This window comes from Bufo gargarizans, chromosome 6 (assembly GCF_014858855.1).
Source record: "Bufo gargarizans isolate SCDJY-AF-19 chromosome 6, ASM1485885v1, whole genome shotgun sequence".
In the NCBI taxonomy this organism is placed as follows: Eukaryota; Metazoa; Chordata; class Amphibia; order Anura; family Bufonidae; genus Bufo; species Bufo gargarizans.
Window position 1 is genome coordinate 66,325,888 of NC_058085.1, and position 120,237 is coordinate 66,446,124.

Genomic DNA, 120,237 nt, shown 5'->3' on the forward strand with positions numbered 1-120,237 from the left:
TTTTGTTATTTACAATGTTCATCTGACAGGTTACATCAGTGTTTCCCAACCAGTGTGCCTCCAGGTGTTGCAAAACTACAACTGCCAGCATGCCCGGACAGAATTTGGCTGTGCGGGCATGCTGGGAGTTGTAGTTTTGTAACAGCTGGAGGCACACTGGTTGGGAAACACTGGGTTAGATCATGTGGTATTTTTATAGAGCAGTTTGTTGCGGACGCGACAATACCAATTTTTTTGTTGTTGTTTGTTTCAGTTTTACATAATAAAGCATTTAGAAAAATAATAATTATGTCTCCATATTCTGAAAGCCATAGTTTTTATTTTTTTTGTCGAATGTCTTATGTAGGGGCTCATTTTTTTGGTATTAGATTATCATTGTTTGATTGGTACTATTTTAGGGTGCACATGACTTTTTGATCGCTTGGTATTACACTTTTTGTGATGTAAGGGGACCAAAAATTGCTTTTTTGACACCGTTTTTATTTTTTATGGTGTTCACCTGAGGGGTTAGGTCATGTGATATTTTTTTTAAGGCAGGTTGTTACGGACGCGGCGATACCTAATATGTCTACTTTTTTGTTTATTTAAGTTTTACACAATAACAGCATTTTTTTAAACAAAAATAAATCATGTTCTGAGAGCCATAGTTTTTTTTTTTTTTTTTTGGGCGATTGTATTAGGTAGGGTCTCATTTTTTGTGGGATGACATGACTGTTTGATTGGTATGATTTTTGGGTGTGTATGGGTTTTTATTCGCTTGGTATTACACTTTTTGTGATGTAAGGTGACAAAAAATGGCTTTTTGTAGCACAGTTTTTATAAAAAAATTTATGGTGTTGATCAGACGGGGTGGATCATGTGATATTTTGATAGAGCAGGTTGTTACGCACTGCGGAGATACCCAATATGTCTGTTTTGTTTTTTCTATTTTTTACAATTTTATATGTCTCTTTTTATGGGAAAGGGGCTTTTTTTTATTGAAACTTTATTTTTGTATTGTTAAAAAAAAAAAAAAAACTTTTTTCCCTTTTATTATTTTTGGCCCACTATGGGACTTCCAACATTACAGGGTCTGATCACTGTTTCAATTGGGCCTCTGCACATGCCGGGCCCCGAGGCCTTGGAATGGCTTGGGGCTGCCATGGCAACCATCGGGTCTCCTGCCACCGCAGCACGGGGACCCGATGGCTAAGGAGAGGGAGCGCTAAACCTCCCATATGCCACGTTTAGCGCTGACTGTGGCATCCACTGCCATCGGCGTTATCACTGATCCTGGTGGATGCAGCAGGAATCCGGCTGTCATTAACAGCCTGATCCGTGCTGCTGATTGCCGAACCGCACATGGGGGGGGGGGGGGGGAAGGACCGCAGGACGAGAATGCTCGTCCTGGGTTGCAAAGTACCGGCGATTTAGGATGAGCATTCTCATCCTGGGTCCTTAAGGTGTTAAATCTGTACCACGTCAATTCATGCAGCGTATTTACCCCTTTGCAATGCAGAGGATGAAATCTGCAGCCAAATGTACTGGGCTTGTTTTTTGCGGGACAAGCTGTACTTTTCAATGGCACCATTTACTATTGCATACAATGTACTGGGAATCAGGGGAATTTTTTTTCCAAAAGGGGTGAAATTGGAAAAAAAACATTCCGCACAGTTTTATGGGTTATGATTTTACGGGGTTTCCTATACGGCAAAACTGATGTGTCAGCTTCATGCTGCAGATCAGCGCAATTACAGCAATAAAGATAAATCTCCCCCATACTGTTTTTCGCATACACTCCAATGCTGATGCACTGGAGTGTTTGAGAAGCAATCTAATGATTGCTTGTTACAGTTCACTATGGGAACTATAAAAAAAAAAAATTTTTAAGTTTTTAAAAATAAAATTAAAAATTCTATTAACCCCCCCTTTCCCCAAAATAAAAATACATAAACAACAAAAAAATAAACATCATGGGCATCGCCGCATGCAAAAATGCCCGTACTAGTAAAATATTAAAAATATTTACCCCATACAGCAAATGGCAAAACAGGAAAAAAGTCAAAATGTCCGATTCGCTGTTTTTTGGTCGCTTCACCTCCCACAAAAAAACGGATGGTGCCTGTGCATTGGCGATCACATGTGTGCATGAGCTTTTAATGTGCGGCAGCCTCGTGTCACTCAGGAGGACTGAGGCTGCCCCGTACTATATCTAGTTCCCCTCAACCTCGCTAGGGGGTGTTGGTGCACGGCAAGGAGTGCGCGCGTTCACGGTTTTTATCCTGACAGAAACTGTGGTCACATTTAGTGGTTAAATGTACGCAATTGACGTTATTGTCGATCCCATACATAAGCCCCAGGTGCCTGCTCTTTAAAACACTTGCGAGTGGGCGCCATCTTTAAAGTCTCAGCCGCCGTGTATAGTCGTATGGAGGTTGGGAAGGGGGTTAAAGAGCATCTGTCACCATGATCAACCCTATGACACCAGGCATGCTGCCTGCTAGGGTTGATCATGGAGAATAAAACTTGCCCTCATCATTGCAAAGAAAAACGTATTTTTAGTTATATGCAAATTAGGTGTTCAGAGCACTGAGGGACTGGCCTAGGACTGCTCCAGGAGAGGCGGAGGATAAGTGGTGCTCCGAGGTGCCAGTCACTCACTGTTCCAAGCACCTCATTTGCATATAACTAAAAATAAGGCTACATGCACACGAACATAATTTGTTTCCGCGTCCGTTCCGTTTTTTGTTTTCTGATAGGATGCGGACCCATTCATTTCTATGGAGCTGTTAAAAAATGTGGATAGTCAACCGTTTGTTTTCCACGTCCGTTGTCCGTAGTTCCATTCCGCAAATAAAATAGAGCATGTCCGTTTTGCAGATAAGGATAGGCATATACAATGGATCCGCAAGAAAAAAAAAAAAAAAAAAAAAAAAAAAGTCATACGGACGCCATCCATTTATTTATTTATTTGCGGACCGCTAAATACATATGGTCGTGTGCATGTAGCCTAAGGGCGAGTTCACATTTCCTTGTCAATTTGACGTCCGTGGAAAAAAACATGTCCGTGTTTCATCTCTGAAGGATCTGTTTATCCGTGTGTCATCCGAATTGCACGGACGCTGCTCAGCTGAAAATTAATTTCCAGGGCATCTCCTATCAGTGGTCATGGAAACCACAGATGGATGGAGTAGTGTCAGTGGTTTTTCGCGGATCGATAGACTTTAATGGGCATGTTTGGTCCCCATCATGGACTGCATGCTCCCATGATTTTTCCACTGGTCAGTGAAAAACCACTGATGTATAAACAAACACATTAAAATTAACGGATCCATGTGCTGTCCGCGGAAAATGCGGCTACAACACGTCGGCTTTTCCGGTATTTTTTTTTTTTAGCAAGTGCTTATAAGTTGCCCCCATAAGCCAAATATTCCTACTTACCTGCTCCAGTGCTCCGCTTTCTTCATCCTCTGGTCCCTGCACTGGGCATGGTCAGCGGAGAGAAGGAAAGGAAGCCAAAAATCTAACCGGAAGACCCCTTTAATTTTCAGAGCATTTCCTCTTAACGGTCTATAAAACATGGATGGCATCCGTGTTTTTCATGGACCCATAGACTATAATGGGAGTGATGGATCAGTAAACACGGACAATATAGAGCACCCATGTTAAAAAAAAACCGGATGAGTGAACACACACATTAAGGCTACATGCACACAACCGTCTGTGTTTTGCGGACCGCAAAACACAAACGATGACGTTCTGTATGGCATCAGCTTTTTTTGCGGATCCATTGTAATAACGCCTATCTTTATCTGCAAAATAGAAAAAAAATAGGACATGCACCATTTTCTTTTTTTTTTGTGGGGCAACGGAACGGACATACTGATGCAGGCAGCACACAGTGTGCTGTCCGCGTTTTTTGCGGACCCTTCTAAATGAATGGGTCCGCATCCTATCCGCATAAAACAAACAAACATCGGAACGGAAACAACGTTAGTGTGCATGAGGCTTAACACGAATGGGTATGCCAACTGTCCCTAATATGGGTGAGGTTGACTAACTCCACCCATAAGTGGGCAGTCCCATGACAATCCCAGGGGTGTGGTTTTCAATCTCCCGATTTTACCAACCTAACGTTTGTAAGTATGACAGCACGCGTCAGCGAATCACTGTGTGAATAAGGCCTCGGGCTACTTGTTTGATCCGAATTTACAGGGAAATATAAGACACTACAAAGTGCATTTTTTTCCCCCGATGTCATCTTTACTTTTCGCCCAATAACAAAACAATATACCTGCAAAACATAAATGATATTAAAAAAAATAAAAACATAATTATGCTTTCCTAGAAAAAATAAAATATAAACACACCCATCCATAAAAAATAAAGTGTGAGAAGCAAGCCTGAGCATATTTGGGAAAGGGGGGAGGGGGGCAAGGAAAAAGAAAGTGTCCCTGTTGCCCATAGCAACCACAGCTTAAAGCCACAAGGACACTCCTTATCTATCTACACCGCAACGTGAATTCTGGTTGCTATGGGCAACAAGACTGCTTGTTCTCTCCAGATTGGCTAAACTTTATTTATAGCCACACAAAAGAACGCTGAAACAATCCGCCCGCTCTGTTTAGTGACGTCCCTGCCCGCAGCCCTTTCTAGCGATGAACTTGCAATGCTACGAGTCCAGACAAGTCCCAGGAACTCCCAGCCTCCCCCTCACTGTACACATCCCGTTAGGCACAGGCGGGCGCTCCGTGGGCAGCCTGCGGGTTAGAAACCGAGCCAGAGCGCGGCCAAACCGTCCCCGTTCCCTCACGTGACCGCCTCTCTCTCCCCCGGGATTCTCGTTCTCGAGTCCTGACTCATTTCCCACCCACGTGTCTCCCGGTTAACCTTCTTCCGCACTTTTCGGCCACACCCACAGCCACAGGACCACGCCCACCCAGCTGGCTCGCAGCAGCCACGCCCAGAAAGTGTGTTTGTTCTGGAGCGAGTGGACGGGAAGCGCGCTGAGGAGGAGCAGCAGAGTGTGTCCAGGTGAGTGGCCCCCTGGGCTGGAGGTGTGCAGGGGCCCCTGTGGTGTGTGGACGCTGTGTTCTGCCTCTGTTTGGACCATGAGTGCCAGTGCTGGGGCTCTTAAAGGGACAGTAACCTCCAACTCTGGACAGTTGTATGTACTCTATTGTTTCCTGTTATCAGCCATTTCAGTCTCTGACCAGTCACATGACCCTTGGTGTCCTGGAGCTTGTGGTACACCTATGTGGCAGCACTTCTCCGTGGACTGGCCCCTTACAGGCTGCTTGCTTTGAACTTTTTGTTTCCTTCCTCCGGGATCCAATCCTGTTATCATTCCACAGGAGACCTGTGGACCTCTCCACCCTCGTATGATCTAGCCCTTTAAGAGATTTGTTTTCCCGTCAGTATCGCCAATGAGGAAGAACGCGCTTTGTAATCGTTAACCATTCAGATGCTTCTTTCTCCAGTACTTATGTTGTGATGTCATGCTATCTCTGATGACATCATGATGGTCATTTTGCTGCTTTACCCATTATAGCGCACTATCCACCCGTGCCCTTTGTCCCCGACACAATCCTCTGATGTCACTTTATTGCCCTACCCCACACCGTCAGGACCTGGCAAAGGTGGAAAATCAGAAAATATTATTACAAAGTAATATTCTTTTAAACATGGGGCGTGCCCTCTTTTTCGGAAAAAAAAATATATATCTAAAATGCAGCGGCATGCAAGAGCAGTGTAAAGGCTCATTCAGACGGCCGTGTATATTTTGCAGTCTGCAAAACGCGGATACCGGCCATGTGTGTTCCGCGTTTTGAGGAACGCACGCGGCCAGCCCTATTATAGAAATACCTTTTCTTGTCCGCTATTGATGGACGAGACTAGGACATGCTCTATTTTGTGGGGCTGCAGAACGGAAGTCGCGTGTGCTCCATTGAAATGTATGGGACCGCCTTTTGCGGAACGGACGCGGACACATAAATACGGTCGTGCCTAATGGTGAGATATCTGTATGGAGCTCGTATATGCTGTAGGTAGAATGAGTCTGCAGCCTCCTGCCCTCCAACTACAACTCCCAGCATGCACACTTGCTCAGCTGTTCTTGGAACTCCACAAGACGTGATTGGAGCATGATGAGAGCTGTAGTTTCACAACCGCTGGAAGTAAACTGACCCTGTGAACGGTAGCCTGTATTCTGCTTTTGGGATCGGCGTGCTTGCTCTACTTTGCCTTGGACCATGTTTATGAGCTGCCTCTATAGGCCGTGCCGTTAGGAGCATGCTGTATACTGCTGCATCCTGCTTCCGCAGTTCTCCTTCTCTACATCCTGTCACTTGTCCTTTTGCGTCTTTTATTCTCTATTTCCTCTTAAAGGGGTTGGTCCATCTCACACGTTGGTGGCATATTTCTAGGATCTAACACCAATGTGGGACCCTCACCTATCTCTATGCAAACCGGGCAACCCTCCATTCACTTCGAAAATAGAAGAGCGCCTGCTCAGCTATAATGGAGAGGTGGGCGCGCTTGTGCAGTGCGCTCTCCATTGCCTTCTATGGGAGTTCCAGAGTGCAGTTGCTCCTGCTCTTTTCGGAACTCCCATTGAAGTGAATGGAGTGCGTGCACCATACGCTCCCCTTTTCTTTTGGGGGCCTCGTTCTAGAGATGGGGACTGAACTGGACCCAGTATTCCAGAGGTGGTCTCGCTAGCGCTCTATACAGCGGGTTCACGATCGGGTTGTATACGGCGCTAGATGGCAGGGAAATACGTATGTACGTGATAAGTGTTCCCGTCGTCCCCGCAGTGTCTAATTCTATATGGCAGCAGTGTTCCTATATAGTATAGTCAGTGACTGGTATACATTAGGCTTCAGGACATGTCAGTGTTTTTTCACCCTCGGTGATCTGCAATGGTCAGTGAAAACCAGATGGTATCCGTGTGCTGCCCGTGACCCATTGGATGGAATGGTCACGTTCTGTCTGCAAAATGACCAAGATTAGCGCAGGCACCCTCCCACAACAGACAACAGAAAAATAATGGACATGCCTATAGAATTCAAGAGATCTGCGTGCTGTGCGTAGAGAACACTTCACGCGAACCATACGGATTGTGTCAGGATCTGTTCAGAGAAGAACTGATGGTATAGCGCACAAGTTAAAGGGTTTCTGTCTCAACACTATTCACTATTAAACAGGCTGACATTATACATGTGCAAAAGTCAGTGGCGTGCCTAGGGCGTTTGGCACCTGGGGTGGGTCCTTTCTCTGGCACCCACCCAATACTTGACCCCATACCTTTTACATCCGGGGACATCTCCTATCATGTAGACCTTCTCTTTCCTCGTCTCTACAGAGTTTGTAACACAGACATGTTCGATTTCTAAATTTTTCCATCAACCCCCCCCCCCCCCATCCTGCTGCCACCCCCAATATTGTGCCCGATGTGCCCCCTAATGTCCCAGGTACTATACTGCTGAAAAAATAGTGACCCCAGTAGACCTAATTTGGGCCATTTATCAAACTGGTGTAAAGTAGAACAGTTTTTTCAAGAGCTGTCAAAAATGAAAGGTGGAATCTGATTGGCTGCTATGGGCAACTAAGCCAGTCCTACTTTTCCACCATTTTGATAAATTACCCCAAATGTCCCTATAGTATCCACGGCAGTTATAATGTCCCCTAGAGTGCCCCAGTAATAATAACACCCTATATTGTGCTCCAGATAATAATGCCTGTATAGTGTCCCCAGAAATAATAGAATGGCCCCTACAGTGCCTCCCCAAACACAATACCTCCCACGCTGCCCCCCACGCAGTAATTTCCCCCACACTGTCCCATATAGTAATTTCCCCCACACAGTAATTTCCCCCACACTGCCCCCATATAGTAATTTGTGCCCACAGTGCCCCCCCACACAGTATTTTCCCCCCACACTGCGCCCCTACAGTAATTTCCCCCACACAGTAGTTCCCCCACTCTGCCCCCCACACAGTAGTTTGGCCCACTTTGCGCCATATAGTAATTTGCCCCCCACAAAGTAATCCCTCCCATAATTATTGCCCCCACAAAGTAATCCCTCCCATAATTATTGCCCCCACACAGTATCCCACCATAATATTTCCCCCCCTCCCGTGTCCCCAAAAGTTGGCACATAAAATAAAAGCTAAATACTCACCTATGGCCAGGCGCTTGCTCGCAGAGGAAGGCGCGCACACTTCACTGTGCTGCTCCGTCCCGGCACAGGCGTGCGCGATGACATCATCACGCATCGCCTGCGTCGGGATATCACTACCGCTTAGGCCTCAGGCCTACTAGACCTGAAGCCTATGGGGGTGATCGGTGGCGTGGCAGGGAACTATGCGCTCCCTAGCCCTGCAACAGTATGTGGGCGTCAGCGCTCCAGCAATGAGCGCTTCCATCTGTATCGATGGAAGTGCTCATTGCTTCTGGCACCCCCCTGAGAGCCGACACCCCCTGCCTGCCACTAGGCACACGCCACTGTCAAAAGTCACCTGAATTTAACTCTGCTATTCTTCGTTTTTATTTTTTTCAGTGTGCCCCCGTTTTTGTGTAATTATAGCTTTTATTATACGCAAATTAGCCTCTAGGAGCAGGGAGGGGGGGGCGTTGCACCTGCTCCTAGAGGCTCCGTTCTCCCACCTCATGTCACCCCCTTCTACTCTTGATTGACAGGACCAGGCCAGCATTGGTCTCCTCCTGCCGGCCTTGTCTGCCGGGGATTTCTCACGCCTGCGCTGTCCTGTTATGTATTCGGCGCAGTGAGGGAAGGACGCTTGCCGGCTACCTCACTGCGCCTGCGCCGAATACTGAACGGGGCGGCGCAGGCGTGAGATATCCCCGGCAGACAGGGCCACCAGTTGGAGACCAACGCTGGCCTGGCCCTGTCAATCAAGAGTAGAAAGAGGTGGCTGAACGGAGCCTCTAGGAGCAGGTGCAAAGTTATAATAAAAATGGGGGCACACAAAATAAAAATAAAAAATAGCAGAGTTACATTCAGGTGACATTTGCACATGTTTAATAGTGAAAAGTGTGGTGACAGAAACCCTTTAAACCCTTTTTTTCTGCACTTGCGTACAGTGTGTGCGTTTTTTGTTCCACCCGGATTTTTTTTTTTTTTTTTTTTAAGAGTCAGAAGAAGTCCTAATCAGGTGTCCATTCTCTCACCGCTGCAGCTCCTAGTCTTCCTGGTCCCTCTCTGACCTGTGATTGACCGAGTGGTCACATTTCCTGTGCCGAGAGGGACCAGAAAGTAGAGACAGGTGGGGGACCCAGAAACTGAAAAGGCAGGTGATCAGTGAGGTGGGAGTTATTATTTTGAAGCCATTCTGACCACTTTTATTCCCCAAAAAATAATAATATATATTACCAAGCAGACAACCCCTTTTAATAGAATGTGTAGTAGCATGACAGAAGTGGAAATCTCATGGACTTAGTGGGGGAGATTTATCAAGACCTGGTGTTCCTATGCGCCAGTCTTGAGCCCCCTGCGGTGGAGTAAGATGCGCTTAAAGTCGCAAATTATGGCACAAATGTGGCGTGCACCATAATTTGCCTCTGTTCTGACATGTCTACCACTGTGTTCAGATATTATGGGTTCGCCACAGCTTTCACCTTTTTACAGCAAAAAATGCTATTTGACCTCAACACGTTAGGTCAAACACATGTGTACGTAGGCCGAAACTGTCAATTTTTCGACGGGACCAGTTGAAGATCTAATATGTATGGGGCCCCCCCAGTGGCAGAAGTTCTTGCCGGAGGCATCTGGTGGCAGGTGGCTTATTCCAAACTTTATGTTAAACACATGCACACTCAGCTGGGGGTGCACATATGTATGGCGGGGGGGGGGGGGGGGGGTCGGGGCTTGGTATTGCAGGGTAGGGGATAAGTGTCTGATTGGTCAGGGGCCCAACCTCTGGGGCCCCAACAGTCCGGAGATCAGGTTCCTCCTTTTGAATAGAGCTGCAGACATTCAACTCTACAGGACTGCCGGAGATAGCCGAGTATAAGCGCTTCTTCCAGCCCCATAGAGTTGAAAGGAGTGGCATGTCCGACTCTCCATTAAAAACGCGGGAGCAGGGATCTTCATTCTCATGATCAATGGGGCCCCAGTGGTTAGACGATCAGACACTTATCCCCTATCCTGTGGGTAGGGGATAAATTGTTGCTATGGGACAACCCGTTTAAAGACGCACTCCTAAAAAATAAGTTATTTGCCAGCCCATTAAGCTGGTACATGGTGTAAATTGTAGTGAAGGTCATCTTCTTCCTAGCAGTTGTAGTTAAGCTATAGAGCTATAACCTCCCTTCTGGTCCTCAGCTATGTCATCTATGACTTTATTTATTTATTTATTTTTATATATTTATTTTATTTTTTCCTCTCTGTTCTTAATATTTCTCAGGCAACGTTCACATAATTAGTCACGTGTTGTCTATATGATGTCAACGAGTGGTCGCAATAACGCCTGTACAAGCGTCATAAAGGCTATAACTCCCTGAAAAAAGTTTCATGGCATACCAATACGCCTTAGACTTTTCCCTGCTTTTCATTAGTGCAGTGAGTGCTGTGATCTGCAAGGGCAGCGCAGAGATGCTGCCCGTGCCTGCAATAACAGAGCTCCTTACATCAAGGATCTATGTTATTGGTTAGTTTGGGTGGGCTGCTGGAGCGGTACAGGCCTGTGGCGAAAATAACCTCGCCACTGGGTTTTGGAGGGGCCTGTTTGCCAGCCTCTTGCCTCAGGGTTATGGCCCATATACTAACTTTGAAGGAGAAGGTAGGCCAAATGTGACTTCCATGGGATTCGGGAACCCCTGCTCGGATCTGGGTGATTTTTGGATATGTTGTTCACCCAGATCAGAGCTATCCAGGGATGTATATGGGGATATGTGGTGTTTTGGGGAAAAATTTGTGTTTTCTGCCTGTGAGTGATTCAGTTAGCCCATTATGTGTGGTAATTGTATCTAGGGTTGTTGCGGGTATCGAAATTTCGATACCCAATCGATACTTATGTCCCGGTATCGATACGATACCGGGATTTCCATTTTATCGATACTGGGCTGCGCTTCTGCGTAGTCTAGTATCTCTGAACATGAGCACGCTGCTGTCGGCGCGCTCATGTTCTCTCAGCAGCACAGGGGAGAAGGAAGCTGTCCTCCCTCCCCCCTGTGCTGCTGCTGCTGCCACCAATGGGGAGAGGGGGCGAAGGAGGGGAGGGCGCACTGCGCCACCAATGATAGGACTTTTCCTACACAGAGCAGCCCAGATATGTCCCAGCACTTACTATTATTCCTGGGCGCCGCTCCGTTCGCCCGTAGTGCCCCATTACTGTCTCCTGCTCCATATGCCAATTACTATCGGAGCAATAGGGAGGAGACATCAGCTTCTCTAGTGGGCGTTCCTTCTTCCTGAGCGGCGATTGGATAGCGCTACAGTGCAGGGAGAAGGAACGCCCACTAGAGAAGCCGATGTCTCCTCCCCATCGCTCCGATAGTAGTTTGCAAATGGAGCAGGAGAGGAGACAGTAATGGGGCACTGCGGGTGAACGGAGCGGCGCCCAGGAATAATAGTAAGTGCTGGGACATCGCTGGGTGTCGGTCTGTCTAGCCTAATACTTAAAGACTACTTTATATGGGTCCAGACTTTAACACTAATACAGGAGACGGGTGCCGGCAGCAGAATCGCATTGCCAGCACCCTGCCCCTGACAGTGAGCTGCGATCAGCGGCAGTTAACCCCTCAGGTGCGGCACCTGAGGGGTTAACTGCCGCTGATCTGCTGCCAGTACCCGCCTCCTGTATTAAGGGGTAATTATCATTGGTGCAGTGCGCCCTCAACCCCCCACCCCATTAAAATCATTGGTGGCACAGTGCCGCCTCCCTCCACCCCCCAGTATTAAAATCATTGGTGGCAGTGGCCACAGGGTCCTCTCCCCTCCCCCTCATTGGTGGTGCAGTGGCAGCTTCTGATCGGAGCCCCAGCAGTGCAATCCTGGGGCTCCAATCGGTTACCATGGCAGCCAGGACGCTATTGATGCCCTGACTGCCATGGTAACATCCCTGATGCTGTCTGCACAGAGCAGCAGGGACAGTGTGAGGTCCTATTCACCCTGATGGAGATCTATCAGGGTGAATAGGACAAGGGATGAAAAAAATCCCAGGTTCTAGCCCCTAAGGGAGGAAATAGTTATTAAATAAAAAGTGTAAAAAAAGTTTAAAAAACCGATTGCAAAACTAGTCGATATCTGCAGCCCTAATGTAGTGATGTGTGTGTGTGTGTGTGTGTATGCAGAGGTCGTACTACAGTTTTTCCAGAAGAGTAAAAATACTCCTCTTAACAATATTAAAGAATGTTTTTAGCCGAGGAGGAGTATGAATTTTGTAATAATTTATATATATATATATATAGTGCATAGGCTCACATAACATTACGAGGCGGATATTTCTGCAGGAAACCATTGCTAGTCTCCTATGCAGAAATAAATGTAGACAATTTTACATTTATCCAACATTATACACTAAACATAAGACCGCGGCGCCCACCTGGCGCTCCCCTACATTGCACACAGAAAACTGTACAATAGACTAGTTACACTGACGTAGCACTGCTTTATACACACCTTCCATACATAAAGTACCTCTGCATTCTCCACCAGCACAGTCCTACAAGGAGCCTGTGTTCCCCTAACTCCTCCCACACACATGGCTGATCACATGACTGTGACATCACCACAGGTCCTGTAACCACAATGTAGTGTTGAGTGCAGACTCTGGAGCTGCTCCTGGTGAGAGAGATGTCCGTGAGAGGGGCGGGGCTTCATGTGTGCCAGACATGGCAGCTTCTGATACAACGCTCCTGACTAGAAAAAGACCATGTGTAACAATACGCATGAGTCGTTTTTCCAGGGAGTAAAATGGCCTGAACAGGCATCTATGATGCTTTTACAGGCGTTATTGCGACCTGTGTGTGTATGGATGTGTGTGATGTATGTGGTGCAGTCTGTAGTCAATGCACAGCAGGATATTATAGCCAAGTGATAAAGTACAGGGAAGATCCGCCATATTGGACGGTACTTTATCACTGCCTGAGGTTATTTAGACTAGTAATGGTTCCCCTGTATACTCGCCTCTTACGCCCTGTTCACACCACCGCTATTTATTTCTGCTCCGTTAGATGAGCAGAGCAACAAAAATGACAGTGCAGGATCGGGCATGTAAGGGTGCATTCACACGTCCGCAAAATGGGTTTGCATCCGTTCCGCAATTTTGCGGAACAGGTGCGGACCTATTCATTTTCAATGGGGCCGAAATGTGCTGTCCGCACTTCCTTTCCACCAAAAAATAGAACACGTCCTATTCTTGTCTGCAATTGCGGACAAGAAAAGGCATTTTCTATGAGAGTGCCGGCGATGTGCGGCCCGCAAAATGCGGAACGCACATTGCCGGTGTCAGTGTTTTGCGGATTTGCAAAACGCATATGGACGTGTGTGAATGGACCTTAAGGGTGGGTTTTTGTCATACGTTCACCGTATAAATTAACGGACGCCTCAAACAGATGCTATACTGTCAGGCTGGGCTCACATCACATTTTTGCCATACATTTAATGTACACAAAAAACATATATGATAACTGACGCCTCAGACAGATCCGTCACCATAGAGTTCCATTGCAAAAAAAAAATTATTATAATTATACGCTAGCCTATAAATTTCTTTGCTGCATTTTGCAGGATGGAAAAACCTGGTACACTACGCTTTCCCATCCTACAGAGTTCTGCAAAAAATAGTTTAGTTTTTTTTAACAATGGAACTCTATGGTGACGGATCTGTCTGAGGCGTCCGTTATCATATACGGTATATGTTTTTTGTGTACATTAAATGTATGGCAAAAATGTGATGTGATCCCAGCTTGACTGACAGGGAAGAGGCTGAACAGACTCCGCTGACTATGATGGAGTCCATTCAGTTTCTGTTCGGGATGCTGTCTTTTTAACAGACCAAAAAAGTCCTGCATACAAGGCTTTTTGTCCGACAGAAGCTCCAAACGCAGATGTGAACAATTATAGGCCTACGTATTATCTCTCTGAATTACCGCACCTTTCGTACTCCTCCTCGGGTAAAAATACTCCTCAAAAATGGTAAGGAGTATTTTTACTCTTCTGGAAAAAAATTTGTGTGACCTCTGATGTCACCGCTGCAGCTGGGAGCCAGGCCAGTAGAACTGGAAACGGGGTCTGTGAGGTAAGTACTTGCGTGTTCCTTATTTCAGGAGGATCCTGGACATCCCCCTTAACCCTAAGTTAACACCTGAGCGTTTTACAGCGCGTTCCTTTGCGCTGTAAAACGCTCAACAATGAGAAACCAATGGTTCCCTATAGGAATGGTTCTCACCTGGGCGTCTTACAGCGCGTACGATCGCGCTGTAAAATGCCCGACGCTCAAACAAGTTCTTGAGCTTTTTTTGGGGCGTTTGTCGCGCGTTCCCATACAATAGACTTTCGGGAACGCGCGACAATGGGCGTTCGCTTGTCTCTGTGTGCGCGATTGTAAACGCCTGTACAATCGCGCATACAGAGCGCTCGTTTCAGAACGCTCAGGTCTGAACCCAGGGTAAGGGATAGCTGAAGTATCTGTCTTCGACTCAGCAGTCTTCCATCACGGGGTGGGAAAGGGAACATTAAGGTTTGTCGAAGCCGAAATTATATGATTGAGGGTGTTAACTGTTGTCTGAAGAAGTTATGTCCAGCAGTGATCACATGTGGTGTGCCTTGGTCTACAGAGTTTTTTTTTTTTTTGTAGAAACTTTGAAGGGGTTGGAAAGAATTAAAATAACAAAAGTTAGTTTTACCTCGCAGGCTTGGCACACAGGAAATGGCTGGCAGTGCCCTATCGGCCGATCACTGGCTGAGGGGGGGTTGTCAACCACTGTGCTAAGCCTTGTGCCAACATGGTCTTTTTAGGATGGTACTTCCAAGTAGCCTTATTCTTCAGGGCTCTACCCATGGCAGATAAACGGGATCCAATTTCTAAATTGATGTTCTCCACCTTCTGCAATCCCAAACTTGGGGTCCCTTGACAATAAGATGATGATAAAGTGCCCTTCTGTTCGGACCCCCAGCAATCAGCTGTTATCTGTGACTGTGGGGAAACCTTACCGTAAATTTTCAATTTCCCTGCAGCGCCACCACTGGGCAAATGAAGCATTACACCACTCCCATTCAAATCAATAGGTGATGTGTGTAATAAAGGACAGGTCCTCCAGAACAAGAGACCATCTTTGTAACCAATCTCCACTCTGAATAAAAATCCCCCCCCCCCTTCCTTTTAACTCAAAATGTCCTTTTAAAAGGAAGACCCCAGACCTTTGTGGCTGGAGATGCATTGCAGGCTATGTTGACGGTCTGTCTATAGGTACTTAGCATATTTTTTATTTATTTTTTGCGAACAGTATGTTCATTATCATCTCGTGAATGATCAACATCTCGCCGCATGTTCTTTCCTGAGTTTGGGGGTTATCTTGGAATCCAAATGTCCTGTTCCTCCCCGTTTCCACGGTGACCCATCTGTTTATTTGCTGAAAATCTGTCACCTAGTATTCTGCTGACTTAACTCCTATGCAGCTAGTGGTTGTCAGACGCACAAGCCTGCCATGAATATCTTCGTCGTGCCTTTATTGAAGGAGCTGCAGGAAGTGCTCTACCACCGAATTGTTATTGTGGGATTGCAAGAGTTAACAAGGATCTTTTACACAGCCAGAAAATGTTCTTGAAGATTTGAGGACTTTGCTTCTACCATTGACTGCAGGATCCCCGAGCATCTCCGTAGTATCAGCCGCGGGAGGACAACAGGTCAGTCTGAGGAGCATGATGGATGATAGTAAGATCTTCAGATGTCCACAGCATTGCTTTGGCCCTCCGGTTAGGCTTGGTTTAAGTATAGAGAGCAGCTTGGCGGTAGAAGGATGTGTTGCTCTCTACGATTATACCTTGCTAACTATGCACTTTATTTTAACGGTATAATACGATTTACTAGGTTACTGTACGAGGTTATGATGATTGATATAGATAGAGATAGAGATTATATATATATATATATAATCTATATCAATCTATCAATCCAATTATTTTTTTTTCCTTCTTTTCTCCACTTCTTTATTTTCCATCACTGAGAGATACATTTTTCCTTCTAGTCTAGGCTTCATCCCTGACCATGTACCTCCATGTACTTGCTCCCCGCCGCTCGGTTCCGTCTTGGGCTCTCTTCATTGCACTTCAGTCCCCACTTGTAAACTTCCACCACTGACGGCATCACGTCCGTCTCTTCAGCCAATGACTGGCCTCAGCAGTGACGCTGTCCCAAAACATCTCCTGACCCCACAGTGATGTACTGCTTTGGGCCAGTGATTGGCTGCAGCAGCACACGACCCCTTCTAAAATGCATGCCGGGGATTGGAAGAACCGGGACAGGACCCTTGGCGGTGGGGAGCAGGTGCGTGACCCTTATCTCTATCCCGAGCAAAGATGTAATTGTGATAGAAGCTGGACAACCCCTTTAAGGTGGCCATACACTGTAACTGAATGTAAGCTGCACCCTCCGACCATCTAATTTGTAAAGGGCTGTCCGATGGGCGTTGTCTTCTGATGTTTCTTTTTACCTGAGATAAGAGGTGTCTGGCAGCAGCTTTTTCACTTCTTCTCATTGAGAAAGCATGCATGGTCACCTCGGCTTGTGGGAGGGAAAGCTGCTGGCAGCAGCTGAGGGGTATGGGCAGGTTGAAATATCTACTTGGCCATACATCTTAGATACACTGCTGGTTTCAGCAGGACTAGCCAACCATACATCTTGTATTTGAGGGGAGAAGGACTGGACATGTTTCATTTTAACTGCCCGATCATTTTGTTCTCAAGGAGATAAGTCGCTGCCAGAAGAGAACACGTGTCTGCTCTGCTGGGCATGCATGTGTATGAGGAGATTGAGAATGATAGCTGTTGTATGTGTATGGCCGCGCTCGGCGTGTCTTGTTGAGAACACTCAGACTGCCATGACCCTGTGACGTGACACATAGGTGATATGTGACCTGCGTCAGACAAGAGACCTGTGACCTGCTGTACCCAAGGGGGAGCGATAGAACCGGAACCAAACGGCGGGGTTCAGATAAATATGCTCACCACCATGGGTCCAGCCACACTAGGGGGCTGAAAAAGGTTATACAACCCATTTAAAGCTGCCATACTGTTATCGCTATAGTGTAGAGTGATGCAACCCACAGCGGGTCTGGAAACACTAGGGGGGCTGAAAAAGGGTAAACAACCCCTTTAAAGCTGCCAGTGTAAAGTGTTGGCAGCAGCTATCTGAGGGGTATGGGCAGATTGAAATATCTACTTGGCCATACATCTTTGATACACTGCTCATTTCGGCAGGACCAGCCAACCATCCATTTTGTATTGTGGGGAGAAGGACTGGGCATGCTTGATTTCAACTGCTCGATCATTTGGTTCTCAAGGAGATAAGCCACTTCCCTTTAAAGCTGCCATACTGTTATCGCTATAGTGTAAAGTAATTCTCACCAACACTAGGGGGGCTGAAAAAGGGTTAACGGCCCCTTTTAAGCAGACATATTGCTATCTCCATAGTGTAAAGTGATGCAACCCACCGCAGCTTTGGCAACACTGGGGGGCTGAAAAAGGGTAAACAACCCTTTTAAAGCTGCTATAGTGTAAAGAGATGCAACCTCTCCCTCCTCAGGACGGTATTTTGTTTGTATTAGGCTACTTTCACACTTGCGTTCAGAGCGGATCCGTCTGAGACGGATCCGCTCATATAATGCAGACGGTGGCTCCGTTCAGTACGGATCCGTCTGCATTATATTGTTAAAATATTTCTAAGTGTGAAAATAGCCTCCAGACTTTCAATGTAAAGTCAATGGGGGACGGATCCGTTTGAAGATTGAGCCATACTGTGTCATCTTCAAACGGATCCGTCCCCATTGACTTACATTGTAAGTCTGGACGGATCCGCACGCCTCCGCACAGCCAGGCGGACACCCGAACGCTGCAAGCAGCATTCAGGTGTCCACCTGCTGAGCGGAGCGGAGGCTGAGCGCTGGCAGACTGATGCATTCTGAGCGGATCCACGTCCACTCAGAATGCATTAGGGTTGGACGGATGCATTCGGGTCCGCTTGTGAGAGCCTTCAAACGGAGCTCACGAGCGGACACCCGAAAGCTAGTGTGAAAGTAGCCTTACTTGTACATTGTATAAGTGCCTATATGTGGCCGTGCTCACGTCTGGACAGACTACAGTTTTTGGCTCGTCTCCCATCATGTGCGCTGCGACCGTATGATGAAGTGTCAGATTCTTTGGCATAAGAATGCTGTTCTGTGCAGAACTTTGACACTGAACAGTTCTTTGCTTCTTTCATATTTATGTTGTTGTTGGGAATCGGGCAGATTGAAATACATTGTGTATAATCCTCTACAGAGCAGTGCCGCAGGAGGTGAGACTTTATAACATTTTTTGCTGCTTTTCAGAATTTTATTCCTAGGACAGCCAAATGTTTTATGAATTTCCTGTCGTATCGATGCCTTAAAACTCTTATGTACAGAATGTGTTTGAGGTGTCCATACATCTCACCATGTGACAGGAGTGGGTGAATATTAGGGGTTATTATATGCATGTTGATAACATGATTGCCCTAAATCTTTAGATTCCATTTTTATTTTATTTTTTTTGGTCACCTAACAGATGCGCAGACGGACCCCGCGTCCGCATTCTGTGCATTGGCGTTTGCCAAATTTTGAGTCGATGCTTGTCCGCAGCCTCTGTCATCGCGTGGATATAATGCCAGTTGTGACTTTTGTCAAATGTCTGCAGCAGCAAAAGCCATCGGGCATATTGTGCCGGTTAATGATTTAAGTGCCACGATGTCATCAGAAAATTGTTAACGGTTGTTGTTGTTTTCACCCAATAGGTGATCTCACAACTTATCTTCTCCCTCCTGACCTCTGCACAGGTCACAGAGCATGGCTAGAAAACTCTCCTATAGAAGTCAATGGGGTCCTCTCCTGTCCATTTTGTCTAGATCTCAAGGTGGCTGCTGTAAAGCATATCTCTAAATGCTGTGAACAACGACTCGAGCAAGATGGCCGCCCCCGTTATTGTGTTCAGGAAATTGTAGAATTTTAAAGAAATCTACAATCCTAAAAAAGAATTTGTGCAGCTATCTGGTTTTAACTGGAAGAAAAAATTATAGGTGACGCATTCCCTTTAAATTCAGAGTTGCCCTGCAGCCTTCCATTCACATTTGGCTATGCCCAGAGGACCGTGTACCTCCTTAGCCTATAGTGTTTGTCGCTAAATAATATATATATGTAGAAAACATTGACCATATATGCAGCTGTGTTTATGGGCATGCCGCTTGGCGCAGCCTAGGTTGAATGTGATATGGAGGTGCATGTATTAAAGGGGTATTCCAGCTTTATTAAGCAATGGCTTATCCTCAGGAAAGGCGATCAAGAGCAGATCGACGGGGGACCAACACCCCTTACCCCCGCTGATCAGCTGTAAAGCGACAAAACTACACAGCACTGTCAACTATGTAGTGGGGGATGCTGGTTACTACAGTGCTGCTCCCATTAGAGTCCGTGGCAGCAGCACTGCAGTGACGAGCTCTGTTCACTGCACAGTTGACGGAGCTATGTAGTTCCTGTGCTAACTTACAGCGCTGGAGCTACTGCAGAACAGCTGATCGGCGGACGTTCGGGCTGTTGGACCCCACTGATCAGCTAGGGATGTCCTGTCCTGAGAATAGGCCTCCACCTAGTAAAAGCTGGACAACCCCTTTAAGGTGACCATACACATTAGGGTTTACAGAGAAATATTTGGTCATGAGACCGTACTTACTTCAAAGTGTATCACTGCCTAAATGTACGGTTAAAAGGAAATCTTTATTAGGACATTTATTAAAATCACTGCGCTCATATGCCCTTACTAGGACTAGGCAGAAAAGGACAAGCGCCAATGTGGAGCTGTGTGAGAAATGGTCCACAGTCCCACTGGCACTACAAACTGCCTGGTGCTCCTGATGAAGTGTCCCGCTGATGGGGGCACAGAAACGGGTAGTGTGCATGTCGGGCATTTGAATCTGACACCGATTTGTTGCGGCTGCTAAGTAGTGCAGGGAGTGATAGTCCATTAGCCAGGCATAATAGCGCTCCGTCTTCAACGGATGCCTGGTTGCGACACTGTCCTACTTCTCTCCCTGACGCTCCTGGCACATCCCTAGTCAGGCCAAGGGGGCTAATATCTGTTCAAAGCCTCAACCTTGCTGTGGGACCTGGCGATTGCACCCAGGTTATACAAGGAGAGTCTGACACTGATGGTATTAGTAGTACTCACTTGTGGACGCACAAGGTCCAGTGAGTTTATCAATTACTACTAATTCTCCTTTGGGAAGTGCTTTAGGGCAGAGATACAGCAGTACCGCAAGGTACATGGGTATTGCGACACTCTATCAGCATACCTACTGCTCTGACCATTTGTAGTGCCAGTGGGACTGTGGACCATTTCTCACACAGCTCCACATTGGCGCTTGTCCTTTTCTGCTTAGTCCTAGTAAGGGCATATGAGCGCAGTGATTTTAATACATTTCTTAATAAAGATTTCCTTTAACCGTACATTTAGGCAATGACCATACACATTAGATTAACATTTGCTGAACCCGCTGATTTCGGTGGAACAGACTCCTCATCTTATGTGTACGGGGGTCTCTGGATAATATGTAGGATAGTAAATGGCTATCCAAGGTATATGGGGATTTTTATGTTTACAGATAGGGTTTAAAGGCTATGGACTACTTTGGGGGCACTTTTTTAATTATTACATTATGCTCATTTTGAGCTAAAAATCATGTTTTTCAATTTGTCTTTATTAACTAATTATCTGCCCATTTTCTGTACAGGGTTGAGACTCTCTATTAACAGGATCTTTGATTAAACTGTGTCCCATCAGGGAGCTTAGCTGACGGCTCATATAAAGCTTATCTACGATCTCCTGAGAGCTCATAAACACCCATTATACCTTAATTCTTAGGGCTCTTTCACACTTGCGTTCTTTTCTTCCGGCATAGAGTTCCGTTGTCGGGGCTCTATGCCGGAAGAATCCTGATCAGGATTATCCTAATGCATTCTGAATGGAGAGAAATCCGTTCAGGATGCATCAGGATGTCTTCAGTTCCGGAACGGAACGTTTTTTGGCTGGAGAAAATACCGCAGCATGCTGTGCTTTTTGCTCCGGCCAAAAATCATGAAGACTTGCCGCAAGGCCGGATCCGGAATTAATGCCCATTGAAAGGCATTAATCCGGATCCGACGTTTAGCTTTTTCTGAATAGCATCCTGGCAGCCATGGTAACCAAAGTCCTGTTTGTCATGGTAAAGTGTAGTGGGGAGCGGGGAGCAGTATACTTACCGTCCGTGCGGCTCCCGGGGCGCTCCAGAGTGACGTCAAGGCGCCCCACGCGCATGGATGACGTTATCACATGGCACGTCATCCATTTGCATGGGGCGCTCTGACGTCATTCTGGAGCGCCCCGGGAGTATAGTAACACTGAACGCATTTTGAAGACGGATCCGTCTTCAAATGCTTTCAGTTCACTTGCGTTTTTCCGGATCCGGCGTGTAATTCAGGCAAGTGGAGTACACGCCGGTTCCGGACAACACAAGTGTGAAAGGGGTTATTAAATTTCTCAAACAGACCCCCCCCCCCCCCCCCCCATGTGCCGGGCCCCTCACAGTTATATAATATACTTACCCTGCTCCCTGCACCGCTCCTGGTCCCAGCACAACCTCTGCTGCTTCTCCCTGTACACGGATGAAAACATTCGGTGTTGTGTTGGAAGGGGGAGGGGGGAGCAACCAAAGGCAGGTGGGTAAGAGTATCCCCAGCGTCACCCGCGATGCTAGGGAGGCTCATCCCCCACCTGCCATAGGCCGCTCCCCCCCCCCCCCCCCCGACATGTTTTCATCCGTGTACAGGGAGAAGCGGCAGCCACGGTGTGGGGACCAGGAGACGCCCCCTCCTCCTGTTGATTGACAGGGCCAGCGAGCGCTCTCGTCCCCTGGCTAGCCCTATTTGCGTTCTAAATCTCGCGCCTGCGCCGTATTGGTCTTCAGTTGGCGCAGGTGGTCTGAGAGGAGGACGCACGCTCGGCCGCTCCTTCCTCAATGCGCCTGCGCCGATGACATCACATCTACACCCGGCGCAGGCGCACTGAGGAAGGAGCGGCCGAGCGAGCATCCTCTCAGTGCGCCTGCGCCGACTGAAGACTAGTATGCCGCAGGCACTACATTTAGAACGCAGACAGGGCTAGCCAGTGGACGAGAGCGCTCGCTGGCCCTGTCAATCAACAGGAGGAGGGGGCATTTTTTTTTAAAGCAGGATGCAGCTGCTACCAGCAAGTAACCGCCCTACTTGCTGGTAGAGAGGTAATTTACATATTATAAAAGTGCCGTTTTTAAAGAAACTACTGAACAAAAAAAGGGTAAGAGCACTATATAGTGAAAAATCGCAGTATAAGGATTTTAAGTAGCCCAAAAACGAAAAATGACTTTTGGGGGGTGACAGAAGCCCTTTAAGTCTAGTTTTCACTGACTAATAATTAAATATGTGAGAAGTTGTCATATTATTGGAGGTAGAAAACCTGCTGCATTACCTAAGCTCTAATTGCGCATTTGCTGCAGTCATTGTATTTGGAAGTCAGTGCAAAACATATCCTCAAAGAATAAAGAAGAACAAAAGAGCAATAAATAAATTAACTACGTCGTTCACTCTCAGCTACACGAGAAGGACGCAAGATACTTTACTTGCTTGGAATAACTGCATAGGTGAAGGACAACCATATTTTCCAATGAAGTATCAAATTTGGGGTAGGTATGGTTCATATAGGCCAACATTTTCTCATATGCACATGACGTATTCACCATTATTATCATGGTAGGGGGTCTTCCAATATCTTGTTAATACCAGTTTAGTAGATAGCAGGACATGGCCTATAATGTTACGAAGGTGATCTGTGTAATCCATGATATTGTGGAACAATGGGGCTGGTTCAGGGGAAGAGTAATACTTATCCCCATGATGGAGAATAGGAGGTCAAAGCTTCCCTTCCATAAATGTTGAGAGATAGGGCATGACCAAAGGATATAAAGAAGGGATCCCCTACCTCTCCAGCATAAGTGGGAAGTAGCGGGATATACACTCACCTAAAGAATTATTAGGAACACCATACTAATACGGTGTTGGACCCCCTTTTGCCTTCAGAACTGCCTTTAATTCTACGTGGCATTGATTCTACAAGGTGCTGATAGCATTCTTTAGAAATGTTGGCCCCTATTGATAGGATAGCATCTTGCAGTTGATGGAGATTTGAGGGATGCACATCCTGGGCACGAAGCTCCCGTTCCACCACATCCCAAAGATGCTCTATTGGGTTGAGATCTGGTGACTGTGGGGGCCATTTTAGTACAGTGAACTCATTGTCATGTTTAAGAAACCAATTTGAAATGATTCGAGCTTTGTGACATGGTGCATTATCCTGCTGGAAGTAGCCATCATGATGGATACATGTTCTCATTCTGTTTACGCCAAATTCGGACTCTACCATTGAATGTCTCAACAGAAATCGATACTCATCAGACCAGGCAACATTTTTCCAGTCTTCAACAGTCCAATTTTGGTGAGCTAGTGCAAATTGTAGCCTCTTTTTCCTCAATGTAGTGGAGATGAGTGGTACCCGGTAGGGTCTTCTGCTGTTGTAGCCCATCCGCCTCAAGGTTGTGCGTGTTGTGGCTTCACAAATGCTTTGCTGCATACCTCGGTTGTAACGAGTGGTTATTTCAGTCAACGTTGCTCTTCTATCAGCTTGAATCAGTCGGCCCATTCTCCTCTGACCTCCAGCATCAACAAGGCATTTTCGCCCACAGGACTGCCGCATACTGGATGTTTTTCCCTTTTCACACCATTCTTTGTAAACCCTAGAAATGGTTGTGCGTGAAAATCCCAGTAACTGAGCAGATTGTGAAATACTCAGACCGGCCCGTCTGGCACCAACAACCATGCCACGCTCAAAATTGCTTAAATCACCTTTCTTTCCCATTCTGACATTCAGTTTGGAGTTCAGGAGATTGTCTTGACCAGGACCACAACCCTACATGCATTGAAGCAACTGCCATGTGATTGGTTGACTAGATAATCGCATTAATGAGAAATAGAACAGGTGTTCCTAATAATTCTTTAGGTGAGTGTATGTGGCTCAGTCTATCGGGTGTAAGGTACCATCTAAGCATTGTTTTGATAGTGGCCTCATAGTGAGATACACAAGTAAAAGTTTTAGATATAAAAGAAAGTGAAGAGGATCAGCTGGAAACAGAGAATTCCCTACCCAGTTCCTTTTCTTTTGAAATAAATGGAGTAGATTTCACAAATACTTGTTTAGAGCTGAGGATAGCATATAAAGACCGTAAGCTAGTCGATGTATGCTCTGTAGTATTCCAGGGTCAATAACCTCTTTACATGCTTTTAACTGCAAGGCATCTCTAGTATGTAAGAGATGGCGGATTCTAAGGTATAGATAAACATCTTTATGGGATAATATAAAGTACTGGTCATGTAAGGAGGAAAACTGTTTCAACTGGTGTCCTTCAAAAAGGAGTACTACTGAAGAGAGGCCTTTGGACGCCCATGCTGCCATCTCCAGATCAGAGACCCAAAAGGCTAGCGTCTCTAATGGTGCGTAGGCCCTAGTCGAAAACTGTCCTTTAGGAGCTTTGGAATGAAAGTTTCTCCAAGCTGAGATGGAGAAAGAGGGAAAGCTTGGGAGAGTTCCAAGAGAGAGCGATGAGTCGAAGAGCTGCTATAAGTAAAGCCTTTAGGTTATGTCTAGGAGAAATGGCTGTCTCTATATGAATCCAATGGTGTTGTAGATCACCTCTCAACCACTCTCTCAGGAAACTCAAGTGAGTAGCAATATAATAATCATAGATATTAGGGAGGCAGGCAATACGTGGACGTTTGGGGGTCCAGATAAAGGTATTAAGTAGCTTATTAATGTGATGAAAAAAACGGGATAGATACAGGCACTGTCCTAAAAGTATATAGGATTTTTGGAAGAGTTAGCATCTGAAATGTTGCTATGCGACCCACCCAAGATATTTCTTGTTTATTGAACTGGATCAGATCCTTCTCCACTACCTCAAGCAGGGGGAGATGGTTAAGGTGGTATAGGAGCTTGATTTTATTAGTAACCTTGGTACCTAAATATTGAATGCATTCTGTTTGCCAGTCTAACTTGAATCTGGATTGTAGCTCTAACAAGGATGAAGGCTTAAAGGGATTCTGTCACCAGGTTTCACCCCTGTCAGCTAAACATATGCTGATGTTCAGGGCCTCATCACGATTTCTAATGTGGGCTTGTAAATGTGATCTGTAGCCTTATTTTGCTAAACTGCTTTTACTAACCTGTCACTCAAAGAAATAAGGTGCCCAAGGGGATGTCAAGGGATCCAAGCTGTCGGCCGCACCCACCGCCGTTCGTGCCCAGCGCCGCCTTTCCAGACTTCTGTGCCACCTCCTAATCCTCTGTGCCGCCTCTCGCTCTCCCTCCCCCCTCCTCCTGCTGTAAGATCTTGCGCGTGCGCACAGGGCTCTGCCTGATGCGCCCGTGCGGACTTCTCCATTTGGCTTCTTACAGCGAAGTGCGCATGCGCCGGCACTTCGCTCAACCCCTGTATGCGCGAGATCTTACAGCAGGAGGAGGAGGGAGAGCGAGAGGCGGCACAGAGGATTAGGAGGCGGCGCAGAAGTCTGGAAAGGCGGCGCTGGGCACGAACGGCGGCGGGTGCGGCCGGCAGCTTGGATCCCTTGACATCCCCTTGGGCACCTTATTTCTTTGAGTGACAGGTTAGTAAATGCTGTTTTTTAGCAAAATAAGGCTACAGATCACATTTACAAGCCCACATTAGGAATCGTGATGAGGCCCTGAACATCAGCATATGTTTAGCTGACAGGGGTGAAACCTGGTGACAGAATCCCTTTAATGTTAATGAAGAGAGCCTGAGATTTCTTCTTATTTACTTTAGCAGTATTTGCTATACTGTTGGATGATTTCCATCACCGCAGGTAAGGAAAGTTCTGGAGAACTGAGTGTCAAAATGACATCATCAGCATACAATGAAAGTTTATGCGACCTTCCCCCAATATCAATACCATAGACCTCTTCAGAGTTATGAATAGCCTGGGCTAGGGGTTCAATGGAAAGGATAAATATGAGAGGGGGAAGATGGCATCCCCTGTCGGATACCTTTGGTGATTGTGAATGGAGCTGAGGGGTTACTATATAGTGCTTTCACTGCACCTAAGAAGAGGCCACACAAACCCATTGTTTGAAGCACAGAGAAGGCAAAAGGCCAGTTAATACGGTCAAATGCCTTCTCGTCATCTAGGGTGACTGGCACTGCTCCCAATCCTGACCCCTCAATGTCGTCAACTATGTTCTTAATCCTCCGTGTGTTACCAATTATTTGTCTGCCTCTGATAAATCCAGATTGGTCAGTCTATTAGCGAGGATAGAATGGGCGCTAAACGGGTGGCTAAGGCTTTGGCATAGATTTTTAGGTCTTAGATTTTTAGTAAGGAAATGGGTCTAAAGTGTTGCGGAGTGTCTGGTGGTTTCCCTGGTTTCGGAATGGTAACTAACTGCTGAGAGCATCTCCGATGGGAAGGAGCCACTAGAAGGCGGACATCTAAAAAGGTCTTATAATAATTATTAGAAAGACCATCAGGTCCAGGGGCTTTCTGGTTGGGAAGAGTCTATTTATTTTCTGAAGCTCATTTGTAGAGGGGGGGGGGGGGGGGTACTCAATAGATCTAATTGTTCAGGTGAGATGTGTGGAAGGTTGAGACTACTCGGGAAGGCCTAATGTCTGCTGGGGAGTTGTAGGGGACATTTGGGGAGGGGTCTAAGTTATAAAGAGAAGAATAGTATTCCATAAAGCTATCGGCTATACCTGGGGATCCATAATTGTCGAGTTATCTTTAGAGGATCGTATGTAAGGAATCCTAGACTTAATCCTCTGAGATTTCACCCGCTGAGCTAACAGTCCACCTACTTTATTGTGAGGGCTCATTTTTTGCGGGACGATCTGTTTTTTTTCAGTGATACCAGTTTGAAGTGTGTGCGAATTTTTGATTGCTTTTTATTAAAAAATATATATTATTGGGTAGTTGAGGTGTTTTTATTTTTTCCCCGTTTTGCCATTAATATTGTTATATTTTAATAGTATGGGCATTTTCGCACGCGGCAATGCCCATCGTTTTTATTTATTTTTATTGTTTAAGTATTTTTATTTTAAGGAAACCCCCTTTCCATAAATTAAAAATACTTAAACAAAAAAAAAAACCTCGTGGGCATCGCCGCGTGTGAAAATGCCCATACTAATTAAATGACTTGAACTTTTTTTTAATTTATTTACAAAAACTTTTTTTTTTTTTACTTTTTATCATTAGATTGCCTATTATGTTCATTGACGTCTATATAGACACCTTTTGAACACTTCATTTGCACTATTCCAATACAATGCTGCCACCTAGTGGCCTGTATTGGTATAGTCTTTTAATAGGCACCGAAGCCTGCTTGAGGCTTCAGCCTACTAGATCAATGTAACAGGTTCCCCGATATCTGCCGGGAACGATGTTACTGGAGCGGAAGTGCTCGACTTCCGCTTCCGGACTGCGCAGATGCCGTGGTCACATTTGACCACGTCATCTGAAAGGAAAAATGTATACGATCAGCCTTATGGCTGATCGCATACATGTGCCACGGGTCCCTGCTATTTAAAATAGCAGAAACCCGGTGGCTATGGTGCCCGCTGCACGTGGGAGTGGGTGCCATGTTTGGGGTCGTTAAAGGGGTTGTTCGGGTTCAGAGCTGAACCCGGACATCCCTCCATTTTCACCTCGGCAGCCCCCCTGACATGAGCAAGTTTATGCTCCGATGCTCTCCTTTGCCCTGCGCTAAATTGCGCAGGGCAAAGGCATTTTTTGGAGATCCGGTGACATAGCGGGGCTCTCCATGGGGCTGCCAGGAACCCTGGTGACATCACCGGCACTGATGGGTGGAATTTAGCTCTGCCCTAGCCAGTACAACGGCTAGGGCAGAGCTAAAACCCGCCCCTCAGAGCTGGTGACTTCACCGAACACACTTCCGGGGGCGGAAGTTACCGCCCGACAGTGTGTTATTAAAAACAAAAGAGCCTGTGCCCCTGCTCGATTTAGCGCAGGGCAAGGGAGCGCATCGGAGCATGAGATGCTCCGATGCTAGCCTCAGGGGGGCTGTCTGGGTGAAAATAAGGGTATGTCCGGGTTCAGCTCTCAACCCGGACAACCCCTTTAAGTTATACATGCAAAGCCTATTCAGTTATAATATTAATGCATTATATTGGAGATATTCCAATGGACATTGTCCAGACCTGTTCGGACGCACTCAGGCAGTTAGTATGTAAGGCAAGCTGGACTGATTTTGATAAAGTGATCTGTTATAGTGCTATCAGTTTTGAAACTTAAGATGGATAAACGCAAATGTGTTAACGATCCAGACAATTTCTGCTACATATGTGGCAAATACACCACTTATGATCAGCGCAAGAATCTGACAAAGCGAGTGTGTCTTGCAGCTCTGGATGCATTTGTGCTACTAGTGCAGAACTCCCTTGGGAACAGATGAGCTGCAAACTATGCTGAATGAGTAGACAACATGCTTACAGCATATGAACAACTTGGCTGCCGAATGTCATTGAAAGTGCATTTCTTACATTCCCATCTTGACTTTTTCCCACCCAATTTGGGACACGTAAGTGACGAACATGGAGAGCGGTTCCATAAAGATATTTCTACAATGGAGAACAGGTATCAAGGCGGCTGGAATCCCAACATGATGGGGGACTACTGCTGGTTTTTGCAACGGGAAAATATGACAAAAGCAGATGCCTGAAGCACTTTTGACAGTACTGGGCCTTGCTCAAGTAAGACTTTTAAACTGAAAAACTAGACTTTTTGAAGTTTTGGTATTCCATTACATTTTCATACATTGTTTACTATGCAAACTTTGCCATAGATCAGGTAATTGTTGGAGTAAAACTTGTTCTGTTCAAAATGATTCAATGCTTTCCAAGTGCTTCATTCATTTAGACATACTTATGCATAGCAAAATTTTGTGACATGTTACAACAATTCTGACTTGTAATCTGCACACTCAATTTAGTATGGGACAAATGGTTTTTGGCCATTAGCAGTCGAAATTTTTTTTTTTCTTGACCGGCTCTATAAAAATATCACATGACCTAACCCCTCAGATGACCACCGTAAAAAAATAAAAATAAAAACGGTGTAAAAAAAGCCATTTTTTGTCATCTTCCGTCACAAAAAGTGTAATAGCAAGCAATCAAAAAGTCATGTGCACCCCAAAATAGTGCCAATAAAATCGTCATCTCATCCCACAAAAAATGAGACCCTACTTAAGATAATCGCCCAAAAATTGAAAAAAAACTATGGCTCTTAGACTATGGAGACACTAAAACATATATTTTTTTTTTTAAATGAAATTATTGTGTAAAACTTACATAAATAAAAAAAATTGTATACATATTGGGTATCACCGCGTCCGTGACAACCTGCTCTATAAAATTAGCACATGATCTAACCTGTTAGATGAATGGTGTAAATAACAAAAAAAAAAAAACGGTCCCAAAAAAGCAATTTCTTGTTACCTTGCCGCACAAAAAGTGTAATATAGAGCAACCAAAAATCATATGTACCCTAAACTTGTACCAACAAAACTGCCACCCTATCCCGTAGTTTCTAAAATGGGGTAACTTTTTTGGAGTTTCTACTCTAGGGGTGCATCAGGGGGGCTTCAAATGGGACATGGTGTCAAAAAAACCAGTCCAGCAAAATCTGCCTTCCAAAAACCGTATGGCATTCCTTTCCTTCTGCGCCCTGCCGTGTGCCTGTACAGCAGTTTACGACCACATATGGGATGTTTCTGTAAACTACTGAATCAGGGCCATAAATAATGAGTTTTGTTTGGCTGTTAACCCTTGCTTTGTAACTGGAAAAAAAAATATTAAAATGGAAAATCTGCCAAAAATGTGAAATTTTGAAATTGTATCTCTATTTTCCATTAAATCTTGTGCAACACCTAAAGGGTTAACAAAGTTTGTAAAATCAGTTTTGTATACCTTGAGGGGTGTAGTTTCTTAGATGGGGTCACTTTTATGGAGTTTCTACTCTAGGGGTGCATCAGGGGGGGCTTCAAATGGGACATGGTGTCAAAAAAACCAGTTCAGCAAAATCTGCCTTCCAAAAACCGTATGGCATTCCTTTCCTTCTGCGCCCTGTCGTGTGCCCGTACAGCAGTTTATGACCACATATGGGGTGTTTCTGTAAACTACAGAATCAGGGCCATAAATAATGAGTTTTGTTTGGCTGTTAACTCTTGCTTTGTAACTGGAAAAAAAATATTAAAATGGAAAATCTGCCAAAAAAGTTAAATTTTGAAATTGTATCTCTATTTTCCATTAAATCTTGTGCAACACCTAAAGGGTTAACAAAGTTTGTAAAATCAGTTTTGAATACCTTGAGGGGTGTAGTTTCTTAGATGGGGTAACTTTTATGGAGTTTCTACTCTAGGGGTGCATCAGGGGGGCTTCAAATGGGACATGGTGTCAAAAAACCAGTCCAGCAAAACATGCCTTCCAAAAACCAAACGGCGCACCTTTCACTCTACGCCCCGCTGTGTGGCCGTACAGTAGTTTATGGCCACATATGAGGTGTTTCTGTAAACGGCAGAGTCAGGGCAATAAAGATACAGTCTTGTTTGGCTGTTAACCCTTGCTTTGTTAGTGGAAAAAATGGGTTAAAATGGAAAATTAGGCAAAAAAATGAAATTCTCAAATTTCATCCCCATTTGCCAATAACTCTTGTGCAACACCTAAAGGGTTAACAAAGTTTGTAAAATCAGTTTTGAATACCTTGAGGGGTGTAGTTTATAGAATGGGGTCATTTTTGGGTGGTTTCTATTATGTAAGCCTCGCAAAGTGACTTCAGAGCTGTAGTGGTCCCTAAAAATTGGGTTTTTGTAAATTTCTGAAAAATTTCAAGAATTGCTTCTAAACTTCTAAGCCTTGTAACATCCCCAAAAAATAAAATATCATTCCCAAAATAATTCAAACATGAAGTAGACATATGGGGAATGTAAAGTCATCACAATTTTTAGGGGTATTACTATGTATTACAGAAGTAGAGAAACTGAAACTTTGAAATTTGCTAATTTTTCCCAGTTTTTGGTAAATTTGACATTTTTTTATGCAAAAAAAAATATTTTTTTTAACTTTATTTTACCAGTGTCATGAAGTACAATATGTGACGAAAAAACAATCTCAGAATGGCCTGGATAAGTCAAAGCGTTTTAAAGTTATCACCACTTAAAGTGACAGTGGTCAGATTTGCAAAAAATGGCCTGGTCCTAAGGTGTAATAAGGCTGTGTCCCTAAGGGGTTAAAGGCTATGTACACCTTTTTTTTAAGGGCAATTTTTTTTATTATTGCATTGTACTCATTTTGAGCTAAAAATCATTTTTTCAATTTGTTTTTGTTAAATATTTTGAACCACTGTCTTTGTGCAGCCTTGAGTTTCTCCTGTAGTAGGACCTGAATTTCCACTCTGTTCAGTCAGGCAGCTCAGCTGACAGCTCCTTATCTCTGATCTCTGACCTTATAAACACTCATTATAGCGCAGTTCTTATCTTACTGATAGGAATGTGGCTTAAATAAATGTTTATGCCCTTTTAATAATTTAGAGATAAGGTTTATTAGATGACTGGCACAAAGTGAAAGTAAAACGTACGATTCACACAGCTAGAGAAACCATTAAAGGGAACCTGTCATCAACTTTATGCAGACCTCACTGAGGGCAGCATTGATAGTGACAGAAATGCTGATGTCAGCGATGTGTCACTCATGAGCTAAAAGTAAGTGGTTGCCGAGAACCAGCATCATAATCATTGCAGCCCAGGCCTGGAAAAGAGTCAAATCTACTGTAGAAGAGTCCTGGTTATCCATAATCTCCTGCTCTCTCCCCCATCTGCTGATGATTGGCAGTTCTCTCCTAGAGAGAAAGGGAGAAAACTAGGTAGAAGACTGTCAGTCATCAGCAGGTGGGCAGGAGAGCAGGAATTCATGAATAACCAGGACTCTTCTCAGGTGGCCGGGACTCTTTTCCAGGCCCAGTCTGCAATGATTGTGATGTTGGTTCTCAGCAACCACTTAATTTTAAATGACCGAACTCTGAAATCAACTCGCCTGTCTGTACTTTATTCTGCCGTTAGTATGATCTGCATAAGATTGATGACCGGTTCCCTTTAACCCTTTGTGACCGAACGGCTCACTATTTTTAAAAGGACCAATTGAAAAAATGATTTTCAGCCCAAAATGAGCAAAATGCAATCATAAGGGAAAAAATTGCCCCGGAATGTGTACCTAGCCTTCAAGTAAGTGTTTTATAAGCTGTTAAACATTTAGAGATGAGGGTTATCAGATGATAAAAGTAAAACTTAACCCTTTATGACAAAAACTGTGGCAAACTTTTAATAAAGACCAATTGAAAAAATGAATTATAGCCCAAAAGGAGTAAAATGCAATAAAAAAAAAAAAAAAAAGTTGCCTCTGATGGTGTCGATAGCCTTTAAATCCCTTCAGACATAGACATTCATATAGCACTGACTGGAACAGGCCTGGTGCACATTGCAGAGTTGTTGTCTGTCTGTAGTGGGTGATGCCATGTGGCTCTTTGTCTTTCCAGGATTCGGGCAGTGCCAGGGACACTGACTCCTTTCTGCCTTCCCCCGCTCCATCTGTGCCCCTCCTTGCATCACACAGTTGAGGGTGTGAATAAGAGACCTTTATAAAGGAGGGGGATCTGACTTGGAAGGATTCCCCAGTATGTGCTGGAGAACAGTCTGCTTTATGTGAGTCCCAGCTGGAGCATAAGGCATTGGCCTCTGAACGGAGATATTGAGACAGCAGAGCACGACCCGGGTATTTTAATTTTATTTTTATTTTCTCCAGACAGACTGGCTTGAGCATCGCTCATGTTGTCTGGAGATAGTTCAGCTCATCGCACGCTTCTATTTTATCTGAGGCCATAGCGATTGTGTTTTTTGCCGCCATTCAGATGGGCGTAAAGGTTTGCAAAGGGGAGGATGGGTAGAGGGGAAAAAAATAAAAAAAATAAGCAGTGCCAGGTGCTGGTTGCAGCAACTGTGTGTCATAGTTGAAGAGGTTGTCCCATGAAAAATATCCTACATTTTTTCAAACCGGCACCTGGATCTGAATACTTTTATAATGGCATGTAGTTAAAAATTTAGTATAGCCGTTATTTACAGAAATCTATGTGTATAGCGCCACCTGCTGTTTGTCCTTTTTTCTAAATTCTCTGTCCAGCTCACTGAGGTTGACAATACAACTGACGCCAGCTGCAGCAGACAGGACACGCCCCTGTCAAGTACAAAATAAATCTATCAGAGCAATTGTAGCAATGAATGCGGAGATCTCTGGATCCATGTGAGGTACAGGGCTGGTCTTAAGTTTGTTAGAAAGAGGCTGCCATGCAGGGGCGTACCTAGAGCATTTGGCACCCGGGGCGAACCCCCCCCCCCCCCCCTCCCTGTGGACATCTGAATGGAGCCTTACAGGGGGGTGATCAATGACAGAGGGGTGATCACCCATATAGACTACCTGATCACCTCCGTCATTGATCACCCCCCTGTAAGGCTCCATTCAGACGTCCGCATGTGTTTTGCGGATCCGATCCATGTATCAGTGGATCCGTAAAAATCATACGGACGTCTGAATGGAGCCTTACAGGGGGGTGATCAATGACGGAGGTGATCAGGGAGTCTATATGGGTGATCACCCGCCTGTAAGGCTCCATTCAGACGTCCGTATGATTTTTACGGATCCATGGATACATGGATCGGATCCGCAAAACACATACGGATGTCTGAATGGAGCCTTACAGGGGGGTGATCAATGACAGGGGGTGATCAGGGAGTGTATATGGGTGATCACCCCTCTGTCATTGATCACCCCCCTGTAAGGCACCAATCAGACATCCGCATGTGTTTTGCGGATCCGATCCATGTATCAGTGGATCCGTAAAAATCAAACGGACCTCTGAATGGAGCCTTACAGGGGGGTGATCAATGACAGGGGGGTGATCAGGGAGTCTATATGGGGTGATCAGGGGTGATCAGTGGTTCAAAAGGGGTTAATAAGTGACAGGGGGGGGGTGTAGTGTAGTGGTGTTTTGTTGTACTTTACAGAGCTGCCTGAGTCCTCTGGTGGTCGATCCAAACAAAAGGGACCACCAGAGGACCAGGTAGCAGGTATATTAGATGCTGTTATCAAAACAGCGTCTAATATACCTGTTAGGGGTTAAAAAAATCAGATCTCCAGCCTGCCAGCGAGCGATCGCCGCTGGCAGGCTGGAGATCCACTCGCTTACCTTCCGTTGTAATTAAGGGGGGGTGTTATTAAGGGAGGGGGTGTAATTAAGGGGAGAAGAGAGGGTGTAATTAAGGGGGGGGGGTGCAGGATTTGTTCATTTTATTGATGGGGATTTGGATTTTTTTTCTTTTTGGTGCAGATGGAAAGTGATTTTTTTTAAGGGGGTGCAGGCTGCACCCCCCTTAAAAAAAATCACTTTCCATCTGCACCAAAAAGAAAAAAAATCCAAATCCCCATCAATAAAATGAACAAATCCTGCACCCCCCCCCCTTAATTACACCCTCTCTTCTCCCCTTAATAACAAACCCCCCCCCCCCTTAATTACACCCCCCTCCCTCCCCACCTTAATTACACGGTACACCCCGACCCCCCCCCCCTTAATTACACAATTATTTACTTAACTTTACTTGTGTTTGTCTCACATTTATTTTGATGATGCCCCCCGCCGTCCGACCGCTGCGCTGGTATAATAGATGGATCATGGATGGGATCCTTCTGATCCGTGAAGGCAGCGGCGCGGCGTCAGCGTCGTGACGTCGTCACGTCATGTTGCGCGCCGCCTGCCGCCGCAATAATCCTTCTTCCACTGGACCGAAGCCGGCGCCTGGCAGTGGATGGAGCCGGGGGCGGGTGACTCCGGCGTCAGCACCCCCCTTGTGAGTGGCACCCGGGGCGGCCCGCCCCCCCCCTTAGTACGCCACTGCTGCCATGTACTCTATGGTATTTGATTTTCACTTTTTACATTACTTATGGGATAATCCCTTTAATTGAGGGCAGGCGTGCTCGGAGGCAGGAGGATCAATGTGAAGATGCCTTCTCATAGGGTCTGGATCACTTTGAGACTTGTATCACTTAACATTAGTCCCCCCCCCCATCATGTAGTGTCTACAATGGTTCTACATACGTGGCCATTGGTTGCCTAATTGAACATTCACCCAAATTATTTACTCCTATGTTACTCAATGATGGCACTTTATGCACGTAAAACTGGAAAATCCCTCTCTTGGTCAGCGTCCCATGAGCATTGAGCCATCTCCCATTTTCTGACCTCACCTTCCTGTGCTGACCTCCCAACTTCTGTTTTGTAGGAAGTGGAAAAACGTGACGCGCTGCACTACTGAATAAATGCCATGCCTTTTGGTTACCAGAAGTAGTGCACTATGGTTATTAGGTAGGGTAAATGCTGTAGTGCACGGCGCGGCCGTTCTGATGAAGGAACGAGTAGGCTGGGTTGTCCAGCTTTCTTTTTAATTTGTTGTACCTGCGGAAGGATCCATACTCGCCTGCTCCCTGCTGTTCCGTTCCACCTCCTTGGCTCTCTTTAGTGGTCTTCTGATGTCCGGCCTGCAAACTTCCGGACAGGAAGCCGGAACTGTTGGCAAAACGTGTGCCAACTGATTGCATTTTAAGACTGATCAGGATCCTGATCCGTCTTACAAAAGAGATCCGGCACTAATACATTCCTATGGGAAAAAAAATGCCGGATCCGGCATTCAGGCAAGTCTTAAGTTTTTTTGGCCGGAGATAAAACCGTAGCATGCTGCTGTTTTATATTTTGCCTGATCAGTCGAAATTACTGAACTGAAGACATCCTGATACATCCTGAACGGATTACTCTCTATTCAGAATGCATGGGGATAATCCTGATCAGTTCTTCTCCGGTATAGAGCCCCTAGGATGGAACTCATTCCCGGAAAAGAAAAATGCTATTGTGAAAGTACCCTAAGCAGTTCAGCGCTAGGTGTCATATAGGAGGTGACTGGAGGGGGTGAGAACTTGGCTGCCATTCTGTACAGTAGAGGAGTTCATCTAACTAAGCTGCTATCCACTCTGTATGGCTGAGCAAGACTCAAGAAATCCTTTACCTGGTGGAAATGGGGTATAGCAGATTTAGAGGCCTCACATATGAAGGAACTCAGTTACACTTGGAGATCCACAGTTATAAGCGCCAGAGACCAACTTATACAGCCGAAATGGCTACATAGGGTGTATTATACACCTAATAGATTCCTTCAGATGCCTAAACTACCAAGTCCCCAATGTACACGATGCGCACATGATAGAGACGTCTTCTTCCATATGGTATGGCAATGCCCAATTATTCAGAGCTTCTGGGCGGAGGTTCACTCTTTTATATAAACACTAAAATTGGCCTTCCAGATGTTTGCACACCGATAACGAGTCCTATTCCTACTAAATACGGTAGAGGATTATACAGATTGCTCTTGTATTATACAAGGAAAACCATTCTTTTGAAATGGAAGACTCCCAAAATTCCCACTAAACAACATTGGGTACAATTAGTCAACTCGCTTGTCTATGAGCATAGGGGAGTCCCTGACCGATTCCTTAAAATCTGGGATCCATGGATTAGTGCTCATACAGTACTACCTTAAGCGGGTTTGTTTCTTTTCTCAGGTTGACTGATTGTGTTCGACGCAATTTTGTATCTCATACCTAGAACTCTGCTGTTGCCTCCTTAAAATGGTGCCATATGTTGTTTTTTTTTATTTATTTTTTATTTTATTATTTTATTCTCCTATCCGGTATTGTGACATGGCCTTGTTTCAGCGGTGGGTGTGTTGCATGTGAATTGTCATATCCTGGGTTTTGTTGTGCTCTTTTTAATATGAATAAAAATAGACTATTAAAAAAATTCTGTACAGTAGAGGATCTGATTATCGTCCATCCCACCATACTGTGAATCGATGCTCTGTCTTGGGAGGAATGAGCTCACCAGGAACGGGGCAGTCTAAAGAGCGAGACATAAAAGCTCATTTTATTTCATCTTTGTATTTGACTGTTTGGCAGGAGGAGAAGTCCATGAGATTGCGAAGCCTGCTGAGATGGCCGGCCGTGACCTTCCCCATGGTGGTTGTGAAATGATTGTTTTCTCATCTCATCATATGATTGTGTCATGCGTCTTTTTCGAGAAGTCACGTCTCCCATTGTTCAACCTGCAGAATTTCACACAGGACATGGTAGAAATTGACACCGATTATTCCCCCCCCAAGCAGGGTATGGATGAGATCTCTTAGAGGGGTTTTCCAGGATTTTGATACTAATGATCTATCCTTAGGAAAAGATAGAGCATGTCCTATTCTTGCTCGCAATCGCAGACAAGAATAGACATTTCTATCACAGCTGGTATCGCAATTTGTGTACCGCAAAACACTAAAGGTAAATGCACACGTTCAGGATTTACGTGCGGACAATCCTCACTGAAATCTGACCGCATCAATTGGTGCAGATTTTCCTGTCCCCATCGAAGTAAATGGAGAAAATGCAGACAGGAAAAATAAAATAAATTGACATGCTGCGGATTAAAAAATCTGCACCGTAGGTCAAAATCCACATGGAAAAACTACCCATCGTGTGCATGACTTCAAATTCTCTTAGAATACAATGTGCATGACCTACGGTGCGGACTTTCCGCACACAATCCTGATCGTGTGCATTTGCCCTAAGGCCCCCTTCACACGGGTCCATACACATGTGATTTATACTTTTGTCCCTGCCGCCGTCTCCTAAAATATGCTAATGAGCCTCTAGGTGCTACGAGGGTGTTGATTCAGCACCTATAGGCTCGGTCTAAGAACCTTTTGAGTGACGTCCGACTTCTCCTGATTGGCAAAGGAATCCTGCGCCGTCCCGTTTTGTATTCGGCGCAGTGAGGAAGCCGGCACCAGGAGCGCGTCCTTCACTCACTGCGTCTGCACCGAATACAAAACGGGACGGCGCAGGCACAACATTTCTTCGCCGATCAGGAGAAGTCGGACATCACTCAAGAGGACCTGGGCGTGCTAAATGGAGGACCGGGGCGTGCTAAATGGAGGACCTGGGCGTGCTAAATGGTTCTTAGACGGAGCCTCTAGGTGCTGAATCAACGCCCTCGTAGCACCTAGAGGCTCATTAGCATATTTTAAAAGTGTATTTTTTAGGAGAACGGTGTCCGGGACAAAAGTATAAATCACACTGTTATGTACTGCTGATATTAGCACATCACTAATGTCAGTCAGCTACATAACAGAATTTCTGATGGTAGAAACCCTTTAATACAGAATGCTAAGTATAATGTCAATTGAGGGTTAAAAAATAATAAAACATAACTCGCCTCATCCACTTGATCGTGCAGCCGGCATCGTCGTCTTTCGTCTATCAGGACCTGCAAAAGGACCTTTGACGTCACCGCGCTCACCACGTGGTGAGAGAGATTACGTCAGCGCAGGTCCTGCTGAATGAAGGAAGATAGAAGAGCCTTCTATCTTTATTCAGAAGGACCTGCGATGACGTCACTGCGCTCACCACGTGGTGAGAGAGATTACGTCAAAGGTCCTTTTGCAGGTCCTGATAGACGAAAGACGACGATGCCGGCTGCACGATCAAGTGGATGAGGCGAGTTATGTTTTTGTTTTTTAACCCCTCAAGGCACATTTTACTTAGCATTCTGTATTAAGAATGCTACTTAACTATGTTATAAGGGAAAATAATGCAGTGAATAGACTTTAATGGGGTCCGGGGTTGCTCATCCCTATCATCTCCTAGCAATCATGCGTGAAAATCGCACCGCATCCGTACTTGCTTGCGATTTTCATTCAGCCCCATTAATTTCTATGGGGCCTGCGTTGCGTTAAAAACGCAGAATATAGAACATCCTGTGATTTTTCACGCAACGCACAAGTGATGCGTGAAAATCACCGCTCATCTGAACAGCCCCATTGAAGTGAATGGGTCCGGATTCAGTGCGGGTGCAATGCATTCACCTCACGCATTGCACCCGCGCGCAATTCTCGCCCGTGTGAAAGGGGCCTAAGTTGTATACTTCAGGATTCCTTTTACTGTAAGTCCCATTCAGGAATCCTTCTCCTGAGAACATGGATGTGTCCCTGATTTCTGTTGAATTTCTAAAAGATGGGGAGAGAAGATTTTTTTGTACATTAGTCCACCCATTTGCTGGACCAGCTGCTAGGCATGCTGGGCATTGTAGTGTTATCCTCAGAATCAGATGATGAGTAGACACTTCGTTTAGATATGTCTGCAGTCGGCTATGCATATTGTGGAAGGGGAAAATTCTTGGAAATCATAAGAAATATTTACAAATCTTCAATTTTAGCGCTTGGCGAGCCAATACCCACTGTACAGAGCGCCTTTCATTTCACTGGTCACATGATTAGTCACCTGACGCAGCACAGCCCTAGCAGTGACGGTAGTCACCTAGTATAGCTGATTTCCCCTGTAACTGGGGCTGCCTGACAGACAGCGTTTTAGAAGTACAATCCCGTGAACCGGACCACAAAAAAGCCTGGGATTTATTTAAAGGGAACCTGTCACCGGAATTTAGGGTATAGAGCTGAGGACATTGGTTGCTAGATGGCCGCTAGCACATCCACAATAACCAGTCCCCATAGCTCTGTGTGCTTTTATTGTGGGGGGGAAAAAAAACGATTTGATACATATGCAAATTAACCTGAGAGGAGTCCTGTCCCTGAATCATCTCACATACAGGACTCATCTCAGGTTAATTTGCATATGTATCAAATCGTGTTTTTTCCACAATAAAAGCACACAGAGCTATGGGGACTGGGTATTGTGGATGTGCTAGCGGCCATCTAGCAACCCATGTCCTCAGCTCTATACACAAAATCCCGGTGACAGGTTCCCTTTAAGCCCTACACAGAAGTGGGGACTCCAAAGACCTACTGATAGGGACCTTAGATTGTGAGCCCCATTGGGGACAGTTGGATGATAATGTCTGTAAAGCGCTGCGGAATATAGTAGTGCTATATAAAATGCATAAAATAAAAATATTTCAGGGGCAGGGATAAAATGTTCCAATTTTGGCGTTTTAAATGTTTGTAAGTGTGCAAGTTATAGTGAAAAACGTATAGTGTAAAAAAAAACACATAATAGATTAAAAATGAAGTAAAAAGTAAACTAAAGAAAAGAAGTACAGATGTAAGGCTACCCCCAACCGGACATGTAGTATATCAAAATCAACAGTAGGTGATGACTAAGGCCTCATGCACACAAACGTTTTAGTTTTTTTTTGAGGTCCGCAAAAACGGTGTAGGTTGTTCCGTGATCCGTGTCCGTTTTTTCTTCCGTGGGTCTTCCTTGATTTTTGGAGGATCCAAGGACCTGAAAAATTGAAAAAAAAAAAATCTAAGTCAAGTTTGCCTTTGAAATAATAGGAAAAAACTGACACGTTTCACAGACACGGATGTTAATCTTGTGTGCATCCGTAATTTTTCACGAACCCATTGACTTGAATGGGTCTGTGAACCGTTGGCTGTGAAAAAAATAGGACAGGGTTTTTTTATTTTTTTGACGGACAGGAAACACGGATCACGGATGCGGCTGCAAAACGGTGCATTTTCCGATTTTTCTACGGACCCATTGAAAGTCGATGGGTCCGCGAAAAAAAAACTGAAAACGGCACAATGGCCACGGATGCACACAACGGTCGTGTGCATGAGGCCTAACAGAAATGAAAAGTAAATTTTTCTGCTAATCTTATAATTTACCCTAAAATAACCTTAAGTGTAAATTTTTTTTTTTTTTTTTATATATATTTACTTTGTCAAATTATAAGAGTGAAATATTCTAATTAAAGCAAACCCTGCACTGGTTACATAAAAAAATAAAAAAAAATGCAGCAAAAATGGCAGTCAACAAAGAACGTTATAGCCCTGTGCAAAAAATAAAAGTGACAGTTCTCCTGGGCTTGAAAAACATAATATTTCAAATGCAGATTAACTTGGTTTATGAAGAAATAATGTAGCACACAATGGGAAAGATTTATTATGGTTCTTTCACTGGTATAACTAATATATGGTATACGTTCCACCTGTCAAAATCAAATCACTGTCGTTTGGAACGCTACATTTCTGTTAAAACTGTTACTTTATTAATCAGAAAAACAAAAGGGAAGGGGGACTAACCTATATTAAAAATTCTAGGACACCATCCATTCAGTGTAGGGTCGATATGAGGACCTATAAGCCGCATACACGGTAAATGCAGCTGCGGATGGGGTCACTAGAAATGCCGCAGGCTAGTGCTATACTGCAAGTGAAAGCAGAGGGCCATGGGGCCGTGCTAATTGATTCCACAGAAGTAAGCACTAAGGTGCGGTCAGTGTGCTGATCCTACCAGCTCATGGATCCCTCGACTAAAGTTATGGATAGACTAATCCAGTGATAAACATCTGCCTGCAGAAGCCGATCTCAATTGAATCCATCCGTTCATGTGAAACGGATGTCTAAGAATCGGCCCTGCAGACACGAATCACTGGATCTAAGCTAAGCTGGGTGAAACAGGCAGATCTGGATTGCTGTTGCTCATCTAACTGCAGAGGGCTGAGAACCGCAGACCTCAACTGCAGTGTGAGCGCAAAGCAGATACAAATGAACATTGATTCATCCCCACACCACACTCAACGCGTTTCGCCATAAGGCTCGTCAGGAGCGTGTATCTGTGGTTCGCAGGATAAATATTCAAAGCTGCTGAGCCTCCATTACAGAGGCTGCAGCTGTAAGTACGAGGTGGCCGAACGCGGCCGCTCAGGTGCACAGAATATGAGGAGAGTCCTCCTCCCCTCAACTGAGCCCCGCCTGCAGAACGGCCAATGAGGACGCAGGAGGCGCGGCATCGCCGCATCATCCATCCCGCCCCCATTGTGCCGCCCCCTCGATGAGACCGGCCCAGATGAATGTAATAACATTCTACATTAAAGTTAGAGTAAATATATACGGCGACTTACTACCCTGGCAACGTTTGTATAGCTCCGATCGGGACAGGGATCATGAAGTGGTATGAACTACATTGTATTTTATTTAATTATTTTTTATTTTATTTAATTAGTTGAGGACATCAATCGGTGGTGGTGGAGACAATACAGGAGGGTCAGGAAGGACCCAGCAGCATTTTTACTAGACGGCAATACTGTGATCAGGCTGATTTAAAGGGGCAGTGTATGGTATAATGTGGTATAAGTAATCCACAACCAATAATTACACTATCACACCCCTGGTATCTCCTAGCCCCCTCAATTGCCTAGGTGATCTAATGACATAGAGTCATTAGTAGTCCATGCCGCTGAGACACACGGATCGTGGGCAGTATAGTCATCACCCCTAATGTTCCCCCGTTGCACCTCAGCTCCAGGGATCTAGAGAAAACACACAAAGGAATTATACTCATTTAGTCCCTGGGGCTGGAGCGCACATAGGCGGTAAATCCACTGTGTCTCTTTTTGCAATAACCGCCTATCAAAGTCGCCTCCTCTTGGCGCTCTTCTGACCACCTCCACAGCCTGAAATTTGATGACATCCACATCACCGTTGTGCATGGTCGATATGTGTCTAGCAATCGGGGTATCCGCCCCTTTGCGGATGTCATTTAGATGTTCTGCTATTCTTCTACGGAATTCTCTTGTGGTTTTACCCACATATTGCTTTCCGCAAACACAAGTGGCCAAATATACCAGGCCTCTTGTTTTGCAATTGACAAATGATCTGATAGTAAATCTCTGTTCAGTGACGCTACAGATAAATGTAGCGCCAGTCTGGATTGCAGGGCAAGCCACGCAGCTGCCACAGCGGAAGGTCCCTTTGAGGTTGGTACTCAGCCATGTGGATGTAGTCGGGCCCTGAAAAAAGCTGTGCACCAGGCGATCTCTCAAACTACGTCCACGTCTGTACGTGATTAGAGGTACATCGCCTATCATATCCCCAATATCTGGGTCTGATTTAAGAATACCCCAGTAGGTCGTCAGCAAGTCACGCACTGTGTTGTGTGCTTCATCATATGTGGCTATGATGCGCAACTGGTCCATTCCAGCCGATCCCGACCTAGGGGTAAGGAGGGCATCCCGGTTTTGTGCCAGTGAATGCTGGTACGCTTTAGTTAGTACATGTTGTGGGTACCCCCTACTCCTAAATCTGGTTCGTAGATCACTGGATGCCGTTCTGAAATCCGACATACTGGAGCAGTTACGCCTTACCCGAAGGTATTGCCCTTTTGGAATTCCCCTCTTCAGGGGCAGGGGGTGGCAAGCTGTCCCAACTAAGGAGGCTGTTTGTTGCAGTCTCCTTGCGGAACAGCCGTGTGCCAATATTGCCCATCCTGTCCCTGAAGATGGTTAAATCCAGAAAGTTGATTTGAGATTCCTGGATCTCTGATGTAAAAATAATCCCATAGTGTTTATGTTCAGGTCTGAAACAAACCGATTGAAGTCCTCAACACTCCCAGACCATAAAATCAATACATCATCGATGAAGCGTAACCACAAATTAATGTGGTCAGCCCATCTCTGATTATCCGCGAACACAACTTCACGTTCCCACCAGCCCAGGTAGAGATTGGCGAAGGTCGGGGCACAGGGGCTCCCCATCGCCACTCCCCTGAGCTGGTGGTACATGCGATGATCAAAGGATAAAACAGTTGTGCTCAAGGATAAATTTCATTAGTTCAAGGATAAATTCGTTATGCTGCCAACAATGGGTGCCACGTTGACTAAGGAAAGAGGCCACAACTCCACACCCCCTATCATGGGGTATGGAGCTGTACAAGGCCTCAACATCCAGGCTGGCCAGCATAACGTTCTCACCGAGATGTATTCCTTCCAATTTTTTGATTACATCCATAGAATCACGTACATACGAGGATAGGGACACCGCAAATGGTCGTAAAATCCTATCCACGTATGTACTGATTGGATGTGTCAAACTCCCAGTCCCTGACACAATAGGGACGTCCCTTTAAGGGGTAAGTCCCTTGTGCACCTTGGGTAACCCATAGAAACAAGGGATCTGGGGATGTTTGGGAAACAAAAACTCAAATTCGGATCTACTGATAAGGGCATGATCGTGTGCTGTGTCCAAGAGGTCCTTCAATTGCCTCCTGAACATCTCAGTAGGATTTGATTCCAGCACACGATAACATGATTTATCACTGAGAATGTTCAGACACATGATCTTATATTGCTCACAGTTCATAACGACAATATTCCCTCCCTTGTCCGATGGTTTAATGACAAGGGAGTTGTCGCGTTCCAGTGAAATTAGGGCCTCAATCTCCCTTTTCCGGAGATTGGACTCAGTCCCCTTCAATGTGTCTAGCTTTCTCAGTTGGTCTGTGACGACCTTGAGAAAAATGTCAGGTGGTGTGCCATCACTAAGGGGCGGGTTTTTAGTAGAGGACAATTTGAGGTCCGTAAATGGACCCTCACCAATCTCCCTACTCCCTTCCTCCATAAGGGATGCCAGTAGTTGGATATCCGGCAGGTCATTTATGTCCACACCCAATTCATTGCACTGTTGTTGATTATGTGTAGCAAAGAATTTTTTCCATTTGAGTTTCCTCACGAATAAGGTCAAATCCTTGACCCATTCGAAGGAGCTAAAGGAACAGGTGGGAACAAATGATAGGCCCTTGCTAAGTAGTTCCAGTTCTACCTCCGTAAGTGACCTATCAGACAAGTTAATGATTTGTAACTTGTCCCTGGACCTGTTTTTTCCTAGAGGGTTTCCAGTCTCATAATCAGCTGCACCCATTCTGTGATGGTGTACTATTGGTTCTTGCTGTTTCTGAGACTGTAGGACCTCGTAGTTTGGTTCCCTAAAAAACCTCCCCGTGATCTGGGGTTCCTACCTCTGCCTCCCCTTCCTCTAGGTCCCTTATTAGAGGGTTGGAAGATGGGGTATTGGCTATTCTGGTAGGAGGTACCTTCCACTTCAGTTTCCCCCTCAGAGGATGAGGGTTCTGTCTCAACCTCAAGGGTCCTTGCAGTTTTAGTCGCGAAATCGAGAATGCGCCCTTCTTTAAAATCAGCTTTATCTCTCAAAAATTGAGAGTGCTTACGTTCTTTAAGCTGGGCCGTAAACCGTTCCACCGTCTGTTGCAAAAAGACCTCCTTACGCGTAAATTCAGAGTTACTGGAGAATTTGCTCACTTCTGCAATTTGCTCCTGCAACAATGTGGTGTTTTTAGTGTGCAGGGCCTTTTCCTCCTCCAGCAACAATGCCATAAGTCTGAGGGAGCTCTCAACGGCCTCTTTTTCCCACTTCTTACGGAACTCTGGGGACTGAATTCTGTTGGACGGAAGGAAGGGAATCCGCATACCCCTGGGGACTATTTGATGTTGAATATAGGTTTCCAGGGTTTGAATTTCCCACCACCCTCTGACTTGGTCTTTATAAATTTTGGTGAGTAATTTAAATGAACCAGTGATACTTAATGCACGGTTGGTTGGGGGTAGATCTGCCTCAGAAAAAACCACTCTAGCTTCCTCATCCCATTTATCACTGCAAATACCTGCCGCCAAAAAGCCTGCCATTACTCTCAAGCAATATATAAAGAAAATTTCACTGGTATAACTAATATATGGTATACGTTCCACCTGTCAAAATCAAATCACTGTCGTTTGGAACGCTACATTTCTGTTAAAACTGTTACTTTATTAATCAGAAAAACAAAAGGGAAGGGGGACTAACCTATATTAAAAATTCTAGGACACCATCCATTCAGTATAGGGTCGATATGAGGACCTATGAGCCGCATACACGGTAAATGCAACTGCGGGATGGGGTCACTAGAAATGCCGCAGGCTAGTGCTATACTGCAAGTGAAAGCAGAGGGCCATGGGGCCGTGCTAATTGATTCCACAGAAGTAAGCACTATGGCGCGGTCAGAGTGCTCTGAATCACTGCCAGCTCATGGATCCCTCGACTAAAGTTATGGATAGACTAATCCAGTGATAAACATCTGCCTGCAGAAGCCGATCTCAATTGAATCCATCCGTTCATGTGAAACGGATGTCTAAGAATCGGCCCTGCAGACACGAATCACTGGATCTAAGCTAAGCTGGGTGAAACAGACAGATCTGGATTGCTGTTGCTCATCTACCTGCAGAGGGCTGAGAGCCGCAGACCTCAACTGCAGTGTGAGCGCAAAGCAGATACATATGAACATTAATTCATCCCCACACCACACTCGACGCGTTTCGCCATAAGGCTCGTCAGGAGCGTGTATCTGTGGTTAACAGGATAAATATTCAAAGCTGCTAAGCCTCCATTACAGAGGCTGCAGCTGTAAGTACGAGGTCTGCGGCTCTCAGCCCTCTGCAGGTAGATGTTTATCACTGGATTAGTCTATCCATAACTTTAGTCGAGGGATCCATGAGCTGGCAGTGATTCAGAGCACTCTGACCGCGCCATAGTGCTTACTTCTGTGGAATCAATTAGCATGGCCCTCTGCTTTCACTTGCAGTATAGCACTAGCCTGCGGCATTTCTAGTGACCCCACCCGCAGTTGCATTTACCGTGTATGCGGCTCATAGGTCCTCATATCGACCCTATACTGAATGGATGGTGTCCTAGAATTTTTAATATAGGTTAGTCCCCCTTCCCTTTTGTTTTTCTGATTAATAAAGTAACAGTTTTAACAGAAATGTAGCGTTCCAAACGACAGTGATTTGTTTATTATGGTTCTATGCCAGAAAAGTTTCAAGTTTTGTCTCAAATGCCGTTTCTGCAACAGATTTGTGGCTTCTTAGACTTTTCTGACGCCCTCACCATTTTTCCAGACATCGGGCAGGGGGAGCCTACACAAATATGTGACATAATAATAAGAGGCATGCGCATTACGGACTGGAGGCCGGCCCTTTCTGTACTGCAGAAAGCACACGGCTGGTATCCGTGTTTTGCGGATTGTGAGCCCTTACAATGGGTTGGCAAAAAAAAAGGATGCTACGCTGACGTCATCCACATTTTTCTGCGCACCATAAAATACATACGTCATATGATTGCACCCTAAATCTCCCCTTTACTTCTGGAAGGCAGAAAACCCTCCAATAATAATGGTAAAGGGGTATTCCGATGCAGTAAACTTGCATAAAATAGGTAAGAAAGAACAAAAATAACGTGAATACTTCCCTTATCGATCCTCCTCTGCTTCGGTCCCCACTCCTCTCCACTTCCCCTTCTCGGGGTCATCCCATTGGAAACGGTTTTTCTTGTCCGCTCATCCATTCTCTGGCTGAGGCAGGTCTTCTCTGTGGCCAGTGATTGGCTGAGGAGGCAGGCCTAGTCATTTCCAGGGTGTTGAGCCCGCCAAGAGGAAGCAATGAGCAGCATGAGCCAAACTAGCGGATGAGCAGAGTCTGGGAATTAAGAGAAGTATTCACCGTTTTTTGCTCTTGTTGACCTGCATTTTTTTTTTAATTATGGCCCCAGAATACTCCTTTAAAGGGATATTATATCTACAATTTAATATTGTAAGAAGCAGGCGACCTTGTGGGGCTGATGGCCGAGTGAGTATTCAGGTGACGGCTGTCTTGCCGACTCCCCCATACTCGGCCAACAAGAAGTATAGAGGTAGCCACATGTTCTCGTCTCCTCTAGACCCATAACTCCCATAGAATTTGTGTGATAGGGCAATGCACACCCACCTCTTATGTAGGTGGCTGTGATGGGTGGGCTCTGGGCCACAGAGCATTCCCACAACACTCTGCTATAGAAGTCATCTCCAGAAGACCTTGTAATGGTGACTGAGGTCTTGTCCACATGCAGATTTGGGGGGGGATTTTTACTTAGTATTTTTTATATTTTTTTCATGCGTTTTAAAAAAAAAAAACACAGGAGGTTGTAATTTCACTTGGAGCGCCCCAGGCTCGTTCCTTCTGTGCGGAGTGCTGTGTATTTGCTTTGCCAAGTATTGACAGATTACAGCGCGCCGTCCCCTGGTACCATTGATCAGAAGAACTGTACTTTGTGATGGATTTTGGGCGGCTCTGTGCAGTTCTATATCTAGTCTGTGTTGTTCCTCTTCGTGGAGGGGGCGTTTTGGTATTCCATGTATGTGTGATCTAGTCATTTCCCCCCCACCGACCTTCCATTAAACCACATTGCCCTACTCCTTTCAGTGCCATGCCCCTTGCTTAGAGCTGCTGTATGGGTTTTATCTTGTATGACGGCATGTAACTTCCTGTTATTACTCACAGTTTCGCCTTCCTCCTTTCAGCGTGGAGACGTCGGAGCCAAACCAAATTTCTGGACGGGACTGCAGTGCAATGAGAAGCCCCGTGGTCTAGAGCCAGATGATCCCGGGCCACACTGACTAGCAGGTACCCCTACCCTCTGCAGTCCTTCCGTAGTCCCACGGCACATCAATTACTACATAGGACCTGGCACCATCATTGTTTTTATGTTCTGCCATCTGTTCCACAAGATGTCTTTACTTATAGAGCCGAGCATTATATTTAATATCTGCAGAACAGATTAATAAACCTCATTGTGGATGACTGAATTCTTCTAAAGGGAATCTGTTACCTACTTCTACTGTCAGGGTTGTCTGTCTTTCCAAAACAGAGGAAATAAATTGTGTTCCGTATGCTAATGAGGCTCAAAGTGCCCAGCGGGATGTAATCAAGCCCGTACCCGCTTCTTCATTTGTTCCTAGTACCTCCGCTTGTGCCTTCCAGTCCGCCCCCTCCTATGCTATGTCACTAGCTTCATTCAGCTCTCCCGCCAGGTCATAGTCTGCCTGACCGAAATCTTGCGCAAGTGCAGAACAGAAAACTGACGCTGACCTGGCAGGCAGAGTTGAATGAAGATGGAGACTTCGCAGAGGAAGGGCTGGCTGGAAGGTGCAATGGGAGGCACTAGGCACAAGTGAAGAGGCAGGTATAGGCTGTTGGAGGAGGTGGGCATGTGCTCCTGAAACCGTTGATAAAGCCCCGCTGGGCACTTTGAGCCTAATTAGCATACTGAACAAAGTTAATTTTCTGGCTGTGAGAAAGACAGATAATCCTGACAGAGGTATAGTTTTATTAATGGTAGACCGAGCTACAGTGCATTGGTTAAAGAGGACCTTTCATGGGTCCAGACCAGGGGCGTTGCTAGGCTTAAACATTCGGGGCCTGAGCCCCTGATGTTTTGTCCCAGGCCCGAATGTCCTGCCTGCTAGATACAACTATATTGCCATCCTCAGGACGGCAATACAATTGAATCTAATGCACTGCAAGATCTAAAGGACCTGTGATGACATCACGGGTCATGTGATCAGTACAGAAGGCAGGGGTTGAGAAGGACCTGCAATGTCACAATCATGTGACCAGTGCAGGAGAGGAGGATCTTGAGCAGTGAGAAGGAAAAGTCCTGGAGAAGAAGCTGTGGTGATGTCTGCTACATGAGGAGAGGTAAGTGAAGGGAGAGGCAGAGCAATGCTGAGATTTGTGGTTATTTAACTGGGACTGTATGTTAGGGCTGAGGGGAGGGATGTTATCATGGGACTAAATGTTCAAGGGTGATGTTATTTACATGGGACTGTATATTGATGGTGGCTGTGGGAGTGGGTGATGTTATTTACATAGGACTATATGTTGAAGGCGGCTGTGGGAGGGGGTAATGTTATTTACATTGGACTGTATAGTGATGGTGGCTGGGGGAGGGAGTGATGTTATTTTACATGGGACTCTATGACGGAGGGAGGGAAATAGTGTTATTTACATAGGACTGTATGGTGGAGGGTCTGAGGAATTATAGTTTGTGAGGACACTAAAGGGAGGAATTTAACTAAAGGGGGCACTGCAGGGGAGAGTATTATAACAGTAGGGGGCGATATAAATACTGGAGGCACTGTAGGGGCATTTTAAATCCAGGGGACATTAGGCGTTCTTACTACTGGGGGCTCTATAGGAGGGACTTATAGATCCGCCTTATTTCTACTAAGAGCACTATGGGGGGGGGGGGGCTTATTAATACTGAGGGGTCTGTAGAGAACTTTATTACCACTGGGAGAACAACAGGGGGGCTTATTTCTACTGGGGGCTCTGTGAGGGCATTATTAATAAAGGAGGGTTCTTCTATTAATGGGAGCGATATCACTGTTTTTCTGCTGGAGAAGCCTACCGCTAGTGTGAAAGTAGTCTTATAAAACTGGGCCATATTCATTGGGGCTTGGGCCCCAGATCTTTTTAAACCCTAGCAACACCCCTGTTCCAGACATTATGAAATAACTAGCAGGTTATATAGGGCATAGTGCAGGGATGTAATATTGCTTACTACTAGTTGGTCTGGGCGCCGCTCCGTTCGCACGCTGTGCCCCCCTGCAGTTTTCCCGCCTGGTATGCTAATGAATAGCATCAGTACAGGGAGGAGGAGACTGCCCAGTTTCTCAATGGGCGTGTCCTTCTCCCTGGCTGTAGCGCAGTCCAATCACAGCGGAGAGCGTGACAGCCAGGGAGAAGGTGAGCTTTTTCTTTCTCCCTGGCTGTGAATCTCTCTGCTGTACATGCACTACTTTATTGCGCTGCGGAGTGTCAGATGAGTCCTGTTGGCGCCCGTGCATTGCGGACCGCAATTTGCGAGTCCTGGCCGGCACATGTTTGCGTGCATGAGCACTAATGGATGCAGTTTTTGGTGTGGATTTGGGGGAGATTTATCTCCCTGCACCTCTTTTTGGCTTAAGGTCGCAAACCTCGTGTTTGCAACTTTTTAAATGCTACTTGTGCCAAATTTTGTAGCTAGTCACGTTTTCACCAGTTTCTGAACGGTTGGCAAGGACAAGCGTGTCCAACATTTTACTTCATTTGTGCCTGAAGATGGAAATCTATGGAAGCTCTGAACTGCTGTAGATTTCATTCTGGCACACAGACAGTCGGAGTATGTGCTTAATTTATTATGAGGCCTGCTCCTCTTCATAAATTAGTCGCATCCTCCTGCAGAGCAGGAGATTTTAAAAACTAGTGTAAAACGCTGGTCTTTGATAAATCTTGCATGCCCCTATCAAAGTGCATAGGGTGCTGCAGTTAGACAGGGCAGAACCTCTAGGTGTAACAGCAACACCCCCGTTGCTTCTAGAGGCTCATTTGTATATATTAAAGCATAATTTTTCTCAGTAATACAGGCACATATGGACATGGGACCAACACAGATGCCTTCAGCTGCCAAGTGCACATGTAACAGGTCAGCCAGTGTCATAGGTACAAAACTGCTGACAGATGCCCTTTTAAGCTTTTGAATAGGAAAGGGCATTATAAGCCACCAACCTCCTCCAGGTCTGTTAGGTCATGCCCGATGTGTTACTTGTGCCTTCTCTGTGTCACGCCTTTTACCCTCTGCTCTTCTTCTCCCTGTGGATTTGCATCATAAATTATTCCCGAGAGGTCTTTACCCTCACAGTCCCGACAGACACGTAGTGAAGGAATAGTGGCGTCATTGTTTCCACACTCTTCCCAATTTCTCAGCGCGCCATTCTCCTCTCCACTTCTGCATTTGTGAATTTGTCCTCCATTGATTGATTTTCTCCCACTCACAGATTCGTATGTGCAACACTCAGCCATCTGTTCCTCCCAGGAGAACGCTGTATTGTGCACACAGACTCCATAGCTCTGTGTATACACTTCTCCGTCACATCGCTGTAATCCTTAGGGGATACATGCACACGGTGCCCAGATTTTTGTGCTGCAAATGCGCAAAGTAATACAGTAGCATAAAAGTCAATGAGCCCTCCCAAACCTCCCGGGCACATTGTGCAATATTTCCAGACGTAAATTTGACTTGCGGTGCGGATTTTACAATCTGCAGCATCTCAGTTTGTCGCGGATCCGTAGCAGATTTGAAGCAAAAATTCCCCCATTGACCTCAGTGGGAAGGCTGTTTTCTGCACTAGATCCGCATAATAAGTTTTTTATACAGATTTTACTTTAAAAAAAATATATAAATCTACATTTTTTTCACCCAAAAGTGGTCGAGTAAGTGCATTTGGCTATTTCCGAAAATCACTTAGCAGAGAGTGGCTGCTCTCACTTCTAGGGTCCCATTCTGAAGATAGTAGGGGGTCCCAGGCATGGGACCAGCTCCTATCGAATATGCCATCAATGTCCCAGATGGGACAAGCCCTTTAAATAAAAAAACGAAACCAAATACTTGCTTCCCGTGGTGCTTGCCCAGTCACAGGCTGAAGCAGCCACATGGGACAAGGCATCATCGCCGGGGAAATCCACAAGCAAACCCACACCAAAGGCGGCACGATTTGGCACAGATTTCCCTGGAGATGATTGACTGCAAGACACCTCCGTCATTGTTTCCTGTAGTACGGAAGACAACGGTTTCACATGGGCATGTTCACACATAGCGGTAGTTTAGCCTACAGTGATTTTAATGTGATGGTCTGTTCAACAGTATGAGTGATTGCACACCACTAACCAAATGGACTACATGTTCTGGCTGACTCCTAAAGCCTACAGTATTATAATATAAAGTGTAACCCCAACCCCTTCCTATGTGACTGGTCTGTTCTATGTGTAGTCAGGAGTCCACTTAATGCCGTATGATCAGGGCTGAAGCTTTGCGATGTGTTAAATTTGCGCATGGACCAGGGACTGGCCCTCCAGAGCCAGAGACGTTCTTTGTAAGTGCTCTCGGCAGAAAAGGACCCTGTTTCTGAGCTTCTTATTGGCATCGTTCATGGGCAACTTATTACCTTCTCTGCACTCGAAACACATGTACGCCCGGTTCACCATGCATGTAGTGGTCGGACCAACAGTTGTCTTTTGTGTATGGCTAGCCTTGAAGGTCCGTTCACATGGGCCAATACATAGGGCAATGATTGGGAACCAGCCTTCCGCGTGAGCCGCATTTACATGCAGCCATCGTCCCTCTGTATGATAATGAATGATCGTTGCTTGGATCATTCACTACCGTACAGGTTCATTGTTGATGGGCTGATTTTATATGATCGGGTCACCGGACAAAACAGCATTTTGTTCATTTGATTGATGGTCTGCAGCGCCCGGTCCGTTTTATCGCACAATTGTTTGCCTATTATCTAATGCCCTTTTTATTATAATACATTTCACTTGCTTTTGTACATTACGCACTGTGCAGTGCCCACTGAGGCTTTTGTCTTTTTACCATGTTATTTTTTTTCTTTCTGCAGATATGGCATCCGTCAATAAAAACGGAAGCAGCTCGCGCCTGCAGAGCCGGAAACCTCCTCACCTCTCCATTACCATCCCTCCTACTGAAGCCGAGCGGGAAGCCAAGCAATTACGGGTACAAAACGGATGATGATCGTGGTGATGAATACAAAGTTAAAAATATTAAATGATGGGGATGAAAAGCCTGGGATAACCATTATTTTACCGTAGTAAATGTATTACTTATTCTAGTACCTGAGCCATTTAGGAAGTGACATGTGGAAAAATCGAGGAAGTTTGGCTGAAAGGGACCATGCCATGATTGATGTAGAAACTGAAAATCAGACATCATATAGTACATGACGATTTCTAAGGCTACTTTCACGCTAGCGTTCAGAACGGATCCGTCTGCATTATATTGTATAAAATTTTCTAAGTGTGAAAGTAGCCTGAGCGGATCCGTCCAGACTTTTACATTGAAAGTCAATGGTGGACGGATCCGTTTGAAGATTGAGCCATAGTGTGTCATCTTCAAACGGATCCGTCCCCATTGACTTACATTGTAAGTCTGGACGGATCCGCACGGGCAGGCGGACACCCGAACGCTGCAAGCAGCGTTCAGGTGTCCGCCTGCTGAGCGGAGCGGAGGCTGAACGCCGCCAGACTGATGCATTCTGAGCGGATCCGCGTCCACTCAGAATGTATTAGTGCTGGACGGAAGCGTTCGGGTCCGCTTGTGAGCCCCTTCAAACGGAGCTCACAAGCGGACAGCCGAACGCTAGTGTGAAAGTAGCCTAAGAAAGCTAGAACCAGCCCTGTACCTCACATGGATCCAGAGATCTCCACATTCACTGCTTCAATTGCTCTGCTAGATTATCTTCCGCCTGGCAGCTCAGGAAGCGTGTCCTTTCTGCTGCAGCCCTCTCCCTGTAACCGCCACAGCTTCTAACCGAACATATGGCTGTTGGCAGTTGAAGATTTTAAACTGAGCACGTTCGACCAGCTCAGAGAGATGGACAAAAAATAATGAAAAAGGACAAACAGCAGGTGGCACTATAAAAATGTGTTTCATTGAATAACTCAGTAGCTATACTACATTTTTAATTACATGCAAGGACAGATGGATGGGTGACTGACAACAGAATGTTTGACAGACAGGCGACAATGATGGACAGATGCAGGGGCAGACTGAGAACCCTCAGGGCCCCCGGGCAAAATAGATCAAGGGCCCCCTTTCAGACCCCACCCATGTTCTGCCTCTAGTCACACCCATGTTCTGCCTCCAGCCACACCCATACCCCGCCTCCACCCCCCGGTCGCGGACGCACCGCGATCGTTACGCCCCTGATCCCATCACTACAGAAATACAGCACCCCATACATCTTACATCCAGTGACGTCTCCTTTGATGTAGATGTTCTCTGTCCTCGTCTTCTCCTTTCAGACCAGATCACCATTTTATTGCCATCCTCAGTCTCTGCAGTTTGACAAAAAAAATTAAAAATCTTAGTTTACTGCTTTTCCATCATCCTCCCATCTTCTGGACAAATCATCCTACTACCCCCAATACTGTGCCGCTGTGCTCCCCAATACTATACTGCAGAAACAGATAATATCCCTAATAACACTAGTACCACACAGAGCCCCCCATATAAAATACCCCTTCTTTGTGGCCTCAGTAGAAGCCCCCATAGTGCCCCATAATAACGTGCCAGTAACAAGTGCCTCCCCCCCATGTGTCAGTAACAAGTGCCTCCCCCCCCATGTGTCAGTAACAAGTGCCTCCCCCCCCATGTGTCAGTAACAAGTGCCTCCCCCCCATGTGTCAGTAACAAGTGCCTCCCCCCCATGTGTCAGTAACAAGTGCCTCCCCCCCATGTGTCAGTAACAAGTGCCTCCCCCCCATGTGTCAGTAGCAAGTGCCTCCCCCCCATGTGTCAGTAGCAAGTGCCTCCCCCCCATGTGTCAGTAGCAAGTGCCTCCCCCCCATGTGTCAGTAACAAGTGCCTCCCCCCATGTGTCAGTAACAAGTGCCTCCCCCCCATGTGTCAGTAACAAGTGCCTCCCCCCCATGTGTCAGTAACAAGTGCCTCCCCCCCATGTGTCAGTAACAAGTGCCTCCCCCCCATGTGTCAGTAACAAGTAACTCTCCCCCCCCCCCCCCTATATGCCAGTAACAAGTGCTTCTCTCCCCCATATGCCAGTAACAGGTGCCTCCCCCCCCCCCCCCCCATGTGCCAGTAACAAGTTAACAAGTGCCTCCCCCCCCCCCCCCATGTGCCACAGTAACAATTGCCTCTCTCCTTCCTCCCACCCATGTGCCAGTAACAGTCTGGTATTTAAAAAAAAAAAAAAAAACTTTTACTTACCTCTGCTGCAGCGGCCTCTGATAGGCTGTGGGCCTTGTGCTGGCAGCCTATCAGAGGAACAAAGAAAGGAGACACCTCTCCCTCCCTGTAACCACGTCAGAAGTGCCTGACCGCTCAGTCTGCCCCTGGACAGATAACTATTCAGGGTGTATGACCATAACTGAAGGAAGGGGTGACCAGCACAGATGGACAGCTAGGGTAGGCGGATGGTGGATGATGACTGATGAAAGGTGGATATTGTTAATTGTCTTATTTGTGTAGGAATGACCTGTTACTCCGTGCGGACACCTGTGTTTCTACACAACTGCGTACAACTAACACCTTGTATCTTTACAAGGTACTAAAAATTGTGTAACTTAAAGGCTATGTACACCTTCGGAGGCATTTTTTTGTTTGATTCCTTTTTACTCATTTTTGGCAAAAAATATTGAGCTGTTCTGTCACAAAGGGTTATCTGTTTTTCTAGCTGTGTGACTGGTACTTTAACATCCAGTAAACCTTATCTCTAAACTACTGAGAGGTCATAAACACTTCTTTTAAGCCACATTCTTATCAGTAAGATAAGATCTGAGCTATAATGAATATATTTAGGAAGTCAGAGAGCAGAGATAAGGAGCTGTCAGCTCCTGGTCTGATGGAAAAGAGAGAAAATCCAAAGGGTGCTACTAGAGCAGCGATGGCTAACTTGTGGCTCTCCAGCTGTTGCAAAACTACAACTCCCAGCATGCCCAGAATGTCTACAACTATTAGCCTACAGCAGGGGATGGTGGGAATTGTAGTTTTACAACAGCTGGAGAGCCGTAGGTTGGCCATCCCTGTATTAGAGCATCTCAGCTCTGTACAGAAAAAAAGGACGTCATATTTTTAAAAAATATATGTTTAGCTCACAATGAGTACAATGCAATAAGAAAAAAATGCCCCAAAGGTGTACATAGCCTTTAAGGCTGTATTACACTGGCCGATTTTCCGACTGATAATAGCTAACAGGCATTAAGATCATCTTGCCGTGCAAGCGCTTGTTTATCGGGCAATTCAGATTTTTAAGCATGCTTTTAAAAAAAAAAATCAACGCTTGCTGGTGTGGGGACGAGCGATGGCATGGCAATCTCTCCTCTCTATACTGCGGAAGAGATCGCTGCATGTAATAGCAGCGGTCTCCTCCGCTAGCTAGCAGGTGATTGCCAGGAGTAAACGCTTCCTTCCTGACAATCGCTTGCTCAATCAGCCTGTCTAATACACAGGTATTAATCTTTTTAAAGTTGAGTTCTGGGACTACTGCTGCTTTCAGACACCTCTATATAATGACTTCCATGGATGCTATACAGACGTTGTTCACGGACATCACATACCAGGAGGATCAGTTTTTTTAAGACCAAATTTTGACGTGAAACTTGACATGTGACCCTTGTACCTGACTACGTAAGATGTCCACATGTTTATTTCCCTGTTCTCTTACAGCCCCTTACCAAACCTCTGTACCAAAAGAGCGTCAGCCTGCAAGAACCAAGGAGGGTAGAAGACAGCGCCACAGGTGACAGGCCCGGCTTTAGAAGACAAACGTCGCTTTCACAAAGCATAAAAAAGTAAGTGCTGGGCCACTTTGTTTTTTGTTACCGTTTTTAGCAGGGCTATAATGAAGTGGCGAGGAGCCTCTCCCGCACTTCGGAATCGTGAGCGCCTCTGCTTTACACAGCTCAGCATAGCACATCCCTCCACTGCCTGTGCCCGCTCTGATAAAGCCTTTCATAGCACATCTATGCCAGCCTTTAGGAGAGCCTCTCTGCAATTGACTGGAGCAGCGTGTGCTCCTGCTTGTACAGAGCTCGGGGTAATCCATACCCCCATATACAGCAGTGTACAGGAGGAGGGATTGCAAAGCGCTATAGTCGCCTAAACTTCCCAAAAAATAATGTATATTAGAAAAAAAAAATTGTTTCATGCATTTGCAGTAGGATTTTATTAACTTTAAGTTGTATGATATGAGACAAACCCTTTAAACTACTCTCAGACAATGGCCGCATATCTCTAGGATTTACCCCCCCTTTGTCTTATAGGTGCGGGTCCAAACGCTGGGACCTGCACCTATATTGGGAACGGAGCCCCACAGATTGGTGGCTGTAGTACTCCAGTCCGGCCACTACCAAGCGCTATCGCCATAGAAGTGAATAGGAGCGCACCACGCATGACCATCCACCGCTCCCATTCACTTCTATGGGCCTTACGGAAATAGCCGAGCCAGCGCTATTTTCGGCAGCCCCATAGAAAATGAATGGAGGGCGGGTGTGCAGTGCTCCGGCCACCACTTTCAGGGCTATGTTCTCAATAAAGGTGCGGGTCTCAGTGGTGGGAACCGTACCTTTTAAGACAATGGGGGAATATCTTAGCGCCCCCATTGTCTGAGATGAGACAACACCTTTAAGACATTTTTGTTTCTGCATTTTAAAATGTATGTTAAAATAATGTGTTTTAAGCATGCAGAATGTTTTTATAGACTGTAAAGTAACACCTAACAACATTGCTTGCAAATTGCAGAAGAAAATGCAGGGGAAATGGGCGTAAAGCTGGTCTTTTTCTTCTCTCAGAGGTACAGCGCAGTGGTTCGGTGTGAGCAATGACTGGGAAGGAAAGAGACAGCAGTGGCAGCGCAAAAGTCTTCGTCACTGCAGCCTTCGTTATGGAAAGCTTAAACCCCAATACCAAAGGGATATGGAGCTGCCCAGCCAGGAGACTCCCTCCTTCCAGACCACGGAGTCTCCTGCCACCTGTCGGCTGCCCAAGGTAGGCTGGTAACATAAAGTATCCTTGTGTACACTGGGTACCAAATCCCCATAAAATGCAAGCGTGAACATACAGTTGTAAACTTGTCCACTTTTAACTTGCTGATAGAAACTCTGTACCCAGATGGGAAATTAAGAAATGATCGCCATCTTAGTATAATAAAGCCCTGCTATTAATTATAATCGCCACCTGAAAAGGGCATGATGACACCGTGCTTTATATGTGGATTAGAAGAGCAGCACATGGAAGTTCAAGTCCCCTAGTGGGGCAAAAGAAAAAAAATTTCAAGGGAGTTTGTAACCAGGAAATTCACTGTTAAACCAGACACAATGCCTTGTAGGACTAGCACAAAAAAGGAAACACTGACTTGCTGTTTTTCACCAGAAAGAGTGTTATCCAATAATCATAAATCAGTATAATGCTATGCGACCCCGGCAGTGCTAGAAGTTCAGGACGGGTGCTGCACTGCGATTCCGGAGGGTGACACACTCTCTCGAATGTAAGCAGCCTTTAAAGGGGTTGTCTCAGCTTGGAGTCAACAACCCCTGGGGTCCTAACCTGTGCCCCTGAATATAAGGCATAAAAGACCCCACTCAGCTGTCCCAGGACCAGGAAGTGGTTTGGTCCCGGGACCACAACAGCAAATTATAGGCCGCAGTGTTCACAGCAGCTTGAACACTACGTCACAGCAGTGATGTTGCTCTAAGGCCACTGTGACCGCTGGGGCCTGCGGCAGGACTGCAGACGGGAGAGTTGGGTTTGTGTTCAGGAGCACACTTTAGGACCCCAGGAGAGGTGTCTGCTCCAAGGCAGGACAACCCCTTTAATAAAAGTTAATCAGTGAGTTATATGTATACCCCAAAATGGTGCCATTGGAAAGTACAGCTCATCCTGCAAAAAACAAGCGGTGTAGATGGCAAAGAAAAAAAAGTTAAGGCTCTTAGAATGCGACAATGAAAAAACTGGTTTGGTCCTTAAAGCTGAGTTTCCACCCACGCCTGATGGTCAATGACTGCGCAAATCTGCAGGGGGAAGGAGGTATTACTTTCATAATGGCATGGCTGCTGTCTTCTGTTGTAAGTCAGATAATACCCCAGGGATCAGCAACCGTCAGCACGTCAGCTGCTGTGAAACTACAACTCCCAGAATTGTAGTTCTAGGACAGCTGGAGTGCCAGAGGTTGCTGATCCCGTAATACGCATTGTAATGATACAGCTTTGTTCACATTGTCATCTGCAGTCTCAGCAGATGTGATGGAAAGAATAGAGCTGTATGCAATGCTATTCCTGGGTGGACTTCTTTGTAAGTCCGTGGGGTGTGTTATCAGTCGTGGAGTGACCACACATTCACAATTCAAAAATCCCCTGTAAATTAAAGTCATGAGGCATCTCGCCTGTAAATAACCTGAATGTTACTAACCAGAAATACTTCTATATAAGGCGTATTTCTGACCCAGATTGCAATGCAAAGGTCCTTTGGGCTGCAATCTGCCAGGTATAAAAAAGTGGGCTGGGAAGGGGACTTGCCGACAGGCCTGTCTTATTTTCCTTTTTATATGCTAGGAAGCTATCTTACATTTAGAAGCGACGGAGGATACTCCGAAGTTATGTAGAGGCCGGCGCCTCTACATAACTCCGGCAGATCCACTGCCAGCTATAGGGGATATTAAGACCGGCGTCTAAAACGACGGTCTTAATAAATAACGCCCTAAGTGTCTACAACAAACTGTGCTCCAAAACACATCAGGAATCTAATTTCTGTTTCTGCCTTTGTCTAGATCGTGGATCCATTGGCACGAGGACGTGCATTTCGACATCCGGATGAGGTGGACCGGCCAAGAACCCCTCACGCCGGAGTTGCCCCAGTGACTCCTGGAGTAATGTCACTGACGTCCTTCACTAGCGTACGCTCGGGGTATACCCGTTTACCACGGCGCAAGAGGGAAAGCGTGGCACACATGAGCTTTCGTGCTGCGGCTGCTATTATTAAGGTACTACCATATTGTCCTGCTTCATCCACGCCTGTATCAAACACACAGTTGTTAATGTAGCATGTAGTCATCACAGAAAACTGCTTCCATCTGCACACTGATGCATCTCTATGTAACCCAGGACTTATGTCTTTGTGTTCAAACGCGTTTCCAGGGTCGCCCCATATTAGACACCCCCCACAGCCGAAAAGCTGGGCAGAAATGCAGCTTTGCTTACCCTAGCTTCATGGATGAGGATACGGTGGATGCCCCGGACACTCTGGATTCCTCCTTCTTCAGTAAGGCAAGAAAAGTTTCTCTCTAATTTCAGGTAGCCGTTTCTTATTGCTCTGCATCATTCTTGTTTCTTCAACATGTTTTTTTTCCCTTGCCTAGGTTGACATGCATGATGAAACCTTCTCCATGCCTGACGATGTCTTTGAATCTCCCCCCTTATCTGCGGCTTACAGAGCGCACATGCCAACCCCTGAACTTAAGTTAGAAGGACCCATAGCAACCGTGTAAGTGTCCACTTGGTTTCTTAATGGGGTATCCTGAATCTGAGACCTATGCCTGGCTGAAGGCATCAGGGGTCCCTCTGCCCTACTTTCTTCCAGGCAACGTGGCTGCTTGCTGGCGCTTATTTGGCTCCCATAGACCAATGGAAGCCGCGCACTTGTGCAGCCACTTCATTGTTCAGCCTGTGACTGAATCTGGATGCTGCACTGCCTGTCAGGAGTCTGGTAAGGGGACTCCCTGTTCTTCTGGTGGGATGAATGTTCTATTAATGTCTCTCATACGGGAGAAGCCCTTTAGGAATCGTAACTGTAAGTTTGCACTAAGATTAAGGCCTCATGCACACAATCATATCCGTAAATCGCGGATCTACAAATCCGTATCTGCACAATGTGGTTGCGGGCTGTGTGTTGTCCAGACCCATTGACCTAAATGTGCCTGTGGTCTGAATTTTGCAGACATGTTCTGTCTTTTTGCGGAACGGACATATGAATGCAGAAAGTACACGGATCGGTTCGTTCCACAAAAGATAGAAAATGTCCTGTTCTTGGCCGTAAAATGCAGACAACGGGCGCATTTAAGTTAGAGTCTGCAAAAAATGTGGTTGCAACATGGATGGTATCCTTATTTTGTGGACCTGCAATTTGCGGACCTCAAAATACATAGTCATGTGCATGAGGCCGAACAGATATTTTATACAATCTCTTATAGCTTTATGTTTCTATGAAAGTTCTGCTTGAATAAGAGGTGATGTCCCAAATGGATCTTCTTTTCTGGCAGTAAAGAACCTATGAAGCCCTCTCCAACCCTGCCTGGACACCCACGTAGAGGGAAGCGCATTGCTTCTCAGGTGAAGCATTTTGCATTTGATCGGAAGAAGCGTCGCTATGGCTTGGGAGTGGTGGGGAACTGGTTAAATAGGACTTACAGAAGAAGTATCAGCAGTACTGTGCAAACCCAGCTGGAACATATCGACAGCCACAGGTGAGGAATGGCCGTACGTAGAGTATATAGAGCATCTGGCGAACAGGCAGATACGTTCACGTGTTAAAAACCCTCTCATACGTGGTAAACTTGCAGCTCGATCTGCAGCCTTCATGTTATAGACTAGAAGGCAATGTGCTGGGCGTACACACACGTTATATATATATATATATATTTGTGCCCGGCCAGTTGTTTTAAGGTGCATTTACATGGCCTGAGAATCAGCCATGTAAATATGCCACCGATTACCCGATGAAAGAGCGAAACGTTCGTTCATCGGGTGATCCTGATGTTCATGCAGACACCATCGATCATAGCTACTGGCCAGCAGATCATGCTGTTTAAACAGCGATCTGCTGCTCGGTAACCATGATTCTATGAGGATGAGGCATCACAAAAGCGATCCCTTGTCCTCATATAGTGAAGGAGATCGCTGAATGTAAATGTCCCCACAATCGGCCGCTTATTTGGCCCGTGTAAATCCAGCTTTAGGAGAGAGCCAGATACAACTGATGTAGGTGTACTGCACTTCAGAGCACAGATCTGGGGTCTATAGACTGATGGCACCAGACCGAAAAATGTAGCATACAGCATTTTTCTATCTAGTGCGATTTAATATTCGGCACCATAAGTGATGCGTCGGATGTATGCGAACAATCCCATAGAAAACTAGCTCCGTTCTGGCTTCAGTTCTCTTCTGGCGTTTTCTGCAACACACACCGGAGAGGAACCGAGCCAGATGGCAGGATACATGTTAAGCGAGTCTCCCATGTGGATTTCAGGATAGATTTTGCTGAGTGTATTACATATCACCAGGTATTAAAGGACATCTGTCAGCAGATTTGTACCTATGACACTGACTGACCTGTTACATGTGCACTTGGCAGCTGAAGACATTTGTGTTGGTCCCATGTGCACATGTGCCCGCATTGCTGAGAAAAATATCAATATATGCAAATGAGCCTCTAGGAGCAACAGGGGCGTTGCAGTTACACCTAGAGCAGGGATCATCAACCTCCGACACTCCAGCTGTTCTGAAACTACAACACCCACAATCCTCCTTTCACTTCTGTAGGAGTTGCAAGAACTGCCGAGTAAGCAATTTGCGGAACGGAACAGGAGGCCAATTATAGAAATGCCTATTCTTGTCTGCAAAACGGACAAGAGTAAGACATGACTCTTTTGTGGACCCGTTGAAATAAATGGTTCCGTATACGGAACGCAAAAAACGCTTGTGTGCATGAGCTCTTAGAGGCTCTGCTCTCTCTGCAATTTCTGCACCCTCATTGCTTTAATTGACAGGACCAGGCAGTGAAAACATCATCATGCATGTTCCTATCAAAGTACAGAAGGCGCAGTAGTTTCAGAGAACTGATCCTCTATGTGTAATGATTACCCCCTCCCCAAAACATAATGTTTCTTAGCAATGCGGGCACATATGAACATGGGACCAACACAGATGTCTTCAGCTGCCAAGTGCACATGTAACAGGTCGGCCAGTGTCATAGGTACAGATCTGCGGACAGATGCCCTTTAACGCTAACCTGTCACACTAAACTGTGGGCAGCATGCAAAACAGCAGAGTGAACTGAGATTGATAAATTTCCCCCTATACATCAAACTGGTGTAAAGTAGAACCGCCTTAGTTGCCCATAGCAACCAATAAGATTCCGCCTTTTATTTTTGACAGTTTCTCTAGAAAATGAAAGGTAAAATCCGGTTACTATGGACAGCTAAGCCAGTTCTACTTGACACCAGTTTGATAAATTTCTCCATAGTTTTTTCGGTAAAAGATTCGGTATATTTTGTATTTTAGTCATTTAAACCCCTGCGTGTTGTGGGTTTAGGAGTCCAGTGGGCGGTCCTACTCAGTAATTGATCTCCACCTCTATATGCACAGTCATGGAAGCCTATCCACCATTGAGTGAGAATAACCACTTGACTCCCATGGGTTAAAATGATCTGCTCTATGAAAGACAGTTCTGCTTTGTTTGCTCTAATTTACTGCAATTTTATGTTCTCTCCGGTTGTGGTGTGGTCACTCTCCATTAAAGAGAATCTGTCAGCAGGTTTACAGGGCCAGGTGGGAAGACAGATATGCCTGGATTTGTCCCTTATGAGGGGTAAGGTGGAGAAGGGTCGGTGCTCCAGGAGGTTAGGCCTGCCCCTTAGTGCACTGAAGACCTCGTTAGCATATCCAATAAAACACATATTTGTCAAAAACAGGGCCGCAGAGTTAGGCTTCTTGCCCACGACCATATGCCCTCCGAAATATACGGTCCATATGTCCCGGAGCAGCATTGATCGTGCGCACGGGAGCAGACAGCATCCTAGATCACAATGATGCTGTGGACGTCGGGCCGCCCGCGGTACTATTGTCCCGCACTCATATGATCATATGAGTGCAGTACGATAGCCCAGCGGATGGCCCGACGTGCTCCGCATCGTTGTAATCTATGATGCTGTGCGCACGCTCAATGCCGCTCCAGGACATATGGTCCGCTCACGGACCGTATATCTCGGAGGGCATATGGTTGTGGGCAAGAGGCCTTAAGCACAAGAGTGGTTGTGTCACTGAGCAGGATAATAATGATAATCTTTATATATTGCACCAACGTAATAATGCAAAAAATTTACCTAAAAAAGTCAGAAAGACCCTTTTATGCAACTTTTTGAAGCCAGTTACTAAATTTAGTAACCCAACAAAACGGGTTCACTTAGTCTTGGTAAATAAGCCCTAGTTACTGGTAAGTTGATACCATTAAGGATGCTATTACACATTCACAAGCAAACTGCAGGTACCAGACACAAGTACAGATGGCGCCCAGCAGTCAGAACGTATACCGACGCTCATGCAATAGCACTTCGAGGGTTTGCGTTATAAACTAGACCACGTGTGTGATATGTACCTAAACTGTCCCTTCATTTCTGGAGACTGTAGACTCCCGTACAGAAATCATCTTAATTGTAAGTTTTTGTCTTTCTTCCAGACCTTATTTCACATATTGGATGACATTCGTTCATGTGCTTATCACTCTCCTCGCCATTGGTACATATGGCATTGCACCCATTGGATTTGCCCAGCACACCACCACAGAACTAGTAGGTTTTGATTTGCTGTAAGCTCTAAAATTCCACTGGTAATGGTAATTAGTGTTTGTCGAGCACCAAAGTGCTCATGTGCTCGAGTAGAACACTTCTGTAGAGCACCCGAGCACAATGGAAGTCATTGGGAGAACCCGAGCATTAAACCAGGCACTCCCTGCTCTGAAGACTCTAGTTCGGTTTAGGAGTCCCTGCTTTGACTCCATATATAGCTATGTCCATATATGGAGTCAGTGCTTGGGGACACCCAGTGTATTTAAATCTAATTTGGCCTCTTTCTGAAAAGTTTCTGGCAGGTTTCGAACTCACAACCTTCTACATTACAGCCAAGAATCTTAACCACTACACTATGGAGCTGCATGGCCAGTTACTTAAAAAAAAAAAAAAAAAAAAAAGACTTCTGCTGTATAGGAATGCTTACTAGTTCCCACCAGAAACTTTTCAGGGGTTACCTGTGACTTTTTTAATGTGTTTTCTCCCTTTGCTCTTTTTACGTGTAGGTCTTACGAAACAAAGGCGTATATGAAAGTGTGAAATACATCCAGCAAGAAAACTTCTGGATAGGTCCGAGTTCAGTAAGTAGAATTGTCACTGCTTTGGGTTTCCCTACTAACACTGCATTGTGAGGCCATTTCACAAGTACGTTAAAAAAAAAAAAAAAAACGCATTTTAACGTTCTTCCTACACTAATAGCCCATTTACACAAGCTGATACAAAGGGCGATGGCTGGGAGCAAACTGTTCACCTGCAGCAATCATCCCCTCTCTATTGGGATGAATGATTGTTACTTCACCCATAGAGTTTGTCCTGGTGCACACTGGGTGACGTGCTGCCGACTAACGGTGATTTTATTTGCTGCGTAAACGGTCGCATAACCCGTTACACAAGCGCTTACATGTTGGTCAGGTGATCGGTGGCACATTTACAGGGCCAATTATCAGGAACGAGTCTGTATAAAGTTACTTTCACACATGGGTTTTGTCAGTGTCTTCTGCACTAGTGGCGTTTTTATCTATCTTTTTGGCAGAAAAACCGCTATCCCCAAATATTCGCCAAAGGTCTTTATGAAACGCAGGCCACAAAACCTTTTCCTTTGCTCCTGGCAGTTTTGTTCATTAAGTGTTGTGTTTTCTTTTTCTGGCTTCTTTTTAAAAACGCGGTGTGCTGGAGCTTTTTTTTTTTTTTTTCTCAACGCCTCTCTGTAGGGTTTAAAACTCCATAATGAAAATGGCTTTGGTTAAGATACACTTGGGGAGATTTAGTAAGACTGGCAAATAGTATGCCAGTCTTGATATGCCCTGCCTTAAGGGTGTTCTCCGGGCAGCAGTGAGCAGGAATAGAGAAGGGAGACGGCACGTGCGCAGTGCGCGCCCCGTCTCCTCATACAGCTGATCGGCGGGAGCGCCGGGCGTCGGACCCCCGCCAATCTGATATTGATGGCCTATCCTGAGGATAGGTTGTCAATAGTAAAAGCCAAAAAAAAACTTTACCCACCTAACTGTTTTGCCCATGTCCAGCTCGGGTAGTGGGAAAAGTAGCTAACTGGAGGGGGGAGGGCTACTTGTGATGCTGCTATCTCCTGAATGGTAGCAGCTAGAAACATGCAACTGGTCTTGTTTGAAAGCTGACCGTCTAGGCTTTCATAAAATCAACTAACGAGAAATCGCTGTTAAAAATAGAGTGAGGAATAATCGGGGGGTAAAACCTGTTTTTACTTTCAGCTGCATTCACAGTATGCCAATTTCTATCAGTGATATCTTCCCCTTTAATGAACATATTGCTGTCATGGTATTGTCAGAAAACTTGGAATGTCAGCTTTCAAACAAGAAAGTTGCATGTTTCTAGCTGCTACCATTCAGGAGATATCACTATCTAAAACAGACCTCCCCCTCCAGTTAGCTACTTTTCCCACTGCTGGGCTGGGGCAAAACAGTTAGGGGGTTAAGATGTGCTTAATTTATGACAAGGTACCGTCTTCATTTACCATTAAAAAAACTGTAGTAAAATAAGATAAATGTGTTGTGACAATGTCCTCTCCCTGCTCTCGCTACATGCCCTTCTCGGAAAGTGGCCAGGGCAGCGTAGAAACGCCACTTGCAACTAAATTGTGTTGCACTAGTGTTTAAAAAGTCACAACTTTTTTTTACCAGAATATTTGCTTATGGAGATAAATCTCCCCCTCTTTGTGCAAAAAAACCTTATAAAGCACCAGAAAAACTGCCACAAAAAGAACGGCAAAATCCCAGGTGGCTAGAAATACTGACAGTGTCTAATTCATGTGTGTAGGGGCCCTAAAGGGATTTTAAATCCTTGTTAAGGCTGCAGTATTATGACCTACTGCAGCTCACTTGAGCAGGACCCTATGATGATCCAGTTTTTATTCAGTAGAATCACAAGAGCTCCAGGTATTCTCTCTCTGTCTCGCGCTCTCTCTCTTCCAATTAATTTTCTGTTCACACCTTGTCAGATCCTTATGTTGGCGGTATACGTCTGGAGTATTGCCTGACTTATACTGCCGACAGAAGGCTCAGACATATGCCACCTATAGCCGTACAATAACACGTGTCATCCATTGACAACAGTGGGGGAAAAAATGCATACTGCCAGCCCACTGTATGGGAAAGTGCAGTCTGCAGCATATTGGTATACAGCAATCTAAATTGGAAAGCCAAATATATTCCAACCCGACATAAGGGAGACCCTTTCAGCCTCTGTCCGATGAAATGGGGCCTATGGCAGGCAGCATTGGGCATCTGCACAAGGACCTATCCCAGCGTATATGCAGAATGTGTTCACAGAGCCTTACCTATGTTGCTTTCTTCTCCGCAACCTGACTGCTAATGACGATAACGGAAATCCTGCGGTTTCAGATATCTCTCATCCACTTGGGAGCGAAGTTTTCCCCTTGCATACGGAGAGATGCCCAAATCGAGAGCCTGATTAAAAAAGAGCACGACCTAGAGCGAGAGTCCGGCTGCTGCGTTCAGAACGATAATTCGGGCTGTGTACAGACACAACGTCGAGAATGCTCGGTAAGACCACAGCCTAATGTAATATATGTTGTCTTCCATCTTCAGCCTGCTCCCAATATTGTACCAGTAGGTGGCACTCATTCACCAGCAGATGCTAGTTAGGTTTTGCCCAGTTATGCAGGTAATAACCTTCAGTTTAATACTGCTTATAGGTTAGTTAAAATAGATCTTTATGGGTAAATATCAAGTTTTCTTAAAGCGGATCTGTCCGTTTAATATGCTAGTTAGGAACAGCATATTATATGTTCAAATTGAAAGGGCGATAGGAGAAATGATGGTCTAATAAAGAATATGCAAACAGGTTTGGTCCTTGCCTCTGCCCTAACTACTCAGACCTGGACATATGCTATGTCAGCAGTTCAGCTATAAATGGGTTATCTAGTTCTTTACTCCTTTGGGGGCATTTTTTTTTGTATTATTGCATTGTACTCATTTTGAGCTAAAAAAATAATTATTATATTTGTCTTACCGGTAATTAAAATATGGAGCACCTTTCTCTGTACAGGGCTGAGATGCTCTTGTAGCAGCCTGTGGGTTTTCTCTCTTTTCCTTCAGTTGGGGAGCTGACTGGCTACTCATCTCTGCTCTCTGACCTTTTAAACACTCATAGCTCAGGTCTTATCTTACTGATAAGAATGTGGTTTAAATAAGAAAGGGAAAGTACCAGTCATACAGTTAGGAAAACAGTTAACCTTTTGTGACAGAACGGCTCAATATTTTTAATAAAGGCCAACTGAAAATATGACTTTTAGACAAAAATAAGTAAAATGCAATTAGAAACAAAAATTGCCTTTGAAGGTGCACATAGTCTTTAAAATTGATGGCCTGTCTTTAGGATAGACCATGAATACTAGATTGGCTGGGGTTTTGACTCTTGGCACACCTACTGATCAGCTGTATGGAGGGGCCCTAGTCCTCTTTCCCCCTTGAAGGGGATGAAGTGGATTCTAATACCAGGCACAGCCACTACTAAAAGTATAGGTGGAAGGTGGCTGCTGATCGGCACGCACCAGTCTAATACTAAAGATAAGCCATCAACTTTAAAGGCTTGCATAATCCCTTTAAGGCTGGGTTCACACGGGCTTTGCAGGAAAATGCACGACTTTTCCGCACAAGTGCAAAGCGTTTTAATGCGTTTTGCACGCACGTGAGAAAAATAGGCATGTTTGGTACCCGAACCCGGACTTCTTTACAGAAGTTCGGGTTCGGGTTTGGGTTTGGTGTTGTGTAGATTTTATTATTTTCCCTTATAAGGGAAAATAATAGCATTCCTAATACAGAATGCTAAGATAATTAGGGATGGAGGGGTTTAAAAAAATAAAATAAAGCCCAGATTGATGGAGTACAGCAGTGATGGTTGACCTTCTGGAACTTTCTCCCATCTGCACGTAGGATCTTTGGAGCTCAGCCACAGAGACCATTGGGTTCTTGATTAACTCTCTTACCAAGGCCCTTTTACCCAATTACATAAGCCTAATCAGTGATTGTGAGCCAAAATCAGTTTTTAAGCCTATACAGACTTAAGGTATAATGGTAAGTTTTATACCTGTTCTGTGTTTGGTGCCACCCCTGGTTTTGGCTCAAAATCGCTTACCAAAACACTGATGTGTGAATGAGGCATTAGTTTGGTGGGGCGGCCAGCTCTATGAAGAGGGTTGGTCCAAATTTATTTCATTTAAGAATTATGGAAGCCACTCTGAACTCTTCTCTAGATCTGTGCCTCCACACAATCCTGTCTCTGAGCTCTACAGGCAGTTGTTTCTTCCTCATGGCTCAGTTTTTTGCCCTGATATGCATTGACAGCTGTGAGACCTTATATAGACAGGGCTGTGTCTTTCCAAATCATGTTCAGTCAACTGAATTTACCACAGGTGGACTCTAATCAAAGTGTAGAACCATCTTAGGGCTCTTTCACACTTGCGTTGTCCGGATCCGGCGTGTACTCCATGTGCCGGAATTACACGCCGGATCCGGAAAAACCCAAGTGAACTGAAAGCATTTGAAGACGGATCCGTCTTCAAAATGCGTTCAGTGTTACTATGGCAGCCAGGACGCTATTAAAGTCCTGGTTGCCATAGTAGTAGTGGGTAGCAGTATACTTACAGTCCGTGCGGCTCCCGGGGCGCTCCAGAATGACGTCAGAGCGCCCCATGCGCATGGATGACGTGCCATGCGATCACGTCATCCATCCCCGTGGGGCGCCCTGACGTCACTCTGAAGCGCCCCGGGAGCCGCACGGACGGTAAGTATACTGCTCCCCCGCTCCCCACTACACTTTACCATGGCTGCCAGGACTTTAGCGTCCCGGCAGCCATGGTAACCATTCAGAAAAAGCTAAACATCGGATCCGGCAATGCGCCGAAACGACGTTTAGCTTAAGGCCGGATCCGGATCAATGCCTTTCAATGGGCATTAATTCCGGATCCGGCCTTGCGGCAAGTCTTCAGGATTTTTGGCCGGAGCAAAAAGCGCAGCATGCTGCGGTATTTTCTCCGGCCAAAAAACGTTCCGGTCCTGAACTGAAGACATCCTGATGCATCCTGAACGGATTTCTCTCCATTCAGAATGCATTAGGATAATCAGGATTCTTCCGGCATAGAGCCCCGACGACGGAACTCTATGCTGGAAGAAAAGAACGCAGGTGTGAAAGGGCCCTTAAGGATGATCAAGCGAAATGGGAGGCGCAAGTGCTAAATTAAGTGTCATAGCAAAGGATCTGAATACGTATGTCCATGTGAAATTTTTGATTTCCTTTTTAAATTTGCAAACATTTCTAAGATCCCCTTTTTACTTTCTCATATGGGGTATTGAGTGCAGACTGATGGAGGGAAACCTAATTTTTATCTTTTTTATTTTATGACGAGAAGCAACATAAGAAAATATATTTTTTTTAAAGTGAAGAAAAAGGGTCTAAAGTCTTCCTGAATGCATTGTATATAAATGTCTGCAATAATAATAGATTTTCTAAAGTTACAGAATGTTTGCACTTCACTTTTGCAGCTTTCACAATGTCCGTCAAAAGGTTTTTCTTTTCTTTTTTTTTTTTGTTTTTTTAGGAAACCTTGGCTTCTTTCGTAAAGTGGCCAGAACATAATGCTCCTTTACTTTTTGAGAAGGACGGCGAGAGGAGAGTGTCAGGGGCAGTGTGTCATCAGGACCCCCGGTGAGTGTATATGTGATAAGAGTCAGCTATCTAGACAGATGTAACACAGGCGTATTTTCTGTATTACATCCGCAAATCCTTGAGCAAACGCGGGTCTAATGACCCAAAGGAACAGAACCCAGCAGATTTAAATGGCATGGCATGGCAATGCGAGAACATATGAACATGGGACCAACACAGATACCTTCAGCTGCCAAGCGTACATGTAACAGGTCGGCCAGTTTCATAGGTGCAAATCTGCTGACAGATGCCCTTTAAATACAAAATGGCAGTTTCTATTATACACCTTATTTCGTTATTCTCTCCATAGTCGTGATCTAACTGCAGTAACATGAACTTCGTTTCCACAGTGCTGCCTCCAGTGGGCGCCCTTGTAGCTGCAACAGGCAGTCTATCAAATTCCTGTTTTTGAGATCAAGCTTGTTGTCAGTGACTAGAAACCTCCACGGTTTACATTCAGAGGCTAAGACCCCGGTCTTATCCCACTCTCTAGAGAGCTTAAGAATAGCCGTGCTCTTATGGTGGTTTCTAGTGATTAGGATGGGAAATGTTTTGACCGCAAGCAGAGAGATTACCAAGATGGTGAAGAATTAATATATAGATTGTTCAGTTCACTATAGGTGAAATGTAGAAGAAGAACGTATTGACCACAAGGCCGCCGCTCCTACATTTCTGCCGTGCAGAGGCACGTTACTGGTGGGCCAGTTGCTGGTGGGCCAGTTGCCACCCATCCCTCGTCTTGGATTACTAGGACTACTTAAGTAAAGCTGTCTGCTTGTTACAGGATGTATTCTTCTAAGTTAAGATCGGCTTCCTCACCACGTGTTGTTCTCCTGTCTACGCTGGAGTGGTGACATGCTGGCTTAGTTATAGGAATAGGAGTTATCACTGATCCGACTGCCAGAGTCTATTAAACTCAAAGTAACCTGCTGCATACAAGCGCCCCCCCCCCCCCCCCCCCCCCGACAGATTACCCCTTGTTTTTCCTGTGCACACCTCCAGTCTACCTCCTTTCTATATGCAATCAGTGTGTATTCCTATATATATGATGGATATTATACAGTCACTTGAGTGAATGTACAGCACCGAAATAGAACATAAACCACAATACAAAAGTCCTTGTCCATCTACAGCCAGGTCCATAAATATTGGGACATCAACACAATTCTAACATTTTTGGCTCTATACACCACCACAATGGATTTGAAAGGAAACAAACAAGATCTGCTTTACCTGCAGACTGTCAGCTTTAATTTGAGGGTATTTACATCCAAATCAGGTGAACGGTGTAGGAATTATAACAGTTTGCATATGTGCCTCCCACTTGTTAAGGGACCAAAAGTAATGGGACAATTGGCTTCTCGGCTGTTCCATGGCCGGGTGTGTGTTATTCCCTCATTATCCCAATTACAACGAGCAGATAAAAGGTCCATTTCAAGAAGAGTTCATTTCAAGTGTGCTATTTGCATTTGGAATCTGTTGCTTTCAACTCTCAAGATGAGATCCAAAGAGCTGTCACTATCAGTGAATCAAGCCATCATTAGGCTGAAAAAACACAACAAATCCATCAGAGAGATAGCAAAAACATTAGGCGTGGCCAAAACAACTGTTTGAAACATTCTTAAAAAGAAGGAACGTATCGGTGAGCTCAGCAACACCAAAAGACCCGGAAGACCATGGAAAACAACTGGTGAAGAAAACACCTTTCACAACAGTTGGCCAGGTCAAGAACACTCTCCAGGAGGTAGGTGTATGTGTGTCAAAATCAACAATCAAGAGAAGACTTCACCAGAGTGAATACAGAAGGTTCACCACAAGATGTAAACCATTGGTGAGCCTCAAAAACAGGAAGGCCAGATTAGAGTTTGCCAAACTACATCTAAAAAAGCCTTCACAGTTCTGGAACAACAGCCTATGGACAGATGAGACCAAGATCAACTTGTACCAGAGTGATGGGAAGAGAAGAGTATGGAGAAGGAAAGGAACTGCTGATGATCCTAAGCATACCACCTCATCAGTGAAGCATGGTGGAGGTAGTGTCATGGCGTGGACATGTATGGCTGCCAATGGAACTGGTTCTCTTGTATTTATTGATGATGTGACTGCTGACAAAAGCAGCAGGATGAATTCTGAAGTGTTTCAGGCAATATTATCTGCTCATATTCAGCCAAATGCTTCAGAACTCATTGGACGGTACTTCACAGTGCAGATGGACAATGACCCAAAGCATACTGCAAAAGCAACCAAATAGTTTTTTAAGGGAAAGAAGTGGAATGTTATGCAATGGCCAAGTCAATCACCTGACCTGAATCCGATTGAGCATGCATTTCACTTGCTGAAAACAAAACTGAAGGAAAAATGCCCCAAGAACAAGCAGGAACTGAGGACAGTTGCAGTAGAGGCCTGGCAGAGCATCACCAGGGATGAAACCCAGCGTCTGGTGATGTCTATGTGTTCCAGACTTCAGGCTGTAATTGACTGCAAAGGATTTGCAACCAAGTATTAAAAAGTGAAAGTTTGATTTATGATTAGTATTCTGTCCCATTACTTTTGGTCCCTTAACAAGTGTGAGGCACATATGCAAACTTTTGTAATTCCTGCTCCGTTCACCTGATTTGGATGTAAATCCCCTCAAATTAAAGCCGACAGTCTGCAGGTAAAGCACATCTTGTTTGTTTAATCTCAAATCCATTGTGGTGGTGTATAGAGCCAAAAAATTTAGAATAGTGTTGATGTCCCAATATTTATGGACCTGAGATGTAAGTGCTAACTATACAGTGAGTTTTCTTCACCTATTCTCTCGGCATAAGGGCTCATACACACGGACATGCCTGTATTGCGGCCCGCAAACAGCGGGTCCACAGTATGCGGGCACTGACCGTGTGCTAACCACATCATGGATGCGGACCCATTCACTTGCACTACGTAGCGCTTTTGTCGGGTTTCTCTCCGTGCCTCTGTTCTGCAAAAAAAATAGAACATCATCTATTTTTTTGCGTTGCGGACAGATCACTTGAATGGGTCCGGATCCGTCTGCGGAATCCGCATGGATGTTGCCCGTGCATTAAGCACTGCAAATGGTGGTCCCCAGTGCATGGAACAGCCGCGTGCATGAGCCCTAACACAGGAGATTAGGATTTACCCAGCCAACAGGTCATGTACCTTCCAGGCTTCAGACCCAGAATGAGCATTTCAACCCTGCATTTACCTCACCAGCAATGAATCCAGCAGCTACACCTGGGTTTGCCTCAGGCTAGAGGAAAATGTTGTACTGGAGGGGGAAGGGAATAGCACATCCCACTACAAAGACCTATATGCCAGTCTATAAAAATACAAGCCCATGAAACACTTCAAAGAAAAGTGCCTCATCAAACGGCACTTTGCTGAAACCATCCAGCTTTCCTGGATTCTTTTACCTCACCCATCTGAGCATTCTGGGTTAGCTGTACACCCCCTCCAGTACTTTTACCAGCTACAGTGCTTTTCGATAAAATATACACATACGCATACCCACACATACACCCACACACACATACACACACACACACGCTACATAGTCTGACATTATCTAATCAGTGCTGCTAGTGTCAGACTGCGCAGGGACACACCCCAACTGGTAACACCCAGCCGGACCTTCATTGCAAGCAGCTAGCGTTTTATTCATAACTTCTAGTAGGAATATTTGAGGAACAGCACAACATATTCATAAGAGTAGGTGCTCCAGAATTTTTGTTACAATTTTATTGCTAAAACAGACATGTCAGAAGAGGTGACGACGCCTCTTTAAGTCACTCTCTAGTGAGGTTCATTGTCTGATAAGACACCTGGAGAAAAGCCGCACAAGCAGAAGGGAAACATACAGACAAGGCAAACGTCATTCTGATGGCACACACATTTTATCATTAATAGAACCTACTGGATGGGTAATGTATCATTGTCTTGCATTTGGTTGTGTAAATTTTCATTCTTTTGTTTCCACCAGGACTTGTGAGGAGCCCGCCTCCATTACACCCCATGTCTGGGCTGATGACATCACTAAGTGGCCAGTAAGTGCCATTCAGCGCGTTACTCTGCCAGTGTAAACTGCTACCTGGCTGATCTAAAGGTTGTCTCTTTTCTCTAGATTTGCACTTACCAACCCAAAAACAACCACACTGGCTTTAAACACATGGACTGTGAAATCAAAGGAAGACCATGCTGCATCGGTACCAAGGGAAGGTAAGAACACCGACCAGTGATTAATATAAATGGGCTATGCCGAGGATTGGTCATCGGTATTTAAATCTCAGAAACCCCTTTTAATGCTATCGGTGTGCATACGGCAGCAGGGACTTGGGCGATCCTACTGCACGCGCTGAACCGTCACGTGTCTGATATGGATGAACTAACCGCAAATCCACCGTATCCGATATACCCCAGGGCCCCTGCACATGACCGTATGTCCTCCGAGATATACGGTCCGTGAGCGGACAGTATGTCCCGGAGCGGCATTGATCGGGAGCACACCGCATCATAGATTACACTGCCGCTGTGCACGTCGGGCCGCCCGCGGGGCTATTGTCCCCACACTCATATGATCTTATGAGTGCAGGACAATAGCCCCGCGGGTGGCCCGACGTACACAGCATCCTTGTAATCTACGATGCTGTGCGCTCGATCACTGCTGCTCTGGGACTCATGGACCGTATGTCTCGGAGGGCATACGGTCGTGTGCAAGGGCCCTGAGGAAGAGGAAAATATGTCACATTTTACAGTTTTCTTTTCTTTTTCTCAGTTGTGAAATTAGCACAAGGGAGTACTGTAACTTCATGCACGGCTACTTCCACGAAGAGGCCACGCTTTGCTCACAGGTCAGTCAGTGTTTGTCAAAAGCTTTTGGACAATGGCTTATAGCCTGCAGATCGCTGGAAGAATAGGGCGGCCTCTGGGGAACCTTAGCTCTTATTAGGGAATTTCTTTATTAGCAATACTCTGATGTCTGCTTCTGCTACCCAGGTGTTACAGGCAAGGACATTTTAGGTAATTGAGCAAGGCACCTGTGGTCACATGGATGGATATAAGTGATGGTCTTCTCTCCTGCAGGTCCACTGCCTGGATGAGGTGTGCGGCCTGCTGCCTTTTCTAAATCCCGAAATCCCTGATCAGTTTTATAGACTGTGGCTGTCGCTTTTTCTACATGCTGGGTAGGTATTTTTCCGCAAGGTTCCCTATAAGGTTCCTTTTTAAGACGTCCGTAAGTAGTTTGCAAAAACGGATACCGGCCCGTGTGCGTTCCACAATTTGCGGGACGCACACTGCCAGCCCTATGGCAGAAATGCCTATTCTTGTCCGCGATTGCGGGCAAGCATAGGACATGCGGAACTACGGATGCAGACACTGTGTGCTGTCCGCATCTTTTGCAGCCCCATTGAAATAAATGGGTCTGCACCCGTTCCATAAAATTGCGCAAAGGATTGCAACCCAGAGCTACGGATAAGTATGTGATACCTTGATAAACAGAATCTATTTTATAGCCCTGTTAAGGGGTCTCTGAACAGACATCATTACTGCACTGTTTGGACAGAGTTACGGAGACTTGTATGGTCTTTGACTTCTGGATTTAAGAGAATCTGTCATTTCTCCTGACAGATCTGTTCTAGTCCATTCTTATTACATATTTTAATTTAAAAAAAATCTTTGTGTGTTGTCCTGTTATTTGTCCTAGAAATAAGTGACCACATTGACAGCTTGGCGAAACCAGTTGGGGGGGGTGTCCCATTTAAAGTCTGACATTCTCCAATCAGTGCTGACTGTGTCAGACTGTGTAGACATACCCACTTATCATTTCATTCACAAATATTCAGGGGGAATAAGAGAGGAACAGCATAACTTGTAGGCTTAAGAAAAGATGTTTCAGAAGAACTACACGTATTTAGTAAAAACACATGTCAGGAAAATAAAAATTATACTGGGCCCATTCACTGACAGCAAGCCGTGATCTTGGAATATGGTGAGGAATTGATGCAGAGCATTGAAAAGTTGCATACCTCCCCATTATACAGTGATTAGGCCTTAATAACGTACCAGAATCTCCATTTAAAAAGCTCTTCCAAGTGCAGGCTTGCAACTGTAATAGACTGCTGTGATCCTATGTCCTCCTGACAACACATCCTGTTCTGGCAGTTAGTGTTGTCACAGAGACCAAAAGTATTAACATTTATTTTAATTTTCTCTTTTTTTTTTTTATTGGAGTTTATTTAAAAAAAATAGTATATAACCGAGAAATTGGACTTGTTGCCCAATAGCAACCCATTACAGTGCAGCTTTATGAGAGCGAAGCTCTGAAGGGTTTCTATGAGCAGCTTTTCTGTTAGTCTTGTGGTGTTGATGTGGTTAGCTGCTGTATTAATTTTCCTCCCTCTTTCAGGATTATCCATTGTTTGGTATCAGTGATTTTCCAGATGACGATCTTGCGTGACCTAGAGAAGCTGGCAGGCTGGCTTCGTATCTCCATCATCTACATACTGAGTGGTATTACAGGGAACCTAGCCAGTGCCTTATTCCTGCCCTACAGGGCCGAGGTGAGTCCTTCGGGGACATGCAGTAGAAATATACAGATTACAGATATTCTGCATTTGATGCGTAGTGAAGCTCCTCTCTTGCTACACAGCAGCTGGATGTGGACATTTGTTATTGAGCACAATGCCAGATAGGTTTGGGTAAAGCAAAGTGGCTAGATGGTGTTTGTGTTGATACAGGTCAATGTTTTCACATTTTGTTATTACTATCATCAACAGCGTCCTTACCTAATCAACCCCCATGGTCTGATGGGCACGTGAATTCCCTTCTCATGTTACTTATTTTCTAGCTTTCATATGCTTATCCCGCGATTAGCCGTCTGGCCACTCGCCTGTCACTAATCCACGTACTCAGACAGCTCTCTGTAACTCTCACTGGGTCAAGACACTTTCGCTAACCTCATTTTAGTCTCTCACTAAGACGGGTATATCTTAGCCTTTAAAAGATAATTCTACAAAACGGGTGTGACAACAGAGAGATCTCCAAAGTGCCTCTAACATCATATGACACAAGAGTCCAGGAAGCTGAGATATGGAGTGTTATTTAGTGTAGCACTAGTTTAGCTTTTCAGAAGAGACCAAGTGGTCACGTTTCTTTCCCTGATAAAGTAGTGTCTCTGAAGGGTTGAACATCTAATTTTTCCCTGTCAGCTCTGCATAACCCCATATTTTGCTAGAGAGAGAAATACAGGTGACCATCTTGTGCCCTGTGTGTCATTGGCGGGTGTAGGGAAAGTTAGACACGTTGCTGTGTAAGATTCCTGGACAGCTTTGAGTATACACCATGGGAGAATGACAGGGGTTAACTGGGTTTAAATGGCCTCTAACTTTTCAACAAACGTTTCATAAATCAGTAGTACAGGTGAATATAAGACATTTTGTAATATATCTTATTGTAGAAAAATGCCTTTTTTTTTTTTTTCCTTTATCAGGCTCTATCCTCCGACTTGAAGGGTACAGTTGGAGCGTCAGCCCGTATAATTTTATGGAGAGGTTGAGGGGGGAGTTGATAGTCCCTCTCTATTTATAATGTGTTAGTTTAGGAGTTGGGGTGGTAGCATGATAAGTAGAGGCATTTTTCTCTCATAAGGTATATTACAAAGTTTCTTATATTTGCTTGTGCTATAGATTTATGCAAAGTTGTATTAGTGACCATTTAACTCCTTTTATGTTGTGTACTTAGGTTGCCTTGGGGTAACCTTTGATTCTGCTCTGCCCTTCAAAGTGCATATCCAAGCCCTTTCCACCTCCTGCCGCCTCCAACTCAAAAATATCTCTCCGATCCGCACATTCCTTAAAGGGGTTATCCAGCATCATACAACAGCCCCCCCATGTGCCGGGACCCTCAAAGGGAATATATTTACCTCGATCCGTGCTCCCTGCGCCGCTCCTGGTCCCCACACCACCGCTGCTGCTTCTCCCTGTACACGAATGAAAACCTCCGGTGTCGGGGGGGGGGGGGGGGGGGGTGAGCAGATGGGGATGAGCCTCCCTAGCATCGTGGGTGACGCAAGGGAGGCTCATCCCTATCCCCGCCTGCCATTGGCTGCTCCCCACTGACACCGAAGGGGCAGTGCGGGGACCAGGAAGGGAACGGGGTAAGTATATTCCCTCTGAGGTGCCCGGCACATTGGGGGGAGCGTTGTATGACGTTGGCTAACCCCTTCAAGCCAGAGGCCAGAGTGTGAAAAAATGCTTGTACATGCTCTCAGCATCTCCTGCCTAGACTACTATATAACATCCTCCTCTGTGGCCTTCCATCCAGCATCTAGTCTATCCTCAACTCTGCCACCTGACTAATCCTTCTCTTTCCCAGTTACTCTCCTGCTCTCCTGTATCTTCTCTCTCTGACAATTCCTTCACTAGCTCCCATTTGCCCAGAGAATCCAGTATACTAACGATGACATACAACGCCATCTAAAACTTGTCCCCTCCATACATCTGTGACTTAACCTCCAGATACCTTCCCACATGCAATTTATGATCCTTACAAGACCCCCTTCTCTTCTCTCCTCCTCCCACAATTGCCTCCAAGATTTCTCCCGTGCATCCCCTACACTCTGGATCTCCCTATCATAACATATCACTCACTCACATACAGTGGAAACCTGAAAACCCACCTCTTCAGACAAGTCTACAACCTACAGTAATCCTGCTGTCTCTATACCGCCATGACCAGCTTTATCCTTACCTACTTTATCCTTCTCCCAGCCCTTGTACATGGTTAGCCCTTGCAGGAAGGGTCTTCTCTCCTGTACCAGTTTGTAACCTTCATGCTTATTGTACTTGTTTTTTTATGTATGTATACCCCTTTTCATATGTACAGAGCCATGGAATGAATGGCGCTTTAATAATACATAATGTCTTCCCCTCCAGGTTGGTCCAGCCGGATCTCAGTTTGGTCTTCTGGCATGCCTTTTCGTTGAACTTTTCCAGAGCTGGCAAATCTTAGCCAAGCCATGTAAGGCACTCTTCAAGCTTTTTGGCATTGTTCTCTTTTTGTTCCTCTTTGGACTTCTTCCATGGATTGATAACATAGCCCATATTTTTGGCTTCATCAGTGGTCTTCTGCTCTCATTCGCCTTCCTCCCATACATTACGTTTGGCACAGCTGACAAGTACCGCAAAAGAGCTATGATCATTGTCTCCATGATGGTTTTTATAGGTCTTTTTGCCTCTCTGGTGATCTGGCTCTATGTTCATCCAATCAACTGGCCTTGGATTGAATATCTTACCTGTATTCCCTTTACCAACAAGTTTTGTGAGAAATATGACATAGACCAGGTGCTCCATTAACATGCCAGCCTCCAAACCATGGAAGCTACTTGAAAGAAGAACATAAAGGTCCTGAAGATCTCAGAAGACTGAGCTCAGATTCAAACATGACCCGGATTTTGATATTAACTTGAACATGACCACTCTGGGCAATATGTACTTGAATTTTTTTTTAATGCCAGTTGTGAGCTTTGATAGATCTGAGCCAATTCTCAAGTCAATCCAAATCTCCGTGCCTGCTCATGGATCCACTGGTTTGACTATGGAGGTTATTTGGAGAAGCCAAAAGAGGGTGAATGAGCTTTGCAAAGACTGGAAGACCTCATCAGCTCAGGAATCTCCCCCTAACTTATGCATTATCAACGTTAAAACCCCTGACTGCAGAGGTAATGGGAAAATATCCTGCATGGCTGTATTTAAGAAGCTGAATGAATGGGAACATTTATAGAAAAGAACCTCACGTTCTCATTCCAAGTTGCTTTTTTTTTTTCTTCTGAAAACGCTGTCTCTGATGGACACTGAGACTCACTTCAGTTTACAGACTAAACTCTGGGATAGCGAAAACCCTAGGGGTTAAACACTAGGCCCTGACCTGTGAGGTTAGGGGCACTTAGCCATTTCTGCAAAATGAGCACACGCTACTTAATTTGGGCCAAAGTATGGTCCATTTTCAGCCTTTTCATAAACTCCAGCCCTATTCATTTCCATTAACCTCAACCTTCTTCCAACCCATATTTACATCCTCCACCTTTTGTAAAAAATAAAATAAAATAAGCCTTCCTTTAAAGGGTTTTTCAGGCTACAGATATTGAACACCTATCCTCAGGATAGGTCATTAAATATCAGTTCGGTGGAGGACCCCAACCAATCAGCTGTTTTGGGCAGCCACAGCACCAGAACTTTTCAGTGTATAGAGCAAGAAGCAGAGGGTTCTGTCCACTGTGCCAGCACCAGCATACTGCCGCTCAACTCCCAATCACTGGTGGACAGAACCTTCTGCTTCTACACTGTATAGCTTCTGACCACTGCCCAAAACAGCTGATTGGTGGAGTGTTGCTTGTCAGACCCCCACCCATCTGATATTGAAGACCTATAGGTCATCAGTACCTAAGTCCCAGAAAACCCTTTTAAAGAGGACCTGTCAGTGCTTAAAACCTGCGTTTTAATAAATATTTGCAAGCCTTTAGTTGGAGCTGTGATTTGTGCCTATCCCCTCTTGTTCCTCCTAGTCATTTATGAATTAATTGACAACTGGGTGTTACCAACTGGGGATGTGTCCCTGCTTGCTCTGATTCTATTCTATCAGTGCTGACTGCCAGCTGTGTAGACATAACCCCACTGCAAAGGGAATGGTATCATCCAGCTATTAGTTTATTCGTAAATATTCAGGAGGCATAAAAGAGGAACGGCACAACACAGATGTATAAGAAAAGATGCTTCAGAATTGTTATTCCAAGGGCAATACCGGTATTTACTAAGGCGGATGAAGAAGAGGTGACTGAACTAGTTAGATGGATGTCTAACTACTTAACATCCATAAGGACTTTATCCTGTGATTCCAGGACTGACCATAATTATTATGGTTCCACAGCTCTTGAAGATTTGAGAAACTTTAAAGGGTTTGTTCACCTTTCAGTAGACCCCTGCTCATGGCCAGACCTGAGAGAGGAAATATACTTACCTGCTCCCTCTCTCCCCCGCCGCCACTCTCGGGTCCCATGCCGACACCATCCAATTTAACACTGCTGCAGCCAATGACTGGCCACAGTGCTGACCTGTCCCCTTGCCGTCGCATAACCAACTGACATCACGCAAGGGTGGCACGTCACTGCTGCGGCCAGTTATTGGCTGCAGCAGCTTCAAACCGGATGGGGTGAGGTAGGTAGGTATGCTTCCCTTCACAGGTCAAGCCATGAGTGGAAGACTTCTTGGTGATGAGCAACCCCTTTTAAGGGACATTTATGTTTCCAACCCCATCTCCCCCACACCTTGGCCCTGAACGAAGTCACCTCCAGCATACCCTGTGATTTCCAGATAAGAGCATGTCTGGATAGGCAGGCACCTTCTTCGTCTTCTTGAAATGAAGCTGAAGTTATGACTTCCGTCAGATAAACCAGTCACTTCCAGACCTGCAGCCCTTTCCAGATAACGGCGAAGAGGGACACCATGTTCCCCACCTCTCCAGTCCTAAGCAAGGACATCAGGGATCTCCTGTACCTCACATCAGGTTAAAATTCACGTATATCAGGGACACAGTGTTCTCTATGTTTTTGCATTAATGGACCAAATTCATGCTCAGTGAATTACAAAGACAATCGCTCTCACTGTGCAAACGTCTGCAAGATGAATCTACTGAAAATGAGAAAGGGCTTTAGTTTTTTTTTTCCAGAGAGAGTAGAATATTTTTTAACGTAAGACTTTTGCATGGAACACTTGGATTTTAAATGAACCCTTTGCTGCGCAACAGGGTCAGCTCTGCAAAGTGTTGCCAACCATTTATGGAGTGAATGTTGATTTTGTACTAGCGCTGTTCTGATGTCACGAGACATATGCAAATCAAGTAGTTTTTGCTGCATTTTTTTTTCCTGTGAAATGTTTATATTTAATTTATTTAAAGCGAGACTTCACCAGCGTTCTCTCCCCTTTACAGCAGAGAGGATGGGGGTTGTGATACAGCAGCTGTTCCGGGTGCTTCATGACTGGTTTAACCCAGGAGCACTGAACAGCTTTTGAAATAAAACACTCATTATGTTTCCACTTCCGTGTCCTGTGTATGATTAGAGACAAAAAGGTACAAAAAAGACTTTCTGCAGCAAATCGTGTTTACTCCTGCCCCAGTAGCCAAGCTCCAATTCCCAGTGGTCTCCCGGATGGTAGCCCATGATACTATGACCGTCTCGGTCCTGTCACTGTGACACAGCAGAGACGCCGTGCTTTGCATAGTGCCAAGTTTCTGCGCTGCTATTCTAACCTTGGTAACAAGTGCCACTGACAGCGTGCGCTTTGGGACCGCCGGAGGTAACGAGCTTCCTTTACCCCTAGAGAGTCTGATAAGAAATTACATTTGGAGACATAAAGTTGAGACATCCATACTTGTTAGATGAATGTCAAGAGGGCCAGCCAGCCATCTTACACCCATTGTGGTGTCTACTAACTCTTCCCCTGTGGCCGACCCGTTTCCGTACAACATTAAAATGTACGGGCTTTGGCGAGTTGAAATTCGTCATCACCGAAGTCTTGTGAGACGTCAGTGAATAACTTTGGCCATCGATTTTTAAACTTGAAAACCATTTTAAATCTGGGATCTGAAGTCTGCTTCGGTACCAAGTTTTAAAATGGTTTTCAAGTTTTTAAAAATTGAAGTCCGAAGTTATTCACCAAAATCCCGTGAGACTTCGTGATAACAAATTTCACCTCGCCAGAGCCCGTACTTTTCATTGCTGATTCTCTCAACACTAGTTACCAATATCTGAACAGTCCGGGTCTATTGCCAGCACCACTGTGGTCAGCTTTTAGAAAAGACCACAGCTCTCCTCTTACACTGGGTTCACACCTGAGCGTTCTGAAAGGAGCGCTCTGTATGCGCGATTGTACCGGCGTTTACAATTGCGCATACAGAGACAAGCGAACGCCCATTGTCGCGCGTTCCCGAAAGTCTATGTACGGGAACGCGTGACAAAACGCCCCAAAGAAGCTCAAGAACTTTTTTGAGCGTAGGGCATTTTTCAGCGCGTTCAAACGCGCTGTAAAACGCTCAAGTGTGAACCAGGGCCATAGGGAAGCCATAGGGAAGTATTGGTTTTCATGTGTTGCGCGTTTGAACGCGCTGTAAAACGCTCAGGTGTGAACCCAGCGTTAGGGCTGTGACGTCACGTCCATTGGTCAAATAGTCTTTGCAGCTCTGTCTCATTCAAGTCAATGAGATTCAGCTATACCACTATACTATGTACAGAACTGTACAACATACAGTACTATACAGTGTACAGCACTATACCGCTATACAGTGTACAGCACCATACCGCTCTACCGTGTACAGCGCTCTACAGTATATGATGTTTAGCTGATCACCAGCGATATACTGCTCTACAGCGTACAGCGATATACAGTGTATGATGTTTAGCTGATCACCAAAGGTTCTGGGAGTTTGGCTAGGGTTTAATTGCTGGAAAGGCAGTTTAATGTATATAAAACTTTGATTTCCTAACATAGACTGGTATGAGTAATTTGTGGATGTGTGCTTCCAGCTTATGGTATTTTGCTATCCTGGGCTTGCAGTGAATCTGGATGTGAGCATGTCTGCAGTCAGTAATGGGATGTGTATAATGGTGAGTTACAGATATTCTCCCTGAGGGCAGACGAGACTACTGAGCCAATTTTCTGTGTCCTGATGAGTCTGTACAGATCCCTACTTGAGGGGCGCTCCCCTGCTATGTTATTAGTACTATTACTTGGGCTTATACATACAGGAGATATTAAACTTATACAAATTTCCAGCAAAAAAAACATTTCCATCAATTTTGTTCAGTGTTTCTATGTTTAAATTCTTGCTTTTTTTTTTTTCTGTGCAGCGATTTTCATGCATTTTGCACACACATGAAAAAAAAAGACTACACATAGCATCTCCTAGGAAGCATCCGTGAAAAACAGACCACTCATTCACTTGAATGCACTGATCCTGCAAACACTGCTTTTTTTTTTTATTATTATTATTATTTTTAGGAAGACCCATGTGTTTCTATGGGGTCCTTCTTGCATGAAAAATGCAAAAGATAAAACATGCTGCATTTTTTTTTTTTTACTACACAGACCAGTCTTGTGCAAGACAACAATGCCCAATTTTGGGATAACTCTGCTATTAAAGGGACTATGCCATGATTGAGGTAAAAAATAAAAATCAGACATCATATAGTACATGACAATCACTTTCTAACAAAGCTAAAACCAGCCCTGTTCCTCACATGGGTCCAGAGATCTCAACATTCATTGCTCTGCTAGATTTATTTCAGGCTAGCAGCTCAGGAGCATGTCCTTTCTGCTGCAGCTCTCTCCCTGTAACTGCCACAGCTTCTAACAGAAGATATGGCTGGTGACAGTTGAAGATTTAAAGCCTCATAAATGTGTGGTCAGGGGGGCTTTCATTAAGCATGGAGCCAGGTGGAAAAAAGGAGCAGCGGAAATTTCTCAACTTCTTGCAGAGGTCTCCCGCCTTGAGCTTGTTTACAAACAATCTCGTGCTCAGACTGCTGAGGCAGCCCTTTTGATAGCTCGCGGGAAGTTGAAAGAAAAATTAGATATACGCACCAAAACCTTGTTAACCAAAGGTAAAAGGCACTTCTTTGAATATGGCAATAAATGTAGCAGGACCCTAGCTCGATCTTTGCAGGAACAGAGAGCGAGAAACTATGTCCCCCTAATCGCCAATCCAAAGGGCCTTAACCCAATTGACCCAGATAAAATATCTGAAGCTTTTGCCTTTATAACATCCCCTGCCCCAGCGCCACTAGGCCCTCCGTAACCCTCACCTTGCGCAAATAACTAATAAAATCCCACAAGAGGCACTTTCAGATCTAGACAGGCCCATTACGGGAGAAGAACTTTTGGAAGCTTTAAAAACCATGCAGTCAAGCAAAGCCCCTGGTCCAGATGGACTACCTGCATCTTATTATAAGAAGTACTTACCTCTACTGCAGACTCCACTTATTAAGGCCCTGAACATGGTAGCAACAGGAACTCCCCTTCCCAGAGACATGACTCAGTTCTACATAAAGAGGGAAAGGATCCAGCAGCCTGCGCAAGTTATTGCCCAGTCTCATTACTTAATGTGGACCCCAAGCTGTTTGGCAAAATCTTTGCCACGCGCCTGGCTCCCCTATTATCAAGCCTGATCCACTCTGACCAAGTGGGCTTCATCCCATCCAGGGAGGCCCGAGACAATACCACTAAAGTACTGAACCTGGTTCACAGAGCTAAACTTCAGCACATACCTTTCTGCCTGTTGTCCACTGACACTGAAAAGGCTTTTGATAGGGTGAGCTGGCAGTGGATATTTGAAGTCCTACACCATGTAGGCATAGATGGCTCAATGATGGCCTGGATCCGTTCATTATATCCCTGCCCCTCTGCGGCGACTAAGGTGAATGGGGTTTTATCACCTACGTCTGAAATACAAAACGGGACCCGACAGCGTTGCCCCCTATCACCCTTGCTATCCGAATAATCCGGTTGAACCCTAATATCACGGGTCTTTCAGGAGGGGGGCAGGAATATAAAATTGCGGCATACGCTGATGGCCTAATGTTCACAATCACGAGGCCTATGACATCTTTCCAGAATCTGATTACTGAATTCAACACTTACCAGATGATGACTAATCTAAATATTAATTTTCAAAAATCAGAAGCCTTAGATATTTCTCTATCCCTAGCTCCCTGGAATCCAACTTAAGGACCTCTTTCCCATTTCGATGGTCTGTTGGAGCGGTTAAATATTTGGGAACTTGGATCCCGAAAGACCTTAGAGGAATTTACAGCAGGAACTATTCTCCCTTAGGTCGGAATAAAGATGACCTCACTAAATGGGCTAAGGGTATGTACACTTGGTTTGGCCGTTGCGCCATCTTTAAAAAGAATGTCCTCCCGCGCCTACTGTAACTATTTCAGACCCTCCCGATTAAACTGGCTCCCAATTTCTTTGTCAAAATACACTGAGGCCTTTTTAACTTTATCTGGGCGGGCATGAACCCAAGACTGGCCTGCTCTCTGCTTCATGTCCCGAAGGAATAGGGGGACTGGGGATCCCAGACCTTATAAAATATTATGCTGCCACCATGCTTCAGCGGGTGATGGACTGGTGTCGACACCCTTCCTTTAAACAATGGGTTACCATTTAACAGCATTGCTCCCAGGCCCCTTTAGCGCTCCTGCCCTGGGCAATGGTGCAGACACCGACTGTTCTCTCTTCTTACCCCACCATAGGCCCCACACTATACCAATTCCACAAATATACTGACGTGTGCACACTATCTCCCACACCGTCCCCATTGTTCCCGGTCCTGGGTCACCTGGACTTCCTAGTCATACCTGCAATGGCGTCTGAGTGGTAAGTGCAGAGCCCCTTTCTTCAGAACAGCAGGGAGATGGCTCACATACTCCAAATTACAAAATCTGTCAGACCCGTGCGCCCTGGGGCATTGGAGGGCTAGACAAATATCTCACTTCCTCTCTTCGATCCCCTCGTCTCCGGGTTTTGACAGATCCTTGACACAGTTCGAAAAGGTTTGTGTCGGCTCAGGAGTATACCGACACACTCTTTCAGAGTTTAATAGAACGTTGGTGGCTCCACATCCGGACTTTCGCCCTCCTTATATTGATAAATGGAACTCTGATTTTGGGACAGATATTCCCCCCGACCAATGGCCAAAGCTATTTCATCTTACTCATAAATCATCCATTGCCTGTAAATTTCAAGAGGCAAGCTACAAGATACTTACTAGATGGTACTATGTCCCGACCCGCCTACAGAAAATGTTCCCCTCAGTATTTCCACTATGCTGGAGATGTGAGTCGGCACCAAGCACATATTCAAATCTTCTGGCACTGTAGTAGAATCAGACCATTTTGGGAGTTGGTACATAAAACCATGACCCAGATCTTTTCCCTTCCGAACACTCCGAGCTTCTTTTTATTACTCCTCTCGGACCTACCTAACCTCCTACTATACAAATCAATGATGTGCTACCTGGTAAACGCAGCTAGGGCCTGTATCCCAGCCAGATAGAAATCACCTTCCCCACCTGCTATAAACCTTTTGGGTCAACAAGATAGAGGATAGCCGGAGAATGGAGGAACTAACAGCTACCCTGAAAAACTCTCGCAAATCATTTGTCTCGGCATGGACTCCATGGTTCACCTTTCAGTGCACACCAGAGTACCATGCTCCATTAACATAATAGAGACCCTCTTCCTTACTTTATTCATTACCCCCCTTTTTTTTTTTTCCTTACCTTCCCCTTTCCCGATAACTCCTCCCCATGTATTGCTGTTTGTCTCCCTTCTACTGTCTCATTGATTATACGGTATTTAAGATAAGATTGATAACTCAAAGCACTGTTAGGGTCCATTCACACGTCTGCAATTCTGTTCCGGATTTTGCGGAACGGAATTGCGGACCCATTCATTTCTATGGGGCTGCACAATGTGCTGCCCGGATCCGCACTTCTGGGTCCGCAATGCCGTTCCTAAAAAAATATTGAACATGTCCTATTCTTATCAGAGATATTCTTAATGGAAACCTGATCCAGTGCTCTGGACTTCAGACTGGGCCGAAGGTTCACCTTCCAACAAAACAATGACCCTAAGCAAACAGCCAAGACAACACAGGAGTGGATTAGGGACAACTCTGTGACTGTCTTTGAATAGCCCAGCCAGAGCCCTGACTTGAACCCAATGGAACATCTCTGGAGAGACCTGAAAATGATTGTCCACTAACGGTCCCCATTCAACCTGACAGAGCTTTAAAGGATTTGCAGAGAAGAATGGCCGAAAATCCCTAATTCCAGATGCAAATCTTGTGGCATCATCCCAAAGAAGACTGGAGGCTGTAATCACTGCCAACGGTGCTTCAACTGAGCCCTTTCTAGCCCCAGCTACATCAGTAATCATCCATAGGCAAACCTATATCATAGGTTGCTATTCCGTAGAAACATAACCTACCGCATGTCTATCCCCACTGAGGTGTAGACCACCATACCACCAGGTCCAAGTATTGTTTGTGCTAATTACTCAGGCATTAGAATCCTGTCCCTTATGTTTTGTGGAGTGATTTTTCACTACATAGACCTGCTGAATTATCTCATTGCTCTTGGTTTCATAGGTTGCAGTTTCATAGACCCTAATCATAGCTAGCTCTTTTGAGGTGTACACCACCATGACTCGTATGAAGAAATCATTTTGAGACAAGACAAACATAAAAAAACAAATTTAATATAACATGACATATTGACTGGGGTTTTGTACAGTGAAATAATTTGAAAGATTGTGGGATTTTATACAGAGGTGCAAAAAAGGGGGCTTCTCGTCTGCAGACAGATGTAGAACACGTTTGTACCACAAGAATGTATACATTTTTAATAACCACTTCATGTCTGAGTTACTAAGAGCATAACCCCGTGCAGCATTAACGCCTTTGCTTGTCAGCAAGTGTGAACCATACTGCTCTGCCACCCTTGAGAAGCAAAGAGGTTAAAGACGTTGAATTCAAGAAGGAAGGTTAGGGGGCTAGCAACCACTATTTCTACGCATAAAGGCATGACCATTGACCGGACAGTGCATCTCGATGAAGGCCATGGGTCCAACGGTGATGTCACACGGACCCACAGCCTTGAAGCCACACTTGGAGTAGAAAGGAACCAGAAAATCTTCACACATTAGCACGGCCCGCCGTGCAAAAGGCAGGCACCGCAGGTACTGGAGGTAACGCCAGAGAAGGATGGATCCCTTGCCCTGTTGCCGGAATGTGCGGTGTACAGCAAGGACATGGATGTGAACGGATGATCCATGCGGTTTGTGCAGAGTAAGGGCATCCTAGAAGGAGACAAAAGTGATAAGTAACTACCTCTTAACTATGCTGCCTAAATAGCTCATTCAGAAAGGTTGGCTCTGCTACATCTGTAAGTCTTTAAAGGGTTTGTTCACCCTTGGTGAGTGTTTCTTTAGACCCCTATACTTACTTGATCCTCACCACTGGGTTCCAGCTCCATTGCTTTCCCCTACTGTGTCTGTAGGTCCTAGGTCTCCCCACATCAACATTCAGTTTGACTCTCGGATCACGTAACCACTGCAGCCAATGACTGCCCCCTGCAGTTAACGCTGAATGGGTGACATGAGAACACTATGGACAGTAATTGGCTGCATAGGTCACAATCCTGCATCAATCCAGATGTTGAAGAGAGCTGCAGCGGCGCCAGAGTTGTGAAGGAGCAGAAACTCAACAGTGGGGATCAGGTATGTATGATTACCATAACTGCAGGTCTAGCCACGCTGGGGGTCTGAAGAAACACCCCCCAAAAGTGACCAACCCCTTTAAGCAAATGATCCCAACAGCAACATGGCAGAAAATCTGACTGAACCGAGAGTTATCAGTAGGTTATTGACCAAAATGGCAAATGATCAGCCGAAATATTCCAACCTGATCAGTCACATTTTCAGCAGATGGAAGCCCACCATCGCTAATGATCATTTGTGTAAATTTTCCAATAGATGGAGGACTGAAATAGTCGAAATCTCCAATTTTTTTCCTACTTTTATCTTTTGTATTGTCTTTAGAATTATTTGTAGAAACGTTTACGTGCAAAATGATCTATTACCTGATTGAGCTTGTCTTGATCCCATAACGACCCAATGATAAATGCCACAAGTCGTCCCTCTTCAAACCAGCCAAGCGACAGCTCCGGGCAAAGTGTCAAGAAATGTCTAACTTCATCCAGATGGAGGGGACATTCCCCGGATACTGAAATGAAGGCTGTGAAAATATAGAAAGACATCAATGAGGCTCAGAATTAAGTCCTAGACAGTGGTATAACATAGAAGGGAGGGGGCCTCATGATGGTACCCCAGTTGTGCCACCCATAATGTTTCTTTGCCCTTCATTGTGCCCTTTTCTACAACTTGGTCCAACTCCTTATCTCTTTTGCAAACAATGTCATTCTTCTGGAGAAAAGTCTCCAACACAGGTTCCCCCACCCAACAGCAAAGACAATGGGACAATCTATGGCTGGGTCTCTTCTTTCCAGAGGCCCCATAGCCATATGGACTGCCTTTAATGGTCCATATGCCTTTCATTCAGATTACTTTGAGGTCTCCAATGTGTATGGTGTGCTATAAACATTGGGTTGTTAGCAGGTCCCACCAACATTAGTTGGATCTCCTAGCAACTTTTTGTTTAATATCTAAGGTGTTCCTTAGTAGGCTGTGCATGCTCTGCTATTGCACTGCCTCTATGGTATGTATTCCCTTCATTCAGACAACTCGGGTTCTGCAATGTGTGCAGTGTTCTATGGACATTGGGAAGTTCCTCCAACATTGGTTAGATCTTCCAACAACTTTTTGTTTAATATCTGAGGTGTCCCTTACTCTGGCAGTATCAAGCAGGTTGGGCATGCTCTGCTATTGGACTCCGATATAGCTATATGGACTACCTCTATGGTACATATGACCTTCATTCAGACAACTGTGGGGTCTCCAATGTGTATGGTGTGCTATGGACATTGGGCTGTTGGCAGGTCGCACCAACATTGTTTAGATCTTCCAACAATTTATTTAATATCTAAATATCCCTTAGCCTACATGCACACGAACGTGGTTTGGTTCCGTATCCGAGACGCATTTTTTTGCGGCTTGGGTGCGGACCCATTAACGCATTTTTTTGCGACTTGGGTGCCGACCCATTAACCGTTTTTATGCGGATATGCAATTTTCGGACCGCAAAACACAAACATTTGTGTGCATGTAGGCTTAATCTGGCAATATCGATCAGGTTGGGCGCGCTTTGCTGTTGGACTCCAATATAGCTATATAGACTGCCTCTATGGTATGTATGCCCTTCATTCAGACAACTGTGGTCTCCAATGTGTACGGTGGACTATAGACGTGGGGTTGTTGGCTGGTCCTACCAACATTGGATCTTAAAACAACTTTTTTAAATAGAATTTATAACCCCCACCCCCCTTATTACTTACCCTCTCTTTCTATCTCAAACACGCTGACTGCATCTTCGGGGGAAAGACAGCGGAATTCACTGGCGGGAAGCGTGTGGCGTCTCTGCTGGCGTGGTGATCGAATGTGGACTGGCCTCATAAAAGGTAACGCGTTCAGCACAGACATGGCAAAATCTGGCTCGCTGTGTCTCGGTACCAGAAGCAAATCCTGTTGGAAATAAGCAATCACCTGTCAGCACCGCTTATAAATACTGCTCCAATGACTCACACGGCAAAGGGCACTAACAGTGTCAGAAGGTAGTGCGTCATATCCATTTAACTGACCCTATGAATATTCAAGTGTATGTATGTATACCCTGTAATTGACAGGTGTAGATGCATTTTTGGTACGTTACAAAACACAGGTTTATTACATTATTATTTTTTGCCTACCAGAGGATATGTGGTTGGGCACAGGCTGAAGTCATAAACTGCCTTCATTTTTACAGCCCAGTAGAATATTTATATTGGCTTTTCCACCATAGAAAGTGATGGCATATAGCTAGGTGATCATGCAGGGGGCAACTGCTGTGGTTAGTGGCCCGTGTGTCCCTGCAGGAGCGATACTCTCACCTACCTATTGTGCAGCTCACAATAGGTGCTCACAATGGTACCCTGTTGTAGTTCACTGCACAGTAGGTGGTCAGGAGAAATGCAAAATGGACTTTGGGAAGGGACAGTTTGACTGTGGAAAATTCTCTCCATGTGGCTCCTGTAGTAGACTCTGCTCCTTTGACCAGACGCAACAGCAACATTATAGTGATTTATAATGCTGTGTGTCTCTGGCCAACCTCAACTGTAATGATTTGTATTCACATAATGTTGTCAGTCCAAATCATTATAGATGATGTCAGGGAGAGACACTCAGCATTATAAATCATTATAGATGATGGCAGGCAGAGACACACAGCATTATAAATCATTATATAGGATGTCAGACAGAGACACACAGCATTATAAATCATTATAGATGATGTCAGGCAGAGACACGCAGCATTATAAATCATTATAGATGATGGCAGGCAGAGACACGCAGCATTAGAAATCATTATAGATGATGGCAGGCAGAGACACGCAGCATTAGAAATCATTATAGATGATGGCAGGCAGAGACACGCAGCATTAGAAATCATTATAGATGATGGCAGGCAGAGACACGCAGCATTAGAAATCATTATAGATGATGGCAGGCAGAGACACGCAGCATTAGAAATCATTATAGATAATGTCAGACAGAGACACGCAGCATTATAAATCATTATAGATGATGTCAGGCAGAGACACGCAGCATTATAAATCATTATAGATGATGTCAGGCAGAGACACGCAGCATTATAAATCCTTATAGATGTCAGACTGACCTTTGTTTGTTATTATAGCTATTTATTAAGCAGCATCTTGGGCATTTAGCTGATGGATATATCTAAAGAGTTAACAGAACTGGGCCGGCTGCATTTCTCAGAATCCCATTAGTCCTGTAATATCCCCCCAACCCCATGTGGAATCACAGTGTTGCTCATCTCAAAAGCAATTTTCATTCCGAAGATGGATAACACGGCCTATTGGACAGAGATGATATGATAAAGGCGGGGGGCACTGAAGGGATATATGATGAATCTACCTCCTTCAGGTAGATGTGAGAAGAGAGAGAGAAAAAGAGAGAGAGAAGGAAAGAGAGAATAGATAGATAGATAGATAGATAACATATATAGATGTTAGATAGATAGATATTAAAAAAACTGAGATGGATGGTTGGATTCTTTTTTGTATTTAAAAGTCTCCCGACATGTCTGTTTTAGGGCTCCTGCACACGAAAGTATTTTGTTTCTGTGTCCATTCTGTTTTTTTTTGCGGCCCATATGAGGAACCATTTATTTCAATAAGGTTGCAAAAAAAAAAAAAAAGAAATGACTCAGTGTGCATTCTGTTTTCGTATGTCCGCATGTCCATTCCAAAAAATAGAACATGTCCTATTATTGTCTGCATAACGGACAAGGATTGGACTGTTCTATTGTGGCCAAGCTGTTCCGTTCTACAAAATGTGGAATGCACACGGACGCCATCTGTATTTTTCGCGTATCCGTGTTTTGCGGACCATAAAATACATACAGTAGTGTGCATGAGCCCTTAATAACTACTTGCGTTCCCCTTGTAATAACAATTTTGGTGCAGCTATTCTTATCATCTATTATTTGTCCTCTATTACTCCTACTAGATGTTATGAATGAATTACTAGCAGTTTGCAACGAAGGTCCAGAAGGGTGTTACCAGTTGGGTGTGTGTCCCTGCACAGTCCGGCAGCCCTGATTGGATAGTGTCAGACTGTTGAGGGATGCACCCCAACTGGTAACACCCATTGCAGACTGCTGGCAATTTGTTCCTAAAGTTCTAGTAGGAGGAATAGCACAACATAGAGTCATATGGAAAGGTGCTTTACAATTGTTATTACAAGGGAATGCAAGTTAACGTATCAGGGGAGCGGACAGGTCCCCTTTCATTTTGCATTATTGCACGTCATACATTCCATTGTTATAAGGTGGAGCCGTTAATCCCGGATCAGCGCTGCGCAGTGTTATTTTAGGTTCTTACCTGGAGACGACGTGGTGAGCTGCTCTCCGGGGGCCGCACTGGTCTGAAATAACACAAGACAGAAGAAGGCACGTTATATATTACAGTTACTAAACCCTTCCTCCTGCTCTAGATACTCCGCTCTTATTCCAACAGCTCTTCCTAATAAAGGTAATGCCTATAAGCCAGGAGAAGCGCTGGGTGGCTGTATCTTCAGGGATTAGCCAATTATCTTAAGAAAGCTTTCATCTACACTTGTAAGCTCAGTCCCGTGTTCATGGAGGACAGGAGGAACAAGCCGCCTATAGATATAAGGTGGTTGAGTCTATTAGGTGCGGCATAAATTGGCGTTAATGCAGAAAATGTAAAAATAAGATTATCTTTTACACGATTAAAGTCATTTACACCTTAGATCTTAATGGATCACTTTGTCTATAGACACCAGAGGCCCGGGCGGACTGGCCATAGTCCCTACAGGGAATTTTACCATGGGCCGATACCCATAGGGCCACCTGAGCCCTCATCACTGCCGCTGGCCGGGTACATACTAATAGCGGGCATATTAGAGGAGGTCCAGGCAGCATGGTGAAGGTAGGGCTGGCTTGGTGGTGTGGCCGACATCTCAGCCCCTAAGACCCCTGCTCCATATCTTCATTAGAGACAACTGGAGGAGGAGAACAGAACATGGCAGCTATTGATGGCCACCACAGAGGGGCAGCTTCTGAGGTGGTATTTGGCTCTGTGGGATGGTATTCTGTGCTGCACTATGGTATTACTGACCCTGCCAACTTGTATCGGCCCCATCTACTTGTATTGCTCCACCATCTGTCAATTTGGATCCACCTACAATATGGGGTCCACTTTTAGTAGTTTTTTTTTTTGCCCAGGGCCGCTTTAAGTTCCCAGTCCGCCCCTGCCAGGGGCTGCATGTGATGAAGAAACATGGCCGCTTCCTTCCAGCTCCAATGAAATGATAGGGACTGAGCTGCTATACGAGGCATAGGTTTGACTATGTTCCAAGACCCATGCAGAAAAGGGATGTCCTTGTGTGGCCACCTACAGGTGGTGGTGATGGTACAAGCTGGCTGATGCCAATGGAGAAGTGACCAAGTATAGCGCCGTACATTGTATAGTGGCTGTGCTTGGTATTGCAGATCAGCCGCATTTACTTGAAGGGGCCTGAGCTGCACGTAGGCCATGTGACCGATGTATGTGACATCACTGGACTAAGAAAAGGCAGCAGCGTTCTCCGGAGCACCACATCCTTTTTAAACAGCTGATCGCGGGGGTGCCGTCAATATAAAAAATCTCAGACAGCCCCTATAAAAGAACTCTTTAACCGCTCCATTGGCGTACACAATAAAGCCACCGAAAGATGCGAACAATGCCAGATCTCTGAGGTTTGTGCCCAGACACTGAAGCCTGCTACTGCTAGGAGCTGATCATAGGTTTCAGTAGCAATTTACACAATTTATAAATTATATTAAATGTGTTGGACTGTGGTGACGCCGCCCCTTCTATTAAGCCCTACCCATTAAAAAAGAAAAAAGATTAGAGCGACATGAAACATAAAAAGTTGCAAAGTTTTTTAAAATGGCATTTATAAAAAAAAAATGATATTTTACCTCCAAAATAGGCATTAAACATTTGTAAACGACCCCCATTGTGAACATATTAGGCTTCTTTCACATTAGCATTAGCAGTGTCTGGCCAGCCTGACGGATTCGTACTAACGCTTGCACACGTGTGCTGCCAGAAGTCCGGCCTGGCCTCATTCAATATAATGGGGGGGGGCGAAATCCAGCCGCAGCACAGCAAATATGCCGAGAGGCGGCCAGGCAAATACCGCGGCATAGCCTTGGGGCTGTGGAACTACTAGCATGCTATTATGCAGCTAGTTTGTCTTTATAGTGATTACCCCTTACCGGAAAAATAAGTTAGAATTTACTGGGCATGAATCTTGGGATCTCCAGTGTAAATGGGCGCATACTCAGTGAATACAAAGCAGAGGACCTTACATGTGACAATGCGCATGCACAGTAGTCCCATGGCCACCGATTTCACATATGCCTAATCATGGGGGGGTCCCCAATCTAGGAAAGCTGTCTATACACATACAGATAGTTGTCTATCCAATATCTCCACCGACTTTTTTTTTTTTTATAGACATGCATGCTCAGCTTGTGGTGAATATGCATGGTTAATTCATTGGGAAAAGACATGGCAGAGGCTTATCTCCTGGCAGGAACTCTACGGCCGGAGGAATAGGATATCCCCATTCACTTAAAAAAAAGCAGTATTCCCATCTCCACATTTATGACTTATCCACAGAATATGCCACAAATGTCTGATAGGTGCAGCTCCCTCTGGAATGGGGCTGCTTTGAATGGAGATATGGCTGCGCATGCTCTTTCCATTCATTTTTATGGAAGTTCCAAAAATAGCTGAGGAAGCGCAATTGGCTACTTTCAAAAATCCTGTACAAATGAATGGAGAGAGCCACGCATGCGCAGACACCTCTTCATTCACAACGGTTTCCAGAAAGGTACACAATAGGTGTTGTATCTCATCTCAATACATAGGGCTTATCCACAGAATATTTATTTTACTCACACAGCGCTGACATATTCCGTAGCGCTTTATAGACATCATATCATGAATTGCTGTCCACAGTGCGGCTGACAGTCTAAGAGTTCTTTATCACTGGTGCAAAGGAAAACTGGCTCAGTTGCCCATAGCAACCAATCAGATTCCAGCTTTCATTTTTCACCGCTCCTTTGGAAAATGAAAGGATCAATCTGATTGGTTGCCATGGGCAACTAAGCCAGTTTTCCTTTGCACCAGGTTTGATAAATCTCCCCTTATTTCTTTGGAGTGTGGGAGGAAACACGGGGAGAACATCCATGCAGATGTTGTCCTTAGTGAGGTTTGAACCCAGGACCCCAGCGCTGCAAGACACCAATGCTAACCACTGAGCCACCTACCATAAGTGACCGAAAGGCGAAGGTCCCTAAAAAATTGGCCCGCTGGGACCTGCACCTTTAACAGCATATCTTGTGAATATGCCGTAAATGTTGTGATCTGACAACCCCTTTAAGATGGTTAAAAAAAAGTATACTTTTTTTTTTACAATGGAACTCTATGGCAAACGGATGTATGGCATCAGTCTGAGGCATCCTTTGAACGTGTATGTTTTTTGTATACGTTAAAAGGATAGGAAAAACGTGATGTGAACCCAGACTTAGCGCCTCACTCTGGGGTTGTCCCAAACTGGATACCGTCTGTATTATCGAGAAAAATTACATGTGTGAAAATCTCCTAAAATCTGAGCTCTTTTCTAGAAAAGTCCACAGCAAATATCATAGCGCAGCAGCAATTATCTATAAAGGCGATCGGCTAAAAACGCGTCTATTCACATAATCCAGCCCCATGAATAAAACATAATTCTATGAATGAAAATGGAAAGCTTGAACATTTCCACTGCGGGGGAGAGGGTACGGACCAACAAACACTTAAAATAATTGTCTCAACGACCCTCCGCCACGTTAATTATTGAGCGCGCCGCCTGTGAGAGGCGAACGTCAGACACGGAGTGGTCCCGTGTGTCTAATGGCTAGGCATTAATTGTGGAGGACAGGCTTGTCAATGAGCACTTACCGTCAGAGAGGGTTAAAAGGGAAGGGCCGATGCTGTGTCTGCTAAAGCTAAAAAACCACCAGCCTTACAGATGTAGCAGAGCTGGCTTTGTGCGCAGTAGTGGAAGTACCATAGTTTTAGATAGCCCTATACAGATTTATCAAGACTAGTGCAAAGAAAAACTGGCTTAGTCGCCCCTAGCAACCAATCGGATTTCACCTTTCATTTTTCGGTGCTCCTTTGGAAAATGGAAGGATCAATCTGATTTCACTTAACACCAGTTTTGATAAATCTCCCCCCTTCTATTGTCTGCACTCAGCCCCAAAGGGTTAAATGACAAATTCAGCTCTGCTACACTTACCTATAAAAATCTCAATGAAGATACCACAAATTCCATACGGTTTTGGGGTGTTTTAATGCTAAATGCAGCTTTTTGCGGCTTCCCCATGAGACTACTCACCTATGTTCAGCACTGACCTCGGTGGACAGCTCCCAAGCCGGGGTCAAGAAGAAAGTGTAGGAAGACAGGAACCTGCGGTTGGGTAGGTGTCACCTGTGGTCACTGATCTCCTGAGCCGCCTGCTTATGATAACATCCTCTGAATTAAGTTATTTACCGCACACGTGACAGGCCTACAAAGGGTTTAGGATTCCCCCTGTGACTGGGGAGGCAGTGACTGGGACAGGTCAGCTGCGGCTGTCCGATCTTTTTATGGCTTTGGGGCGAATTTCTCATGATGGGAATATTTGCTTGAGTATGCATTGGATTACCCTATGCCACATTTATCAAATGTCGCATGTTGTTTGATAAATTTGTCTCATCCTAAGGCCTCTTGCATGCAGCCGTGACGGATCGAGACCAATTCAACTTGAATGGGTCCGTGATCCATCCGCACCGCAAAAAAATAGAACGAGTTATATTTTTTTGCAGTGCAGAGGCACGGACAGAAACACCATAGAAGCATGTCGTAGTTCTTCCATGGGGTTCCGATCCGTGCTTCCGTTCTGCATCTCTGTGATTGCGGACCCATTTAAGTGGATGGGTCCGCATCTGTGATGCAGAGTTTACACGTGCCGGTTCCCGTGTATTGCAGACCCGCTGTATTCGACCACGGCACACAGGACCGTATGTGTTATGAGGTCCGCGAAAAAAATATGGATGACGTCCGTTTGACATCCGTATTGCATATGGTTTTTTGGGTGGATCCATTGTAAGAATGCGTATCCTTGTCTGCAAAACGGACAAGAATAAGACATGTTCTATCTTTTTTGCGCTGCTATGAAACGGACATATGGATGCGGACAGCACATGGTGAATGGGTCCACATCCTATCCCAAAAAAAAAGAACGGACACGGGAAAAAAAATACATTCATGTGCATGAGGCCTTAAGGGTGCATTCACACGACCATATGAATGGGTCCTCATCCATTTTGCAATTTTGCGTAACGAGTGCAAAAAGTAGCAAAAGCCCTATTTCGGGACTTTTTATAGCCAGAATTCTGGAGTGAAGCAATGATAAATCAGGGTTTTTATTTTTTATTTTAACTATGGTTGATGATAGCCATTACAGTTGGGCTCGCCATTGTCATTTAGGGTGCAAAAAATACGGATGACATTGTATCTGTTTTTTGTTTTTTTTGGCGGATCCGTTGTAACAATGCCTATCCTTGTCCGGCTATCTTTTTTGCAGAGCTACGGAACAGACATACAAATACGGACAGAAAACGGTGTGCTGTATGCATTTTTTGTGGACCCATTGAAATGAATGTGTCAGATGCGGACCAAAAATACGGTTATGTGAATGGGGCCTTATTGAACTAAATCTCTGCTCCTAGGGAGCGTAGTAGTCCAGTGGGCGGTCCTAATCAGTGATTGACAGATATTTCTGCATACAGTCATAGAGGGAAGACTGATAGGACCGCCTGCTTGACTTCTAAGCCCAGAATGAGCAGCAATATAATTGAATAAATTACAAGTTTTTCTGAATCTTTTCCCAGTACACTGTATATCAATCTGCTCAGCTCTTCCTACTCTATAACATACTGTTTGCAGATAAGGGTACTTTCACACTAGCGTTTTTCTTTTCCGGCATTGAGTTCCATCCTAGGGGCTCAATACCGGAAAAGAACTGATCAGTTTTATCCCCATGCATTCTGAATGGAGAGTAATCCATTCAGGATGCATCAGGATGTCTTCAGTTCAGTCATTTTGCCTTTCCAGGACGGAGATAATACCACAGCATGCTGCGGTTTTCATCTCCGTCCAAAATTACAGAACACTTGCTGGAACGCCAGATCCAGCATTAATTTACATTGAAATGTATTAGAGCCGGATCCGGCATTAAAAATGCTGCAATGCTGGATCCGTCCTTCCGTTCTGCGCATGCGCAGACTTTTAAAAATGTGAAAAAAAAATTAAATTGTCCGTATGACAAATGGACAGACGGATCCGCTCTTGCAATGCATTTGTGAGGCAGATCCGCATCCGGATCCGTCTACAAATGCTGGCCGTTTGCATGCAGATTGCGCGACGGAACTGCTTGCCGGATCACTGCCGCAAGTGTGAAAGTAGCCTAAGTCACCATGTTCACCGTGACAGGTTCCTTTTAAGAACATGGTGGGTTGCTTGAGTGCCAGTACATTTTTCTTCTTTCCAAATCCTGTCCAATCAACTGAATTTACCACCGGTGACGCCAGTCAAGGTGTAGAATCATCTCAAAGATGATCAAGAGAAATGGGAGGCTCCAGAGCTAAATTTCAAGTGTCATAGCAAAGGGTCTGAATACTTACGTCCATACAAAATTTCAGTTTTTCCTTTTTAATAAATTTGCAAAAATTTCTAAATCTGTATCTGAGTGCAGAATGATGGGGGAAATCTTGATATTATTATTATTTTTTTATTTCAGCACAAGGCTGCAACATAAGAAAATGTAAAAAAAAAAGTGAAAAGGTCTAAAGACTTTCCGAATGCATTGTATATCAATCAGCTCAGCTCCTCCTGCTCCAACACAGGAACATCCAAATCCTCTAAGGGTCCACAGTCCTGTTCTTATCTGTTAAGACAACTCATGGATTCATGAAATGACGTTGGTTTACACCCCATAGAAATGAATGGGATCTGTCAAAGGATCATTTCCCCGCACCAACCAAAAGGACAAAAAAAACAACATAAACATAAATGCTAATACCTACTACTTGGATTGGGTATTGATGGGTTACTGAGCCAAGGTGCATTAAGGTCCTATAAATAGACACCTAATTGGATTCAGATCAGTCAACAGCAGCTGTGTGCGATCAGGTGTCCGTATGCCATCAATGTCTGGAGTCGGAGTACCCCTTTATGGTTTTACATGAAGTAGAGCGGTGGTACGTATTCATTTATTTGCTGGATTACATTGAGCTATAGCAAGGATGCTCGACCTGCGGCCCTCCAGCTGTTGCAAAACTACAACTCTCAGCATGTCTGGACAGCCTACAGCTATTCTATTAGGGCATTCTGGGAGTTGTAGTTTTGCAACAGCAGGAGGAACGCAGGTTGAGCATCTCTGATCTATAGAATAGGATGATGGCAGACAGCGTGTTTTACGCTGTTCCCTTAGTGGAATAGCCTGGCTGAATATTTAAGATAATCTATAAATAAAAAAAAGAATAAAAGTAACTACATAAGGAGGATATCAGGATTTATAGTCCTGCTGAGCCAACTACAGTATATAGACCGAGAGAGACACCTGGAGGTCAAACTGTGTATTACATGTAGAGTTACTGCTGCATCTCCATGCTCTGTACCTCACAGCCATTGGTCATAGGAGGGGTGAAATTAATTGCATCTTTGACAAAAAAAAAAGACAAAAAAAAAAAAAAAAAGATTAGTATCCTTTCAGTGAAGCTATTGTCACGGCACGGTGTGGGTAGTAAACTCCACACCGAACACAAGAGGGAAGGGAAAAGGTACTAGGCCGGGAAAGGGGAAAGGTCACTACCTAGTGCAGGCATTCTCAAACTGCGGCCCTCCAGCTGTTGTAAAACTACAACTCCCACAATGCCCTGCTGTAGGCTGATATCTGTAGGCTGTTCAGGCATGCTGGGAGTTGTAGTTTTGCAACAGCTGGAGGGCCGCAGTTTGAGGATGCCTGACCTAGTGAATCCCTAAACCGAGCCCTGACTACTATAGGTATGAACAGACCTCGATGGTAGGAATTTTCATACGCTGGAACCTAGAGCCCGATCTGACCCTAAAGGGCCCTGGGAATAGTGTCAGGACAAGAGATGACCTGTTCCTTCCCAGCTGAAGGAACAGGAGCCTTCTTCAGGACTAATACCAAAAGATAGGGCAATACAACGAACAAGAAAAAGGGAAAAGACATTTAACTCCAAAGTACGCAGACGAGCGAGTACTCAGAGGAGAACCAGACACCAGCATTTCCACAAACAGAAAGGACCAGACTAAATAGAGGAGTTGGAATGACTATTTAAAGGGAACCTGTCATCACTGAGGGCAGCATAAATTAGTGACAGAAATGCTGATTTCAGTGGTGTGTCACTCATGAACCAACATCATAATCATTGCAGTACAGGCCTTGAAAAGAATCAAATCTACCTGAGAAAAGTAATGGTTATTCATAATCTCCTGCTCTCTCGCCCGTCTGCTAATGATTGGCAGTTGTCTCCTAGAGAGAAAGGTAGAAGACGGTCAATCATCAGCAGGTGGGCAGGAGAACAGGAATCCATGAATAACCAGGACTCTTCTCAGGTGGCCGGGACTCTTTTCCAGGCCCAGTCTGCAATGATTGTGATGTTGGTTCTCAGCAACCACTTACTTTTAACTTATAAATGAAAGAGCGCTGAAATCAACTCACCTGTCTCTACTATACTCTGCCGTTAGTATGGGCAGCACAAAGTTGATGACAGGTTCTCTTTAAGCTACACCTGAGACCAGAGGTGTGGTCATACCCAGCAACAACACAGAAACGAGGGAAACCAAAAAGGCTGTCAGATCACATCACGTGCAGCCAGTCTCTTAGATCTTCTGACCCCTGTCACAGGAGAGACTATGACAGCTATGTACTACAATTTCACTACAATTTACAGTGGTCACTTCTCCTGTTAACACTATTGAAGTGTTATGTGACTGTGCTGCTGATCTATAGAAGCATACGCCAGTTTGCATATGTTACGTTACTGACTACCATTATGTCTTCCTGCACTTAAAGCGGTTATCCCATGATTAATGTCAAAAAATTAAAATCAAGACATCACACAATACGAAACAAAATAAGGCTACTTTCACACTGGCGTTTTCGCTTTCCGTTTGTGAGATACGTTCAGGGCTCTCACAAGCGGTCCAAAACGGATCAGTTTTGCCCTAATGCATTCTGAATGGATAAGGATCCGCTCAGAATGCATCATTTTGACTCCGTTCAGTCTCCGTTCTGCTCTGGAGGCGGACACCAAAAACGCTGCCTGCAGCGTTTTGCTGTCCACTTGACGAAACTGAGCCAAACGGATCCGTCCTATCACACAATGTAAGTCAATGGGGACGGATCAGTTTTCTCTGACACAATCTGGCACAACAGAAAACGGATCCGTCTCCGATTGACTTTCAATGGAGTTCATGACGGATCCGTCCTGGCTATGTTACAGATAATACGGCTGTGTATCCTTTAATTCTGCAATGTTTCTTTTTCCAATATCAATGTATGTTTCCACCACATAGTTACTTTGTGGGGGTGAAAAGCTACTTTTATTCCTCAACCCATATAATTTACATGACAGTTCATGTAAATTATATGGATTGAGGAATAAAAGTAGCTTTTCACCCCCACAAAGTAACCATGTGGTGGAAACATGCATTGATATTGTAAAAAGAAACATTGCAGAATTACAGGGTACTAATTTGAAAAAACACAGGTCCATCCCCACTGTAGAAAGACACGCCATTAAAGAGCTGGAGTGTAATAACCAATTTACGATTAAGCCAGCGGACAAGGGGGGAGCCGTGGTTGTCATGGACACATGCAGGTACATTGGGGAGATTATGAGACAGTTACGTGATGTGGAGGTCTATGAGGTTGGTTTTGGGAGGGGATCCCAAATGGGACATTATGCGTATCCTTGGGGGCATTCTGGATAAGGCAAGGGATGAAGGGATCGTTGATGATGATCTTAATGAGTATCTTAGAATCAGCCAATTGATTACCCCAGTGATATACATACTCCCCAAAATACATAAGAGCTTGGTGGATCCCCCAGGCCGACCTATTGTGTCGGGCAGGGGCTCTGTCTTTAATACTGTCTCTATATTTCTGGACAGGGTCCTGCGTGTCCATGCAACTTCGGCTCCCTCGTATGTCAGGGATACTGGCGATTTTCTTTCGAAGTTAAAACAAATTACATTGCCTAATGAATTTATGTTGGTAAGCTTTGATGTTGTTTCACTTTATACCTCCATTGACCATACTTATGGTCTTAATGTCGTCAATGTGGCCCTGGCCGGCATGGGACTCTCCCTGGGCGCTTGCCGTCTGATCCTCGACCTTCTGGAGGTGGTCCTGAGGAGGAATTATTTCCTCTTCAGGAACACCTTCTATCAACAGAAGCGGGGTGTGGCCATGGGGTCCAATGTGGCCCCCACCTACACTAACATCTTCATGGCGGAGGTCGAGGACAGATTGGTATATAGCTCCCACTTTGCTGGGAGGGTCCTATGCTGGTGGCGCTACATAGACAACATCTTTATGATTTGGAGTGGGACCAAAGATGATCTTGAACGATTCCATCTTCATTTAAATAGTGGTGTTCCGGGGTTGGAATTCACATTGACTGCATCAATGGAAGAGTTACAATTCTTGGATGTGCGTGTATATATTGAGAATGGAGAAATCAGAACTGATCTCTTCCAAAAGGTGACCGACAAAAACACATTATTGGTTTATGACAGCAATCACCCTCAGTGGCGTCTCTAGCTTTCAAATTTTTGGGGGGCACACTGGGGGCCAGGACAAAAGTAGGGGGGCAGCTATAACAACGATACATGTACACAAGTACGCTTAGAAATGCTGCGATACTTTACCCAATACCTAAAACCGCAACAGGGAAGAAAAGTCCAGCTGTCTGTGGATGACACTTTTATAGAGAGGGGGATCTGTGGATGACACTGCTATGGGGGGGATCTGTGGATGCCACATACCGTGTATAGCATCTTATGCTATATGTGTCATCCACAGATCCATCCCATGACAGTGTCATCCCCATTTCCCCCTCCATAACAGTGTCATCCACAGATCTCCCTCCTCGCCTCTCACAGGGGTGTACATTTGACATTTCTAAACCGTAATCCATATCCTGCAGTAACTTTAACTTTAAATCAGGATTCAGCAGCCGCTCATCTCTACTAGTACCTTAACCTTACACCACTCGGCTAGCTTCGGTAACAGGGCCAGGCTACAGCCTTCAGGTCCTGCCTGTTAGTTGTTATCGAGCGAGCGCTGATTTCTGCAGGTCAGAGGATACAGTTTAGAAGAAATGTACACTCCTGTGAGCGGTCCAGACCAGTGGCGGATCCAGAGCCTGGTCTCGGGAGAGGCACTTCCAGATTATTTTCTGTCTGCCGCCAAAGAACAAGGGTGCTTATAGAACAGACTCCACAGTGTAGCGGTATACTGTATACTGTGTGGCACAGTGTAGCAGTATACTGTATATTGTGTGGCACAGTGTAGGCTATATGTCTATAACATAAACATATTTCACATGAACACTTACAGTTACTTGGCTTGGCCCTTCGGGATCTCGGACGCCACTTCCACACTTTGTCCGGGGGCTCGGCGGAGCTGATGTTGTGTTTTATCCTAATGAGAAAGATTTCATAATTAGGATTTGGAGAAGGGTCAGAGGGATAGCAGAGCAGGGAGAGGCTGGTGCTGCTACTAGGGGGTCATACCATGTGGGAGTAATAAAGCCCACCATTATGCCCCCCAGTAGAAATAATTCTCCTTATAATGTGACAATGCAAAAAATACCCCCTTATGCCCCCAGTTGAGCTAATGTCCCCCATAATGTGCCAGTATAAAATACCCCTATATAGTGCCCCCAGTAAATGCCCCCATAGTGCTCCTCTCCCCCTTCCTCCTAGTGTCCCCCATAATGTACCAGTATAAAATGCCCCAGTAGATGCCCTCAGTGTCCCCCATAATTTTGCAAGTATAAATTACCCCTTCTTAGTGCCCCCGTAGATGACTCCATAGTACTCCTCTCCCCCCTTCCCCATAGTACCCACCATAATGTGTCCCAGTATAAAATGCTACTGTACAGAGCCCCCCATATAAAACACCCCTTCTTTGTGTTGCCTCAGTAGATGCCCCTATAGTGCCCACCAATAATGTGCCAGTAATAAGCCCCCATTACGTGCCAGTAATAAGCCCCCCATTACGTGCCAGTAATAAGCCCCCCATTACGTGCCAGTAATAAGCCCCCCATTATGTGCCAGTAATAAGCCCCCCATCATGTGCCAGTAATAAGCCCCCCATTACGTGCCAGTAATAAGCCCCCCATTACGTGCCAGTAATAAGCCCCCATTACGTGCCAGTAATAAGCCCCCCATTACGTGCCAGTAATAAGCCCCCCATTACGTGCCAGTAATAAGCCCCCCATTACGTGCCAGTAATAAGCCCCCCCATCATGTGCCAGTAATAATCCCCCATCATGTGCCAGTAATAAGCCCCCCATCACGTGCCAGTAATAAGCCCCCCATTACGTGCCTGTAATAAGCCCCCCCATCATGTGCCAGTATTAAGACCCCCCATCATGTGCCATTATTAAGTAAGTCCCCCCCATCATGTGCCAGTATTAAGACCCCCCATCATGTGCCATTATTAAGTAAGTCCCCCCCATCATGTGCCATTATTAAGTCCCCCCCATCATGTGCCATTATTAAGTCCCCCCCATCATGTGCCATTATTAAGTCCCCCCCATCATGTGCCATTATTAAGTCCCCCCCATCATGTGCCATTATTAAGTCCCCCCCATCATGTGCCATTATTAAGTCCCCCCCATCATGTGCCATTATTAAGTCCCCCCATCATGTGCCATTATTAAGTCCCCCCCATCATGTGCCATTATTAAGTCCCCCCCATCATGTGCCATTATTAAGTCCCCCCCATCATGTGCCATTATTAAGTCCCCCCCATCATGTGCCATTATTAAGTCCCCCCATCGTGTGCCATTATTAAGTCCCCCCCATCGTGTGCCATTATTAAGTCCCCCCCATCATGTGCCATTAAGTCCCCCCCCATCATGTGCCATTATTAAGTCCCCCCATCATGTGCCATTATTAAGTCCCCCCATCATGTGCCATTATTAAGTCCCCCCCCCATCATGTGCCTAGTGGCGTCGCTAGAGGGGGGCGAGGGGGGGCAATTGCCCCCCCTATGTTGTTCCTTGCCCCCCCGGGTGCCCCCCCGCTGATTCCCCTGAGTGAATACTAATGAGCGCTTCCATTATGGAAGCGCTCATTAGTACCGAAGAACCAGGAAGTGGTGAACGCTCTGTACTCACCACTTCCTGGTCCTCGGCTGTCGGCTGTGCAGGGCTGCGCACAGCGTGAGGTCGCTCTGTGACCTCACGCTGTGCGCGCCAGTTTAGAGCACAGTCGACTGAGGAGGGAGAAAATGGCAGGCGGCGTCCGTCCAGGAGCAGGAGAGGTAAGTGTTTTTTTATTTTATTTTATAAAAAATGTGGCTGCTGGGGGCATTATGGGGGCTAATAGGAGGCATATGGGGCTAATAGGAGGCATATGGGGGCATTTAGACGCATATGGGGCTAATTGGAGGCATATTTGGGGGCTAATTGGAAGCATATTTGGGGGCTAATTGGAGGCATATGGGGGCATTTGGAGGCATATTTGGGGGCTAATTGGAGGCATATTTGGGGGCTAATAGGAGGCATATTTGGGGGCTAAAAGGAGGCATATGGGGCTAATAGGAGGCATATGGGGGCTAATAGGAGGCATATGGGGGCTAATTGGAGGCATATGGGGTCTATGGGGCTAATTGGAGGCATATGGGGGCTAATTGGAGGCATATAGGGGCTAATTGGAGGCATATAGGGGCTAATAGGAGGCATATGGGGGCTAATTGGTGGCTAATTGGAGGCATATGGGGGCTAATTGGAGGCATATGGGGTCTATGGGGCTAATTGGAGGCATATGGGGGTTAATTGGAGGCATATGGGGGCTAATATGAGGCATATGGGGGCTAATATGAGGCATATGGGGGCTAATATGAGGCATATGGGGGCTAATTGGAGGCATATGGGGGTTAATTGGAGGCATATGGGGGCTAATATGAGGCATATGGGGGCTAATATGAGGCATATGGGGGCTAATATGAGGCATATGGGGGCTAATTGGAGGCATATGGGGGCTAATTGGAGGCATATAGGGGCTAATTGGAGGCATATAGGGGCTAATTGGGGGCTAATAGGAGGCATAAGGGGGCTAATTGGGGGCTAATTGGAGGCATATGGGGGCTAATTGGAGCCATATGGGGGCTAATTGGAGGCATATGGGGTCTATGGGGCTAATTGGAGGCATATGGGGTTAATTGGAGGCATATGGGGGCTAATTGGGGGCTAATAGGAGGCATATGGGGGCTAATAGGAGGCATATGGGGGCTAATAGGAGGCATATGGGGGCTAATAAGAGGCATAATGGGGGCTAATTAGAGGCATAATGTGGGCTAATGAGGCATAATGTGGGCTAATGAGGCATAATGGGGCTAATATGAAGAATAATGGGGGCTAATGAGGCATAAGGGCTGATATGGGGGCTAATGAGAGGCATAATGAGGGCTAATGAGAGGCATAATGTGTCATCCACAGATGCCCCCATAACAGTGTGTCTTCCACAGATCCACCATAACAGTGCGCCTGTGCACTGACGAGAGACAGAAAGAAGGGGAAAGAATCCGCGGAAGCAAGCAGAGGACGGCACAGCAGACGACTGAATAGCTTCTTTTGTAAGTAAATTGTTTTATTATAAATGTATCCCTGCATACCGCAACTCTCTAGTATTTTGTAATCTTATTTCTATATACTTATTTTGTTTTTGCCCCCCCATTTTTGACTGTGGTATCTTTGTGCCCCCCCTATATATTGTTCCTAGAGTCGCCACTGCATGTGCCATTATTAAGTCCCCCCCATCATGTGCCATTATTAAGTCCCCCCCATCATGTGCCATTATTAAGACCCCCCCCCCCCATCATGTGCCATTATTAAGTCCTTCCCCCCCTTCAGTATCACTATTGTAAATAAAAAAAATAAAAAAAAAAATAACACCAGTAATAAGCCCCCCATTACGTGCCAGTAATAAGCCCCCCATTACGTGCCAGTAATAAGCCCCCCATTACGTGCCAGTAATGCCCCCCCATAATGTGCCAGTAATAAGCCCCCCATTACGTGCCAGTAATAAGCCCCCCATTACGTGCCAGTAATAAGCCCCCCATCATGTGCCAGTATTAAGACCCCCCATCATGTGCCATTATTAAGTAAGTCCCCCCCATCATGTGCCAGTATTAAGACCCCCCATCATGTGCCATTATTAAGTAAGTCCCCCCCATCATGTGCCATTATTAAGTCCCCCCCCATCATGTGCCATTATTAAGTCCCCCCCATCATGTGCCATTATTAAGTCCCCCCATCATGTGCCATTATTAAGTCCCCCCCCATCATGTGCCATTATTAAGTCCCCCCCCATCATGTGCCATTATTAAGTCCCCCCCATCGTGTGCCATTATTAAGTCCCCCCCCATCGTGTGCCATTATTAAGTCCCCCCCATCATGTGCCATTATTAAGTCCCCCCCATCATGTGCCATTATTAAGTCCCAAGTACCAACTGTTACGTGTACGAAGAATAGTATCTGATAATGACAGATTTCTAACTAGAACAGATGAGATGTGCAGGAAGTCGTAGAGAAGGGGTTATCCACGTACTTTATTACAGAAGACTAGGAGTAAAGTTTTAGCGGTCAATCATGAAACGGTTTTGGGTGGATCTACACGGACAGGGACTGAGAACAGAATTCCTTTTGTGTCCATCTTCGGAGGGGACAGTGGTGCAATATCCAATATCCTCAGGAAGGATTGGCATATCCTCCTTCGAGGAATGCCAGACACAAGGGAGTTTGCATCACCCCCGATGATGGCATACAGAAGGAGTGTCTGTATACAGGACAGGTTAGTCAAGTCCGTGGTGGGTGGAACTAGGGCAGAAAAACAGACCTTATTGGCGCAGAGGAAAACTGGTAATTTTCCATCTCTATCATGCTGCAATTGCAGTGGGATTATGAAGGGTGATGTGTTCACCCATCCATATAGTTGGAAAACCTTCAAGATTAGAGAATACTACACCTGCAGATCTAGGGACGTAATCTACATGATACAGTGCCCCTGTAGGTACATCTATGTGGGATTAACCACTATGGAGCTCAGGGCGCGAATAAATAAACATAAGAGTACCATTAGGAAGGCCATGATAGAAAAACCGGTAGCGAAACATTTTATTGACTGAGGGCACTCCATTAATCAACTCCATTTTCATGCAATAGACTCTGTGGGGTCACTGAGGAGAGGGGGGGACAAAAATATACGGTTTAGAAGGAAGGAACTAAAATGGATCCATACTTTGAGATCGTTACAGCCCTATGGGCTGAATTTAGAATTTAATGTAGCCAGTATAGATTAGGGATGGTGTATGTTCCTCATCAGTGTTTTGCATAGTAATTGTTTTTATGATATTCTCTAGGGGTCTGAGGTCCTACCCATGTTATCAACTATAGATTGTCAGATTTGAGTATATCGTACGTCACCATTTACATCCCTATACACATATATGATATACCTGTTCATATGGTATATGGTGCAATGCAATATGTTTTGTATGGTGCACAGTCTAAATTATTATAGAATAATACGTCAGCTACTTAAACTGTATATAGGATTTAGTCAATATCCACTGTGTTATGCTATAGATGTGGGTTATACATGCTACCCCAATGTTCTTCAGTTGTGGCCTAGAAATATGGTTTGATCCATACGCGGTTCCGACATACTGACGCCTCAGAATCCCCTAGGTAACGCAACGCCTAGCTCCGTGACTGCGCGGACGAGTGGGGCGGGGTCTCTGTGACGCTGTGGTCAGCTGTTCGCTGACGTCGGCTATCGCGGGATCTCGCTTCTGACGTGTGTGTGTGTGTGTGTGACATGGAGCGGGGCCGGCCGATACAGGGACATGCGCAGGGACATGTTAAGTGAGCAGTATGGAAGTCTGTGCAAAGATAGGCAGTGGGATATGTGGGTTGGTTTATGGTTACTTTTAATTGGTACTGATAATTGGGGGTGGTCCTTGGCTTGAGTATTTATATGCATTTGGGTCATATGGTTTTTATGCTTGACAAAGGCTGTTGTACAGCCGAAACGTTGCTGATTTTTTGTATGCTGTGAAGTACTTAATAAAGACGGAATGATGGGAGATGCTGCCACCGCTTTTTGATTTCTACGGATCTCCTACTATATGTCACTCAACCTTGCATACCCCTCCCTTCGATACTGAGTGAATTTAAACGGTTTGGTCATTTAGGTAAATGCTAAGTTAATTACACAAAATTCTGAAATACTTAGCATAAACATCCCCCAGGAAGAGTTTGCCGGACTTCTTTCCTCATTTCAGTTTAGACGTCAGCCCTCCGCTCTTAAATATTTAGGAATATTTATTCCAGCTGACGGAAAACACCTATTCAACTTAAATTACATGCCCCTATTAGACAAGACGTTGAGATAACTTATGGCCTTCAACAAAAAGTTTGGGCGAATAAATGCCCTAAAAATGGACATTCTGCCCAAGTACCTTTATGTTTTCCAAGCAATTCCCCTTACACCACCATTCTCCTTTTATCGAAAGTTGAAAACAGCATTTTCCCGTTTTATCTGGGGGCAGGGCAGACCGCGGATAGGCTTCTCCACTTTAATCAGATCTAAAGCTCAGGGCGGGGTAGGCCTTCCAGACCTCAAATTATATCACACAGCGGCGTCCATCACCAGAATACTAGATTGGCAACATAATATAACTACGAAGCAATGGGTGGGACTAGAGCAAAAGCTGTGTTCTCTCCCACTTAGACACATTCGTTGGATTGTACCTGAGTCCCGTCCACAAATAAACGGACAGAACACTCTGTTGCGACAAACACTCAAACTGTGGGATTCCTTGACTCATAGGGGTATTTGTGTTAGAAGACTGAGTCATCTCACCCCCATTCTCCACAACCTTGCCTTTCCTGCTGGCATGAACAGGGATCTTTTTCTCAGTCTGCAAACTATTGACGACCCCCGTTTCCATCATTTCCTGTCGGGAAATCCTTTCCCTCCATTTTCCACGTTTGCTGCAAAATTCCCTAATGCACAGATATCCTGGCTGGAATATGAGCAATTAAAACCATTTGTTTTGTCCAGGGGGGAGCAGTGCTCTTTCGGTGCTACCTTAACAGAGACTGAAAAACTGTTTACCATGTCTTCTCCACCGACTCATCTGATCTCTCAGCTATACCAGAATATACTGACAGACTTACACAAAAGATGCCCCCAGCTATGTCACTGGTTGGGAATAGTGATGAGCGGCAGGTCCCATATTCGAATTTGCAATATTTAGCGAATATGTGGTAGAATATTCATCACATATTCACAAATATTCGTATTCGAGATTATTTCGCGATTGTGAAAAATCTGCAATGTAAAAATCGCATAAAGCGACGTGGGTCAAAACCAAATATATAACACTATAAAATATAGTGCTATATATTAGTTTTTTATCAACAAAAGAGAACTGGTACCATAAAATACCCAATAAAATAAATCTTTATTTAACATAAAAAATATAAATTATATGGACAAAAATACATATACATAGAGACCACACAGGGTGTTTGCACAGAGCAGTCCACAGTGAATGCTATATTCTCAAATAAAAGATCTTATAGTGTTTTACATTTACCGTGTGAGACACTGCACATAATACATCATTGAATCAGCATGCAATATATAAGCTTTTTTCCAATCTTCAATGCAGTTATCTCTCACCTTAAATGTAAATAGCAGCTGAAGACAGGGTATCAATAAAGTCTATGTTAGGAGGACGGTGCCATATACAGTCCACAGCATGTTGCATACAATCTGAGCACCAAGACTACTTTATAATCCTCTCTTACCCCAATATCCAGCGACTCAAATGCAGACTGTCACTGCCAAACAATCCTTGACGCACGTTTCGCCTATTGCTTCATCAGGAGGATTTAGTTTCTAAGTGGCTACGGAGGTCTATTTATTCAAGTAGTGGCCAATGGCTAACTGCGCTGAAATCATGTGATATCCTATCAGCTGATAGGAAATAATATCACATGATTTCAGCAATTAGTCATTGGCCTGCAAGCAACTTAATCAGGAGGGAATCATGACTTAAGAAGGAAAAAAGATTAAGAATATTCTAAAAAACAAATATATAGCACCATATTGAATATTCGTCATTTTCTAACATCTGAAAACATGATTCCTCCCTGCTTAAGTTGCTTGTGGGCTAATGACTTGTTGGCCCACAAGCAAGAAGCAGGGAGGAATCGTGTGTTCAGATGTTAGAAAATGACGAATATTCGATATAGCGAATATATAGCACTATATTCGAAATATTCGCAAATTCTCGAAGTTGCGATATTCGAGATAAATATTCGGAATTCGAATAATCGCGCTCAACACTATTGGGCAAAAAGGAATTAGGAACTCACATAGAACGTTCTGATCAACATAAAGCATTTTTATTTTCACACAAGCTTTCTATGGCATGTTCTGCTCAGGAAAAAAACTACAAGATTTTGTCACGTTTTGTCAGTTAGACTACATAGAATATTTACCACTGTCCCGGATTCCTGCTGGCGCTGCAACAAGAAAAAAGACACAATGCTACATATTTGGTGGGGTTGTGAACTAATCAAACCTTTCTAGGACAAGATTTTTGGAGTCTTCTGGTAGTAGATAGTTATCCTCAAATAGCGCTCCTCTGCGTTCTGCCAGGCCCCATTGCATCCTAAAAGAAGAGCTTTCTGAGATTTTTTTTTTTTTAAAACATTTTATAGATTTTTTGCTGTAACCAAATAAATGTTCTCATCACAAAGTAGTTCTTCCAGATGTGTACATCAAATGATCACAGTATACATATATAAGACCCAAATCACCCCCTCCCAAAATAATAAAGATAACAAACAAAGGAATAAACTTCATTTCAGTTCAGTACAATTCAAGTCAATTCCATTCCACCTCTCCCTAGGTCACAGCTCCCTGTAGGTAACCCTTCCAGAGTGGTTTGTAAGTGTTTGAGAAAATAAGATAAGCAGGCTTTAAGACTCCCCATATTGCTCTTCAGGTCCTCCAGTAGGTACCAGGACGCTAATTTAAAGGACCCATTACCCTCAGATACTCAGACCCTGGAATGTACTCCAAAATAAAAAAAATTCCAGGTGTAATATAGTTTTGTACCCAATATCTCCTTCTGTTTGAGTGACTCAAGCCATTCTAAGTGAAATGATTGGCTGAGTTGATCTATCACCATTGCCAAGATCGGAGCCTCCGGTTTAAAGCCATAACTTCAGTATGCACCTCTTAGCTACCATAAGCAACCTGTGTCCCACTGGAGGTAGGACTCTATTATCTCCCCCGGTCTCCATCAGTATGCAGGATTACCAGAGACAGAGAGATATCATTCCGATATCCACTTATCTTACATAGCATCTAAGCCCACCTGCTTCCAGAACCTCTCTAGCTTGGGATAGCACCATAGACCATGGAACAGATCAGTCTTTGGCATTGAACATTTGGGGCATGCAGTTAATTTCTCTAGATTTCCGGGGGTCTTAGGAATATTAAATCCATAAATTGCATGATGCAAGATTTTGACGTGAGTCTCCCTCCACTGCTCGTTTATCACCGCCTTATGTAGCGCTGCCAACCCTATATGTATATGAGATCTTTTTTATATGTTCCTACTCTCCACTTTTCCTAGTAGGTAGTAGTGGACTAGTATATAGTCGATACAGGACCAAGAATCCCTTGCATATGAGTAGAAGGTAAAAATCCTCTCGTCTGGATGAAATTGGCGCCAGAGATTTATCAACCCCACCCCCTCCATCATTGGGCCTAGAACCTTGTCTTGAGATCCACAGTCCGCCGATTTGATCAAACTGTGTTTCCTGTCCTCCATACCCTGCACTACCGAGTTAAAATCGCCTCCCACAATCTTGTTGGAACAATCGTCCATTAGTAATATACCTTCTAGATCTTTAAAAAATCTGGCGTTATTGGAATTTGGGCCATATATTTTATAAACGCTATACTGAGAGTCTTGAATCAGCAGTGAAACTCGCACCCAACATCCCTGGTCATCCGACGTGAACCCTAAGACCTGGCAATTTAGATTCTTATATATCAGAATCAGTACTCCCGCTTTCCGCTGGACTGATGTGGACCCACATACCTGACCCACCAAGAGCTTTTTCATTCGGGCAAAGTCTCCAGCTGTCAAGTGAATCTCCTGTAAAGCACAACATCTGGGTTCAATTTCTTAAGATGACGGAGCACCATCCACCTCTTGTGTGGAGATCTCAGAGCCTTGACATTCCATTAAATCACTCTCATTTTAGAATTGGTACCTAAGATCTGCTATCTTTGATAGAATAGAACATCATTATATCTTGACCCAGGAAAGATTGGTAATTCTGTAACAAGAACTCCCCAACATAGAAAACATTCCCTCCCTTCCCCCCCAACAAACAGGAGCTGTAACAAATGAACATCAGTAGTCTCCTACTTTACTAACTCTTCCTAATTCTCTATACTTTTCTCTTATTGACTTCCTTTTTCCTAGGCTGCAAAACATGACATCCCTCATCCTCTTGACTTTCTACAGGTCTACACATAGACAGCAAATTATGTATGTCCTCTTATACCAGATCTTAACAATGAGCGAAAGCTAGAGCTTCCATCTTGTGCTACTACACATTTTCGTCAAACAACGTTCCTGACTTATAGAAAGGATATCAATGTCCCCTTTGTAGTGAGGTAGCAAAAGGAGAGTCATCTCATCCTGGGATCCGCTTTTCTAATGCGTGACATACGGCTGCCGCCTGGTACAGTCTCCCATTCCCTTCTTGGCTCGCTGACGGCTTCCACTCTGGGCTTCCAGCAGGATCTTGTTGGGAAGTTCTAGCGTGCGACGACCCCTTGCAATCCCATTCTCCTCTTGTACCCAGTACGGATTGGAGTGAGTCTTCAGCTGCTGATGGATCATGGTAGGTCATTACCGTGCCGCCCCCATGAGTCACTTTCAAAATAGCCAGATACTGCAATTGGAATTTGATTTGCTGCTTATACAATGCAGAGCAGATATGGCTAAATTCTCTCTGCTTTTTCGCAACTTGAGCCGAATAGTCTGCAAATAGCAGAATTGTATGCCCTCTTATTTTCAGAGGTCCTCTCCGGGATCTAAAAGTTCAGAGTATTGATTCCTTGTCGCAGAAATCGAGATACCGCATGATGACTTGGCGGGGTTTGGGTGTGAATCCCCGAGTACCATCTTTTTGTTGGCATTGTGCATCCGTCGCTGGGCATACTCGGTGGGCTCTCTCCATCTTGTGTCTGCCCTCCAGGCCGAGAGCTAATGGCAATTCCCCTGTCCTTGAGGGCTTGCGGTTTAATACTTTCTGGCAATCCCAAAAGTCGCTAATTATTCCGTCTGGAACGGTTTTTCAAATCCTCCAGATGGTCTTTCAGAATAGCATTCTGTTTATATAGGTCTTGCAAGGCCTGGTTAGATTTAATTGTTTTGTCTTCCACCGAGGCCACTCTCTGTTCTAATACCTCCAAGCGTGTATCGTGCTGCGCTACTGCTTCATGCAGCTGCTGCAAGGATTGAGTCAGTGTCTTGGAGAGCGTCTCCTTAATATCTGGAGCAAGATGCCTTGCCACTTCAATGGCCAACGATTTGTAGTCAATCTTGGGCAATTCGGAGGTTTCTACCAGTTGAATGGGAGTTGGTAAGTTTGTGTCTACAGCACTAACCGGAGAAGCAGGGCGGGAGTCCGCCATCTTGTTTAACACGATGTCCTCGGCCGAGGCTTTGCTGCTCCATATTTGTCTGCTGCCGCTCCAGAGTAGGTATCGGTCCATGGACCGGAGTGCTCAGGTATGCAGGAGTCCCTCCCTTTTTTGGTAGGCCCCTTTACTGACGGTTGATCGTGCCTGGAGCTAGGATTTTGATGAGGGAAGACCGGAGCCCTCTTACTCCACGTTCTACATCCCAGCGCCGGAACCGGAAGTCCCTTGCTGAGATTATGTATCACAGTGGCTAGATCAGTAATACCAAGACACCGGCGCTCGGCGCAGGTACCATGAGAGAGTGGTTTCAGGAAATGCAGCATATTGCTAGAATGGAGGAGACTTCCTCGGAAGCAACAGATCAGTCTTCAAAATACCTAAAAACTTGGGCGAGTTGGATAGACTCTTTACTAGCTGCCTAACTTACTAATGTTTAATGATTAAACATCTCCCTCTTGTTAGGGATGGTGGGATGTACCCTTCCTTCCGTCCCATTCCTCCCTCCCCCTTCCCCTTTTTTTTTCTTTTCCTTTTTTCTTCTTCTCTCTTCCTCTCTCCTCTTTCTTTTCTCTTTTCATCTCTATACCTTCACCTTCTCTTCCCTCCTTTTTCTTTTGCTACAATTAAATGTTCATATGATATATGTGCTCAGTTACTTACATGTGAGATACTGTATATCCACAAGGTACAATTGTGTTTATTGTTGGGTAGTGCATCTATAACCCACATTGGTATGTCAGCCTGTGAACACATACTTGACACTTGCTTTATTGTACCTTTTTGACTTCCTGAATACTGATGAATAAAAACTGTTTAAACATAAATCATATAGGGTCATTTATCAAAATGGTGTAAAGTAGAACTGGCTTTGTTTCCCATAGCAACCAATCAGCTTCCACCTTTCACTTTTTACAGCTTCTTTGGACAATGAAAGGTGGAATCTGATTGGTTGCTATGGGCAACACAGCCAGTTCTTCTTTACACCAGTTTGATAAATTAACCTTATTGGAGCCATTGTGCTTTTAACCTCGCTGGAGGTAAAAGTAATCCAAAACCCGATGATCACTGTAATGTAAGCCTCAAATACCCACCAGGATCAATGCCTTCAGAGAAGTCCAATATTCCTAAGAATCAATCTTCTAGATCTTTCTTTGGGCTTTTTGCTCATTGTTTTCATTACAAAAAATGTGATTGATTCTCAGAGGAAAGATTGTCCCTCCTCCAAGTCCTGAAATCTGTCCCTTTTTTTTTTTTTTTTTTTTTTTTTTTTTTTGGGGGGGGGAGTAAGAAAAGGAGCACGGACCTCTGATCTGAGCCATCATCTCATCTGAAAGACTCTACCTACAGAATGCACTGACCTCTGCACAGGGAGCAACAAAAGGTTAACAGATGCTCCCATGTCATCATGCCTCCCCTGAGAGATCTGCAGGAGCAATGTTCATTGTGCCGCGGTGTACGTGGCTGCCCGCCATTACTGTCCCTTGCCATTACCAGCGCTGTATAGGCCTCTGTAGATTTCTAATCTTTCAGTGTACAGGCTCAAGCCGAAATTTGCTACCTCACCCACCAGGTCACCTTAAGGCTCCATTCACACGTCCATAAGTGTTGTCCGAACCTGTTCCACAATTGTGGGGAACGGGTGCGGACCCATTCATTCTCTACGGGGACTGAATGGATGCGGAGAGCACATTATGTGCTCTCCGCATCCGCATTTCCGGAGCGCGGCCCCAATCTTCCGGTCCGCAGCTCCGTAAAAAATAGAGAATGTCCTATTCTTGTCCGCAATTGTGGACAAGAATAGGCATTTCTATGGGAGTGCCGGCCGGGTGTATTGCGGATCTGCAATGCACTATGGACGTGTGAATGGACCCTAAAATGTAGATTTGTGCCGGACTAGAGGTGTCCATCCCCAAAATCTCACCTACATGTGGACATAGCCAGTTGGAAGACCCAGAGGTGTAAGGTGATGCTTCTGAGTCCCGATAGAAAAAAAACCCCTCTGAAACAGGGTCCAAGTGTGCCATTTATAATACTGGCGTCTTCTTATGCCGCAGAGGGACCTTTGAGCCCCCCTTAGGTCCTGTGTGTGAACACTTCCTCCAAGTTGGTAAATTTGGGGCACTGGGACATCTGCCTTTGGGCCAGTCCCTGGAAACACCTACTTGGGGGCACCCACCCACTAGCTGGGACAAGCTGAACTGGCCAGACCACTGCGGTTCTATTACGCTGAACTTATATAGAAGTATAGTGATTTAAAGGGGTTGTCCAGGACATTTAGAAACCTGGAAGAAGAAAAGGCGATGAGCTATAATA

The 120,237-nt window shown here is 45.1% G+C and overlaps 2 protein-coding genes across 6 annotated transcripts; one reads left to right on the top strand and one right to left on the bottom strand.

The window, feature by feature from the left end:
* Positions 1-4,875: 4,875 nt before the first annotated feature.
* RHBDF2 (rhomboid 5 homolog 2) lies at positions 4,876-83,542 on the top strand. Of its 5 annotated transcripts, XM_044296770.1 has the most exons (20): positions 4,984-5,013; positions 15,755-15,850; positions 48,639-48,741; positions 53,559-53,674; positions 57,365-57,489; positions 58,489-58,684; positions 60,462-60,674; positions 60,829-60,957; positions 61,050-61,174; positions 61,950-62,153; positions 65,144-65,255; positions 65,759-65,833; positions 68,129-68,290; positions 71,347-71,453; positions 75,436-75,499; positions 75,577-75,671; positions 76,228-76,303; positions 76,536-76,636; positions 77,860-78,013; positions 80,387-83,542. In XM_044296770.1, the coding sequence occupies exons 4-20, from the start codon at positions 53,561-53,563 to the stop codon at positions 80,804-80,806; spliced, it is 2,472 nt and encodes an 823-aa protein (XP_044152705.1). In that variant the 5' UTR covers positions 4,984-5,013; positions 15,755-15,850; positions 48,639-48,741; positions 53,559-53,560; the 3' UTR covers positions 80,807-83,542. The 5 variants fall into 5 exon arrangements, with proteins under 5 accessions (XP_044152703.1, XP_044152707.1, XP_044152705.1 ...); XM_044296768.1 differs by lacking the exon at positions 15,755-15,850 and having other exon boundaries at positions 4,876-5,013; XM_044296769.1 differs by lacking the exon at positions 15,755-15,850 and having other exon boundaries at positions 4,987-5,013; positions 48,619-48,741.
* Positions 83,543-89,964: 6,422 nt separating this feature from the next.
* Positions 89,965-95,224, bottom strand: AANAT (aralkylamine N-acetyltransferase). Its single transcript, XM_044300220.1, has 4 exons — positions 95,127-95,224; positions 92,520-92,706; positions 91,149-91,303; positions 89,965-90,366 (listed from the first exon to the last, which is right to left on the bottom strand). Exons 2-4 carry the CDS (start codon positions 92,662-92,664, stop codon positions 90,061-90,063), a joined length of 606 nt encoding a protein of 201 aa, XP_044156155.1. The 5' UTR covers positions 92,665-92,706; positions 95,127-95,224; the 3' UTR covers positions 89,965-90,060.
* Positions 95,225-120,237: the final 25,013 nt, after the last annotated feature.

What these genes read in the sequence shown, in the direction of transcription:
- RHBDF2 (XM_044296768.1), top strand. Translation starts at nt 53,561, where the DNA reads ATGGCATCCGTCAATAAAAACGGAAGCAGCTCGCGCCTGCAGAGCCGG. An exon ending in CCACCTGTCGGCTGCCCAAG is followed by an intron (nt 58,685 to 60,461) that starts GTAGGCTGGTAA and finishes GCCTTTGTCTAG; the next exon opens with ATCGTGGATCCATTGGCACG. An exon ending in CTGCGGCTGCTATTATTAAG is followed by an intron (nt 60,675 to 60,828) that starts GTACTACCATAT and finishes ACGCGTTTCCAG; the next exon opens with GGTCGCCCCATATTAGACAC.
- AANAT (XM_044300220.1), bottom strand. Translation starts at nt 92,664, where the DNA reads ATGTCTGTGCTGAACGCGTTACCTTTTATGAGGCCAGTCCACATTCGA. An exon ending in GTTTGAGATAGAAAGAGAGG is followed by an intron (nt 91,304 to 92,519) that starts GTAAGTAATAAG and finishes ATATTTTCACAG; the next exon opens with CCTTCATTTCAGTATCCGGG. An exon ending in ATCAAGACAAGCTCAATCAG is followed by an intron (nt 90,367 to 91,148) that starts GTAATAGATCAT and finishes GTCTCCTTCTAG; the next exon opens with GATGCCCTTACTCTGCACAA.